Raw genomic sequence first — 144,179 nt, forward strand, 5'->3', positions numbered from 1 at the left:
GTGACCCAGGACCTGCTGCTCACAGCTCTTGTCTCTCCCTGGCTCGCAGGAAGGGATCAGGACCCTGGCCAGGCTGTCTGAGTCCAGCCCCACTGTGGCCCACAGCCACAGCTGAAGGGACCCCTGAGTGGCCGCAGAGTGGAACCTACGCCCTGCGTTTGCTGGGGTAGAGAGGGTCGTGAGGTCACTGGGCGTGACACAGCCTCTCACACACCTCTGGATAGATAGATATGTGGATTGATAGAGTGCGTGCCTTAGCACACCCCCGAAGCCTGACACTCCCTCCAGCCAGGTGTGCACCCTCCCCAAACAGATTCACCAACTGGGGACCACTTACCTTTAGGTGGCTGAGCCTCTGGGGGACATTTCCTGTCCAAACCGCCTCAGCTTCTGAGTTGGGATTTAGAAGTCAGGTTAACGCTGCAACCCTGGCTTTCTCTTCCTCTGGCGTGGCCACAGAGAACCAAGCCCAGGATTTCCAGGGTTTCCAGATGTGGACTTCTGGCACAAAGTCTCCCTTGCCAGAGGTGTTGTGTGATTCTAGTACCCAGCAGATGGGGGCAGGAGGATCAGGAGCTTAGGGCCATCCTCAGCTACATAGAGGCCAGCCTGGGTTACCTGGGACCTTGATGTTGAAAAATCAGCCAAGACAAAGTTTGCATCTTGGTGCCAGGCAGGGACAGTGACTCATCCTCCCCCTATGACCTCAGCCCATGTCTTTGTTCAAAGTGTACTGTGGGCCAGGTAATTGACAAGATTTTGTTTGTTTTTCCTTTGCAGTGTACTTGGAAACAGTTAGTTAGCAGAACTTTGTAACAAGCCGGCAGTGCTGAGGCAGAGACAGAGGCAGGCAGATCTCTGAGTTCAAGGCCAGCCTGGTCTACACTGGGAGCTCCAGGACAGTCAAGGTTATTCCATGAGACCCTGTTTCAACCCCCTTATCCTTGCCACAGGAGAACCATGGAAGGAACATCTGGGTCAAAGATCTCTTCCGATCATTGCTGAGAGTGAACCAGGCTGGGCTGGGCTGTACGTGACCCAGTCTTCGGAAGAAAGCAGAGATGAGCCCCCCAAAAGATACAGCCTAGGGGTCTTGATCGGGCTGGTTTTCTCTGCCAGTTAAAGAATTAGAAGGCAAGCCGGGCGTTGGTGGCGCATGCCTTTAATCCCAGCACTCGGGAGGCAGAGGCAGGCGGATCTCTATGAGTTCGAGACCAGCCTGGTCTACAGAGCTAGTTCCAGGACAGGCTCCAAAGCCGCAGAAACCCTGTCTCAAAAAACCAAAAAAAAAAAAAAAAAAAAAAAAAGAATTAGAAGGCAGGAAAATTCTGACGTGCAACAGGTAGCTGCAGCGCAGAGAAATCTCACACCCCGCAGGCAGACTCAGCAGAAGAAGCAAGGTGGTTCTGGGCGCAAGGAGACACGCGTGCAGCAGGCATGCAGGGAACAAGACCCTCTGCAAAGCAGGGGGGACTCAGAAAGCCAACAGTTCCAGGCTCTTCCCGAGGGCTGGGGTTCGAGAGTCTCTGTGGAGGTTTCGTCCCCTAATTTAGGGCTGGTCATTTTGAAGAAAGCTGGGGTGGTGGATTGGCCCAGAATTGTAGTGTTTCATGACTTTGCCCTGGGAAGGGTGAGCCAGTCCACCGGCAAGGACCTGCTGGTGGGAGACAAAAGCCCGTTAGGAGGGTAAGGAAGACGCCAGCCATCTTGGAAATTTGCCATCTTAATTACATAGCCACGGCCCCCCTTGCTATCTGTCTGCCTACCGGGAGTCTAACTCCTTGTCTCCCACTAAGTCTTCCATTGTCCTCTGAGAACGGTCAGGGTCAGTTATATCACTATGAGCGACGTCCGCTTGGGGAGTCTGTGAACTTGAGCAATGACTTCTTCACCCAGCTGTCCCCAGGACATTGTTCCCACTGAGCCTCAGAGGTCCTGAGTTAGTAAGAGCTAAGGGCTCAGGAAAGGCTAGGAGGACTCTATTGATGGCAAGAGACAGATGCCCCAGACCAACAAACATGTGCAGGCAGACGCTCGACTTGGCTCATCCCGAGTGGGTCATAGCCCTCAAGGACATGTTACTCCAACTGACCGGTTGGAGTCATGTGTCTGCCTGAGCAGTGCTCTCTGGGATAGCCCCCCCCCGGGGGGGGAAGGATTAATCCTGAACAGGAAAGGAGGGGTACTTCTCACTGGGGCGCTGCTGGCAGCTGCTGGGAGAGTAACACAGAACTGGGGAGGCAGGAGTACGGCGTCCATGGAAAGCTTGTGGGCATCAGGCACCCAGGCTTTGGGCTCTCCTCGCTAAGCCGCTTGGGGGACAGGGAGGTAGGACGGCTGGCCCACCAGAGCTCAGCGGGCTCACAAGAACTGGATGCACCTGTGTGTGCTTGGCATCTTCTCTGAAAGCCCCTGCCCAGCACTGCGCTGTTACTGCCAGTCAGAGGGCAGAGTCTCAAAGGCGAGGAAGCAGAAGAGTCAGTGTAGAGCCCAGATGCCAGTGAAGGGTCCCTGGGGAGCCTTATGAGGCCAGTGTCACACTAACAGCATCCGTCAAGGTTCTGCAGAGTAAATTTGATGGCCAGGTAGCTTGCGGACCACTAGTGTGGAGGCCTTGTGAGGCGGCCTTGAGCTGGGGACTTGACTGTGTTATCCCTCGCTCTGTGACTTCAGGTCAGCCCTGTAACTCCTCAGATCACTCATTCTTGGGAAGGACACAGCTTCCTCACCTTGGGTGGTAAGGTTTGATGATATGTCCTTCCAAAGAGGATCTCACATCTTACCTACTTAGGCCATCAGACTTTTGAGACGATGGCTCCCAAAGAATTGGGATGTCCCCAGGATTCTCGTGCTGGGAGAAGGAAATGCCTGAAGCCTGGCACCAGCTACAGGGGGACTTGTTCTCCCAGGAAGACATTTTCACACAGTTCTGACATCCGTCAGGTCAGGCCACCTTGCAGGAGCCTGGGGTCAGGGATGGTCAGGGCCTCACTTTAACCAGGACTGCTTAGCTATGCAAACCTCGGGACCTCCATTAAACCTAAACCCCACATCAGGACCCCAAAGATGGATTTTAGGGTCCCAGGGCCTCTTTCTCATCTCAGTGTGGTCATGATGAGGAAATCTTTCTCTGCTTTTCATTATGAGTATTTATCATTTATTTTGAGACAGGCTCTTACCATGCAAGTCTGGGTGACCTCGAATTCGCCAAGCTCCTCCTCAGATCCCGAGTGCCGGGTTAAAGGAGTGCACCATCACGATACCCAGTTAGCCAATCCATTTAGTTGGTCTGTTGAGAGCAGGCGGCCGAGCCTGGCTCAAGGCTGCCGGAGCCCAGGCTCTCCCCTTAACTCTGCTAACATTAGAACAGTCTGTGAGTCCCCAGGTAACACACATTCCCACACACCTGTAATCCCAGCCCCTGAGGCAGGAGGACTCTTGTGAATTCGAGGTCAACCTGGGTTACAGAATGAGACCCTGTCTCGATCTCTCCCCATTCCTGTAAAAAGAATTAGAAACTGGCCAGGCTCGGTCTCCTGTGGAGTCCAGCAGGGCAGCCTCCGGCATCTGGGACCCAAATGACCACTGAACTGAATGGGTTGTGGGATGGGGGGGCCTCTGGACTCACCACCAGGTGGCTTCCGCCCTCCTTGACTGGGGATGAGGATGGGTCCAGGTGGGGTTGCACCAGCTCAGCCTCACCACCAGGCGGCGGCAGAACCCACCCACAGAGGAGGCCACCGCTGAAGAGGCTGGTGCCTCACTTCCACCTCCTCCCTCCTCCGTGCCCTGTCCTGTGTCACTCTCTTTTTCCCTCCTCCTCCCTCCCCATCCTTCCTCTCCTGGGTCTCATCTTTTGGGAGTGAAGACACGGAGACATTGTTCGTCATGGACAAAGAAAGTGACCCAGGTACATTGGGCGCCCTAACCCTGAGGTCAGAGAAGAGCCAAGGGGCCTTTGGGAAGGCTGGTCCTGAACCTGCCAGGTGAGAAATGACAACCCAGGTTCCCTTTTGACAGGATCTCTCTGGGTAGCCCTGGCTGTCCTGGAACTCTCTCTGTAGACCAGGCTAGCTTGAACACCTGTCTCTGCCTCAGTCCCCCTCCCCCAGGTTCTTATATTTTTGGTTGTGAGCCTATCCTTTAACGGCTGAGCCATCTCTCCAGCCCTTTTTTTTTTTTTTGATTTTTCGAGACAGGGTTTCTCTGTGGTTTTGGAGCCTGTCCTGGAACTAGCTCTTGTAGACCAGGCTGGTCTCGAACTCACAGAGATCCGCCTGCCTCTGCCTCCCGAGTGCTGGGATTAAAGGCGTGCACCACCATCGCCCGGCTCCCAGGTTCTTAAGGAAAAAAAAATCCACATTCTTGGCATGGGCCAGGCACTGGATTGCCCTGTCTCTGGAAGAGGGTCTCAGAGAGGGAGTGTGACCTGCCCCAGACCACACAGCTGATCTGCTCCAAGATCCTACCTGAACCCTCTGCGGCAGAGGCAGTCTGGCTCTGAGAGGTGTCTGCACATGGTGTCTGCAGAGAGCTCATCTACGGGAGCCAAACAGTGTGTGTGTGTGTGTGTGTGTGATGCATGTGTGTGCATGTCTATATGAGTGTATGCACGAGTGAATGTAAGTATATGCGTGCATGTATGTATGCATGAGATTTGTAAGTGTAGGTGAGTGTGTGAGTGTAAGTGTAGATGTGTGTATACTTTTAAAGTCAGCTTTAAACCAGAAACAATGGCAGAAGCACACCTGAGAGCCGAGTTGCTCCGTCCACAGGGCGGTGGTGCCTCAGTTGTCCCAGCCTGGCTTGGGGAAGCCAGGAAGCTGGAGAGCTAGCTGCTGGTCCCTGAGCTGTGGACAGGCTGGTCGAGCGTCAGGAAAGGACGGGGCGCACAACAGGCAAATAAGCTCTGTGGGAAGAGGGAGTGCTCAAGGCACTCTTCCTTAGGCTGCACCTCCTTCACCTGGACCCTGCGGGGGGCGGGGGGGGCGTGCCATCCACAGCTAGGGTCTGTCAATCAAGGCAACCTGGACACTTCCTCAGGTGGGGCCCACTGTGCAGGTTATTCTAATCTACAACAAATTGACATTAAAGTCAACATTAATGCTCCCCCATGCTGGGTTCCAGGGCCAAGTGGCCACGCCCAGCTTTTATGTGGGCACCAGGGTCCGAACTGAGGTCCTCATGCTTGAACAGCAAGCCCTCTTAGCCACTGAGTCAGCCCCTAGCCCTGAACTGGCTTCTTGAGTCAGACGCTATTGTGAGTCACGCTGCCCTGGCATCCTGAGGCTTCTCCCGTCTTAATGAAGTTTTGGCACGTGCCTGTCACACCTCCACCACGATGCTGCCACAGCCACGCCCTGGTCCTGTCATCACCCGAAACTGCCCCACCTCTGAAATCGCCACCCGGCCTCCAGCCTCTGATGACAACCTCCTCCCATCCACCTTGCGCTGTCCCCGGCCGGCCGCGCCTCTTCTCTGACCCGCTTCAGACCTCCTGTCCAGTGGCGCTTCCTGCCTGAGCGCGCGCCTATCACCTGCAGACCGGCACCCATGGGTGCTGAGTCATTGCACTTGAGGACTCAGTACTTGGTCAAAGGTAAGCCCGGGATTGACGGTGCAGGAAGGACCACTCCCAAGGCTCTGGAGAAAGGGACCTGAACTTTCTGCTCTGGTGACAGCTGGGAGCGCATGGCCCACAGGCTGGGCGGGTGGTTCTCAGTGTGACCATGTGGAGGTGATGGGATCACGGGACCCAGATGGTCTGACAGGAAGCCGGCTGATATGGTCTCTTTCTCCCGTGATGGCATCCACCATGGGTCCCCCACCAAAGACTAAACTGACAAGGGGTACTTCCTGTTAGATTTTCAGTCTACAAAATTGAGCCAAATAAACCCTTTTTCTTTATCAAGTTACTCAGCTTTGGGCAATTTGTGATAGCAATAAAAATAGATAAATGCACAGCTATCCATAAAAAAAACCAAAAGCCTGGAAGTTTCAGATTGGTGAATCAGGATCCGAGATTCACGTGTCAATGGTTTTCTGTTACTGGGGACAGGCCTGGCATTACTGCGGTAGACTCTATTAGGATAATTTTGGAGACCTTTAAAAAAAAGCACATTTACTTTGTGTACACCCATGAAAGCCTGTGCACAGGCGTTCCCACGGGTGCACGCCACGGTGCAACTTGTCCCCTCCCTCCACCACGTGGGTCTCAGGGTTGGAACTCAGGTCACAGTCTTAGTGGCAGGCTCCTTTACCTGCAGAGCCATCTCGTTCACTCACTCTTTTCTTCTTTCTTTTTTGGTTTTTAGAGCCAGGACCATGTGCCCAGGGCCCTCCCATCAATCAAGAAGGCCCCGTGGACGTGCATGTAGGCCAATCTGATAGAGGCGTTTGCGCCATCCCAGATGACCTAGTTGTATCAGGGTTGACAAACCCAACCACACAAGGTCATAGACTGACCTTGAACTCACTGTCAAGCTAAGGAGGACTTCCACCTTCTGGTTCTCCTGTCCCCACCCTCAAGAGCTGGGGTGACAAGTGTGTACCCCAAAAGGTACTTATGGGGTGCTGGAGATGGAGCAGGGCCTGTGTGTGCTAGGGGGCACACACCCAAGACTGGGTTTACTTTCATATGGTCGCATAGCTTCCCTCACCGTCCTCCTGGCAGGGCCGAGGGGGGCTGCCTAGCTCATTCAGGAATCCTGATCTTTCCCCAGATGGAACTGCCCCTGTCACCCTCCCCCACCCCAGTCCCAGGCAGGTAACACTCAGATCTGGGTCAACACCCCTAGGCCTCTCACATCCCCTTCATTTGTCTGAGCGTGTTTGGAAAGGGGTCCGAGTCACAGTTCCAGGTAGACTAGCTGGGTGAGCAGTCTGGCCTCCATCAGGCCCCAGCGAGACCCCCAATGCATGCCGGGCTGCTGCACAGCCCACACAGACAGGCAGCCAGGGGTTCCTGCTGCTCACTGCTCTGCCCACCCGCTCTGCCGCCTCCTCCAGGACTAATCTCATTAGGTTCCCCAGCTTACAAGGCTCCCCTTGTCACAGCAGCCCGCTGCCCCCCTCCCTGCCCCTAATCCCCATCTGGCCTCTTTCCTTGTCTCCTCTGTCTCCCCATCCTCAGAACAAGGCCTGGGACAGAAGGGGGGGCTGTCTTCTGTGATATCTCCTTCATCTTCTAATTCTCCAGAAGACTTGATCCCCACCCCCATTCTGTTCCTGCCACCCGGGGCCAGGACGGCTCCATGCCCTTCTCTCTTCCCCAAAGGTCTCTGCCTTAAGCCCACACATTTGTTCCAGTCAGGCCTGTGGTGACCTGGGCCCCTGGGTGCCCCTATCCTGATCCCTCACCCTACTGCGGATCCTTCGTACACTCCATGTGCACACTTACTCCCAGGGTCAGATCTGGGGCTGACACCACGGGCAGGCACCTCATCCTGTAAGTGGCTCTGCCCACCCTACTGGAGACCCCCCAAGAGCTGTCTTCCCCGCACCCCTATTCTTGGCACCCAATGCTTTGGACATCCCTCACCCTTTGGGTTTGGCATTTTTGCTGCTGCCCTAGACTCAGATACAAGGTTCCTGCCCTGGGACCCCGGGGTGCCATGTGCTCAGTTATCTCTGTGGTAGAACAAAAAGAGCTTGAAAGCCAGACATGGTGGCATGCACCTTGGAACCCAGCACTGGGAGGGCAGAGGCAGGCTAATCTCTGAGCCCAGCCTGGTCTACAGGGTGAGTTCCAGGACAGTCAGGGCTACACAGAGAAACCCTGTCTTGAAAAACAAAAGCAAAAACTAGATGGTAGACTACTAAATTATTGCTGACCTATGTGGCAGATGGAAGTTACCCTTAAATTGTGGCCCCCTAAACCCTTCCTTCATGAAATTGCTTTTTGTCAGGTATCTTATTAAACAACAACAACAAAAATAACTAATAAGTTCTCACCCAGTTTGGACCTAAGGCAATTCACAGATCTTTTGACTGAATTGTGGCAAGGATCCTTTGAGACAGGATCTGGCAGTGTCCTGAGAGTGTATTAGAAACCTCCCAGGGCTGGAGAGGTGGCTCAGAGGTTAAGAGCACTGGCTGTTCTCCCAGAGGTCCTGAGTTCAATTCCCAGCAACCACATGGTGGCTCACAACCATCTGTAATGAGATCTGGTGCCCTCTTCTGGCCTGCAGGCATAAATGCAGACAGAATACTGTAAACTAACTAAATAAATCTTTAAAACAAAACAAAACAAAACAAAAAAGAAACCTCCCAAACTAGGGGGCTGGAGAGATGGCTCAGAGGTTAAAAGCACTGGCTGCTCTTCCAGAGGTCATGAGTTCAGTTCCCACCAACCACATGGTGGCTCACAACCATCTGTAGTGAGAGCTGGTGTCCTCTTCTGGCCTGCAGGCATACATGCAGACAGAATACTGAGAATATTGTACACATAATAAATAAATTTAAAAATTGGAGTTCAAAGAGTTCCGGGTCATCCTCAGCTATGTAGAGGGTTTGAGGTCAGCCTGGTCTACATGATTCCCTGCATCAGAACAGCAGTGGGTACTGGGAAGACGGCTCTGTGGTCAAGAGCATCCATGTGGTGACTTAAAACCATCCCTAACTTCAGTTCCAGGGGAGCTGACGCCCCCTTCTGGCTTCCCTGGGCACTTGCACGCACATGGTACACATACATACATGCAGGCAAACACAAAATAAGTGTAATAGCAACAAAGTTTAAATTCCAGGAGCCATTGCATCGAGCTGTTTAGCTGGAGGATTACTGGCATCAAGCTGACTGATTTTTCTGATCCACAGACACAGGGTGTCCCCTGTTCCCTGTGACCTTTACTCTCTGAGATGATGTATTGAGACTTTCTTAGCACATCTTCAAGCAGGATTTTCGTTTGCTTTCTTCCCTTGGGGTTGGATTGAACCTAAGGGCTCACACACACAGGCAAGTGCCTTAGCACAGAGAGCTGCTCACAGCCCTGTATTTCTGCATTTTATTTTTACATTTAATTTCGGATGTGTATGGTGTGGAGAACCAGGAGGCCAGGGAACAACTTTGGATGTCTTTCTCTATGGCCTGCCACCTTCTGTTTGCCAGCTCTGGGGTTCCAGGATCATCTGGCCATGGCTGGCTTTGTTTGTTGTTTTTGAAGACAGGGTTTCTCTGTAGACCAGGCTGGCCTCGGACTCAACAAAGATCCACCTGCCTCTGCCTCCCGAGTACTGGAATTAAAGTACAAACACCCAGCTTTTCAAGCCTGGCTTTTTTTTTTTTTTTTAAAAAAAATAGTTTTTAGCTGGGCGGTGGTGGCGCACGCCTTTAATCCCAGCACTCAGGAGGCAGAGGCAGGCGGATCTCTGTGAGTTCGAGACCAGCCTGGTCTGCAGAGCTAGTTCCAGGACAGGCTCCAAAGCCACAGAGAAACCCTGTCTCGAAAAAACCAAAAAAAAAAAAAATAGTTTTTAACAATTACTTTGAGGGGAGGTACTTAGGTCCCATCTATAATGTGGGGTCCTAAAGATTAAACTTGAACAGGTCATCTTACTGGCCTGTAGCCAGCTTCTGTATTTCATCTTTTCTTTTTCTAAAGATTTATTTAATTTAATTATTTATTAAGTATACAGTGTTCTGCCTGCAGGCCAGAAACGAGACCTCATTACAGATGGTTCTGAGCCACCATGTGGTTGCTGAGAATTGAGCTCAGGTCCTCTGGAAGAGCAGCCAGTGGTCTTAACCACTGAGCCATCCTGCCAGCCAGCCCTCATTTTTTTTTTTTTTTGAGAGGGTCATCATGCAGCCAGGCTGGACTGTAGCTGAGGACAGTCTTGAGCTCCTCAATCTCCCGCCTCCGCCTCCCAGCCTCCCATGCTTCTGTCGTAGGGTAAGATGCCACACCGGGCTCTGGGGTGCTTTTGTTGCTCATTGCCCATTCCTAGCACACAGAGAGCCCACAGTTCTTGTTCACTGTCTGGAATCCTGGCACTAAGAGGGTCGGCTGGACACTCGCCCTGGAGCTCGCCATTCCCCTGCCTCAGCCTCCCCAGTGCTGGGATTAGGGAGGCACTCTACCTGGCTGCTGGCCTGGCTGGAGACCGACCTCAGCCTTCTTATCCAGCAGAAGCTGGCCCGGTCCTCGTGCCTCCCACTCAGGTGCTGGATTGTAGGCAGTGGCACCATGCCCAGCCTAGAGCTTTCTGGTAGATGCCTGGACATCCTGATATGTGTGTGTATTGTTTATTTTTTACGTGAGTTTTGCCTTCATGCATGTATGTGTACCAGGTGTGTGCCTGATGTCTTCCTCAGATCCCGTGGAACTGGAGTTTGATCCCTATCACCCACATGGCAGCTCACAACTGTCTGTAACTACAGTGTCAGGGGACCATAACTTCTTTTGGTCTCCAAGGGTACCAGGAACATATGTGGTGAACAGACATACACACAGGGAAAACACCCATACACATACTAGAAACAAATAGGGGGCTGGAGAGATGGCTCAGAGGTTAAGAGCATTGCCTGCTCTTCCAAAGGTCCTGAGTTCAATTCCCAGCCATCTGTAATGAGGTCTGGTGCCCTTTTCTGGCCTGCAAGCATACACACAGACAGAATATTGTATACATAATAAATAAATAAATATTAAAAAAACAAATAAATTTAAATTTGTAAATAGGTCTCTTGGGGCTGGAGAGATGACTCAGAGGTTAAGGACACTTGCTTCTGTTGCAGAGGACCAGAGTTTGGCTCCCAGCACCCACACAACCCAGCCCCAGGGGATCCTTTGCTAGCAAACACTTGTCACGTGAGTGTGCTTTCCAGCACAAAGTGCACACAGACACATGCACAAAATAATTTTAAAATGGCCTTTCCTCCAGTGTTTTTTTGCTCATACAATGATATCTTTAAAAATGCTTTTTTTTTTTTTTTTTTTAGGATAGGGAGATGGCTCTGTGATTAAGAGCACCAGCTGCTCTTCCAGAGGACCCAGGTTCAATTCCCCAACCACCTGGTGCTTTACACCTCTCAAATTCCAGTCCCGGGGGCTCTGATGCCTTCTTCTGGCCTCTGTTGGCACTGCAAGCACACATAGCTATCCATGCCAGCAAGCACTCATAAATATAAATATAAATAAATAAATAAATAAAATCTCAAATATTTAAGCCAGGCCGTGATGGTGCACCAGGCTGAGTCCCTTCTGGGTGGTGTTTCAGGCCCCAAAGGAGTGAGCTTTAGCATGTGGATGCCTCTCTCCAAATCAGCCACCCGAAGTCTCCTTCCGCCCTCTGGTGGAATCTCGGCGTTCCTGGCTGGGTCCTCATCCAGTATTCATTTCCACCTTCAGTTTGAGCACCTCTGGGCTCTCTGGGCTGCTTGGCCCGACAAGTGTGGCTCTCTGGGAGGTGCCGTTCAGAGTGTTCTTCTCTGTGGTCAGCATGTCTGTGCCTGACCCCAAAGGCATAACCTCCAAGCTGGGACTCCTTTTTTATAGGATAGGCCACCGCCAGGTAAGTTCTGAAGCCAGGTCACTGGGACAAAGGGCAAAGGGCTGTAGAGACTAGAATGGCCTAGGGGAATGAAGGAGGCCCAGCTGCTCTGTAGTCTCCAGGGCTGGGTCTCCTGTCTGCAGCCAGCAGGCGGTTCTCCACCCAGGCAGGCCAGGGCAGAGCAGGCCAGGCAGTGGAGCCCCTTCAGGAGGTGACAACCATGACAATCCCAGTCAGTCTCCAGACCAGAGGCAACAAACTCCTTTATCTGCCCCTCCCACCTCTCCCCTCACCCCCTGCCCAGCCTTTGGGACATCCTTTGCCCCTTCCTCACCCACAGAACACTTCCCCAGTGCTGGGACTAAACGCATGTGCCACCATTTCTGGCTTGGTTTTCCTTTTTTTGGGGGTGGTGGTGGTGGTTTGGTTTTTCGAGACAGGGTTTCTCTGTGGCTTTGGAGCCTGTCCTGGAATTCGCTCTGTAGAGCAGGCTGGCCTCGAACTCACAGAGATCCACCTGCCTCTGCCTCCCGAGTGCTGGTATTAAAGACGTGCGCCACCACTGCCTGGTTTTGGTTTTCTTTTTCTATTTATTTATTTTAGAGACAGGATCTCAAGGAGGGGGATCTGACCAGCTACATAGCTGAAGATGGTTGGAGCCAATGATCCTCCTGCCTCCACCTCCCGAGTGCTGCACTAAAGATGCGCGCGTCCAGGTCTGCGATGAGCTAGGTTGGAACCATACTTTGTACAAGTATAGTGTACAACAACACTTTGTACACTAATAACTGAGCCACAGCCTCGGCGCCAGGTCAGGAACCGCAGGTGTCCACGGAGCCCACCTCCCCTGGGGGTGGAGTTACAGGTGCCTGTGAGTCACCTGGCACAGCCGTTAGGAACTGAACAAGTCCTCTATAAGAGCAGTCGGCACTATCGCTGAGCCATCCCTCAGGCCCAGCTGACTAACTCATGATCGTCTCTAGGGACTGAGGCAGCCGGGATCTAAGGTGCCTGCACCAAGGTGTAGTGGCCTGAGGAGACTTTAAGAACAATAACCCGCTCGGTGGTGGTGGCGCACGCCTTTAATCCCAGCACTCGGGAGGCAGAGGCAGGCGGATCTCTGGGAGCTCGAGGCCAGCCTGCTCTACAGAGCGAGTTCCAGGACAGCTAGGACTATTACCTGTTTTGAGAAAAACAAAACAACAACCAAAAGAGCGATAATCCTGAGCAGCTGGCTGCTTTGTTTCCCTCCGAAGCCCCGCTCCGGCCCAGCCCGCCTCTGCCCTTCCTCCCTCGAGCACACACACGCTCACAGACTTTGAGAGTCACTGCTGGTAACAGCGTGAGTCTGCAGCTTCTGAGGTCCCCAACCCCAGCATGCTCTTCAGGGCCCCTCACTGTGCTGAGCTGAAGGACCCAGATTACCTCCTGGCCAGTCAGTCACCTGAAGGCTGCGCAGCAGGCCTGCACTCGGGGCTTCCAGAGGGTGCTTACTTGTAATTGCGGGAAGCTGCCAATCAGGCCCCACTGGGCTAGGGAGGACGGAGCTGGAGGTCCTGAACACACAAAGCATGCGCAGAAGGTGCCGGCCGCTGACGAGACCGTGCGTGAGGCCTCTGAGCTGTGGCGGAGGGTGGAGAGTGGGGCTGGAGGGGTGGTCTCACTGAAGGGCAGGGAGAGGCGGGGCCTTTTCCCCCTCGGGGTGGGCAGTGACTCTCACCAGCTGGACAGCGGAGCACTGCCGGGACCTGAAGACACCTGCGGGGCGGGCAGCAGCTGCATTCACTCGGCGAACTGACCCCATGCCTGTGGCTGCCCCGGGCTCTTCTTCCTTTGGTTTTTGGAAGTGCCAGGTCCCGGAGCTGAGGGGAGCTGCTCTATGGCAGCCTATGATGCGCTGGGCAGTCAGGGTGGGCAGATGGCTACAAGGCCAAACAAGCCTTTCCTGGCATCCCCAGCAAGGCCAGCGATAAAACCCTCCTCTCCCCAGATCTTTTTCTAGGATGTAATCTTAAAATGGTTTGGTCACTGTTGACATTCAATTAAAAACAAACAAACTCCACAGCCACGGGACGGGGGAACCCAAAGAACCCTTTAGGTGGAATAAAAGGCCGAGGCGGATATGGTAACTCAGATCTACACGGAGAAACAAGGTGGGGGCGGGTTGGAGAGAAGGTTCAGTAGCTAGGAACACTGGTTGGACAAGGTGGCCCAGCACTTCTGAGTTCAAGGTCAGCCTGGTCTACTGTTGGGACCATTTGGAGTCCTGGCCTCCAGCTGCTCTTCCCTGCTAGAGATCTTTACTTTCCCTCTGATCTGAGTTACTGAAAGCTGTGTCAAAGTTGTTTACCAGCTCTGCTTCACGAGCGCATGTTGCCTTGGCCTTGAGGATCAGAGGATAAGGTTTTCACCTGTGGGCCCACCTGACTGTTGGGTATATAAGCCTCCGTGGTGCTATTGAAAAAAGGGCTTCTTACCAGTGACTAGAGGTCCATGTCTCTGACTGTCTCTATGAGTCTTTGTGTGTTTCAATCTCCAGCCCCTTGCCCGAGGCTCACGAACTATGGTAGCGCATAGAGTGTAGACCGGCCTCGTGCACTGCAGGCTACAGAGAGTTCCAGGACAGCCAGGGCCACACAGAGAAACCCTGTCTCGAGAAACCAAAGCCCCCAAACAAACAAATAACAAACCGTGCTGTCTGGCTCACCTGATCAGAAGCGTTATCTGTGTAAGCGTCCTGGTGCAAGGGGCTGGGGAGGGAAAGCGGTGATAAACTGATCTCCCCCCGCCCCTCACTAGGGTCTCCTGCAGCCCAGGCCAGCCTTGAAATCCTAACCCTCCCGTCTTCACCTCCCAAGGACTGGAGCTACCTTCACTTGCTACTATAATTGGCTAAAGTTTTTTGTTTTGTTTTCTTTAAGACAGAGAAGCTCTGTGTAGCCTGGCTGTCCAGGGACTCACTCTGTAGACCAGGCTGGCCTTGAATTTGTAGAGATCCACCCACCTCTGCCTTGAATTCTGCTGGAATTCAAGGCCTATGCTACCACCACCTGGCTTGGCTAAAGTTTTTATATGTTATTGAAATTACATTGGTATTAGCTCAAAATTATGTATATATATTTTTTAAATATTTATTTATTATGTATACAATATTCTTTCTGCGTGTATGTCTGCAGGCCAGAAGAGGGCACCAGACCTCATTACAGATGGTTGTGAGCCACCATGTGGTTGCTGGGAATTGAACTCAGGACCTTTGGAAGAGCAGGCAATGCTCTTAACCACTGAGCCATCTCTCCAGCCCCTCAAAATTATATTAAATTAAGATGTTCACAGTCATCTCTAGGATCACCAATACCTAGAAGCCAAAGAATACCAAGACAAGGAAATTGGAAGGTCACACTAGAAAATATTTATTTAACACAAATTAAGGCGGTAATGGGGAGTGGCAGGCAGGGCAGGGGAGTGGTAGACAGGGCAGCGTAGTAAGACAGAGCTTGCGAACGGGGTTGGGCTAACTCGTTCAGCAGTGAGCTTGCCTTGCATGGATGTGGTGTGCTGGGAACGGAACCCAGGGCCATTGGAAGAGCAGCAAGCACCCCTGAATGAAGAGCCGAAGATCTTAGGATGAAGAGTAGGAGGGACGTTATTATAATCATCTGTGTGCCCCAAAATATACAAAGCCACGCTGGAGGGGCCAAAGGCAGATTCAAGACAGCTTAAGAGTCACGCTGGAGACTAAAATCCACTTCCACCCAGGGACAGAACAACTGGACAAAAGAACAGGCTGAGGGTGCCCTGGAACCCAGCAGACCTCACAGCTACTAATCAAAATGTCACCCGGCCCAGCAAGGTGGCCCCTCCTGCTGGAAACACAGAACCGAGTCCCCTGGGTTGTCCTCTGGCTGCCACGCGCGTGGACACACACACACACACACACACACACACTAAAATGCAATAGCGATAATTCTTTAAATGCCATGTAAGAGCACGCATACGATGTTCGTAAAAGTAGGGCAGATTCTCTGGGGCGGACCATGTGCGGCTGTGAAAGTCTCAATACATTAAAAGGATTTGGACCCAGCAGGATCGTACATGGTACGTGCTCTGGCCACAGAGAAATGAGATCAGATTAATACCAGAAGGAAGGCGGCTGGAAAGGTCACAAATATGTGGAAATTAGGCACACAGACATGTAATACACACACCACACACATTAGTGGTGATTACAACCACTGAGAGCAAGGCAGTGAGGCGCTTTCTCTATGCAAAGTTCTTTTTCATTTTTCTGTCTTTCAAGCACTACACGCTGTCTTGCTTTCTTGAGAAAGTATCCCAGGCCAGCTTTGAACTCCTGATCTTTGGCCGCCTCCTCCTATGTGCTGGGATGACAGGTGTGGCCACCACACTCACTTGGTTCTTCCTATCAGCTTTTTCACCAGTATAAAAAAGGGGGAAACAGCCTCCGCCCACAGATGAATGGGTCATTCAGTTCCTGGCCCCTGCTTCAACACAGAACCAAATGCTAAGTGGAAGATTGCAGTCACAGAAAGACAAGAGGGTCCTGGGCTGGGGTGTAGCTCAGCAAGAATGCCCTTGCCTAGCAGGTGTGAGGGCTTGGGTTCAATGCCCAGCAGTGCAAAAAAGAAACTGAGTCTGCTCACAGTTAACCCTAGAGACGTGGAAAGGTGACCGCGGGGACTGGGGGAGCGTTGTGAGAACTTAACGGTTTACTGGAGAGACGTGGAGAGGAGGCCGCGGGGACTGGGGGGAGCGTTGTGAGAACTTAACGGTTTACTGGAGTCATGGAGAGGTGGCCGCAGGGACTGGGGGAGTGTTGTGAGGACTTACGGTTTACTGGGGCAGCTGTAGAGCAGGGAGACGGCTGTGTTGGAGACGGGTTACACAACATTGAGAGGGCATCGAGCTATTGACTTAACTGTTACGAAGGGACTGGGAGATGGCTGGTCAGCAAAGAGCTCGCTGTGCAAGTTCACCCCAGCATCCACATAAAAAGCCCGGGTGGCTGGGCATGGTGGCGCACACCTTTAATCCCAGCACTCGGGAGGCAGAGGCAGGCGGATCTCTGTGAGTTCAAGACCAGCCTGGTCTACAAGAGCTAGTTCCAGGACAGGCTCCAAAGCCACAGAGAAACCCTGTCTCGAAAAAAAAAAAAAGCCCGCGTGGAGCCAGGCAGTGGTGGCGCACACCTTTAATCCCAGCACTTGGGGCAGGTGCCAGAGGTAGGTGCAGTTTGGTCTACATAACGAGTTCCAGGCCAGTCAGGGTTACATAGGAATATCCTATCTTTAAAACAAAACAAACAAAAAAACTAAAAAGGATTATTGGGTTGGTGAGATGACTCAGCAGGTCACAGCACTTGCTGCCAAGCCTGATGACCTGGAACCCACATGGCAGGTGAAACCAACTCTGCAAACTGTCATGGTCTGCCATGCATGTGCTCATACAGGTACATGAACATTCACACAGTGAAAACAGGTGAGTATCCCCTAAAGAGCATAGACCCATTTTGCAGTTAAGGCGGCCTCAAGGTCAAGTTGCTGGTTGGTTATCTGGGTGCACAATGGCTGGAAGATGGTGTGTTCTGGCCTCCACATTCCAAGAAAAGGGAAGGAGCAAACCATTCATTGCATATCTACCATGGACCAAACTGGGTGGTGTGCCATAGGCTGGGCACGGGGGCAGTGAAGCAACGTGTTCGTGCCCAGATCTCCTGGGTGTTTGCGTCACTTTGTACGAACTTCGTGTATAGGCCAGGGTCGTCATCTTTAGAAGAGACATCCTTGGCGAGTCAGAGGACAACAGTAGATGTGTGGGTTTAAGGTTTGTTTGTTTGTTTATTTATTTATTTATTTATTTATTTATTGAGACAAGGTTTCTCTGTGTAGCCCTCTCCTTCCTAGAGCTCCCTCTGTAGACCAGCCTGGCCTGCCTCTGCCTCCCAGAGTTCTGGGATAAAGGCGTGCGTCCTCACCAGACAGCTATGTATTTGTTGGGAAAGAATCTATGAAGACCTCGAAAAGTTTCTGCACCCCAATAAACCTCTCCGCTGAGGCAATCATCCTAATCAGACCAAATCAAACCGAATTAGAAAAAGCCCAGGTTTAATGGTGCTCGTGGGTGGCCCTCAGAGAGATGGGGAAGGAAGACCAGGAAACCATGCCTTTGTCCTCTTGGGGGCAGTTTAAATACCCTGTGGGAGTGGTCTTGAGCATCTCTGAGAAGGGGTCACCATTTGGCAAGCTTTCTCGGAGGTGGAGCCTGGACTGAGGCAACTCCCAGGGCAGGAGGCTCGGTGTGAAACTTTCCACCCAAACATTCCAGACTCTTTGGGTACAGGGGTGCCAGGGCTGGAGTGACACTTCCAACCAAACAGACCTGACTGACTCTGAGAGATCCACCCGCCTCTACCTTCTGAGTGATGAGATTAAAGGTGTGCGCCAGGGCTGGAGAGTTGGCTCAGTGGTTAAGAGCATTGCCTGCTCTGCCAAAGGTCCTGAGTTCAATTCCCAGCAACCACATGGTGGCTCACAACCATCTGTAATGAGGTCTGGTGCCCTTCAGGCATACATGCAGACAGGATATTGTATACATAATAAATAAATTAAAAAAAAAGGTGTGCACCACCATACCATATCTGGTTTGGGGTTAAGAGCTTTTGTTTTACATCTCCTGAGTAAATTGGGAACAGGGGGACCATGGGAGAGGGTTGAAGGGGAGGGGAGAGGCAGGGAAGGGAGCATAGAAAAATGTATAGCACAATAGAAATAAAAATAAAAAAAAATCAGAGAAAAAAAAGAAGCCTCCAGGCCAGATGGTGGTGGCGCACGCCTTTAATCCCAGCACTCGGGAGGCAGAGGCAGGCGGATCTCTGTGAGTTCGAGACAGCCTGGTCTACAAGAGCTAGTTCCAGGACAGGCTACAAAACCACAGAGAAACCCTGTCTCGGAAAAAAAAAAAAAAAAAAAGAAGCCTCCAAGGGGCTCCTTGCTGTTGCTCTGGGATCTGATGAGAGAGAGAGAGGAGCAGGGGCACGCGCCAGGGTCTTAGGCTTCAGTCCTCAGCTGGTTTTGCTGGCCCAGAGCGCATACACACACAGGAAGGAGGTCACTCAACTGGCCAGAACATCATTAACCAGATGGGGTCAAGACCTCACTTCCTGCTCATTTAAAAAAAAAATCCAGGAAGTGGAATTATTTTAAAACAAATCGAGAACCTACAGGTGTTTGCTGAGGTGCAGTCATCTGAAGAATGACTGCAGGATCAGGCCCCCAGCCATGGCAGGGAGTTCACGACAGAGAACTCTGCTCCTCACTTGTGACATTAGCCCATGACTTGGTTTCTGCTTGTAGGGTTTTCTGATTAGAAAGGGGATGCTGGGAATGCCTTACTCCAAAAAAATAGGAACCACGAATTACAAGAAAGAAGACTGAATCCACATAGTCTCTCAACACACAGAGATAACTTGGGTATGAATAGATCCCCAAATCTTTATCTAAGTGAGATTATGCTGTATGCAATCCTGTATCGTCTTTTTCCTTTGATATCATATATTCATAATTTCCTCTTTGACTTGATTCTTAGAAACATGTCTGTGAACAGAAAGTCTGTATTTCTGATTGTGAGGAAAAAGAGCTTTTTTTCTTTTTGGTTTTTCGAGACAGGGTTTCTCTGTGGTTTTGGTTCCTGTCCTGGAACTAGCTCTGTAGACCAGGCTGGTCTCGAACTCACAGAGATCTGCCTGCCTCTGCCTCCTGTGTGCTGGGATTAAAGGTGTGCGCCACCACCACCCGGGCAAAAAAGAGCTTTTGTTTTCCAAGACACAGGGTTTCCCTGTGTTACTTCCCTGGAACTCACTCTGGAGACCAGGCTGGCCTTGAACTCAGAAAGATCCACTTGCTTCTGCCTCCCAAGTGTTGGGATTAAAGGTGTGTGCCACCATGCCTAGCTGACTTAAGGGGTGGTGTGCTGTACATTTATTTTTGAAAGTCATTTATGTGTACATGTGTGCCTGTGTGCGTTCATGTGCTCAGCTGTATGTAGCTGCCTGTGGAGGTCTGGAACTGAGCTTAGATCTGGTTGTGGCTGTGAACCCATCCTGGGTTCCCGGCAAGATCAGCAGGTGTTCTTAACTGCCGAGCCATCTTTCCAGCCCTGTTTTGCTTTTTTTTTTTTTAAATATTTATTTATTTATTTATTATGTATACAATATTCTGTCTGTGTGTATGCCTGCAGGCCAGAAGAGGGCGCCAGACCTCATTACAGATGGTTGTGAGCCACCATGTGGTTGCCGGGAATTGAACTCAGGACCTTTGGAAGAGCAGGCAACGCTCTTAACCGCTGAGCCATCTCTCCAGCCCCCTGTTTTGCTTTTTTTAAAAATATTTATTTATTTATTATGTATACAATATTCTGTCTGTATGCCTGAAGGCCAGAAGAGGGAGCCAGACCTCTTTACAGATGGTTGTGAGCCACCATGTGGTTGCTGGGAATTGAACACAGGACCTTTGGAAGAGCAGGCAATGCTCTTAACCACTGAGCCATCTCTCCAGCCCCTGTTTTGCTTTTAAATTAATGTATATGCACGCTGTTTTTATTATTTGTTTTTTTTTTTTGAGACATGTTTTTCGGTAGCTATGGAGCCTTTGTAGACCAGGCTGGCCTCGAACTCACAGAGATCCTCCTGCCTCTGCTTCCCAAGTGCTGGGATTAAGGGTGTGCGCCAGCATCGCCCAGCTGCATGATGTTTCTGAAATAATGATTTTCTGTAACTGTAAACTTGTAGAGGTCAGAGGACAACTTGCCGTCTGTTCTCCCCTATCAAGTTGGGACTTGGGGGCTGAACTCGGCTCCTCAGGTATGGAGGTAAACACTTTTACCCACTGAGAAATCTGCTCAGCCCAGATTTAGGCTTTAGATTGAAAAAACAATCAATGTGTCCCCCTAGATTCCCTCCTTGTTACGTAGCCTCTCTGGGTCTATGGACCGTAGCATGAGTATCCTTTACTTCACAAGTAATGTCCACTTATAAGGAACTATATATCACGTTTGTCTTTCTGGGTCTCGGTTGCCCCACTGGGGCTAATATTTTTCTAGTCCCCTCCATTTGTCTGAAAACTTCATTTTTTTAACAGCTGAATAATGCTCCATTGTGTAATATACCACATTATCTATTCTTCAGTTGAGGGACATCTGGGCTGCAGTCTCTGGCTATTATGAATAAACCTGCTATGAACATAGTTGAGCAAGTGTCCCTGTGGTAGAATGAAGTCTTTTTGGGTATACGCCCAAGAGTGGTATAGCTCAGTCTTGAGGTAGATGATTCCCAATTTTCTTAAGAACCGGCCATATTGGCTTCCATAACGGCCATACAACTTCCACCAGCAGTGGACAAGTGTCCCTTCAGGATGCAGAGCTCTCTGGGAGGGGAAGCAGGCCTTGCGGGTGGACTGGGAGCAGGTAGGGAGGGAACAGTAGAGTCCAGGTGGGGGAAGGAGGGACAGCTAGAACTGGGGGGCATTTGGGGGAGTGATGTGGAAACCTAGTGCGCTGGAGCCTTAGCAAGGACTCCTGGTAACAGAGAACAGGGAGACCCAACCAGCCATCTTCTGTACCCATATAAGACATTCAGCGCTGGGACCGGGACACCAACCCAGACACAAAACCTTCCACCCACACCTGTCCTGCCTGCAAGATGAACTTGTTCCTGCCACCACGAAACTGCGAGCTCCAAACAATCCCTGTTATACAGCTGCCTTGGTTGTGGATCTTGTCACTGCCACAGAACAGTGACGAGAACAAGGCCACTCTGCTGAGCTTGAGACCAGACGATCCACTGTTCACAGCATGATGGCTCAGAGGTAAAGAGCACTGGCTGCTCTTGCAGAGGTCTTGGGTTCAGTTTCCAGCACCCCACATGGTGGCTCCCAACCATGTGACTCTAGTTCCAGGGATCTTCCTCGGCCACTGTATGCACATGGTGCACGGATACACGTATGCAGGTAAACACCCCCACACAAACTAAACTCCTAAAAAGCCCTCTGAAACAACCAGGAAGAATGAACGGGTGGGGAAGAAAGGAGACTCAGCACTTCAGAGCACTCTGCTCGGTAGGACTCGGGTTCGGTTTCCAGGACCCACATCTGGCTCCCAACTCCCGGTAACTCCAGTTTTAAGGGATCCGGAGTCCTCTTCTGGTCTCCAAGAACACACATACACTCAAGTATACACGGATAAAAGTAAAATTAAAAAATCATACAAACAAAACAAAAAACCCTGAGAACAATGAAAAACCACTTTTTAAAAAATTTATTTAAGGAACACAAAATGCATCTAAATGATTTTTTTGTATTGTTTTGAGACAGGGTCTCACTATGTAGCCCTGGTTGTCCTGGAACTCACCATGTAGACCAAGCTAGCCTGGAACTAGCTCTGTAGACTAGGTTGGCTTGGAACTCACAGAGATCCACCTGCCTCTGCCTCCTGAGTACTGGGATTAAAGGAGTACACCACTACTCCCAGATTCTAAAAGATTTTTTAAAAAACAAAATTTAAATTTATCATCTGGTCATCCATCACTCTATCCCATCTAACAGCGGTTTGACAACATCTTCTGATTTCCATATACATTGTTTGAATTACTGACTACAGTAACATGTCCAGGGGTGCTGGTTTGGAACCTTACATGCTGCCCTCTCCCGGCACCGGTCTCCTTGGCCCAGGACGTACACTCTAGAGATAGCTGGTGAGGTTTCCTGCCAGAAGCTGACTGGCCCAACTTGTTAGACTCAAGCTCTCGCCATGCCCCCACTGTTTCTGCGGTCTAGTTAACAAAACTACGGACATTGGAGAGTTAAATAAGAGAAGTCACCTCCAGCTCTTTGTACCTCCTAGAGGAGACCAGGGTTGAAACATTCATGGAAAGAGGAAGAAGCGTAAAGTGTGAAGTTCAAGGGGTTTTAGTCACCAGGAAATGAAATTCCTCCAAACTTAATTCCACCTGTTGCACGTAGAATTAAATCAGAACAGTGGGAAACAACTTGATTTGTAGGTTTTAAGGTCCTAAAGATGAGACTTGCTTTATTAAAACCACCATAAAAATAAAAACCCATATAAACGCAACTGCCAGTGTTCCTAGGGCTAGGAAAGCGAGGTTTCCAGGCTTAGGTAACGGCTCCCTGGGCTGTTGGGTGCATCCCCTTGGGGATTTCTTGGCTGTGGAGAAGCAAGGCTTGCTCAATCCCATCCATTACCCGTAAGACTAAAATCCAACTACGTGACTATTTAAAACGTGCCCTGATCCAATGCCCAAGTACTGGAGAGTTTGGTGTGATGTACCTACACGGGAAGCCAGCATCCTTTACAGTCCATACCAGAATGAAGAGCCTGTGGAACAGGGGGACAGCACCTCCAGGTACCCTTATTCTAAGAGGAACTGTCTGCTTTCAAACCTCACAGATTCTGCCTTTCAAAACCTAAGCAAAAAAGTAAAAAGTGAAGAAGTATTTTTGCATGATAGAGGAGTGTGAAGTTCCTTCCATAGCGCGCTAACATGCTTACAAGCAATTTAAAAAAAGGAGTGACCGCATCAGTCTTAGTTGGATCTGGACATCAGTCCACTCCACATCTAGGACAAAAGGGAGCCTCAAGCTCCTCACAGCGAGGCAGAAACAGGAGGCTGAGCAGCAGCAGCGTGAAGCACTGAGCGCGAACTCATTCCTAAGGAGGGACAGTGGGGAAAGGAAGGCCACTCCACTGTTCTCATCAGGGAAGGTCAGCCTGGGGACTGACGGCCACACTCAAGAGTCTGGGAAGGGACCCGGGAAGCTGGGCAGGCAGGCAGTGGCCTGCAAGTCTGCTGTGGACCTGGGGATCCCTCGTTTTGGGCTTATGTTCTCAGCACTTGAGTGATTTTCCAACAAAACCTCACCTTCCACCCTGCCCCACCTCCCAAGAGGAAAGCAGAGATCACTGAGTTAGTTTTTCAGGGGTTCCTGCAGTGCTACTGAAGGGCAGATGGACTCTCCAGCAGCCAGGCATTAGGATCATCAAGGGACACCGTGCTGGGCACTGAAGGGGACAAACTGAAATGAGCTGGACTTGAGCGCTGGCTTGGTCTCTCCACACCAACGGCCCTTTCTGGTCTGCTTCCTGGCGTGTCCTCCACCCCACCCCAGGCAGCAGCAGGTGGTTATTTTGGGAAGCTACTGGTCTTGCCATTTGCTTCCAGAATCCCAGAGACTGTAACAAACCTTACACTAAACACTGTTCAGTCCTGAGCTGGGTGTGAGCCCAGCGAGGAGGGCCGAGGGCATCAGGACTCTCTTCCCTCCTTGGCGCGGCGTCATACATGGCCTTCGGCCTTCCCTTCTCCCACGGCCTGACTCTCCGGTCTTTTACCAGCTGCTCCTTCTCCAGTCTTCTTGCTTGTTGCTTTGCTGGCCGCTTCCTGGGGGTTAACAGAGGTGGAGATGAAAGAAGGTTTTATCGGGCCTACAAACGTGGGTCTTGTATTCGGGGTGCACAGCTGGTGAATGCGGTGGTGGCACGCAGTGGAGGAGCTTGCTATCTGGGGTGGCTGTTGAATAATCAAGTCCTAGGTAGTAGAGCTGGGGATGGAGGACAGACTTGGGAGCAGAGCGTGACCGGGACAAGAAGCTGACCGTCTCCAGACAGACTACTGTCAGCCTGGACTCACGGACAGCGTCGGTGAGGCACAGCAGTGACACACCTGCTTCCGCGTCAGGCTCATCCAGGAGCTCAACCAGGAGCTATTCCTCGGAAAAATACTGATGGGCTTAGAATTTCGTTTTTGTTTTGTTTTGTTTTTCCCCCAAGACAGGGTTTCTCTGTGTATCCCTGGCTGTCCTGGAACTCTGCAGACCAGGCTGACCTTGAACTCAGAGATCTACCAGCATCTGCCTCTCCAGTGTTGGGACTGAAGGTGTGAGCCACCGCCATTTGGCTGAATTTCTTAATATTTTTAAATAACAAGCTCACTTGGTTTGGTGACTGACGACTGTAATCCTAGAACTCATGAGGCAAAGGCAGGAGGATAAGTGAGTTGAAACTAGTCAGGTCTATAGAATTTTACAAACAAACAAACAAACAAACAATCCAAAACCTAAAATCCAAGAGCCTTGGTGTGCCTCAAGGACTTAGCCTTCCCCTGGGCAAGCTCAGCTCAGCCGCCGAGGGCCAGGGCCCCGCACATACCTTCGCATCCTGCTCTGCAAACTTCTTGAACATGTTGGCGTACACCCTGCGGTCGCGCTCGTTGTGCTCCTTGGCCTTCTTCTGGCACACGGAGATCTGCAGTCTCGCGGCCTTGTTCTGCGGATTCACTTCCAGCACTCTCTCAAAGTCACCTTTGGCTGACTCAAACTCATTCATGAGCAGCTGGGCTTCGCCCCTTCGGTACAAGCCTTTCTCGTTGGCGCTGTCCAGTCCAAGGGCCTAGAAGAGATGTCCGCAGTTTACAAGGCTGGCCGCAGTTCTCACTCGAGGGCATTACAAATGAATTTAGTATAAAGAGTGTGCGGATGGAGGGAGTCGGGCGAGGGGGCTGAGACGGTGGGACGGCAGCCGTTACACCCTAAGATAAGCGTAGTTATATATAACGGTCACGTAATAATCAAATTCACTTGATTTTCAATGGTTTAGTATAAAATGTCTCTTCCAAAGCTCCTGTGTTGAAGCGCTGCTCCCTAACGGGCAACTCCATCAGAGAGTCCTTACTGACCAGGACAGTAAGAGATTAGAGCAGTGGTTCTCAACCTGGGGGTCACATTATCAGATATCCTGAGTATGGTATTTATAATTTCATAACAGTAGCAAAAGTATAGTTATGAAGTAGCAATGAAATAATTTTATGGTTGGGGTCACCATAACATGAGGAATTGTATTAAAGTATTGAAGGGTCACAGCATTAGGAAGGTTGAGGACCACTGGACTAGAGGAAGGTCAAAGGGGCGTGTGGTGTTTTTATGTTTGTTTTGAGACAGGGTGTTACTATGTAGCTCTGGCTGTCCTGGAACTCAGGCTGGCCTCAAACTCACCGAGATCCACCTGTCCCTGCCTCCTGAGTGCTGGGATTAAAAGTGAGTGCCACTCTAAGCCCTAGAGGTGGCTTTGCTTCCTCTGCTACGCCCTTCTGCCACCCTTCTCTGCCCACGGCAACAGTGCCAGCCAAACATGAATGGAAACCTTTGAACCTAGTGTAAGACAAGTGCCCCAGCCCGGTTTGTGTATGTGTGCACTCGTGTGTACATGGGCCAGATGTCCACCTCGAGGAGCCGTCCACCTCGAGGAGCCGTCCACCTCGTGTGTGAGACAGTCTCTTGCTAGCCCGGCTGGTCAGTGGGACCTGAGGATCTGCCAGTCTGCCCCAACAACACTGAGATTACAGGCATGGGTGGCTCAGAGTAATAATAATAATTATTATTTTTGCATGTGTGTGGGCATTTTGCCTGCATGCATGTCTGTGTACGTGCACGCCTGTGGATCCTCTGACTGGGAGGTACGGAAAGCGAGCTGCTGTGTGACCTGGGTCCTCTGAGCGGCGGGTACCCTTAGCCACGGAGCTGCTCTTACTCCTTAGACACAGCTTTTATGTGGGTGCCAGGGCCCAAACTCAGGTCCGCAAGCTTGTGTGACAAGCACTTCACTGAGCCACTTCCTCCCCACCTATAATTTTTTTTTCGAGACAAAGTTTCTCTGTCTAGCTTTGGGGACTGTCCTGGAACTCACTCTGTAAACCAGGCTGGCATCGAACTCACAGAGATCCACCTGCTCTGCTTTCCGAGCCCCACCTAAAATCTCTAGTTCTAGGAATTCACCCTGTGCAAACACAACGACGAGACTTTCACCCCTGAGTGCACTCATCTGATGGGAAGGGGAGTCCTGGCTTCACACAACTAAGTCCAAATCTTTCGCTAATCAGCTTTAAACTTATTTTTTATGTGTATTGTGCGTAAGTGTATGGGTGTGCATGCACACACGCATGCACGCACACACCAGGGGCCACAGATCTTCCTCTATTATTCTCTGCCTTACCCCTTTTGAGGCGGGGTCTTGCTTTGAACCTGGAGCTCCTAATTATCAGGGAGGCTAGCAGCCAACAGCCTTCACGACCCTCCTATTTTACTCAGTGTTCCCACTCTGTGTGGGCTAGGCAGACTTACTATGTGGGTGCTGAGAGAGACTCAGACTCTGGCCGCCCATGCCTGCACAGCAAATGCTCTCAGAACCAGTGAGCCACCTTTCCAGCCCTGAATCATGGACAGCGGGGTTGTACATACAAAATCCTGAATTTTATCCCTAGCTTAAAACAAAACAAAAACCAAACCCAAAAATAACCCCCCCTTGTGGTGTAGGATTGTAATCTCAACACTCAAGAGCTGGAGGCAGGAAGATCAGAACTTCAAGGTCATTTGTGGCTACACAGCAAATCTGAGGTCAGACTGGGATCTGAGACCTTGTCTGAAAAACAAACACGGGTGCTAGTGTACGCGTGTGAAGGGAGGAGCTGTGTGTGCAGTGGTGACTGGGGGGGCACTGAGCTGGCTCGTAGGCGAAGGCCCTTGCTGAGGAGCATCACAAACTGGGTTTGGTCCTCGGGACCCAGACGGTGGAAGGGGAACTGACTCCAGAGAGCTGTCCGTGAGTGTTCACCATGGCTTGCACACAACCTCCCACACCCACATAAACGTTTAGGGAATGGGGGGAGGGAGCTGGAGAAATCATTCAGTGGCTAAGAGTCTGACTCTTGCAGAAGATCTGAATTCAGCAGCCAGCGTCCACACGGGGTGGCTCACAACGGCCCATAACAAACAAACACACACCAGTCCACGTCTAGCCCAATCCAATGAGTGTCCCAGCTCATGCTGAGCACAGAGGAGACAGCCGAGAGAGGCAGAGGGCGAAGATGGCCCCCCAGCCCACGACACGACATCACCCACCTTGTCGCAGCACTCCACAGCTTTGGTGTACTCTCGGAGCTTCAGGTAGCACATGGCCAGGTTTAGGAAGGCTGCAAGCAGGAACGATTCAGAGGCTTTTGACTCCTTCTCCGATAGGCCGTACTCCATCTCCAGCCAGGACACTATCTTCCCGTACTGAATCACAGCCTGCATGTACTTGCCACCCTAGGGAGAAAGCCAGTGATGACTGGTACTGTGCTCTAGAAGGGACAGAGTGAACCGAGTCCTCAGGAGGACTAGGCCTGCACGACAACCCCGCTCTGTGTCCCTCAGTTTCCAGGCCTCAGCTCTCCTGCCCCCTCCTAGTCCTGCGCGAGCCTGGGAAGGAGCCTGCAGCAGGCTGACACCACAGCGTGCTGGTTTCTAGCAGCAGGTGGTTACACCATTTGAAGCCAACACTCAACAGTCTTTCAAAAGGGTGGTGAGCCGTATGGCTTATGGAAAAGGGGGTGACTTTTCTCTTCTCTCCTGGCATTCAACACTGCATAGTAAATACTGCAATATGGTGACGTGTCCCCAGACAGCAAGCCTGGGCTATCTAAAGCAGATGGTGCAAGTCCCCACTCTCAGTAGTAGTGTGAAAGCAGCACCTGTCAACACGGGCAAAACTGCAGCAGTGTATCTGTGCCGCTGTGTGGCTGTGCCGCTGTGTGTCTGTGCCCTGGCGGCTGTGCCCCAGTGTGTCTGTGCCCTGGCGGCTGTGCCCCAGTGTGTCTGTGCCCTGGCGGATGTGCCCCAGTGTGTCTGTGCCCTGGCGGCTGTGCCCCAGTGTGTCTGTGCCCCTGTGGCTGTGTCCTGGCATCATTTTACTTGTAAGAGTAGGCAGTGGGAACACACCTAGCTGGTTGGCAGCATACAGTATAAGTAACCTTAACATCAAAACTCAATGTGAGAGAAAACTAGTCTACTCTTGCTTGTCCTACCGTCCCTCCTCCGCAGTACTAAGGACTGAACCCAAGGCCTCATGCACACTAAGCAAGCACTATACCCATTATATCTCCAAGCCTTCATTTCTATTTTAGACAGACAGGGCCTTGTTAAGTTGTCAAGGCTAGCCTCAAACTTGCTGTCTCCCTGCCTCAGCTTCCAGAACAGTGGCTCTCCATTTTCTTAATGCTGTAGCCCTTTAGGGGTCAACCAACAGGTTGAGAAGCGCTGTTCCAGAGTAAGCAGAATCCCAGGCACGGCCGGCACAGGCCCTGGCCCTGCTGACTAGTGCTGACTGCTGTAATAACCAATGCCGCGGCATCTGGGAATCTCGCACATGAAGCCGCAATACAGGCGAGGGCTCTTTTCTGCAGCAGCCGAGTACAGCCTGCGCAGAGCACACTTCCTATCAGGTGGCAGAAGGGCAGTCAACCCAAGATCACCCCCTTAGCACCGCTGAGACCCACAGAGGACCGACTGCATTCAGCCCACTGTGTGGAGCTCTCGCCACAGCCAGCCAGCCAGACACACTTCCTTCCCGAGGGCACTAGGGGGCGCAAGACGCCCGCACACAGCAGTGAGCTCAGCCTTCACAGGCCAGGTCAGAACCAGGTGAGGGCAGTCATTTCCTGCGACGTGGAAAGGAAGTTCCAACATCAACCAAAGAGCACTATTTAATCCTACTTTGCTCACAGCACTGAACCAAACTGGCAGGTCGATAAAAACGTGTGGATGTCCTGAAGTCCAAATCCGCAGGGCAGCCGACCTCTGCAGGACCCATACATCTGCACGCAGTGTGCACCACCCTGGGGAGCCGGAGCTGGTAGTGAGGCTGCCCCTAGTGCTGCCAGGGACCACGCACAGGAGGCAGCCCACCAACGCTGCTGGAATATGCAGCTCCAGCGAGCATCACCGCTGTGATCTATCATTAGGAAGCTGCCTCCAGGAACTCTGGCGGGACAGAATGTTCAGAGACGTTCTGAGCTGAGCTAAGCCCTTAGGTCAGCGGTTTCGAACCTTTCATTAATTTCCCCTTCAACAGACTAACGTTTTGAAAGATCTTGTCTATCAAATTACATGCTAAAAATACCATGTTCCATATGTGTGACCGACGATCCATATTTTATCCAGATTGGTGATTTTAGGAAGATTCAGAACATGCTGAAACCAATGTATGTATCATCACTGTAACGTTGATGTGGCCCGACCAACACAGGTGAGTGATCTCAATCATAGGAAAAGCAAAGGCCTAATGTTCCGATTCCCATGCAGAGTTCCCATCTGTATGCTTTCTGACGATTCATACATTAGTTTGGCATCTTTGTTAAGAATAAACAAACGCATGTATTATTATTAAAAGTCTCTGGATTTCATCCACAGTGAAAAGCATGCTCTAAAATGATGATCCAGCATCACTCAGGATAAACCAAGCTCATCTTCACTACACGCAGCGTGCACACGCACTAAGACAATCCTAGGACCCAATCACGGGTTTCAGTTCAAAGTGGAAAGCAGATGAACCACCCCCCAAAACAAAAAGCCCAGTCATCTATACTGTCTCTGGCAGTGTTTTTCTGGGGTGACTACAGTCTCACAATTCTTCAGCTTGGTCCCCTCCCACAGATGAAGCTGTAGATGCAGCAGCGTATCTCAGAAATAAGCTCATGAACACTTGACTCAGGCATCCACTTTATATATAGTGTTATGGAAAAAAAAAACAATGAATTTTCTTTAACAAGCCCTAGAAAAAAAAAGAACTTTTTTTAAAGACTGCCAGTACAAGAAAGATAACTGAAGAACACATGGGCAGCCTCTCCTACTCCTTTTTTTTTTTTTTTCCAGATAGGGCCTCACTATGTAGCCCCGGCTGGTTAGAACTTGCTATGGAGACCTAGCCTTGAACTTGGAGAGCCTTTGCCTCTGCTTCTGGAGCACTGGGATTAAAGGTGTGTGCCACCACAGCTGCTTCTGGCGTCAATCTCTTTGGAATAGACTGGCGAGCAAGCTGCGTGTCATTCTGAAATTTCTTTTCTTGCACCTAGGATTAGGACCCGTAGGATAAAGCACTGGCTCCTAGGTCCCACGGATAGGGCTCCGGGGAAGCAGCTGTCACTAAGGGCGGCTGTAAGTGGCATCACTGTGGCCACTGCAAGGTTCAGAGCTGTCTTCCTAGCAGGTCCTTGGGAAGGTTGTGCTGGGCATCCCTGGATGCTGAGTCTCCAGGCCGTTCTGAGCACCCAGCCACCACCACTAGAGGCATCTTTATTTTGCTGCTCAGTTACAGCAGCAGTGATGTATTTCTAGATAAAACTCATCAAACAAGGGAGGCAGTGGTGGCGCAGCCTTTAATCCAGAGGCAGGCGGATCTCTGTGAGTTCAAGGCCAGTCTGGTTCACAGAGCAAGTTCCTGGACAGCCTGTCCAGAAACCCTGTCTTAAACAACAATATTCTCAATTATTTATGACTTATTTTGAAGATAACGACGGCTGTGAAAACCGCTGTTCCCACTTAGAACGCAAAGGGAACTCGTTTCTCAACCGGAAACTAATGCGAACAACCAGGAGACGGCTCTGCTGTGCGTACGGGAAAGCAAGCCCACTGCTGCATATGAGGAAATCACTCCACATGTCCACAGACTGCATGTCTTTCCTGTCACGTGTCATTGCTGTGAACTCTGACCCATAACAGCCACTCTGCATCCTTTCTCTCCACACTTACTGCACGCTGACTACGGGCCAAGCAGAACCTGCTAGGCACTGAGTGCTCTGGTGCGGGTGAGCCGGCCAGGTGTCGTCTGCTCTGAGGACGGTTACAGAGAGGGCCTGCAGTATCTCCTTCACACTAACGTACTGTTCTCACTGCCAAGAGCAGGCCTGTGAAAACTGACGGTTATTCTCACCAAAAAGGTGTCGGCAGAATGAAGAGCAGGAAACGACAGTAAACAGCTCACGGACACGTGAGTACACAGCTTAACACGGAAGGATTTACAGGGACTCACGCACCTTGAAGTACACAGTTCCCTTCTCTTTGACAATGGCCGCCTGCTCCAGCTTTTCTTTGGTATCCATCTCCCACGACTCTTTGGCCTGTGTACAGATTTGTGGCAGTTAGACAGACAAGCAGGACGCACCAGCTGAAGCCTAGAGAACAAACAGCGCCTACTTCTAGAAGATTCCCAAATGCAAAGACACTGGCAGGCCGAGCTCCCAAGCTGCGGTCTGACCCATGCTGCCGATGGGCTGCACTCCAGCCTCGGGGAGGACCGAGCTACTCGCTTTCCGACTCTGAAGTGGGATTATTACTGATGGTCCAGGCCAAGCTGCGCTTGCATAGAGAATTTTTCAAACTCCAGATCAGGCAGCTGTCTCATTATTCACGCAACCAGATGTATTACGGCCTCTAACAGTATCAGCTTGCGGGATCTCCCCCCCCACCCCCCAGACAGTGTACAACCCTGCAGATAAGGATGACCTTGAACTTCTGATCCTCCTGCTGCCACCTCCCCAGTGCAGGGGATGACCGGTGCACACCACACTGCCTGCTTTCACTTGGGGGATTTTCAGCAAAATGCGACGGGAAAGATGCAGCTCATGCAACACCATCCCTGTAGAGCTGCACATAAATGACGTCACTGTCATCCGGTGAAGTATGGTTTGTATTATGTGTACCCGACCCTCCACAGTAGTACACACAGGCCCAGAAACAGCAGCTCTGGGGCCGTGCTCAGTGAGACAGTGCTTGTTCTGTGTGCTCGAGACCATGGCTTCAACCCCCAGCACTTAAAAAAATCCATATATACAGCTGGATTTAAGATCACAGAACTCAGCGGAATAACTGTGCTATTCTAGGAAAAAGTAATAGGCGTGGTTGGCTCTATTTGAATTAGAAAGTTCAAATGGAGGGCTGGAGAGATGGCTCGGCAGCTTAGAGCACTGACTGGCTGCTCTTCCAGAGGACCCGAGTTCAATTCTACCACCCACATGGCAGCTCACAACTGTCTGTAACTCCAGTTCTAGGAAATCTGACACCTTCTCACAGACACACAGGCAGAATAGATACCAATGCACATAAAATAAAAATACATCTTAAAAAGACAAAACAAAACAAAAATACCCCACAATTTCTTTCAAGTGGAGCTGGGCAGTGGTGGCGCACACCTTTAATCCCAGCACTCGGGAGGCAGGGGTAGGCGGATCTCTGTGAGTTCGAGGCCAGCCTGGCCTGCAGAGCTAGTTCCAGGACTGCTAGGGCTGCTATACAGAGAAACCCTGTCTGAAGAAACCAAAACCAACAAACACTGCTAATGAGCGTGGACCTATGTGAACCACGGCCAATGTCAATTTCTCTATCACTCCCCACCTATTTTTAAGAAAGTAACATTTTTATTTATTTTCCAACAGTTTTCCTTTGCGTCCTTCCTAAAGCTTTATGGATTTTCTGTGCTCTTACGTGTGTGTGCATGTGCACCGTGTGTGCGCATGTGCACCGTGTGTGCCTGTGGAGTCAGTTCCCCTTCTGTGAGACTCTAGAGACAAACTCAGGCCGCTCGGTTTGCAGCTGGTGCTTTACCCGGGCAGCCATCTTGTCAGAGCTTCACTGAACTTTTTGAGGGTCTCTCACTAAACTCGAAGCAAACTGATTGGCTAGGCTGGCCAGCCAGCAATCTGGCTGCTCAGCCATGGGTCACTGGCATGTGTCTCCATGTCCAGCTTTCACAGGGTGCTAGAGGTCTGAGCACAGGCCCTCATGCTTACCCCACCTCCCCAGCTCTCTCTTTGTATTTTTTTCATGGGGTGTGGTGGTGGTGGCGACAGGGTCATGCTATGTAGCCCAGGCTGGCCTGACACATGCCATCCTTCTGCCTTAGCCTTTTAGAGCACTGGGATTATAAGTGTGCACCACCACATCTGGCTTCTGACTTCAATTTCCTTTCTTTAAGGCAGGGGATTGGGGCAGGTGAATTCCAAAGACATCACAGGCCTCTACCTGTGAGTCCGCCCAGTGACGTGAACAGGCACACTTGTGGAGAGGTGACCGCACGAGCTTGGTGCAGTGTGACAGTGAGAATACTCTCAAAAAAGCATGGGACAGAGGGTAGGAGCCCTCTATAAGAAGGGTCAGGACAGCCAAAGGCCTTGACAATCGTGTGCTAAAGACTCTTTTCGCCATCTTAGCAATAAAAGCCCATGAAGAGATCACTCCTGAGCTTGGAGGCCTTCAAAGGAGGTCACCCCTCAAAAGAAGCCATGGTGTGACAGGATGCTGGTGTGGGAGAACCCTACTACTTTCTCCCAGACTTACAGGCTACGAGGTGACAACTGTCCTTTGGAATCTAGTATGACATGGAAGACATTTCCTAGCAAGAACCTGAGGTACAGATCACGGGGCTGTGGCAGCACTGGAAGAAAGATAAAAAGGGCCGTTCCTGAGAGCTCCGGGAACGAAGGGTGGGATGTTGGTCATTTGGAGATACAGCTGAGGACGACAGCCTACGTAGCTTACGGGGGATGCGGTGTGTCTGCCCAGTAAAGGCAGCTGGAACCTACAGAGGTAGCCCTGGGTGGGAGTGAGCAAGTCCAAGGCCATGGCAGATTTCCTCCCCTACTCTTGGACCAGCATGAGAACAGCTGGGTAGCAGGTTTGTTTCTTGTCCCTAGTTGGAGCCCTGCTGGCGCCAAGGCTGAGACCTTGGGATCACAACCTGGAGCCCCAGCGGAGGCCTCTCCGAGACTCCTGTGAAGGGTACAATCCGTTCAGCCCTGAGAAGCTGCACCCCCACCTCCCCCAAGGAGCTGCTTGGCAGTACGTGAACTTTTTTGTCCTCAACCCAGGAAAAAAAGTAGAAAAAGAACAAGCCTAGGAACAAATAAGGGAACAAGTCTTGGATTCTACCCAAGAGTTTAAAAAAAAAGAAGCAGAAAAACAAAGGCTGACACACACAGTAACAAAATAACACCGCTCCTCTTATATCCACCCTCCATCAGCCTCCCAGGCTGTGAGCAAAAGTGGCGGGGTGGCGGGGTGGGGGCAGGAATCACGGGGAAAGAGAAGCAGGCACAGAAATAGATACCACTTAGTCAAACTGCCTAATACACGGTGACGGGAAGGGTATGAGAAGAGACCCACCACGACTTTTGAGAAGTTCGCTTTTCTCACCTTTTCGAAGCTCTTAAGCGTAACTTCATATGTGAGCTCAGCATTGGGTTCAATGCCAAATTTAGGCTTCCCTGCCTCTCCAAAACCATATCTGAAATGGAGAGGGAAAAACAAGACTTTAAAAGAACTGACGCATTTCCAGGTACTTCCTTTGGTATTCTGAGGTGTAGAATCAGCACCATCAGAGACCCAGTAGAGGCTGACCAGAAGGAGAAACATCCCGCGGTTCACTGCTGTGTTTTCTTAGACCCAGCTTTCGTGCATGAGCGCGTGCACACGCACACACACACACACGTTCGTCTCTTATACACATACATAATTCCTGCACTACCTGGGACAGTGTGTTTGATATGCTTTTCAATATTGATGTCTTTTTCTCTGCTTGATTTGCGACTTAATCCTTTCCTTTTTTGCTACGAGGGATTTTTTCCCTTTAAGCTCTATGGGCAGAGAGGACAGAGGAGTAAATGTGATCATTAAAGTCAACACAGTTCTGTCCGAATCACTTCCAACATTTTGCCGTCTATGACTGTCATTTTACCCAACTCCCTCGCACTCCCTCCCCTCCCACTGGAACCTTTCCCCACCATGGCCCTCTCCCACTCTCACGTCTGAGTTCCCTCAAGTCTTCGTTTCAGAACAAGCTTCTCACTCTAAAGCACTGCTGCTAAGAAAACAGCTCTTAAAGAGTTAAAAGGGGCACTGAAAACAGAACGGAACACATGGCTACAGCCAGCAGCCCAGCACCCCACTTAGAGGCATACAAACTTTTACACCTCTTAATTATCCTGTTTAAGATGCAGTAAATACCCTTTAGCCAAAACCTACTAAGTTAAAAAAAGACAAAATAAATCCGGAGCTATGTAAATTTAATTTTGAGAAACAAGGCCTTGCTAAGTAGGGTGCTGGTTTACTGGGGTATGCCATCACAGCAAGCTTTTGTAAATTAGGTCCAGGGAACTGCTTCAGATCTTAAACAAATTAAATGTATTTGGGAAGCATGTGTCCGACAGAACAGAACCCCATGGAGATCTGTCTGTTTTAGGGTTTCCCAGCATCTAGAACACTGCCCTATGCTGGGTTTGGTGGTCCAAGCCTTTAATTGAAGCATTTGGGAGGCAGAGGCAGGCAGGTCTCTCTTAGTTCCAGAACAGCCAAGGCTACAAATAGAGAAACACTGTCTCAAAAAAAAAAAGAAAGAAAGAAAGAAAGAAAGAAAGAAAGAAAGAAAGAAAAAAAAAATCAGAACAGTGCTCAGTATATAACAAGGGGTTCACTGGAACACCGTTTTTATCTGCTATGAGCCAAGCTACTCTTGAAATATGAAATGGCACAAAAAGTTCAGTTAATCCAAACTTTCTGGTGATGGTTTGAAAGATGTCAAAACTGGTTTAAGGCTATAATATCCCACTCGGGTCTTCTTGGGGCGAGGGACCGAGGAAGAACACACACACCATGCTGCACGCGCCACTCCTCCATCCCGCCTGAGTTTTCAGGAAGGCCTGCTCACTCACTCACCTCCACTGCTGCTCAAGACCATGGGCAGCAGGAGCAGAGGCGCGGGCGCCTGGGAAGAACTGGGTGCGGCAGCCCACACAGGCAAAGGGCATCTTCAGCAAAGCAATAAAGGAGAGGGTACAATTGCCAGTGGCCAATTCTAGGAAATGGCGTCTGGTTTTCTCCCTGGGGCGGGGAGAGTGGGCTGTCTCAGAGCTGCTCCTCACCTGCTGCAACGGAGGCAGGCAGGTGGGTGCTTCTTAAGTCTGCTGCTGAGAGACGCTAGGATCCGCAGTTCTGCTAAGTAGGGACGAATGCAACAGATGAACGGCATTCGCTTGGAACAGAGGCGGTTCACTGGGCTGATTTTAGCCCTTCTTTGTCAGGGACATTTAGCAATGCTTGGAGATCTGAGTAGGACCACTGGCTGGCAGAGAGTCCAGGAATATTGCTGTACATTGTCATGGCACAGGCAATCCTCCTCCGCTACAACCAGAAATTATCTAGCCCTAAACATCAACAGTGGTGAGGGCTGCCTAAGAGGCTCTCGCTGGAGGCTCCACTACGCGGTGGGGTGGGGTGTGGGGAGTGTGGGGACAAGTTTGAAGGAACCACAGCCTAACTATTACCAGGGGATTAAAGAAGATTATTTGTACCGTCTCTCCTGGTTAAAACAATAATTCTGCTAAGACTGGTGGACACATCTTGGGAGACCAGGCGCATATCCATCCATTCCAGAAACAGCTAGCCTGACTCTGTTAAACAGAAGGTGCCCGACTCACACTGGCTCAGACTGGGCAAAGCAGGACCTGACTGGAAGATGAAACAGAAATGGAGTCCAGAGTCAACACCTGAGCAACAGCTGCCTTTAGGGAAGATACAGAAAGAGGTCAAGGGCCAGCCTGCCTTGTAGGGAACAGCAGCACTTGCGTGGGCTCTCACCAGCTGCTCCTTACAGACAAAGCTGAGGCCAGAGGCAAGTGCTTCCTGAGCGGTCACAGAGACAGTACCAAGCTCAGACCCCACTGTCCCGAGGGAGCTGGGGACCCACACGGCTGGCCTATAATTAGTCATCACTCTTAACAGCCTGTGTTTTGTTTGGGATTGTTACAAAAGAGGCATAAAGTAAAAAGAAGGAAAGAGAAAAAAGTTATCAGTACTTAACCTAAAACAAAAGAGAGACCAGTCACAATATTTAATTATTTCTTTGAGCACAGAAAATACATTTAAGAACAGTGAGAAAAACTCTTGGAATGAGAAGGTCTCCAGGAGGGACTGCCAGGCTCAGTATTCTAGAGAACACTGAAGAAAAGACACCGCCCCAGTGGGAGAAAACTGGATGCTTTGTTAGTTTCTTAAGAAAACATCCTGTCAAGGAGTCTGTGGTTGTCAAGGAAGGTGTGTGTGTGTGGGGGGTGGCATACAGAAGACCACTCAGAGTACAAACTGGCTCAGCATTTTATCTGAACAAGACAAGTCCGTATGTTGCACCCATACAACCCCTATGCACACCTGGTGCACAGGGATGGTCTACATACATGTAAGCATCACACACACATGAAGACAGTGTAGACAGCATTGCACAGAATATACGTCACAGAAATCAATATACCAACAAAATACTCCAGAGATATGTCAACATACCATCCCCCCAGGGGGCGGGCAGGAAAAAAAAACTTTATATACCAAAACTTATGAGAACTTGATAGTTTTTATGCCTGAAAAGATTCGAAAAGCCTACCCTTTGTTCTGCAGAGATTATTTTCCTGTGGCCTAAGGGTAAAAGGAACAAAAGCCATTGCAAAGACCATAGGAGCTAATGAGGAAGGGCTCCCCTGGGCAGGGGGTTTGCTAAGGCTTCACCTACTTCTCCATGCAGGCCTCTGCAACCTTGCAAGACGGTTAGGCGACCTGCCCCGTGCCATCAAGGTGGGCTGCGGAGAAAGCATGCCAGTGTGACCTGCAAGAACCAGCTACACTAAGAAACGTCTGACTTGCTTAACTGTCTTACCAGCTGGGCTAAGACCTGAAGATCTGGGGCATGTGTTACTGAACGCTCACCCTTTACAGAGCTGATCCCTATGGACTCAACCGTGAGAACATACCTGGAACATACAAGCCACCTGAGGGGAGCGCTACTATAATTCTGCAATGTCAGATTTAAAGTGATTAGGGAGCTTTAATCTCAGCACTCAGGAGCCAGAGGCGGGTAGTTTGAGACCAGCATAGTTTACATAGTGAGCTTTAGGGCAGCCAGAGCTAAAAAAAAGTGAGAAGATAGCTCAAAAAAAAAAATGTAGGTTATGAAGAACCTCTGTAAGTGTGTGTGTGGGGGCTTTCAGCCAAAAAGAAGTAGCTTCATTGTAGAGTGAACTATGGCACAGTGTATCAAATACACCAACATAGGACTACAGCCGTGGAAGAAAGGGGTGAAGAGAAACAGCAGACAAAAGGGTCTCACGACAGCTTTAGAATCAGGATGGAGTACTCTGGAAGAATTTTCAAGGAAGTGTTGGCAAGGCTAAGAAAACTGGGAAACAGGATTACAGAGAAGATTAGCATTATCATCACTGGACCACTTAGAGGTGAGGGCAGGCCAAAGAGTCTCAGAACTCTGATTCTGCCGGTGGCAATCTGCAGCCTGCGAGGCTACTCTGGACAAGCGGATGTGCTTGCATGCAGGCGGCACCCCTGGATCCTCTCAGGGGTCCATTTCTCAAGATAGAAGAGTTGAATTTATGGTATAATTTTAGATCTAAAAATAATGCAAAACATGTTTTCACAAGAGACTGTCAGTGCCGGGTAGTTCTAAGCTTGGAAGTGCCAATGGCTATCCTTATGACGGGAAAAATTTAGGCAAAAATGAGTCATCTCCGCTGCCTTTAGATCCAGGAAGAACAAGCTGGTTTTTTCTTCCTTCAGGGACTCCATATAAGAATGTGGCATGGATTCAAGTGTAGTAAACCATGCTCTACTGCAACTCTCAACACCGCCTGCTGCACTCAGAGAGAAGAGCACAAGCCAGTCTCAGAAACTTCCACGGTGCTGTGAGGCCCCAAACTGCCCGACTGTCCCCTGACTAATGAGATGACTTCACCGTGGGAAGAACACTGAGTGAGCGAGCAGGCAGCCCTTGGTCTGCAGTGAGCTCCACCGTGTCCCGAAACGCTGCTTCTTACCGTGGTCCCAGATATAAAACACACTGCTCTTCCCTCTGCATTTTCTCCAGGGCTTTGTCGACCCCAATTGGAATGTCGTGGTCCTCTCCTTCACCAACAGTGAACACCACATCTCTGCAGTCAAACATCCTTCCGCCACAGCAGCCTTCCAGGTGGACTGAGGGGAGGAGACAGGACAGTCACAAGCCACGCAGCAACACAGCTTCCCCTCTTGTCCACAAGACACACCCAGGGTCTTCTAGAAGCTTTGCCCACCCAGTCTGACAGTTTAAGAACAAGAGTACTTTTTTCTGTTTTTTTGTTAAATACTTACTAGTTTGCTTCCCCGTGACACAGGGTCACACAATACTGGCTTAAACACATTAATTATGAGAATGCATATAGTCTTGACTATATACAATGGCTTAACCATTTGTAACAGGATCTTGGTTTCAGATGCTTGGGCAAAAAATAAATAATAACACCCAGGACTGAAGGTTGTTTCTGCAATAACACATCCATGCTGAATGAGGAGCGCTTTTAGACTTTGGAGGCAGTCTCTTCTTGTGCCCTGGAACGCTTGTTTTTCTGCCACTGCCTTCCAAGGGCTTTACTGTTATATTATCACAGGCACGCACCACATCTTGCTCTAATTATTTTGCATGGTGGTGGGGACTGAATCCAGGGACTTGTGCATGTAAGGCAAGCCATCAGCCATTGAGTTACATTGCAGCTCCAACTACTTTCAGTGCTAATGCTACATATGCCTTTTCTTCCTCCTCCCTCTCTCCCTCTCTTTCTCTCTCTCAGACAAGGTTTCTCTGTAGCTTTGGAGCCTGTCCTGGAACGAGCTCTTGTAGACCAGGCTGGCCTTGAACTCACAGAGATCCACCTGCCTCTGCCTCCCGAGTGCTGGGATTTAATGTGTGCGCCACCAGCGCCCGGCTCCTTTCAGACAGGTCTTTTTCCTCAGTAAGAAAGATGAATGGCTTGTGAGACAGAACAGCCCCGTTCTTCTTTGATGATCTAGTCGCTTCCTAAGGCTGCTTAACTGATTTCAGGTAAATGACTTCAGAGACTTGAGAAACCACCCTCCCCGAGACATTAGTTCCATGTCCTATGACAACTGTCATCTCCCAAACACAGATCCAATCCCAGCTCACTCCGCTTTCACTATCTGACCTCTATAGTCTCCTGTTTTAGCCCAGAAGCCAGCTTTAAAGCTAATTCCTACAGTCAGCCATCTGGCCTAGGCTGAGAAGCAAGAAACTCCACAGAGTAAAGAGCAGCGGGCTACAGACAGCAGGGCCCCGGTCACCAGAGTCAGGAGCAGCGGGCTACAGACAGCAGGGCCCCGGTCACCAGAGTCAGGACACAAAGCGCTAGGCTGGACACCGCCCTGGTTGCTCCGACTGCTGTCTATCCAATCCTGAGTCAGTTCCTTCAATGGCGATGGCCAGCTTTGACGTCAGGACGTGGGAAAAAGCCTTGTTTTATATCCCATACTCGTTAATTTATATGAAGCCTTCTATAGTATAACCACATTTGGAATGTTCTAGATAAACTAATGGCTAACTTGTAGAATACTCCCCTGCCCTCTGAGCGCATGTTTAACATGGAAACACCAGGCTGAGAACAGTGTAGGAGGGACCCAGCTGGGCAGCAGTGAGTACTGCCAGCAACCTCTTCCATGTTAACAACAGACTTGACTTTACTTTAAAATAGATGCACACCACAGGCTTGGGAGCATATGGTTCTCTCTCTCTCTCTCTCTCTCTCTCTCTCTCTCTCTCTCTCTCTCTCTCTTTCTCTTTTTCCTGGAGTAAAAGGTGATGTTTTTAAAGAAACTAAATCCTTAGCAGGTTGGGTATCTAATCTGAGCCTGAACTCAGGCCTGTAAGCCTAGCCACTCAGGAGGCTGAGGCAGGAGACTCACTCATACAGCTATGGCCTATCTCACAGTAAGAAGTAAAGAGAGGGGTAGGGATAGAACTTGGTGGCATAGTACCTGCTTAGCAAGTAGAAAGCCAGGCTCAAGCCCCAGAACCACAATAAATAAATAGAATTTAGACTAATGGACGTTACTCTCCACAAGAGACCTGCTGAGCACAGTTCTTGCCCATCCACTACTAACAGCCTATCTAGTGCTCAGATTTATCATCCTAGCCTCTTACACCTGGACAGATTTGGGGGCAGGGAAGGCTGACATTTACGGTTAGATGACTGCCTCCTTCCGAAAGCCCAGTGCCTTTAGTGGGGAGGAAGCGGTCAGTACATTTGCTGTGGCTTTGGGCGATCAAGTCTGAGTGTGTTTTCAAAACAGGAAGCCCAGCACTCCTGCGAAGGATCCCCGACTACACATCAGTTTCCTAGACAGATCTGCAGCGCATCATGTGTTTGAAATTACCAAATAATTCCAGACGTTCGCCTTCTGTGCGCAGCAAAGAATGAAGTAAGGCTTAAGAACACTTGCTGCTCTTGCCAACGACCTGAGGCTCAAATCCTAACACCTATAGGGAAGCTCATAACTGTCTGTAACTCTAGTTCCTGGGGATCAAAGCACCCTTTTGGCCTCTGTGGGCACTGCATGCATGTGGTACATAAACTTACATTCAGGTAAACACACACAGACACACAGACACATCTAAAAAGGAAAAAAATTATTAATTTATGCACGTATGTGTTTGAGTGTAAGCTGTATGTGTACAGGTATCCACAGAGACCAGAAGAGGGCATCCAATCCCCTGAAGCTGGAGTTATAGGTAATTTTGAGTTGTCCAGCACCTGTGCTGGGAACCACACCACCTCTGGAGAAGCAGCAGCTAGCTCAGCAGGTCGACGTGGCTGTCTCCTCCTGACAAGCCAAGCTCAGCACCTGGGCCTCAGATGGTAGAAGAGAAGCAATTCCCATAAGCTATCCTCTCATGTACACATGCATACCCACACACATAATAAATAAATAAAAATGTAATTAAACATCTTAAGTGGCATTCCCACATACACTCCGCCTCAGACATCTATGCACCATCTCCTCGTTATATGAAGTTTGGGATGTCAGAGAAAAATGCAGGATCAGCAGCGTGAGCACAGCCCACGATTCTCCACCTCACTGGCTGGACTGGCTAGCTCTGAACACTGCTGTGACAGTCACCACGGTTGCTGACAAGAACTCACCACTAGGGCTCTGGGAAGACTCTTGGAGTGATCTATACAGAGGCACCCAGTTCCTCCGAAGCCCATTTCTGCTGCTCTGTCTCTGGGAGACCTGTGGGTACTTTTGACTTTGTATTCCATAGTACAAATACTCACTTAATAAATATTTAATAAGAGCCGTCATGACTCACTCAGGAGCTCGGCCTCCAGGGCTCAGGAGGTCTGTTGCTAATCTCATCCAGCATGATTTATAGGAAGTAAATGATCTATGACGTGTCCGAAGTGAACAGAAGTACATACAGGATGCTTCTACTTAGGGCTTTTTTGGTTATGAGAAATAAGCAAGTTAAAAAGAGACATTATTTTCTCTTGACTGAAGGTCTAATGTAACCTGGAAGGGGGTGCTCCAACAAACCCCACAAAGTCAAACCAAACCAAATTACCCAAGTGTAGCTGTGCAATCCAGAGTGTAACCACATCAAGTGAGCCCGGTCGCTGCAAAACATCATTTCAACTGGAGCGCTGACTTATTGTTCTCTTACTGCCCTAGAGCAATTTTGTTTTGAAGAGCACAGAACACCCTGTTCTGAATGTGGCTGGCACATGAACTCAATGTGCTGACAGCAATTTGTTCTCTGATTAAAACGTGGGGGGGGGGGGGGGGGAAGGAGAGCGCACAGCAGTAACAAAAACTGGAATGCAAGAACCCCCAAACCGTACAGCTTGTATTTCAGGAAGCAGAACCGAGGAGGAGGCTGCTTAACTTTTAAAAAGTGCTTCAAACGCCACAGCTAAGACGTTAGCTCGGTGAGTGTCCGCTTTCCCCGTTCTAATTATAGCAGCTGGTGTCTGATAGCTCGGCACTCCTTCCCAAAACAATGACTGGGTGGCGGGATCTGAATGGGATTGCTGTGACGGCATTACTACCAGGAAAGACTGGTCATCTGGCTACAGAAAACCGCTATGACGGGTCACTCACACCCGGCGAGGCTCTGCTGCCTAGCTCACGTGGAAAGGGCTTCTCTGGATCTGTTTCCGACAGAGCAGGGTTTCCCAGAGAGCAGATGTGATTAAGCCCCAGGAAGGCAAGCAGAGAGGCACACTGATCACAGGATGTTGTCCCTATCAGGTGTGGTGTTGATACCCCCTCAGGGTCTCCCTTCCTGCTCTGTGCCAGTCTGCCCTATTCACTGAGGCAGACTCCTGCCCCGGGCGGGCATGCGATCTGACTAGATACTGGAAGGGCAGACATTTCCAATCTCACCCCTCTCCCCTCCACAACAGTGCAGACCGTGAGCTAGACCTTGATACTAATCAGTCCCATTCTGTCACCTAACAACCCTGGCTAACTTGTAACTGTAGGATAAACCAGGCACTCAAAAGCCAAGTGCAGTGGCATTTGGGAAGCAGAGGCAGGAGGGTCACTGCCGTGAGACCAGACAGAGCTACACAGCGAGTGGAGGGCAACAGCTACCTAGTGGGACCTGGTCTCAAGCAAACAACCACCACCACCAACGACGACAAACGGGAATTAAATTGAAAAAATAAAGTACTCAGGAGCCTGGTGATATAATCCAGTAGAAAAACGCCTAATCAGTGCTCTCAAAACACTGGGTGCAATCCTCACACAGCACAAAATACTAACTAAAAGTTCAGAGTGAACACAGTGTCAAGTGCAATTCTGGGGACATCTGATCACCACTCAACACATGAGAGGCAAGAGGACCAGCCTTAGTGACATGAGGCCTTGTCTCTAAAGAAAACAAAGGAGCTGGAGAGATGGTCTGGCTGTTAGATACACTTGTTGCTCTTGTAGAGGACCCAGGTTCAGTTCCTAACACCAACATGGTGGCTGACAACTGTCCATAACTTCAGTTTCAGGGGATATGATGCCCACATCTGACCTCCTTAGAGACCAGACACGCATGTGGTACAGACATACATGCAGACAAAAACCACATGTGCATAAAACAATTTTCTAAAAAAATGTAAAAAACCAAAAAACAAGTTAAGTGCTAAATTAAAGCCCTTAGAGAATATTCCTTCACACATGCCAGGGTGTCCCCCACAGCACTCTGTTAGTGTGGACACGGAAGGGAGCTCGGGAAATGACAGACATGGCTGTCTGTTCAGATTAGCTGTGTATTACCCAACACTACATGTTACATGCTGTGCTCTACGGATGGCTGGCGGCGGTGGTGCATGCCTTTAGTTCCAGCATGGAAAGCAGAGGCAGGAGGATCTCTGTGAGTTTAAGTCCAGCCTGATCTACAGAGCGGGTTCCAGAACAGGCAGAGCTACAAAGAGAAATCCTGCCTCAAAAACAACCAAACAAAACACACACACACACAAAAACAACCAAATAAAAAACTGCACCAAAAAAAAAAGGTTGCACCCAATGTCTTCACAGTTGTCAAGCACAAGAAAGACGCCCAGCTGGACCAGACCTACTCAGCACAGCACTGAGCACACAGCCCAGGGCTGCTCCCTGTCTCTGTCTCTGTACAGCACAGCACTGAGCACACGGCCCAGGGCTGCTCCCTGCTTCTGTACAGCACAGCACTGAGCACACGGCCCAGGGCTGCTCCCTGTCTCTGTCTCTGTACAGCACAGCACTGAGCACACAGCCCAGGGCTGCTCCCTGTCTCTGTCTCTGTCTTTGTACAGCACAGCACTGAGCACACGGCCCAGGGCTGCTCCCTGCTCTGTCTCTGTCTCTGTACAGCACAGCACTGAGCACACGGCCCAGGGCTGCTCCCTGTCTCTGTCTCTGTCTCTGTACAGCACAGCACTGAGCACACGGCCCAGGGCTGCTCCCTGCTCTGTACAGCACTGAGCACGCGGCCCAGGGCTGCTCCCTGTCTCTGTCTCTGTCTCTGTACAGCACAGCACTGAGCACGCGGCCCAGGGCTGCTCCCTGTCTCTGTCTCTGTCTCTGTACAGCACAGCACTGAGCACACGGCCCAGGGCTGCTCCCTGCTCTGTCTCTGTCTCTGTACAGCACAGCACTGAGCACACGGCCCAGGGCTGCTCCCTGTCTCTGTCTCTGTCTCTGTACAGCACAGCACTGAGCACACAGCCCAGGGCCCAAAAGTAAGGATTTACTTAGTGACTAATCTGAAAACAGGGCTTTTAAGGGAATGGTGGCAATTTTTACTAATTTATAGGAATTTTCCTTTCTGAATCTATTAGTCAGTACTCTGATTTTAATAAGCTCCAGGAGGCTATCAAATCCACCACTGACCAGAGCTTTTGTTTTGTACAACTCTGCGAAAATGAACGATGCATGGGTGGTTTGTTCTTTTTCTTTTTAGAAAAAACCAAAACAAAACAGAAATAAAAAAAAAAACCCAGACTATTCTCTAATATGATTTCACTCAAAAACCTGGAGATGCTGCCTGGAGGAAGGAACAGCCTGACTCTACAACATAAAGAAGAACGCACGCTGCATTTCAGATCAGGAACACACTGAGCGATCTTGTAAAATCATGAAATGGCTCCAAGAGCCTGGGATTTCCTCTGTGGTGGTCTGCTGGACAGCACTAAATATCTGCAAAGTGTGTGCACAGAACCAGAACTCACAGCTCTCTCTGACCTCAGCACAAACACCCATGAATCCTCCCCCCCTCCTCCATTTCCATGCTGATCTCTTTTTCCTGCTTCATTTACAGGGAACAAACGGCTTGATGATGACATTATGAGCCCTGGTGCCTTTAATAGATGATATTCATTCATTCATTCATTCATTCATTCATTCATTCATGCCACACAAAGGCCCCAGAGGTTGGTATTGAGTGTCTTCCTTAGTGGCTCTCCAACTTTTTTGTTTCTGAGACAGAGTCTTGCTGTGTAGCCCTGGATGTCTGGGAAACTCACTATGTAGACCAGGCTGGCCTCAAACTCAGAGATCCACCTGTCTCTGTCTCTTGCATGCTGGCATTAAAGACATGTGCCACATCTCTAGGGCCCACCTTAGTTTTTAAAATAGGCTCTCTCACAGACCCTGACATGTATTGGTTTGGCTAGAGTGTATGGCCAGTGAGCTCCAAGGTCTTCTCCTCTGTTCTATCATCTCCAGTGTAGGTGTTATGTGGGTGCACACATGTGCACAGATGCCCGAGGAGGCCCCTTCAGCTGGGGTCACAGGGGCTTGTGAACACCCAACCTGGGTACTGGGCACCCAGGCTCCAGTCTGCCAGGAAACAGCTAGTGTTCTTTTCTCAGTCCCTGGCAGATTTCTGTCCTGTGGCTGATGGGGTAATGACTTTCTTGTAGCCCCATCACTCACATCTTTCTTCCCCGCATCCCGAGATGCTCTTGCCCGTTACCCACATCACCAACGCAGATGCGGAGAAAGACACTGTCCACTTCACCCTGCTGCCCTTCCGGACCTTCAATTTTAATGAACATCAATTTCCAGACTTTCTTATCCTTCTTTCCATTTCAGAAGCCTGGGTGGGTGGTTTTGTTTTTGAGTTCTGAACTGGCTCTTAAACTAAAGACAGTGATCTGCATCTTAGCTACCTTTGTGTTTTCTCCCAGTTTCCCTGACACTTTTCATTCCTGTTGACCAATCCCTGCTGGCTGCACAGAGGACCCGGGGAGGTTCAGAGGTCCAATGACTGCACCTACCTGTCACTATTACTCTATGCAGGCAACACGGTGGCCTTTTCCCAAAATGGGGACCGTAAAGGGCACAGGTGGTTTCTTAAGTATTTATTAGGCAGCTACCTACACAGGCTGGGGACTCCCTGCCTTCCTGCTGATGTATGGAAAGAGACTGAGCCCTCCAGCACTGTTAGTGCTGTGGACAGCTGCCATGCCCAACACATCTGTTTCAGAAGTGCAAGGACTCCCTACATCCCTGTTCTGCAGTCCAAGCCTAACACCTGGAGTCTCCTGGAGGCTAGTCCCTTACTGCAGTCAGAAGTCGCAGCGACAGATCCTCAGGCAGTTAGTTCAGTCCTTGGCTGCAAACTACAGTCACCTGGGAGCTTAAAAAAATATTTGCCTCTGCCAGTCTCTTTGAGATTTTCATTTTAATGGGCCGAGCCAAGGCTGAGTTACTATAGTAGAGGCTTGCTGGTGCAGCTGCCCCATACTGCTTTATAGCAATGATGATTGCCCCATAGCCTGTTTTGGCTCCCGTGAACCAGCTGATTGGGAGAGCTTGGAGTTCTGCCCGAGCTTGTTGAGAAGAACGGTATGTACCTCTACAGAGGTCTTCTCAACACCTGCTTTGGGTTGGACTTGCAGAATTCAGTTTCCACCAGTCTAAGTCCATTTACTTTATATATTTCATCTTTGTTGTTGTTGCTTTGTTTTGAGACAGGGTTTCACTATGTAGCCCTGATTGTCCTGGAACTCACTATGTAGATCAGGCTGGCCTCAAATACATAGATATCTGCTTCTGCCTCCTGAGTGCTGGGATTAAAGATGTGCGCCACCATACCTGGCATTGTATATATTTCATAAACTTGAATTTCCAATTCCTCCCTTTTTTAAAAATTTTTTTTGAGACATGTTCTCACTATGTAGCTCTGGCTATCCAGGAACTCACTAGTAGACTAGGCTGACCTTGAATCCATAAATAGCCTGGGTTTAAAGGTATGTACTGCTAGGAGCTTCTCTTTTTAAAAGTAACTCCCAGCCGGACAATGGTGGCATATGCCTTTAATCCCAGCACTCAGGAGGCAGAGGCAGAAGGATCTCTGTGAGTTCGAGGCCCGTCTGGTCTACAAGAGCTAATTCCGGGACAGGTGCCAAAGCTACAGGAAACCCTTACTTGAAAAACAAAACAAAACAAAACAACAACAAACAACAGCAAACAACTCCCTCATGCTCACTCTTCCACCTATCATTCTATTGCGTTAGGAGGTGCGAGGGAAGGGAAAGGCAATTCTCCCACAGCAGAACCCTGAAGATCGCAGTTGGAACTGAGCATCTGGAAACACCGTCACTGTCTGCAGCTGAAAGCATAGGCAAAGGAGCCCATCACCAACACCAGCAATCAGAAACCCCAAAGAGAGGGAGATGGGACAGAGCTGGGAGCTCCTCGGAGCCCACTTCAGGACAGTCAGATCGTCTAAGCTTAGGGGTGGCAGCGTGGTCACACTGGCAACCGCGCTCGTGTGATGATGGAAGCATCGGTCGTTACAACCACGACAGGCAGAGCACTCAGAACACGGTGACTCTTCTTTACAATGGACAAGGACAACACTGGATAAACATGCCAAGACAGCAATTTTACTTGGTAAGAAAAGGCACAGAAGAACAGAACCTATGACTGATTTATAACAATGAGAATTTTGGTAAGAGTAGAAAGCAGATCTTGAGAAAAAATAAGTTCCACAAAGCTACAAAGCAGCAGATGGTGATGATTTACCAGCGTTCCATCCAGCCCATGCACCCCTCAAAAGCAAAGCCTACCGCTATGGCAAAGATACAGACTGAAGTCACCACTGTTCCTAGAGACAAAGTGACCAAGGATGCGGTGTAGGAAATGAACGGAGTCAAGGGTTCCTTTCCACAAATCTAGTTAAAGGAAGCAAAACATTCTGTAAATATAGTACAAAGGATAAGAATACAGGGTGTACCCCCATGCCTATGCATACCCTATGTCTGACAGCCCCACTGTATCCAGTCCACAACCTCCAAAGCCTACGTGTACCCTATGTCTGACTACCCCACTGTATCTAATCCACAACCTCCAAAGCCTATGTGTACCCTATGTCTGACTACCCCACTGTATCCAGTCCACAACCTCCAAAGCCTACGCGTACCCTATGCCCGACAGCCCCACTCCACCGCGGAAGTCTTGGGTATCATGTGACAATTCAGAAGTGATGTGATGTGTAGTCTAGGACTGCGTGTGTAAACACACTGTGAGTCTACTGAAAAGAGAAGTTCCAGATGAGCAAACAGAGACCAAACCACTACTGGTGTGAGGTGTAAAGGAGGCTCTAACAGGAGACAGCCCTTACAAAGGCCTAGTGGACAGAAGAGAAGCACGGGGGCCGTTACCCTAGCCCAGAAATCACCACGAGCCAGGACACCACAGACTCTTGAAGATGAACTCAATGGGCACAGCATCACCCACACAGTAACTCCAAACCTCAATCTACTTACTGCAAACCTAAACTGGGAGATAGTCTATCAAGTGGAAAATTGTATTCAAAAGTGTCAGCCATAGGAAATGAAGATGGAAGATGAATTTATTGCAAGGGAATAAAGCCATGAAAGCTAAATACAAGTCCATATTCTGAATCTGAGACTGGACTACAAAACTAGAAAAGAGTTAGTGAGGTAGTGGGTGTGGGAAGCGAAATTCCTGCTCGTGACAAATGCCCTGCGGATGTGTATGATCTTAATACCTGGAGAAGAACAGTCTGAAACAGCCTGCGAATTTCCTCTAAATCTAAATTTTTTTTCCAAACAAAGTTAAAAATATGATTTCTACTGAACACCCACATCAAGGTTTGGTCTCACCTGCTCCAAGGCCACCTCTACAAGTACAAGTAGTTTTGTACTGCTATAATTCGGGAAAACTGTTCTTTTTAATTTAGTTGCCAAACCCCCCAGTTAAAAACACATTATGAAGCCAAGTGGTGGTGGCGCACGCCTTTCATCCCAGCACTTGGGAGGCAGAGGCAGTTGGATCTCTGTGAGTTCGAGGCCAGCCTGGTCTACAGAGCTAGCTCCAAGACAGCTAGGACTGTTACACAGAGAAACCTTGTCTCAAGAAACCAAAATAAATAAAAAAGCAATAACAATAAACAAAACAAAAAACCCACCACCAAAACATTATGAAGCTGGGCATGGGAGTGTTCACCTTTGGGACGCAGAGGCAGGCAGATCAAGTTCAAGGTCAGCCTGGTTTAAATAGTGAGCTCCAGGACAGCTAAGGCTACAAAGAAAAACCCTGCCTCGGAAAACCAAAATCCAAAAACAACAAACAAAGAAAGAGAGAAAATACTAAACCTGATTTAATTGTTAGACTTGTGTAATGAAATATGAGTCTAAACAGTATGTACATGCTGAAATTAAAGCCTTGGTTATTCTAGTTGTTTTAGGTAGACTCTCCTCTGAATGGGCCTTTTCTAAATGTCCCTGTTTAGTGACTTGGTTTCTTCCGGAAGCACATCTTTCTCACGACTCCCTTTTGAAGACATCAGCTCAGTGCAGAAGGTTTTATGGACTGCCCAGTGCGTGTCAGACACACAGCAGATGCTGCAAGTAACAAGCAAAGAAGCAAAACCCTGTCTGAGTTCAGGCAGGTGGGCGAGGACTGATGTAAGTAGGGGCGACCAGTGCATGGTGTGCTCGGGGAGGGACTCCGTTTCCTAGTCTTCAGAGGAAGATATGAAAATAGCTCCAGGTTGGCTTGGCAACTGGAAAACAGCACTTGATCCCAGGCCACCCCACACAGAACGAACACAGCTGCCCAACTCCACCGCTCGGCTCAGCAGCTCTGCAATCTTGGGCCATTTATATGACATCACGGAAGTAATTTTCCTCACTTGGGGATAATAAATCTCACCTTCTAAGTTACTGTGAGAAAGACAGAGAAAAATGCCCTCCAGGGATCTAGGGACTAAGAATTATTTGGTAGACAGGACTATTGTATATGTATTTTTGAGTTTATAGATGCTGACAGATGCCTAGAACGCACATTAAATTAGTATTTAACAAATGAAGCTTTTAGATGAATGTTGGATCTAAAACTGTACTTGAGATATATATTCAATGCACTAATTATTTTATTAATTTTTTTATATCGTATATGTGTACACCCTGGAGAGCAGAAGAAGGTGCTGGATTCTCTGGAACTGGGGCCCTGGCAGATGCAGGTCTGGGAACCAAACACAGATCTCTAAGAAAGAGCAAACTCTCATGACTGCTGAGCCGTGTTTGCAGCCCACAGATTTTCCGGGTGACTGCACTTTGCTCACACCATGGAGGACTGGCTCCCAAGAGCAGGACTCACCCTCCACCGTCGCCCCTTCATTTGGGTTGGAGTAGCCTTCTCCTTTCCGCTTGATTCTACGGATGATGCCTGAATCCTCAAACAAGTCCTCTCCTTTGAAATCAAGAAGTTCAATCTAGAACAGAAAAGTCAGCCAGCTTACCAGTTATTTTATGAGACTCTAAACTCCATCTTTATCTTTATGGCTCAGGGAGAGGAAAGCAGAGAAGGCAAACAATGCACTCTGCACCACTTGGAAACGGCTCCGCGGAATGACAACGTCTAGAACTGCATCCTGTGAGGCTTCAGAGCAAAGGCGGACAGGAAATCCTAGGATAGCGGCCTCGTGGGCAGAAGGCCAGGGCTACAAGGTGCCGGCGAAGAACAGCTTTGTCTGACTCGGATGCTACCAGTTTCCACGCCTGATTTATGAAGTTTTCATCCTAAAACAGGAAACTTAAGAATCTGGCCTTCGGCTGACTGAAGACGCACTTTCACCTTGCTAGATTACAATCAAGTTTTACCAATTATGTGCAACTAATTCAACACAGGCTGAACAATACCCTAGCACTTATTGCTCCTGATGAAGATGAGCGGACAGTCATGAGCCTTCACAATTTACCATCTTAACGCGTTTACCATCACCGTTTCCGGCCTGTCAGTTTTGAGTATGTCTTACTTCCCCTGCTGACCAGAGCTTGTATTTCTAAATCTGCGTCTTTTGTTTGTTTGGATATGCCCACTTAGTGCCAGAGACACACGAGACACACGGCTAAGAAAGCACAGGCACATCCCCTGGGTGTGGGGGAAACAATTCAAGAAGCCAAGCTGGAAAATAAATAAGCCGGAGCGGGTTCTCAGCGCAAACTCAGCTCCTCTCCCACTGCTGCAGACAGCTCACCACACACCGGCAAGGCGGGCGGCGACACACACACTTGCCTCGAAAAAGAGGGTCGCATTCGGGGGGATTTTCGGGAGGCTGCCCGCAGAGCCATAGGCGTATTCTGGTTTACACACCAAGTGGCAGACCTCTCCTTTCTTCATGGTAGACACGCCAATGTCCCAGGCTTTGATAACCTGGCCTAGGAGAAAGCAAGAAAACAGGTTGCTTCAAACAAAGGTCAAATCAATCTGTCAAATCACAAGAACTATAAAATCTGGATGTTTCCCTGCCGGTTCCAGAACCTTGGCTTTACTGCTCAACTGCAGGACTGCAGAAGGCTACCTGTGCGCTGTCAGTATTTACAAGCTCTTGTTAGGGTGTTTGCTTTGGATTTTGGTTTCAAGACAGGGTTGCTCTGCGTAGGCCTGGCTGTCCAAAAACTCACAGATCTGCCTGCCTCTACTTCCCCAGCGCTGTGTCACGATATCTGGGTAGTGTCTTTTTTTTTTTTTTTTTTTGAGTCAGCCTTATAGTGTAGCACAAGCTAGGCTAGAACTCCCAGTTCTCCTGCTGATTGCCTGTCTCGAGGAGGATGCTGGGATGAGAGGCATGCCCTCGGGTAATACACACAGCTCTTATCATATGCAGCTTTCACTAGGCTTCCTTGTGGGGCAGGAAAGAGGGTTCAGTGGTTAGAGCACTGGCTGCTCTTCCACAAGACCCAGGTTCAATTCCCATCACCCACATGATAGCATATAAGTGTCTGTAACTGCAGTTCCAGGGGAGCCCACATCCTCACAGACATATGTGCAGACAAAACATCAATGCACATAATAAACAAACAATATCTCATTGTAAGCAGTCTCCAACCATTTGGGAAACAACAGAGAATTTAAGCAAAAACAAAACACACTTGAGACGATTATCATCAATTAAAACCTTTAACATTTGGGCTAGAGCGATGTCTCACTTGGCAAACTACTTGTTGACAAGCTTGCTGACCTGGTTTTGATTCCTGGGACTCAAGTGTTAAGATGAATGAACTGATTCTGGCAAGACTGTTCTCTTACCTACACGCGTGCGCGCGCACATGCACGCACGCACGCACGCACACACACACAATTGTATTTTAAAAATTAATAAAAACACTTACGCCTTTAAAGTAGGACAAGTGGAGTGACAGAGAACTGGACCTGGTACATGAGGATCAAGGACCTTGTATGTACGAAAGCAGGTAGAGAGAAAGCATTTGCTATTACTAGTCCAGACTTCAGTTTAACATTCAACTCTGAACTTCTTTTTATTTAACAACTTCATCTTCTTTCTTTATTCCCAGAGGGAGGACACACATTTTAGGATTAAGAGTGCTAGATCCCAACCCCAGGTCTGCCCCTTAGTAGCTTTGAAAACTTATGTGTAAGTTTAATCTGTTCCCTGACCCTAAAACCTTAAATAACAGCACCCAGAATGTAGCTTTCTGAAGATGAAATAGAAGCATTTAGGCTCCTGACACGGTGCCGGGTGTACGGTACAGTCTAATAAAGGGAAGCCGCTGCATCACAACCACCGCCACAAACAAATCCCTCTCTCTTGGCTTTTGAGACAGGGTCTTATTACATGGCTCAGGTTGGCTCAGATTCTAAGTGCTGGGTCACAGCAATGACACTCTCCCTATCTACCCCACTCCTTACGTGTGTGCACACCAAGTCGTGAGAACTGGTAGGAAATCGTGCTCTTCTTCATCATGGGTCCTGGGGCCTAACTCGGCCATGGGGCTCTGAAGCATGCACCATCTCACCAGTCCTCCTTATTTCTATATTTATTTATTATGTTTTTTTGAGACAGGATTTCTGTATAGTCATGGCTGTACTGGAACTTGCCTTGTAGACAAGGACAGCTTCGAATTCAAAGATCTGCCTGTCTCTGCCTCCCTAGTACTGGCATTAAGTCATGTGCCACCACCCAGCTCCCACCTCATTCTTCTTTTTTTCTCTGAGACAAGGTTCCTCTGTAGCTTTGGAGCCTGTCCTAGAACTAGCTCTTGTAGACCAGGCTGGCCTCGAACTTCTGCCTCCCGAGTGCTGGGATTAAAGGCGTGTGCCACCACCACCCTGCCCACCTCACTCTTAATAGCTATACAGTACTACAATCTCCTATCGAAAAATGTATTACCAACAAACTTGTAATGAGGATATATGTTTAGATACTTTATGCAAGTGTATCTAGCGTGTAAATTCCTAGGTGAAGTTCAATTGGTAACAACTAATACCCAAGAGCCTTTACAGAATGGCTATCTCAGTGTATCTGTGCGCCCACTCAGTTCTGAGAGTGGCCTGGAATCACTGGGAGGGATTGAAAGCCTGGGACTGAGGCTGCTTTTCTGACACTCTTCAAACACTGTGTTTCCACTTCACCGCTGACACCTTTAGAACAGCAACAGAACAAATATCCACAATCCTAATAATCTGAGGACAGACACCTCACACTGAGCCATCTCTCCAGAGCCCATGGGGCAAACGTGTTTATTGTTGGGTGCACTACTATGTGCCTGCTGAAGGCAAGGGGCCCGCTAGGGACAACAATGTGAAAACTCGCGCCTCCCTCCTCTCCTCTAGGAACTCTGCAGTGCACTAGGTATCGCCACACCAAGATGCTTGAGTTGTCACCGTTGTCATGTCCCCAAGGCTGACCTCCAACTCCTTCGTCACCAGGGACAGCCCCGAATTCTCACGGTCCTACCCCCGCCTCCCCAGTGCTGGATCTGCAGGTGCGCACACCACACCACTTCCCCGACCTGGCTTCTGAAAAGCAATACCAAGAAAACCTCTGAAATCCTGGCAACCCAGGGAACTGTCGATGTCCTTTAAATTATAGACATAATCTTTGCTTGTGTATTGAATCGTTACATGCCTAGTCTTAAAACTGGGAGGGTTTGTTCTTTGGCTCTGCAGTCTTCTCAACATAGTTCACATAATAAAAGTTCTCTTCTCAAAGATGTCTGAACACATGCCCTTTGGTAAGCACAGCAGCCCATCTTTTGTAACGTGTGTCGTTCCGTCGATGACCACTGAGCAGTCCTGACTCTAACTGTTGTGGAGAGGCCGCTTGCTCATCCCGGCTGCCCAAAAACGCCCAAAACTGAAATAATCACACAGAAACTGTATTCATTAAGTCACTTCTCGGCCCATTAGCTCTAGTTTCTTATTGGCTAACTCTTTTTTTTTTTAAGATTTATTTATTATGTATAGAGTATTCTGCCTACATATATCCTATAGGTCAGTAGAGGGCACCAGATTTCATTACAGATGGTTGTGAGCCACCATGTGGTTGCTGGGATTTGAACTCAGGACCTCTGGGAGACCAGTCAGTGCTCTTAACCTCTGAGCCACCTCTCCAGCCCTTGGCTAACTCTTAAATCTTAATTTAACCCATTTCTATTCATCTGTGTATCGCCACGTGGCTGTGGCTTATGGTCTAAAGTTCTGGTGTCTGTCTCCAGCGGGGCTACAAAGCTTCTGTCTCCGCCTTCTTCCTCCCAGCATTCAGTCTAGTTTTCTCCACCTACCTCTATTCCCTGTGAGGGCCCAAGACAGTTTTCTTTATACAGTAATGGTAATTACAGCATACAGAGGGGAATCCCACATCACTAACTCCACATGGCTTCCTTTGTACAGTGAAAGCCTGTAGCTGATATGATCCAGATTGGTTGGTATGTCAGTAAACTGTTAAGTGAAGAATCATGCAAACACATACATAACTCGTTTTATAAAACATGGACAACCTAGTAAATCATAGTGTGTTAGTGGCCAAGGCTTCGTCTGTGAGTCTGGCCATTCTAGGTTATAGCAATGTTACCTTGATATGGAACAAGAGCTGAACGATACAGCCAATCAGTATGTAGGTTCTTCTGGTGAAGTGTTCTGAGGTTGACTTACTTTAACTCTTTTATCCACCTCTCATTCAAGGATGCTTTTAGAATTTCTTGTAACAAATCTTTCTAGAGTATCCTACAAGTTTCTCTTCATTATATCTAATGAAACGAGATACTTGGAAAAAGTACACAGTTAGGTTTAAATTAAAAATGTAGTCCTTGGCACCTGCCAGTGCTTAGACACGTGCAGTTAGGCCTCTGTTGTCAGAGGATGGCCTGGGGCTCACATCAAGGCCATGCTGTTCTCCCACTGAACAGAAACAAGCTTATAAAACACCAGCATCAGACGAGGTCACTGTATAACCATCACAAACCCAGACAAAACAACAACACTTAAAATCTATCTAAGCTTGGATAAAAAAGAAGGTCGCTGTGGATCCTACAAAATACCAAACAGCCCCCTCTCCTGGCTGATACAGGTGACTGTTGCATCTTACATGGGCCGCCCTAGTCCTATTCTGTCTGCTCCAGGCAGAAATCTTCATTCTCAAGAGGGGGATCACCCTGCATCCTCACTGTCCTGCTTGTTCAGAAGTCCCCCATACCCTACCGACGTCCTGTCTACATGCATCCTCCGACGCTCCATGGAGCTCACTATGTACATTCTCTCTGGAGAGGACAGAGCCCAGACTGTTCAATTGCAGGGTGCTCCTGGTAGTCTGTGACTGGAGAGGACCAATGTCCAGGTCACTCGTGGGCACAGTGTAGGGATCACCGCTCTGCTCGGCGGGACCCAGTCATATAACTCAGGGTATCTGCAAACGACTAGAGCAAAATCTAATCTGGACCTAGTTAAGCACGGCCGGCCACATTCCCTTGAGTGCAGTTCGTAGGAGAACCACTGGGCCAGACAGACGAACATTTCAAAGACTCTTCATCTTCAGGGTCTTTACCTTGCAGACAGACTATGCCAAAAATAGGCTGGGTGGCGGGGGCACACGCCTTTAATCCCAGGACTTGGGAGGCAAAGGCAGGCAGATCTCTGTGAGTTTGAGGCTAGCCTGGTCTACAAGAGCTAGTTCCAGGACAGGCTCCAAAGCTAGAGAGAAACCCTGTCTTGAAAAGAAAAACTAATCATCATCATCATCATCATCATCTAGAATATATATTTTTATATTTGATATGGACCTCAGTTTTACTACCCCAATCATCATCATCATCATCTAGAATATGTATTTTTATATTTGATATGGACCTCAGTTTTACTACCCCAAACACAATATCAATTCTAGGAGTTCTAGTCCACTTGCAACAAAGTATCAAATACTATACATTTATATCTCTTATACCTACACAGACACTGGCAACTAGACTTTAAAGACAGGGGCTGACAAATAGCTCAGTGCATCAAGTATGAGGCTCTGACTTACAGCCTCAGCTCCATGTAAAAGCCAGGCCTTGTGACGTGTGCTACCTAATCCCAGTACTGGGAGACAGAGACAAGATCCCAAGTCTCACAGGACGGCCAGTGTAGCTGAATGGGTGAGCCCTACGTCCCAATGACCTAACTCAAAAGCAATATGGACGGCTCCCAAGGCTGACATCTCATCTCTGCATACATGCACACCAACGAGAACATGACACACATCTGCACAACACACAAGTAATAAAACGCACACCAAACCCCAGGACAAGAGCAATGCACTGTATTTTTTCCTTCTTCTGTACTGGTGTGTGTGTATTCTGGTTAAAAAAACCCATGTGAGTTGGGTGGTGGTGGAGCACATCTTTGATCCAGCACTTGGGAGCAGAGACAGGCCTCCAAGTTTGAGGCCAGCCTGGTCTACAGAGTGCGCTCCAGGAGAGCAATAGCTCTACTGAGAAAACAGTCTCGAGAAAACAAAAACCCTATATACTTTAAACAATGCATTAAAGTTTACTCACCTGACACTTTCCTTTATAATACAGACTGCTTTATTAATAACTGCCTACTTTAGTGATTCTTACTGCATAACTCCTCTTGCTGACTCCAAACATGTTTAACTGTGGTAAACAGTTATTTCATCTTAAGCATTTTCTGGGAGCACTTGGTGTGACGACACCTACGAGGCTGTGCGACTCAGCTCCAGAATGCTCTCAATTTGCCCATCTGAAACTTTATACCTGGATCACACACCCCGTTTCCCCCTGCCCTCAGTCACCAGCAATCACTTGTTCTGTGTTTTGGAAAGTGCCACTCTATAAATACTTAATACAAATGGAGTCACAAAGTGTCCATTTTTGTGAGCGGAGTATTTCGTGTAGCATAATGTCTTTGGGGTTGATCACCGGTGTGGTATGTGCCTGACTTTCCTTCTCCTTTAGACCAAGTCAGGCTGCACACAATGTCTGCCAGTCACCTGCTGATGACACTTCCAACGCTTGCCCTTTTGGTCACGTTTGTGAACGTGTATAAATATGAGACCCTTCACACAGTTCTTCTGGATACCTATCCAGAAGCGGACTGCTGCATCATAAGTGAGTCTTTTGTGTTTAATTTTTTGAAACTATTTTTAATGATTTATTTACTAATATTTTATGTGCATTGGTGTTTTGCCTACACCTATGTCTTTGTGAGGGCATCGGATCTCCTGGAACTGGAGTTACAGACAGCTGTAAGCTGCCATGTGGGCCTGAGAATTGAACCCAGGTTCTCTAGAAGAGTAGCCAGTGCTTTTAACTGCTGAGCCATCTCTCCAGTACCTTTCTTCTTTTTCTTCTCCTCCTTTTCCCCCTTCTTTCTTCTCTTCCTCTTTTTCTTTTTTTAGTTTTTTTGAGACAGGTTTTTATGTAGCCCTGGCTGTCCTGGTACTCACTATGTAGACCAGGCTGGCCTTGAACTTTGAGATTCACCTGCCTCTGCCTCATGAGTGCTGGGATATGTCTTTTTATAAAGGTGGCATCATCCTACCTTCCAAGAGAAGAGAAAGATTCCTCTATCTCCCATATCCTCATCAATGCTCCCTTCCCTCCTTCTCTTAAACAGCATCCATCCAAATGTGTAAGAATTTCATCACCCTGCATTTGGCTATACTAGTGACAAATGATGCCAGGTACCCTCCCGTGTCAACTGGACACCTGCATGCCTGCTCTCCTGGCACTAGACTGCCTCAAACTCCAGAGTGGCTGGATTGCAGGCATGTGCGACCCTGGCTCCGCTCCTCCATTTTTGAGACTATTTGTTGTATTGAGCATATTCACTGTGCGCCAGAGACCAGCTGCTTCCTAGACAGCCTTCTCTCCATCCCGTAGATCCTTTTCGTTACTGTATCCCGTACTGAAGAGAAAACACTTTTTTTTAAAAAAAAACTTTTGTGTTTATGTTTTTGGTGTTGGTATTGTTCCAACATTACTGCCAAATCTAATGACATGAAGCTTTTCTTGTTTTCTTCTGGCGTATCAGTTTTTGCTCATAGGCTTTGGTTTTTATTCCACATCGACTTACTAATTACATACGATGCACGGTAAGGGTCCAATTCATTATTTCCTAAAAGCATATTAAAATCTGATCACATGGTACAGTATCTCAGCGGGAAAGTGAACTACTTCAGATTACCTTCCTTACATGCTCATGCACTCTGAACCGCAGGGAAAAGCACACACATGAGCTGTCTGCAGAGGAATAAGGGACCCGCGGAAACAGAAGGAGCACAAACAGCTCCTGACACTGGGCACACACTCAGTCCTTTCTAGTAAGTGTATTTTACCGGTGTAAAATGTCTTTCAGGCTTAGCAGCATGATATAAAACATGCTTCCTTCCAAGCACACATTAACGTCACCCATCAAGCAAGCACATGACACTTGCTTCTTCTAAACCCTGGGGAGAGCAGCTGGTGTAGAGCAGGCACAGCGCACATGCTGCGGGCTCTCCTGGACTGGGCTGTTTCACACCTAAGGTCTGACGAAACTTCAGAAACACTACCCGGGGGCTGAGTCACGGCTGAGTCATTGTGTACAAGTGAACAAGCACCATACATAACCTCTTTGTACTTCCGTCTCCTCACACATGAACAAAAGCACTTTCATGCTACCAGATTCTAAACACATTCGCACTTTAAATGCAGGGAGACATTTAAAAGCTGTACACTTAGTGATTTCTACCAAGGGAGTAATAGACAATGTTAAGTCTTTCAAGTAATAACAACGTTGGGGAAACTGGACATTTAATTTTTCTGACCTCCAAAATGTGACGTGGATAGACAGGAAACTTTAAGAAAACACTTGCTTTGTTCTACTTGGTACTTTACAGTCAAGGAAGAATGCTTCTGAGAAAAAATGAATTTGAATGCCACCACCCCAAACAAAATAACAATAAACACACAAGGGAAACTGTCCCCCCTCCTATCCTGTAACACACTTCACAGTGCTAACAACCGGTTCATAGACTGGTTCGGAGTTTCTTTCCCAACATCCCGGGACAAAGAGGCTGGCTAAGCATTGTTTCAGGCTTATATGCCTGCACGGTAAGCAGACTTACGACATGAGACATCACAATAGTTTTTATTGTGACTGCAGTGAAAACTTTAAAGCCAGCCAGTAATCTTCTGATGCAATAACAACAATAAACACCCAAGTGTGCACGACGTCAGGCAGATCCACGCAGTGACATGCCTTGTTTTCATCTCAACATCACACCACAGTCTATAGTAATAACAGTTATTCAGTCATCAGTGAAGCTGATGAAAGGCAGCCTAAGACTACAGACAGAGCAATGGGCACGTGGGCAGTGCAGAAGCGCAGCACTCTGCGGTCCCTGCATTTTTCAATAAAGTTTTTACAGTCAGGCTCATAATAGCTCTATTTAAATACTAACGTCCAGCAGGGTGTGGTGGTGCACGCCTTTAATCCCAGCACTCAGGAGGCAAAGGCAGGCAGACCTACAGAGCGAGTTCTGGGACAGGCAGAGCACATAGAGAAGACTACGTCTCAAAACAAAACAAAACAAAACACTAAAATCAAACTAGACTCCTCAAATTAGTATGGAACTTCTTTTTGGACTATATGTATTTCCTTGGGAAAGGAATACTATGAAGGATCAGTGAGCTCCAGAGATGGTTTTATATTAGTTTTTATCTTGAAGTAGCTACTGTTAGAAAATATTAATATAAAATCTAAATAGCCTGGCTATCTTTTTTATTTTTTTCTCTTTTTCTGAGAAAGGGTCTTGCTGTGAAGTCCAACTCAGCCTTGAACTGACAGTCTTAACACGCCTCCAGTGCTGGGCGGTTTTATATCAACTTGACCAAAGCTAGAGTCATCTGAGAGGAGGGAGCCTCAATTAAGAAAATATCTCCATAACATCAGGCTGTAAGCAGGCCTATAGGGCATTTTCTTATTTAGTGATCTACGGGGGAGGGTGCAGCCCACTGTGGGTGGGGCATCCCTGGGCTGGTGGTCCTGGGTTCTATAAGAAAGCAGGCTGAGCAAGCCATGAAGAGCAAGCCAGTAAGCAACATTCTCCATGGTCTCTGCATCAGCTCCTGCTTCCAGGATCCTGCCCTGCTTCACTTTCTGTCCTGGCTACCTTCAGGGATGGGCTACAATATGGAAGTCTAAGTCAAATAAACCCTCCCCCGCCACACACACACACAATTTGCTTTGGTCATGGTGTTTTTGTTTCAGCAACAGAAACCCTAACTAGGCCACCTCCCAACTGCTGGGATGAGTGTCTGTATGCCTGGCTTGTGTTTCTTTGTTCTACAGTCAACTGAGACCACACTGCTTCTGACCCTCCTGTCTCCAGTCTCCCAAGTGCTGGGATCACGGGCCTGCACTACTATACAAAGGACCAAACGCCAGGGGAGCACTCTAACAACTGAAGAACACCCCAGTCCTGAGCTGTCATTTCTAGTGACATAAAAGTGAACTGTGCTTCATTTAATCTAAGCCAAGATGAATTCATTTGTTTACTTCTGACTGAAGGTGTGGGGAAAGTACAAACCCACACAGAGAGCTAGGAAATGGTAGAAAAGCGGGGTCACAGACTTCTCAGATGACTGTGTCAAAAGTGGACAGGAGTCAAAAGGTCATCTGCAACACGGGATCTGAGAGCTCATCAAAGGTCTTTTCACACTGTGTTGTGCCAACACCACCGGCCCAGCGTGTACTTTGAATGGACTACTTGTGCACACTTGACCTTATGTATCTGCTGAGTGAGGAAGAGATTCCAATGGTGACCAATTTCACCGTCTAGCAGAAAATCCCTCGCTCATACCCATGGCTCTCTCACAGAAAAGGCTTATGTCTGAGGAAGCTGTAAGCACACAGCAGACAGCAATTTTTAAAACCTTTTACGTGAAAAGGCAGCGACAAACACTGTCAGCTGTCTTCCTCCGAGTGGCAGGTCTACCTCATTCCCTGTCAGGAAATGCCTGCTAAGTCTGAGTAATCACAGTCTGCCCTCTCACATATAGCTGGGGTTTCACGGAAACACGGAGCTCTCCTGTTCCCAACTCCAAGTGCAGAGGCTCCCTGAAGATGGGCGTGCACACAAGGGCTCTGCTCATGCTGCTTGTCCACACTGCAGCAGCGCCAGTGGCCCGCAGGCTGGGTTTGCTAGCCGACAGCCCCCTTTTGTGAACAGCGAGGGAGAGGCAGTGGTACCAGTGGCTGCTGGCGGAGTTGGCTGTCTCTGCCACGCTCACACCGAGGCACCAGGGGTCTGTGCCTCCGAAGGTGTTAGTCAGTCAGTGCAAACGTCGGCTGTTAAGACATCCTCTTTGCACTGTCTCAAAAGAACTGATATCACGGATCCCTAAGGATCTCAGAGACTCCTGGGGAATCTGTGGGCCACACTCTCCAGAGATAGGCTTCACTGCTTCTACAGAATACAAACAGAAACAAATCTAAACAACATTGCAAAGATTGCCTCTTACCTTTGCCCAGGCTAAAGACAAAGGGCTCATTTCTATCATGGCTGGAATCAAACTTCTTCCCGTTTGACAGCTGTCCTTTGTAGTGGACGTAGACTCTGTCGCCAATCATCGGGGCCTCATCACTGGACCCCACTCTTTTGACAATCTAGAAAACACAAGCACAAGGGGAAAATGTAGAGCTCTTAATTTATAAAAGAATGAAAAGGCCACACGGGCTACTCCATGGTGCCCAGACAGATGGGCCAATTCCCTCTCGTTCCTCAAGGCTTTATTCACTGCTCTTTTGGAAAACAGTCTTCCCCTAACCCTTCATGTTACAGTCAATATTACCACTACTGCAGCACTCTCTCAAAATAACGAGGCAGGCACAGGGGTGAATGGATCACTGCAGGAGACAGCCTGGGCTACAAGGTAAGCTCTGGGCCAGCTAGGATGTACTGTGAAACCTTATCTTAGACAAAACAGAATTACCCAGGTGCCTCAGCAGGCTGGCTCAATGCTCCACACTCTGATGTTAAAATCTCCTAAGACACAGACGGATGGACAGACTAAACGTACACAAACTGAATAGGCCACAGCATGCAACACCTCTTCAGCCACTTAGACAGCACAGCAAAGCCTCAAAGACTGGCTTACTTACTTCCCCCTTTGCTAAAGATAGATCATGACTCTATTCTGCTATTCCCTGATGTAACAGGTCATATTTCCATTATTTGAACAATCTGTAAAATCTAGACTTGGATGACACCAAGTAACTTGTTTTCTAGTTAAAAAAAAGAAAGAAAGAAAGAAAGAAAGAAAGAAAGAAAGAAAAGAAAAAGAATAACTCCAAAATGAAAAATATTTGGTCATTGTAAAATCCAGAATATTTCTCTTATTCTAATGCAGCTGGTCAATTCTTGGAAAAGAAAATTCATTCCTGGAGTGTGGTGGTGCAACTTAGCCTGTCAAGCATCCAGGGTCATTTTCAGCAGTACCTAAGATAGCAAGCAGTTAACACCTGATAACATCCTCTTTGGAAAGAGTTTGATTTTCATTTAAATAATTACTTGCTTTTAAATTCTTGGAGATGTGTCTCTGCAGCCCCACCCCACATAAACACCACATAAACACCGTGAACTTAGATTTCTCAACTTTCTCAGCTCAAATGCCCAATCTTTTGTTTTGTTTTATTTGAGACAGGGTTTTTCCGAGTAGCCCTGGCAGTCCTGGAACTTGCTTTGGAGACCAGGCTAGTCTGGAACTCACAGAACTCTCCTGTCTCTGCCTCCAGAGCGCTGGGATTACAGGCATGCACCACCACCGCCCAGTAGGCTCAAATATTTTGTAAAGGAAAAAAGGGAATACTGTTCTTCCAGGCCTTTCTCTCTGTTTGGTTTTTCAAGATAGGGTTTCTCTATGTTGTCTTGGCTGTCCTGGAACTTCTTGGTAGTTCAGGCTGGCTTCAAACTCACAGAGATCCTTCCTCTACCTCCCTGTGGGATTAAATGTATGCAATACTATCACACAGCTTCTTCCAGGCCTTAAAAGAAAAAAATTCAAAAGAGTAATTTTAAAAAACCTATTTGAAATCCTTAAGAAGCTCTGGTTCCAACCTGCATGTGACACTAGGGCCCAGTGACAGCATGGGTGGGGATTTGCACCTGAGGACTATTAAGAATCCCCAGGCATGTGGGATGCATTGTGGGAGTCAGAGGCCAGCTGCAATGGAAACAGATGCGACAGCATCGCTCGGGAGCAGGTGGCGGGTATGCGTGTGTGTTCTGTGTGTGGAGCAGGTGGTGGGTATGCGTGTGTGTTCTGTGTGTGGAGCAGGCGGCGGGTATGCGTGTGTTCTGTGTGTGGAGCAGGTGGCGGGTATGCGTGTGTGTTCTGTGTGTGGAGCAGGCGGCGGGTATGCGTGTGTTCTGTGTGTGGAGCAGGTGGCGGGTATGCGTGTGTGTTCTGTGTGTGGAGCAGGTGGTGGGTATGCGTGTGTGTTCTGTGTGTGGAGCAGGTGGCGGGTATGCCTGTGTGTTCTGTGTGTGTATCTGTCTTGTCTGTCTCCCCAGCAAGATAAAACGTGTGCTTAAGTCTTACGTTGTCTTAAAGATAAAAATCTAGTTTAATTAATTTGAAAAATGCAAACCCAACTTTTATTTTTCTTGATCAGTATTGCTATAAATTTTACAAAGAGAGGACATTAACAAATGTTCCAGGTAATAGTTGCCAGACCCCCGAATCTTCACCAAAATCCTCATGGTGACTTGGAGGATCTAGACAGTAACAGATGGGCTTTTTTTGTTTTTTTGGTTTTTTTTTTTTGGATTTTTTGAGACAGGGTTTCTCCGTAGCTTTTGGTTCCTGTTCTGGAACTAACTCTTGTAGACCAGGCTGGCCTCGAACTCACAGAGATCCGCCTGCCTCTGCCTCCCGAGTGCTGGGATTAAAGGCGTGCACCACCACCGCCCGGCTGACAGTAACAGATGTTATGACCTAAAGATCATCAAACCACAAACATTCATAATAAACCTAAAACTTGCTGTCTTCAGATTTATTCCCTAGGACAAATGAGACTATAGTCTACTGTCTGTTTATTTAGCGGGCTCTGAGCACGCTAGGCAGCAATGTGCACCTCCAGTGGAGGGATACTGTGGTCTGAAGAAAGCATGACTGCGATCTGTCCTCTCTAAAGTCTATGCTGAAATCTGATTGCTACTGAGCCAGTGCTGGGACACAAGGACTTCAAGAGGGAAGTGGCTTTAGGTGGAATTAATGCCTTGCCTGTGTGATCTCCCGGTGGAAGGACTGGGTTCACCACACAAGTTGTAAAAACCTTGACTGCTTCTTGTTTGTGCCTCCCAGACTGCCTGCCCGCCCCTCTGCTTTCTACAGTGAACAAGGAGATGCAGGCGTGCCGTGTTCTTGGACTTCTCAGGCTCTGGCCCTGGGAGCCAAAATAAACGTCTCTTTTATGAATCACCCAGGATCCTGTTACAGAATACACAGGGTCTGAGGGACCTGCAGGCCAGGTCTCTGAATGTGGCACACTGAAAAAAATAAGGGAGATGCTGTGGACAGCCTGAAAAGTCTCCAGTGTCTTGAGAAGTTTCTTCGAGCTCTGGAGGGAAGCCTCAGAAGACAGCATGGACTGTCAGCAGAGGGTAAGACAACAGGAACACATGAAGTTCAAGAGACCAGCACAGAAGACAGGCGTCCACATAAGCAAGGAGAGACAGTGTCGACACAGGAGTGGCAGGAATTCCACATGACAGGAACATTAAGAATATGCAAGATAAGCTCATCAGAGAAAATTAACCACGTAAAACGTGTGACGACAGTGTGGGACAAGCAAATGCTGAACGTGTTCGAGTCACTGCACCTCGACTGCAGCTCATTCTCCTGTAAAATGGGAGAATTTGGCCCACCCTGCTGGCACAGTCTTATATCCCAATTACTCAGGAGACTAAGGGAGGAAGATGACAGGCTCAAGATCTGCCTGGGTTACAGTGTGAATTCAAGGGCAGCCCGGGCAACTTAGTGAGACCTTGTCTCAAAAATACAAAGCTGGTGATGCTCCTGTCTAGCATCCAGGATGCCCTAAGTACCATCCGCAGAACCACATCATTAAAAGGGTAATGCCTCCAGAACACGGCTGCTGAGACACAGACTACAAACTATGAGGAGTCTGAGGAGATAGTTCACGGGTAAAGTGTGTGCTGGGCAAGCAGGAGAACCCAGGTTCAGATTCCTAGGGCAGATGGGAAAACCTATTCATGACAGAGGGCGTCTGCAACCCACGGGCTTGCTGGCTACACAGTCTTACCAAAACAGTGGCCTCCAGTGATGGAGGAAGGTCATTGGCTAATAAAGGAACTGCCTTGGCCCATTTCATTGGTTAGAACATAGGTAGGAGGAGTAAACAGAACAGAACGCTGGGAGGAAGAGGAAGTGAGCTCAGACTCCACAGCTCTCCTCTCGGGAGCAGACGCCTCAGAGAGAAGCCATGCTCCCCGCTCCAGGGAAGATGCACGCTATGAAGCTCCGACCCAGGATGGACTTAGGCTAGAATCTTCCCGGTAAGACTGGTGCTCACAGATTATTAGAGATGGGTTGAACGGGATATCAGAATTAGCCAGTAAGGGCTAGAGCTAAAGGGCCAAGCAGTGATTAAAAGAATACAGTGTCCGTGTAATTATTTTGGGGTAAGCTAGCCGAGCAGGCGGCCGGGGTGCTGGGAACGCAGCCCCGCCGGTCCTTATTACTATACTCCAGGAGTGATGAAAGGCCCTGTCTCACAGAGAAATAAAATGGAGAAGTGACTGAGAAAGATATGTAACACACACACAACGAAAGCTCGTGCACACAAGCATGTAACACACACACAATGAAAGCTCGTGCACATAGCAGGTAACACACACACAATGAAAACTCGTGCACACAGCAGGTAACACACACACAATGAAAACTCGTGCACACAAGCATGTAACACACACACAATGAAAACTCGTGCACATAGCAGGTAACACACACACAATGAAAACTCGTGCACATAGCAGGTAACACACACACAATGAAAACTCGTGCACACAAGCATGTAACACACACACAATGAAAACTCATGCACATAGCAGGTAACACACACACAATGAAAACTCGTGCACATAGCAGGTAACACACACACAATGAAAACTCGTGCACACAAGCATGTAATACACACACAACGAAAGCTCGTGCACACAAGCAGGTAACACACACACAACGAAAGCTCGTGCACACAAGCATGTAATACACACACAACGAAAGCTCGTGCACACAAGCATGTAACACACACACAACGAAAGCTCGTGGACACAAGCAGGTAACACACACACAATGAAAAAGTATTTACTGTGCTTTAAATAATAGGAAAGATGACTCAAACATACAGCCTGTTCTCCTACATCATGACACAGAGAAACAGCACCTGTATATAAAGCTAAGTCCTCTGCTTCTCCTCTATAAATTCTTTAGCACAGCTACAGGGTAGCTTCAGTACACTAGAACAGTAGTTAAGACAGCACTCCATCCACATGCATGCTCTAAAGTAAGGAGAGGATGCAGTCTCTTGGAATCAAGTGTAACTTGGGCTGTTCTCCAGGACCTAAGATGTGTGTGACCCAGCACAGCCTCAGCTGCACTTACAGTCTGAGATGAACAACCCCATTATGAAGAAAGACGAGAATTGAGCTGCAGGGTTTACTACTTCGCCTTAGTTAAAAACACCAGCCAGCCTGCCCCTCCACAGAAAGGCTGGATAAACCCTCCCTCTCCCTTCTGCAGGGCAGGGCTCCCTCGTCACACTCCCCTGTGCCTTACCTTTAGCACTCCTCTGTCTTTTTTGGTAGTAATATCTTCTCCCTGCTCAAGCACTGTGGCCGTCGGGTTTTCTCCATTGTTACTGGTGCTTTCATCAGTGGTCATTGTCTCTTACCAGAAAACCTGCCAAAAGAAAGGTGTTTTCTGCAGTGAAAACATCATTTCTTAATGTGCCTGAAAACCCCCGAGAACTGAGCTTACATAAGACTAACAGAGTTAAAACACCAGAAATAATAACAAAGCATTCGCTGCGCGCATGTATTGATGTCATCAGACAGGTCAGTAAGACATCACCCAGTTCTTCAATTTCCCGTCTAGCCCTGGTCCTAGATTAGAGAGTAGTACCAGCTGGGTCTGCTGGTAATTACACTCCTTCAGACGACTCCGCAGGGAGAAGCTGCCCTCTCAGAATGTTACAGTATCCTTCTCTTTCCAGAGAACTAAGAGCTAAAGGCAGGGAGTTATCAGCCAGGCATCACTGAGGTTAAGAAACAGCAGAGACCCAAGGCTCAAGAATGCAAGCACCTGTCACCGCTGAACCTTCTGGAAGACTACACGTTCCACCACTCACCTCTGACAACTACAGGAGGAGGTTTTAGGGGCTGGGAGTGGTGGCTCCTGCCTATAATCCTAGAACTCAGAGGAAGAGGCAGGAGGGTTGCAAAGTCAAGGCCAACCTGGATTACTTAATGAGTTTAGATTAGCCTGGGGAATAAGATACCAGAATAAAGGGAAAAGAAAAAGAAAAAAGAAAAAAAAAAGGAAAATCAAAACAAAATCACCCCACACACACAAGAAGGAGAGAACAAAGTTCCCTTTCCCCTGTCACTCAAGGTGTCTCTCATAAAAACTCTAACCCGTCTTTTAGATCCAGCCTCTGCTATTCTCTGCACACACCACACAGAGCAAACTGACCAAGTCCTTTCCCGCAGCCAGCCCAGGGCTTTCCCGCACCACCGATCTGATAGCTCTTTCTTCTTCCCCCACATGCCAGCTCTACTGCCTACGTGTGAGTCACTCTGCCCATGTTTTACCCTTCCTTAGCTCTGATTCAATGTTTAATTTATGAGGCATTCCTGGTAGAGTTAAAGGGTCTTGGGGAACATGGTTACGCATTGCTCATATTCAGAGCCCTGAGGTCCTCCCTCTGCTCCTACTTGGGCTACTCTAAACCTTTGTGCAGAGAAGTGTGATCAGAATAAAGACTCTACTCTCACAAAGAGATCTGAATTAACTGGTAGATTATATATTTTTAAACGTGGGATTCACTTCCCTCCCCCTTCCCCAAGACAGGGTTTCTCTGTGTTAACAGCGCTGGCTGTCCTAGAACTAGCTCTGTAGTCCAGGCTGGCCTCTGAACTCATGGAGATCCACCTGCCTCTGACTCCGAGTGCTGGGGCTAAAGGTATGTGCCACCATCCTGTCTACATGAGTAGCTCTTACTGCTAATGTCACCCGATACTTCTTCATGCAATGTGAATGGAGACTGCTCCTTCATTTCAGGCCGTCCAGACCCAAATAATCACACAGAAGCTATATTAATTACAACAGTGTTTGGCTGGTGGCTTAGGTGCCTTATATCTCAAATTAACCCATTTCTATTAATCTGTGTATTTTACCACAAGGCTCATGGTTTTGTTACCTCTTGGGTAGCTACATGGCATTCTTGACTCTGCCTACTCTCTCTGTATCTCTTTCAGCCTGACTATATTCTGCCCTGCCATAGACCAAAGCAGCTTTATTCATTAACCAATAAGAGCAACACATATACAGAAGGACATCCCACATTAATGCAAGGCCAAAAAAAAAATATTATCAATCATCAATACGAGAAACAAAACACACTTTCTACTGTTTTGATTAATTTTATACTGCTCCATAACTGAGCAGGGAAAATCAAGAATTACCAATTATTTCCTGGAACAGGTTCTTACGTAGCCCAGACTGGCCTCAATCTGGACATTCTCTTGCCTCAGCCTCCTGAGGCCTGAGATTAAGGACACTACGAACCCAGCTGAGAACTGACCACTTCCACATTAGGGTAAGAACAGACCCTGGGTCCTCTGTTTACAGTCAAAACCGAACAAAACAACTTCTATCCTGTTAAAGACCATTCTACCGATACAACTCCTGACCAGACAGCTGAAACGCAGCATTTAACTCCTCTGCAAACAAGCTAAGCTTTCTCCAGGGTGAGAGATCTTCAGAGAGAGCTCCGAAACCCGAGGGCCAACCCCCCACTCTGGATTTCTAGCACAGTTTATTCCAGAATAAAAGGTCCAAGTGTTTGGCTCAGGGTAAGTGAAAGCTAGAACACACTGTTCTCAAACAAACAACGAAAGTTAAGTACCCAGTCTACATGATGCTGGACTAGATAATAAGAAAAATCAGACAAGCTTCTGGAAACCCAATGCTCGTGACATATTTTCTGACGCGCAGAAACTTGTGTGAAGTACCTAGCAGCAGAGAGAGATGGCCTTGTACGTATCTGCGGGGAGCAGGTTATGGTCAGTATCCATAGGAGCATGTTTCTGAGGTCCTCACAGATACACGGACCTTGATCATCACAACACACGATCAAAGCACTGGAGAAATTAAAACTACTATGTGAAAAATTCTTGAGAAAATGGTCTCCAGCACCACTCTACATTACATACCAGGAAAGGAGAGGGGCCCTTCCCAACCCAGGAGAAAAGACCTTCCCAACCCAGGACAAAGGTCCTTCCCAACCCAGGAGAAAAGACCTTCCCAACCCAGGAGAAAGGTCCTTCCCAAAAAAGGAGAAAAGACCTTCCCAACCCAGGAGAAAGGTCCTTCCCAACCCAGGAGAAAAGACCTTCCCAACACAAAAGAAAGGACCTTCCCAACACAAGAGAAAGGACCTTCCCAACCCAGGAAAAAGGTCCTTCCCAACCCAGGAGAAAAGTCCTTCCCAACCCAGGAGAAAAGACCTTCCCAACCCAGGAGAAAGGACCTTCCCAACCCAGGAGAAAAGACCTTCCCAACACAAGAGAAAGGACCTTCCCAACCCAGGAGAAAGGTCCTTCCCAACCCAGGAGAAAAGTCCTTCCCAACCCAGGAGAAAGGACCTTCCCAACCCAGGAGAAAGGACCTTCCCAACCCAGGAGAAAAGTCCTTCCCAACCCAGGAGAAAGGACCTTCCCAACCCAGGAGAAAGGACCTTCCCAACCCAGGAGAAAAGACCTTCCCAACCCAGGAGAAAGGACCTTCCCAACCCAGGAGAAAGGACCTTCCCAACACAAGAGAAAGGTCCCTTCTCAACACAGTGACATAAACCCCTTAACAGGTGATGTGTATCAACACCAAAACCTGAGTGGTGTTCTCACACCAGGTAGAGAAAAACTAACCAGCAGTAATTGTTTCTGAATGCACAACGGCCCAAAGTCCATTCAAAAATAAATTCAAGGAATCCAAGTTGTCTGGCAGTGTGGCCATGCCACATTACGGAACTCTGAGGTCTTGGTTCTGAGCACACACGTGCAGTTGACTGGGCATGCCACCATACCAAGCAACACCAAACAGGACTGCCTGCAACCCCTTGGCTCAGAATGCAGCTACTGCGTGCTATAAGCAGCAGTGTTTTTGCTGCACATATTGTTTTCTGCTCTGATAGAAACATCACAGGTTAGTGACATACAATAAACACCTACCATCTTTCTACTGTTGTTTCTTGGCATGGAATATCAAAATTAGTCTATCTTTGAGTTGGACTGTACAACAAACGTACATGACCCTCTGTTGGTGCGCATATCTGCTTTCATCTTTAACAAATAGTAAAAATATATGTACACCAGCTGGGCGAAGGTGGCGCACACCTTTAATCCCAGCAGTCGGGAGGCAGAGGCAAGAGGATTTCTGTGAGTTCGAGGGCAATCTGATCTACAAAGTGAGTTCCAGGACAGCCAGAGATGTAATCCTGTCTTGAACCGCCCCCCACCAAATACATATATATGTATACGTATATATGTATGTATATATACACACAAAGAAGTTTTACAGTAAACTATTACTGATTTATTATCAATAAATGTTCAGTTTGTACACCCATTTAATATACCCGATGTCTGGGATTACATAAGAATTACTTGGTCAAAAGGGGTCATGAGTGTTAACAGAAACCCAGTCTAAGCAAGCCTTTTAATAGGTGACACGCGTCACAACCAAAGTCCACTGCAGCAACAATCAGATAAATGCTTTCACGGTGCTGAATGGGAGGCGTACATTATTTATGGGCTGTTTCTCTAAAAATTATTTAACTGGAAGGCTGGAGAGACGGCTTTGTGGTGGAGAGCACCAGAGGACTGAGGTTCGATTCTTAGCACCCACAGGTGGCTCACAACTATCTATAACTCAGAGCTAGTAGATCTGACACCCTCTTCTGGCCTCTATGGGTTCTGTATGCAGAGGGGACCCAGACACACATGCAAGCAACACCCATACACATAAAATCAACTAATTAAAGAGAGAAAAAAATGTTTTCTCCAGCCAGGTACATGCTGGTGGTGGCGGCAGCATACACTGCCTGCAATGCCAGCCCTTGGGAGGTGGAGACAGGAAGATCCAGGGGTTAAGCATCAGCCTTAGCTACACAAGACCCTCTCAAGAAGGTCAGCCCTAAACACATGCAAGCAAAGCTACATGACCTCAGAAGGTTGTATTTATAAATTTATACGTACAAACACGTAACAATAATAATTAAAGAATAAGGGCATGGATTTGAGAAGGGGGCACAGAGGAATTAAAAGGGAAATCATGTAAATAAGTATTCATATATAAAATTCTCAAAAGAAAAATAATTACGCTAAAAATAAAAGGTGAAAAGGGGAAAAAAAACTTGGCTTGCTATGCAAATAAGTAACAAATCCCCACACGCCAATTTGTTGGCTCTGTAAATGCCAACCTGACAAAGGAACTTATTCAGCCTTTAAGGGAATGCAAGTACTAGAAAGCTCAGAGAACGGTGCCTAACAGTACTGTTGAGTCCATGTGAAGAAAAGTACCAGGAATCCTCAGAACAAGAAAACAAACCCTTTCTCGGGTTTCCAAGACAGATAAATCTTAAAAGAATAAAGAAATAAACTAAATTTTCCAAATATCTCTCCTAAATTCCATTTAGGCCACTAGAAGTATAGGTTTTTGTAAGCAAACAAATAATCTTTTTACTTTATTTACATAAAAAAGACAGGACAAAACCCTTTAAGGCAAACTGAAGAAGTTTCACTATTTTCCAATGGAGTCTTGTGTTCTTTCCCCACCCTAGTTTTAGTCTGGATTTAAAGTCACTCTTACCTAATGCTATTATTAATTCATGATAAAGCTTATTGTACTGCACCAGCTAAAGGGGGGAAATTGCTTCCTAGTGCCGCAGAAAGGGAACACACAGTTCCTTCTGTTATGGACGTGACAGATAAGCACGCACTCTCAAAGTGCTAGTCAGCAAGCACCCTGAGACGAGCTTCAGCTAACTAACCAAAGGCTGGACCTCCCACACTGACACAGTGTCCACCCAGATCCCCCCAGATCATTATCAGGGGACTGAGAGCTTCCGTTAACTAACCAAACGGCTGGACCTCCCACACTGACACAGTTCCCGTACCAGTGTCCACACCAGATCCCCCAGGTGACAGTGTTTGGAAGCTGATTGACGCTCTGATGAGCAGAGGTACCCTGCAAGTCTCCCATCCTCACGGTGTACTCCTAAGTCTTACTGGACAGATGTCAGGCCTTTAAGTCTCATCCTTCAGGCTTCTTACTAACGCTGTTAACTAACACTGTCGCCCTTAGGATTACCTGCAGAACTTCTTAAATGCTGTGGGTGCTGGGACTCCGAGCCGGTGTCAGGGCACACTGCATGGTCTCTGTATGAAGCAAGATGTGGCTGAGAACCACGGCTTCTCTCAGTTTTCCTCCACTGTCCTTTTCGCTCTGTGTGGGAAGAGCTTTTCTTTGATGGAATTTTTAGATCACCATTTGGTCAGTAGCTATGGCCAATATTTTGTTTAGTCTGTTCCAGAGGATTTCTTACAGTTAGTCATGTTTTCATCTTTACATGATGTTTATTAATTGACTGCGCACTTTCCTTAGCACTGTGAAACTCACCTCTCTCTTCAGCTCCTCCTTAGACTAAGACAGGACACCTCTTCAAAGTAAGCATTTGCTAAAGGTTGTTTAAAAAGGTAGCGTGAAGTGCTGAGTTTCTGTTCCCTCGCGTCCTCAGAGCACTGGACAACGGTGAGGACAGGAGAGGGATGGCAGGGTCTCCTGAGTGTGAAAGTTAAGCAGGAGAGGGATGAAGAAAGATGCCAAGACAATCGCTGGAAAGTTTGGTATTCGCGGCAGGGTTTTAGAAGAAACGAAAGCTCCGGGCAGAGGGAGGTAAAGGTTTAGTTGTGAAGGACAAGTCCTGTTTAAACTCATAAGGGAAAGAGGAATGAGAATGAAAAGAACAATTCAAGAAAAGGACGCTGAAAGCCTCCGCAGTAATTACTCACAGGTGCCTACTTACAGCTAAACTGACAGTGTTGTGAAATAAAAAGGTTTCTTTTAAACATATTCTTATTTTAAATATGAATTTATTTTATGTGCATGGTATTTTGCCTGAATGTATGTCCGCACACCACATGTATGCCTGGTGCTTACAAAGGCCAGAAGATGTCAGACTCCCTGGGATGAATTACAGACAGCTGTGGGTGCTGGGAACTGAACCTGGATCCTTTGGAAGAGCAATCTCTCCAGCCCCAAATCAAAGTATTTCCTTAAGTGGGTGACCATAAAAATGTCTGAATATTTGGAAATGTGAACCATCATGTTATAGTTTGTAAAATGAAGAGTTACGTGTATGTACAGCTGACAGTTATCTAGCTAAGCCTGGAAGCATTAAACACTCAAGTCACCAAACTACAAAGGAAATCTCTTAGATGAATGTTCATTCAAAAAGCACACCACTGCCACGCCACTGTGAGATAAAGTGTGTCACTATGGTGCCCAGGGATGACTTGGTCTCCTAGGTACTGAGTTATGGATGAGACCACAGGCAACACAAACTGCTTGGATCTGAATGTGTCACTGTAACTGCAGCTGACAGTGTGTGCAGATGTGTACTGTCACCTGATTACAATGTGTCACTGTAACTGCAGCTGACAGTGTGTGCAGACATCTACAGTCACCTGATTACAATGTGTCACTGTAACTGCAGCTGACAGTGTGTGCAGATGTGTACAGTCACCTGATTACAATGTGTCACTGTAACTGCAGCTGACAGTGTGTGCAGATGTGTACAGTCACCTGATTACAATGTGTCACTGTAACTGCAGCTGACAGTGTGTGCAGATGTGTACTGTCACCTGATTACAATGTGTCACTGTAACTGCAGCTGACAGTGTGTGCAGATGTGTACTGTCACCTGATTACAATGTGTCACTGTAACTGCAGCTGACAGTGTGTGCAGACATCTACAGTCACCTGATTACAATGTGTCACTGTAACTGCAGCTGACAGTGTGTGCAGACATCTACAGTCACCTGATTACAATGTGTCACTGTAACTGCAGCTGACAGTGTGTGCAGATGTGTACAGTCACCTGATTACAATGTGTCACTGTAACTGCAGCTGACAGTGTGTGCAGACGTGTACTGTCACCTGATTACAATGTGTCACTGTAACTGCAGCTGACAGTGTGTGCAGACATCTACAGTCACCTGATTACAATGTGTCACTGTAACTGCAGCTGACAGTGTGTGCAGACATCTACAGTCACCTGATTACAATGTGTCACTGTAACTGCAGCTGACAGTGTGTGCAGACATCTACAGTCACCTGATTACAATGTGTCACTGTAACTGCAGCTGACAGTGTGTGCAGACATCTACAGTCACCTGATTACAATGTGTCACTGTAACTGCAGCTGACAGTGTGTGCAGACATCTACAGTCACCTGATTACAATGTGTCACTGTAACTGCAGCTGACAGTGTGTGCAGACATCTACAGTCACCTGATTACAATGTGTCACTGTAACTGCAGCTGACAGTGTGTGCAGACATCTACAGTCACCTGATTACAATGTGTCACTGTAACTGCAGCTGACAGTGTGTGCAGATGTGTACAGTCACCTGATTACAATGTGTCACTGTAACTGCAGCTGACAGTGTGTGCAGATGTGTACTGTCACCTGATTACAATGTGTCACTGTAACTGCAGCTGACAGTGTGTGCAGATGTGTACAGTCACCTGATTACAATGTGTCACTGTAACTGCAGCTGACAGTGTGTGCAGACATCTACAGTCACCTGATTACAATGTGTCACTGTAACTGCAGCTGACAGTGTGTGCAGATGTGTACAGTCACCTGATTACAATGTGTCACTGTAACTGCAGCTGACAGTGTGTGCAGATGTGTACAGTCACCTGATTACAATGTGTCACTGTAACTGCAGCTGACAGTGTGTGCAGACATCTACAGTCACCTGATTACAATGTGTCACTGTAACTGCAGCTGACAGTGTGTGCAGATGTGTACAGTCACCTGATTACAATGTGTCACTGTAACTGCAGCTGACAGTGTGTGCAGACATCTACAGTCACCTGATTACAATGTGTCACTGTAACTGCAGCTGACAGTGTGTGCAGACATCTACAGTCACATGACACATACATAGCAACTGCACAGACATAGCACCTAAATGTCAAATGTCTGTTCTCGTCATTTTCCCTCGGTTAAGATGGCTACAGACATCGTCTGTATGTATGTTTTGAGATATTGAGGTCCTGAGTTTGAACCCCAAGAGGGGAATCTAAGCCTATCTAAGGCTGTGCTGTTCTAATGTTTCCACTATGACAACCGAAACAAGCATCTCTAGGAAACTTACATTTGGTGATGGCAGAGACAGCAGAGTGAATCTCTGCAACTTTGGTCCGTGTTGTTGGTTTTGTTTTTGAGATAGGGTCACTATGTAGCCCTTGATGGCCTGGAACCTGTTAAGTTAACCAGGCTAACCTCAAGTTCCTCACAAGTGCTGAGATTAAAAGGGTGTGTTACCATGCCTGCCTCCGTGTTTTTAATCTTAAAAAAAAAAAATCAAATTTCTACTTGGTAGCAGAGTGGTAGATTATTAACTTGAGGTGACTCATTAACACCTAATAGTTTAGTTCCAATTGCTGCTCATTTCTAGGAACAGACCACCAGAAGGCAATAAGCCCCACAGTGTAGAGTATGCTCCTTTCTTAAGCTCCACCACTTATAATAAAGGGCACATAAGCAGTACTGACAAATGGTGAGGACTGTGATTTTCAAAAGCAGTTAAAACGACGATAGGAAAACACAGGCACGAAACAGAATCAGTGCTAAAATGCCATGACGAGCTGACTAGACTTCTCTAAATCGGGAAAAAATCATGCTGTACCCAATCATAACTTTAAAATTAAAAATAAGATTTGTTTTTCCTCAGGAGCGATAACTAAGAAAAGTGGGCATAATTAACCATGTAGGCGTGAAATGTACTGAAGAACACCTGTGTACACACAGCAAGCAGAGGATCAGGACCGCACTCACCATCTCTGGAGGACACACCGGCTAGCGATGGGGGAAGAGTTGTGTGTGTGGGGGAGAAACCTAGAGCCAAAGTTCCATACACTATCGTGTCCCAGAGCTGGAGGCAGGGTCAGCCGTCAAGAGCACTGACAGCTCTTACGGAGGACCTGGGTTTGAGTCCCAGCACCCACACAGCAGCTCACAACCACCAGTAATTCCAGCTCCATACCATCTGACCCCATCATCTGGCCTCTGCAGGTACCCCCCCCCCACACACACACACGGTACACAGGCATTACTGCAGGAAAAACAACCATACACATAAATAAAATATTGCATTCTCCTGTAATAAACCACTCTCATTCAGACATTTCTATGTAAATCAATCAGATGTTAAAAGCATGGCTTCCTCTTTTTCCCTGTGTTTCTTTTTTAAAAAAATATTTTATTTATTTATTTATTATGTATACAATATTCTGTTTGCATGTATGCCTACAGGCCAGAAGAGGGCACCAGATCTCATTACAGATGGTTGTGAGCCACCATGTGGTTGCTGGGAATTGAACTCAAGACCTTTGGAAGAGCAGGCAATGCCCTTAACCTCTGAGCCATTTCTCTAGCCCCTTCCCTGTGTTTCTTAAAGGCCATTTTTAAGTCCAAAAGAAAAACTGTAAACAGGCTTCATCACAAGAGTTGAAAACACAAAAGAATGATTTCCTTAGAGTACTAAAAAGTACACTAATAAATACTTTCTAAGTTATCGCTAAAAATAAATTTCCTGCACTTTAAAGATAAATGACAGCAAAATTTAATATATAACATCTGTTTGTAGTTTGTATACCTTTCTAATTTCTGGAGATATGAAGGTTTGTGAGCACATGGAATAAATCAGCTCTTTAAAAAAAGAATAGCATTTTGGGTCTGAGAACAAGCCTTCCTCCCGTAAGAACAAAAGCTTTGGCCACGGAGTCTGAAAGGACAGAAGGCACCCCTTTATCTACAGGCACTGGCTGCGGAGCCTTTGCCCTCAATTTCTCTAGCTATAAATTGCAGGGGTTAGGCTAAAACAACACTCCAGCTCTGAGACTTTATATTTAGAAATTATCTTTAATGAATAAATCTATGCTTTATGGGAAGTCAGATGTGACAGGTGGAAAGGGAAAAATTCCCAAGGAATAAAAAGTTATTTTAGTATTATAGAGCTCAACTCTCCATTCTAGCCCGGGGCGGGGGGGGGGGGATGATTGTGAGCTCCCCGAGCTTCTGTCGCTGCTCTAACAGACGTCCAGACTCACTGCCCGAAACCACGTAGTTTACAAACCTGCACTTCTGGAGGTGAGATGTGCAGGAGAGAGAGCAAGCACGGTGCATCCTGCCCATGGGCCGAAAGGGACCTGCTCTCCTGGCCTTCCCCAGATTCTAGGTGCTACCAAAGTGCCTTTGAAAGTGGTCCCCTTCCTCCATCATCAAATGCTGCATTGCTTTGTTCTTTTTTTTTTTTTTTTATTTTCAAGACAGGGTTTCTCCGTAGCTTTTTGGTTCTTGTCCTGGAACTAGCTCTTGTAGACCAGGCTGGCATCAAACTCACAGAACCACCTGCCTCTGCCTCCAGAGTGCTGGGATTAAAGACGTGTGCCACCTCCGCCCGGCTCTTAATTGATTTTTCAATGTTATTCATTTGTGTATGCCTGTAGAGGCTAGAGGTGGGCTTCAGGTGCCTTCCTGAGGTGCTCTCCACCTGATTTTTTGTATCAGGGTCTCACTGAACTTAATCAATGCATATTTGACTGGACTCTGGACAACAGGCCCAGAGACTCACAGTACCACAAGTGGCTTTTCATGTGGGTGCCGGGGATCTGAAGTCAGGCCCTGGTGCTTGCTAACAAGCGCGTCCCCGCGTCCCCGCCAGCCAGTGCGCTCTGTCACCGCTTGTCTGTAGTCACAGCTCCCGCCTGCCACCACAAAGTTTCTCTTCTCCTTAAGAACTCACGTAAGCAGGACACGGTGACGCACACCTTTAGTCCCAGCACTCAGGAGGCAGAGGCCAACCAGAAGAACATAGCGAAACCCTGTCTCAAGAACCCCATGCTTCGATAAGCAAACTCATGACAAAGCAGGGACAAGCTGGACCATCCCGTCTTTCGCCTTACACACACCACAATGTGCCCTCTGTCCTGTGAAGCAGCATCCAGAGTCTTTCAGGAGCCATTCATCCGCTTATTATAGATACCCAGTCATGTGACCAACACCATTCAGTAGGTTCCTTCATCCCACATTTAGGGCTCCCCGACAGCTCTGTCCTTTCTTTCTCTACCACCCACTTGGATAGCCAAGTTCTAATCTGATAGTAAAGTAAAAATCTAACATTTCATAGATATTCTAAAAATGCCTTCAGCATGTCAGAGTACATAGACCGGGCACTAACCTGGTCTGTCTGTCTGTCTTTGTCTTTTTCTTTCATTTTTACTTTTGGTTGGTTTTTTTTTTTTGTTGTTGTTGTTGTTTTTTTTTTTTTTTTTTAGTTTTTTCGAGACAGGGTTTCTCTGTAGCTTTGGAGCCTGTCCTGGCACTAGCTCTTGTAGACCAAGCTGGCCTCAAACTCACAGAGATCCGCCTGCCTCTGCCTCCCGAGTGCTGGGATTAAAGGCGTGCGCCACCACTGCCCGGCCTACTTTTGGTTTTTTTGAGACAGAGTTTCTCTGTGTAGCCCTGGCTGTACTGGAACTCGCTCTGCAGATCAGGCTGGCCTCTGCCTCCCAAGTGCTGGGACTAAAAGTGTGAACCGCCACCACCCGGCTACCTGGTCTTTCAATTCCACCACACATTGAAATTGCAAGAAAACAACACACACGGCACACATTCTTCCTCCTCACTAATCACTGGCACGTCTCTCTAAAACGAGACTAGGGCCCTTGCAGTACTTTACTGTAAATGTGAAGATGTATAAGCATCACTGGCAGACTGAAAAACTCACAACAAATCGCTCATACTCTGCATACGGTGTGTGTGCGTGCACTCTCCCCATCCCCGTATAGCCACCGTCACAATCCAGATAACGAACAGATCTGTCATCCACCAATTTCTATTCCTTCTTCCCCAGCTCAGGTCTCTAGGCAGTCTCTGATCTGCTTGCTGTGTAGCGCTGACTACCCTTGAACTCAAATGATTCTCCTGCCTCACCCTTCACGCTGGGATTACGGGAGCGTCACCATAACTAGTTCCACTGTGTTTTCTTTTACTCATTTTACTTCAGAAAAATTTGCTACATCCAAAGCTACAAAGATTTTCTTCCAGAAATTTCATAAATTTGTGCTTTACATTTAAGTCTATGATCAACTGGGTTTACTTTTTGTAGGGGGCATAGAAGTCTCTGTGCTCACAGACGTGCCGTAGGGAACCTGGAATATTAAGTAGATAGGGTTGTTCCTTCAAGGGAAGAAATGCAAAACCCACGTCCTCCCCTCCCACCCCCCAGAAGGCTGGAACGGAAGTGCTTTCTAGCACTAGTGCTATGTGTGTGGCTGAGGACGCCCAGCACTGGACACTCCTCGTACGCTGTCTCAGTCTATAGAACGGAACTTTACAGAAGGTGTCAGACGTACTTGTCAGTCGATGTCTCTATTTATTTTGTCCCTTAGAGACTTAGGCATGCTTTGTTGTACACAAGGGATTGTGCAGAAGAATAGTTTTCACCAGACTGTGCGGTGCTTAAATTGGCCTAAAATAAACCACTTGGGGTCAGACTCCCCAAGTTTGAGCTCATGCGTGCTACTGTGCCATCTTGTGCTGAACGGCCATCTTGTTTCCCCGTGGTTGGTTCCTCTCTGCTGCCCTCTGCGGGTGGAATTAATCCTTGAGGGTTAAAATCTACCGCCACTTGGCAAACAGGTATTACTCATATCTCAGAATTTGAGCATTTAAAATATGTTCCTGTACTGTTGGCACTTTGTCTAACCAGGATGAAACAACTAGCCATTAGTCATCGGTTACACCTCCGCTCTAGGACGCCCACTCCAGCTAAATCCTGCTACTAGCAAACATGAAGGGACTCTGCAATTTATGAGACATTAATCATGATCCTGGAGTCCGTCACCATCCAGGGTCAAGCTACAGGATTAATTATTGTGGAATGATGACATCAAATACTTAGACAGCAAAATTTAAAAATAAAAAGGGGTTATATACACCTACCTAAACCTCCACATACCAAGAGTATAGTATGAAAAAAGGATTATTTTCTAAACTACAAAGATCAATCTGCTCCAAGTTTTTATTTGTGAAAAGTTGGGTTTTTTTCCTTTTAAATCTTATTTTTATTTTATGTGCAATTGGATTTTGTCTGTAAGTATGTCTGTGTTAGGTCTAAGGTCTTGGAGTTACAGTTGTGAGCTGCCATGTGGGTGCTGGGAATTGAACCTGGGTCCTTTGGAAGAGCAGTCAGTGCTCTTAGCGGCTGAGCAATCTGCAATCCCCAGTTTTGTTTTCTTTTTTCTATTAAACAAATTCTAAGGGCTTATTATTCTATGTATGTATTTTGCCTGCATGCATGTCTGTGCAGTATGTAAATGCTTGGTGCCTATCACGGTCAGAAGAGGGGTTCAGATCCCCTGGGACTGTTACGAGCCACCATGTGGGCTATGTTCTTAAGGGTTATTTGTTCAACTTTGACGTTGTGGTAATGTTGGCATCACAGAATGAGCTAGGAAATAGTCTGTCAATTGTTATCTGAGAGTCTGGGCAAAACTGATGTTACAGTTCTTAAAACATCTGGAAGATTCCTCAGGGAAACCATGTAGGCCTTAGTTTTCCTTGGAGGAATCCAGCCTTTGGCTTTGCTTTCCACAGATGAAGCCCTTCGCAGGCAGTCCACTGCTTCTGAACTAAGCCTTGCTGTCCGGAATCTGTCTACTCTATAGTGAAAGCAACTCATGCATACTATTTTTTATCTTCCCTTTGAAACTGCGTCTTCTATACTTTTGTTACTTTCATGCCCAACTTGCAGTGTGTGCCCTCTCTTCCTCTCCTCAGGCTGGAAGTTCACAGACCATGTTTGTGTTTTCCAAGAGACAATTTTTTACTTCACTGGCTTTCCCTGCTGTTTTTCTATTTTCTACTTTACTGATTTAAGCTTTATCTTTGTTCTGTTTCTTCTATTTACTTTAGTCTTTGTTTTTCTCTACCTATTTTCTTAAAATCTGTTGATAAGTGGTCAGGTCTGTAGTCTCCAAGGATAACTAGAGACCTCTCCAGGGTTTATCTGATTCTGATTCATGTATTTTGAAGTTCTCTTTATAGGTACATAAATATTTCAAACTATTAAATATTTAAGAGTAATGACCCCTTTAACACGAGGTCTTTGTTTCTGGTAATCTCGTCTTTTTAACATTCATGTGTAGGCATGTGTGCATGTGAATGACGGCAGAAGCCAGAAGAGGCCATCACCGCTGTCGCTGGAGGTGCGTGTGGGGAGGTGAGCCACCCAATGTGGGTGCTGGGAACGGGACTCAGGTCTCCTAGAAGAACTTACTCTTAACTACTGAGCCATTTTTTCTAGTCCCTATTCTTGGCAATCTTGTTGGCTCTAAACTTGAACTGGTGTAAGTCAGCACTATTCCAGCTTCCGTTAGACGGTGTTAGCATGGCTCACTTTTCTATCTTATTTATGTTTGTATCCCCGTAGTGAGTCGCCACACTCACAGTGGAGATTTCAGCCATCTGGACTCAATGTGACCATGGACACAGTGTTTATCTGAATCTATCTTCTAACTGCGTTTCCTATTAACGACAACTATTTTACATTTTCCCTTTTTTCTGGCCAAATTTTGAAATTCCTGGCAATTTTTCCCTTAAAAAAATGTTAACATAATTCCTTTTCTCTTAAAACCTACAATGATATAAATATCATGTCCTCATGATAGTCTCGAAGCTGACTCCTTTTTCCCAGTTTTTTCTACACTGCTAAGGCCTCAGTTTTCTGGAGCTTCTCCTGCACTATTTTGTCTGCTAACCCCTTGTTGTGTTACCATCTGCACACACTGTGGGTCTCACTCCACCGTTCAAACGGGGTCATGATTTTCCTATCAGATCAGTATTCAACACTCTCAGTCTTTCCTGTATTGTCTTGACAACTGCCTCAGGGTCTAATAATCTCATCATCAGAGGCATTTCTGGGTCTGTTTCTATTGACTAACTTTTCCTGCTTCTCTGCGAGCCTGGTTGTTCAGCAGAGGCTGACTGAACTTGGCCCTGGTGAGCGCCAGGTATTTCTGCATTCCTCTAAATGTGGGAGGTTGTACTGGTTAAGCTACCTGGAGACAATCGATCCTTTCCAGGCCTGGATAAGAAGTCTGTATTCGCCCACCACTAAGGCAACTGCTTCTGAGTCCCTCCCTGGTGTTCTGTGCAACACAAGGCTTTCCTAGTTTGGTTGGTAGTAACACAAACATTTCTGTTTGACAAAGTTTTGCTACTGTGTAGCCAAGGCTAGCCTTGGACTCACCTATGCCTTCTGAGTACTGAGAGTATAGGCATCTGCCACCATATCTGACTCTGGAAAACGGGCTGTTTTGGGTGGCTCTTTCTCTGACTGAGTGGTTTCTACACAACTGAGCAGTGCCCATTTGCAGAGCAAATGGAACAAGTACAGTTCTGGAACACCCTGTGAGCTCTCTCCTCTTCCAGGCCATCTGTCTGTCCTCTCTGGACTCAGCAGACAAGAACTCTCTGGGAGTCTAGTGTGACCGCAGGCCTTACCTGCTGGCTTCTTTCCCCAGGGATCACTTCCCCTCTGCTGCTGGCTTACTGGTGTTTGAAGTTGTCTCATATGTTCTGTCTGGAGCTTTCTGTTTGCTTTGTGACTGTAGCCAGGAGAGTAAATCCAATCTCTCTAACTATATTTTGGTCAGAATCACAAGTCTACAAATTCCACTTTTAAGCCAGAAAAAGACATGGATGGGACAAGTGGGAGTTCAACAGGTACAAAGTGTTGTAGAAGAACATTTGCTTAACTAAGTAAAAATGTGTTCAACTTGTTTGTGCTGCAGAGTAACTGTTTAATTAAATAAAGATGTGTTAATTTGTTTACGTTGTACTTGTTGGATGATGTAAAGATGTGTTGTTGCTGCACCTTACCTGCCTAAGGCACCGGGTTGGACTAATATGAAGCTGACCGCCAAAAGCTAGCAGTAGAGAGGCAGGCGGGGCAGGAGGGGCAGGTGGGGCAGGGAGAATAAGGAAGAGAAAGAATCTAGGCTTAAGAGGGAGATGTCTGGGGTCAGACAGACACAGAGGAAACAGGAAAGTAGAACAGAGAGAATGAAAGGTAAAAAGCCCCAAGGAAAACCGTAGATGAAGAGAGGCGGGTTGCTATGAGCTAAAGGAGTTACCTAGAAAGGAGCATAAGCTAGGGTGAGCATTCCAACCTGATAAGAAGTCTGGGTCGTGATCAGGGGCTGGAGAAAGCCAGCTACAATAAAGTCTTATAGAATCAGCATTGCTGGACAAATAATAATAGTTTCACATTTGAAAAGTATGGTTTTCCCATGACACTATGAAAGTCTACTACTTTAACTGATAATAAAATCTTCTAAAATGGCAGGAATTATCTTCTAAATGCTAATGATATGGATAACTGAAGCATCATATTTCATTTTTTTCCTTTCTTTTTCCAGGTTTTTTTTTCCTCTTTGAGCTAAAGTCTCACTACATAGTCCTGGCTGGCACCACACTCGGAGTGAGCCTTCTCCCTCTGCCTCTCAGGTGCTAGTGTTGCAGGAGTACGCCATCACACCCAGCTGTTTGTTTTGAAACAGGGTTTCTCCATGTCGTTCCGACTGTCCTGGAACTCGCTCTGTAAACCAGGCTGGCCTCGAACTCAGAGATCTGCCTGCTGCTGCCTCCTGAGTGCTGGGATTAAAGATGTGGACCACTACCACCCCCACACACTCAGCTTTTATTTTGCTTTTTAATCTATATAAGAAATGGTTAAGGGCTGGAAAGATGGCTCAGTGGTTAAGAGCACTGACTGCTCTTCCAGAGGTCCTGAGTTCAATTCCCAACAACCACATGGTGGCTTACAGCCATCTATAATGAGATCTGGTGCCCTCTTCTGGCAAGCATACATGGAAGGAATGTTGTATACATAATAAATAAATAAATAAATCTTAAAAAAAAAGAAATGGTCAAGAAAAGAACAAAAACTGATTTTTGTATTCCAATACCTGAGGTTTAGTCAATAAAGCCATCATAGAAACAGCCCATTGAATACACGGGCCCGTGCTGCTTCCATCTGTAACTAAGCCACACTGCTGTGACACTCCTGCACTTAACTGCCCACTGTGAGTCGGAAGGAATCAAAAGTCTTGTTTAATAATCTGTTTGGAGCTGGAAGGATGGCTCAGAGGTTAAGAGCGTTTGCTGCTGGCTGCTCTTCCAGAGGTCCTGAGTTCAATTCCCAGAAACCACATGATGACTCACAACCATCTGTAATGAGGTCTGGTACCCTCTTTTGGTGTACAGACATACATGCAGACAAAGCACTGAATACATAACAAATTAATCTTAAAAAAAAAAAAAGATCTGCTTGACAACCAGGCAGTGGTGGCACATGTTTTAAACCCAACACCTAGGAGGCAGAGGCAAGCAGATCTCTGTGAGTTTGAGGCCAGTCTACAGAGCAAGTTCCAGGAAACTCAGGGGTACACAGAGAAACCCTGCACTCCCCACAAAAACAAAACAAAACCAAAAAAAGAATTTGTTTGACAACAGAAAGGCTATAAGAACTTGAGCAAATCATGTAACAACTTTGAGCTTCAGCTTCCCACTTAAAACAAGGTTTAACATTACTGGAATTTGGAGCATAGCTCAGAGCTGTCCTCAGCTCTGGGAGAAAGAGTTCCTATGTGTGGGGATCCCGGGAATGGACCTATGGCACTGAGAGCTGCAGTGTGAGGCACAGTGAACGTCCAGCCTCAGCAGCAGCTTTGTGACCCTCCTTCTAGTTGGCTTTACTTTCTTAGGTTTCCACAAACACAAACATGAATCTGGTATGGAAGCTCACACAGGTAACCCCAGAACTCAGGAGGCTGAGGCAGAAGGATCAGTTTAAGGACATCCTCAGCCACATCCTGGGTTTGAGACTCAAATGTTAGCCTGTGAGAGACCCCACCTGGAAAAACAAAACAAAGCAAGTATTTATGTTTAAATATACCTCACCAAGCTGCATCTCAAGAAAGGGTAGACTAGGGGTTCAAGTGACGGCTCAGCAGTCAAAAGGACTTACTGCTCTTCCAGAGGATCCAAGTTGGGTTCCCAGCACCCCCAGCTCCAGGGACACAATGTCCTCTTCTGGAGTCCACGAGGACTTGCACTCATGGAGCATCATTCACACAGACGCAGACGTACACGCAAATAAAAACAAACAGGTGGATACGCTAATTTCTGCTTTCAGTGTTCTCAAAGAATGGGGGTTACTATGTCATCAACATTCCAGTTAACTGTTCACTCATTTCTGCAACCTGAAAACCAGGAGCTGTCTAATTATTCTTTGGCTCTACACAAGACGCATAGGAACCGAGCAGGAAAGGTGCAGAAACTCTGCGCAATGAGCTACAGAGGAAATTAAAGCAAACCATTTGAGGGTTTTCTGTGCGGCAGAGAGCACAGCTTAAGGTCCCCACAATGAGGCAGTCAGGAGGGAACGCATGGCAGGCAGTGCTGGAGATGGGACTGAAGGATGGCTCTCAACCAGCAAGGGCGTGGTGGGGGTGCAATTAGGGCGGGCAGGGAAGACAGCACAGTTCAAGACTGTGGCTAGCGCAGAAAGTGACTGCGGAGGGCATGGCCAGCCAACAAGAATGCTGAAGACCCTCTAAACCAAGCCAGTGACCACAGCAGGTGGGGGAGGGCTTCCTGCAGGGCCAGCAGCACGCAGGAAGAAGCAAAGACATGAATCACCATGACCCATCCAGGAACTGCTCGTGATCCAATTTGGCTAAAGTGAAGGGTACATGTGGGAAAGACGCAGACGATGCTAAATAAATAGCAGAGGCTTGACTGAAGGACCTTGTGTACCAGAGTACACCATTTGAACTTTACTCCAAAGGAAATGGGAACTGAGCGTTTTTAAGGACAGTGACAACCAGACTGGCTTAAAACAACTGACTCTGGCATCCCGCCAGCGGCTTCCCATCACAGACAGCCCTCCACAAGGATCACAGGCCATCCGAGAGAACGCTTCATTCCCACCTCTCGTACTCGGTTTGGGCTGCTCGGGCAAACATCCTACTCCCTGCTCCCTCTCTCCAGGGCTCTGCACCTGCTGGTCCCTCTACTAGGACTTCACAGTACACCCTCCCATCTTCCCATCTCCCGTCTCACTTTGGAGGAGCACAGGGTCCACGGGAGAGGCTCTCAATGACCCAGATGCTGGAACTGTTTCCATACAGGGAACTGAGGAACACTGTGACTGAAGGATGGACAATTACTAGTGAAGGGCAGAGTCCTCACTCCGTCCATAAAAAGAAATCTGCACACCCACCAGAAAGTGACGCCTTACATTCCTAGTGAGAATGCAGGCTGGCACTGTGTTTTTAAGAGCAAATTTGCTAATATCTACAAAAAGTTTAATATTCTTTGTTGGGACCATTTGGAGTCCTGGCCTCCAGCTGCTCTTCCCTGCTAGAGATCTTCACTTTCCTTCTGATCTGAGTTACTGAAAGCTGTGTCAAAGTTGTTTACCAGCTCTGCTTCACGAGCGCGTGTTGCCTTGCCTTGAGGATCAGAGGATAAGGTTTTCACCTGTGGGCCCACCTGACTGTTGGGTATATAAGCCTCTGTGGCGCTATTGAATAAGGAGCTTCTTACCAGTGACTAGAGGTCCGTGTCTTTGTGTGTTTCAATCTCCAGCCCCTTGCCCGAAGCTGGCGAACTGTATGGTAGCGCATAGAGCGCAGACGGGCATTGTGCTCTGCACTCCTTTAGCCCAATGACATCATGTCCAGAAACCTGACTGCAGGTATTCTCAGAATCAAGTATCTGGTGGAAGGCTACTACACCCAGCACTTCTGACGACACAACGAAGACATTTCCGTGTATATGTGCAGGGTGAATGTGCGTGTCGATGTCTACGGAGGCCAGAGGTGAATGCTGGGTGCATTTCTCGGTCACTCTTTGAGACAGCTCTCACTAAACATGGATACAGCATGAATTCTGTTAGGCTGGCTGGCCGGGCAGCTCCAGGGATCTGTCTTTCTCTACTTCCCCAGGGCTAGAATTACAGACACACACCATACACTTGGGTTTTCACAAGGATGTCGGGGAACCCAGCTCAGGTTCCCATGCTTACATGGCAAGCATTTTACTGAGTCATCTCCTCAGCCACAGGGAAATAATTATTAATGGACTATTACTAAAAATCAACAATGAAATACTGTGCAGCGGTTAAAAATAAGTTCACAGTTATATAGAATTAGTGTGTAAAGATACTTAAGAATGACATAAAAGAGAAAAGCAATTTATAGATCGGAACCTAACTGTTCTAAGGGTCAAGGGTCAGTGATAAGGTATTTAATGAACATACACAAGGCCTTTGGTTTGGTCTCGACGACCACAGAATTAATGTGTGCATAAAATATGTGCATAAAAACACACATGTGGAGTGGGGTTCAGTGGGGGCATACCACTTGGGAGGCAGAGGATGGTAGCTCTCCGTGACTGGCCAGGTAGTCTACATTGTAAGCTCCCAGGCAGCTAAGGCTACATAGTAAAACCCTGTCTAAAAAACAACAACAACAAAATACTATATTCTTTGTGCGTCTCCTACAATACCACAATAATTAGAAAATATCTGGGCAACAGCTAACTTTGGTAATAATTTCCTGAACACTAAGAAAACTATTAAATGTATTAATAAAATAGAGAAGAGTAAAATGAAGCATAAGAAAATATAACTTGACCATCAGGGCTGGCTATGAGTAAAATGGAACATCTAACAAGATAAGCCTCCTTTCATTAGAACCAAACTAAAGACAAAGCATCCTTGACCAGCTCACGGATGCCGGCTGTGCTGCTTCCTGAGGGACTGAGGGGAGCGCGTGTCATCTGCCGCATGTTTCCTCTCGAATTGCACAACATCTCCTCCACAGGCTGTCGCTGCATCTAGCATCATGTTTAAGCATCCGGGGTATTGTCGTCAGAATCCCCAACGCCACCTCTAGAGACTTCAATACAAACTGCAGTCTTGGAGTGACCACAGACTTCAGCAGTCAAGGACTATGTATTTTCTCCATACAATCCAGACACAATGCAGTTCCTGAACCTTAGCTTTCAGCTTCCTGCTCGTCAACGGCTTCAGCCCCAGGGGCAATATACACATACACACACACACACACACACACACACACACACACACACACACGCACACGCACACGCGCACACACACCCCAGTCACAGCAGGGGGCACAAACTGAGTCTGACCACACAGAAGTCACGACAGCAGTGAAGACAGCAACAGCAAAAACGTAACCAAGTCCACGGGAGAGAGAAAGTACATTCCCTGTGTATGAATTCAGCTCCTTTATAACCCAGGGCTTTTCTGGGTTTTTCTCTACTGAAAAACTGATAAGCTTCTTTATCAGACAACAGCCGTGAAACTCATCCTGTTTCCTTTTTTCACTTGCCTGCCAGGAAGCTCGGAGCTAAATTTAATGCTCAGGCACAGACACTCTCTGGCCTTAGATTGCTGGTGTACTTTTTCTTCCTTTCCAGTCTCTCATCCTGCTCATTATTCCTCAAGTAATTTATGTTCATTTTCCTTTGTTTGTAATGATCCTTACCTTTTTTGTTTTAAATTATCAACTCTTTCATATAAATTACAAATTAAAGATAAAAGTCATGACCTAAAAGTTCTTATGAATTTATGTTCATTTTCCTTTGTTTTTAATGATCCTTACCTTTTTTGTTTTAAATTATCAACTCTCTTTCATATAAATTACAAATTAAAGATAAAAGTCATGGCCTAAAAGTTCTTATCTCCAAATCACTGTGTATCTGTTTTTATCCAGAATATAGGCTCTAAAATGAATCTTCACTCTTGTCTTTCAAAGCTATTTTTCCATATAATTATGATTGGCTTCTAAAAAAGCCAATGACACGTAGAATTAAAGAATAAAATGAGATAAAAATCAAAACTTAGAGGGGCGGTGGTGACGCATACCTTTAATCCCAGCACTCGGGAGGCAGAGGCAGGCGGATCTCTGAGTTTGAGGCCAGCCTGGTCTACAGAGCTAGTTCCATAGCTACAGAGAAACCCTGTCTTGAAAAAAAAGTGCATAAACAACATAACCCAGTAGTCTGTAAAAATCCACAGGAAGCCTGGTGCAGTGGCACAGGACTTTGATGGAGGCAGAAGCAGGCGGATCTCTGAGTTGGAGGCCAGCCTGGTCTATTTAGTGAGGTCCATGACAGCCAGGGCTATAGAGACTCTGTCTTAAGAACAGAACAAGGAAGAACAGACAGGAGCCTCAGTTTCCGGCTCAGTGGAAAAACACTTGATTAGCATATGAAAACCCCGGACCAACTCTTCAAATCAAAAAAGAAGAAAAAATGGCCAGGTACACAGCAGAGGCAGGCGGTTCTCTGAGTTCAAGACTAGGCTAGTCTTCAGAGAGAGAGGACAGTCAGGGCTACAAAGAGAAACCCTGTCTCTAAAGATCCTCTCAAAAATCAATTTCCTCTTTCTCTTTCAAGGTATAAGAAACTCGGGATTAACACCCAAATGAATCAAATTATTTTAATAAAATTTTAAGAATTAAGATAACAAAAATTGCTGCTATGTAAATTTAGAAGGAAAGCTAGCAACCATCTATATATACCTTAGCAGACTTCCTTTCAAATAAAATACTTCAGGGCTGGGAAAGTGGGATGTGGCTCAAAGGCCACATTCAAGCTCTAGTATCAAAAAGAAAAAAACAAAAGAAAAAAAAACAGAATTCTCTCTCTCTGTCTCTCTCTCTCTGTCTCTGTCTCTCTCTCTCTCTGTCTCTCTCTCTCTCTCTCACACACACACACACACACACACACCATGCACACATACCCTTCAAAAGAACCCAAATCTGCTCTGGTGAGATGACTCTACAGTAAAACACTGAGTTCAATCCTCAGGACCCACATGTAAAAAGAGAACCAAGTCAACACACACCATTGTCCCCGGCCTCTGTGCTGCCCCTCCCCAATTATAATAAATTAGAAAAAGTTTAAATTGAATTTGGAAGCTTTTTTCTTCTCTTGTGATGGAATTTTTTTTTTTAAAAAAAAAGGTATCGAGTTCGAGACCAGCCTGGTCTACAGAGCTAGTTCCAGGACAGGCTCCAAAGCCACAGAGAAACCCTGTCTCAAAAAACAAAAAAAAAACAAAACAAAAAAAAAGGTATCATAAAAGAGAAATCTAATAAAAGTAACAGATCAGGAAGAAGGGGGGAAAAATCCTCTAATCCCTTCAGAAAAGGAAGTAAAGAACAAGAAAAGCAAAGTCTGGTCAATCACTAAATGACCTGATGCACAGCACTGAATACACGGGAAAGTCTGAAGACAGACACTAGTAGCTTATACAATTCGATCTCAGACAAAGCAAAATCAGTATTTCAGTAAAACTGAATCTAGTCCAGCAGCCTGCTTCTTTGGGAAGAATGGAAAAGTCTGCAGAAGTCTGGGGTATCTCTGTGACTCAGGCCATTTTCTCTTTAATCGTGGGAAAGAATATAGAACATAAAACAATTGCCAGTTGTAAGATGATTTCATGGTAAAATTATGCTTATAGTGACTAAGAAGTATTGTTTGCGGGAACAGTGTCTCACAGAGGTTACAACAATCCATTCCCAGGGAAAAGGAATTGCTACGACAGGGACTCGGGCCTGGGATCTGGCATCACACTCTGTGAAAGGGAAGGGGTTATTATTGAGTAACTGGTGTGGCAAGAACCTTATCGGAGAAGAAAGCAAGGCTTAAGTAAGGTCCTTGCCATTCTGCCTGGCTCACGCTAAAACGGGTGGCTCAGGCAGCTGACGGGAGCTCAGAGGTGGTCCAGTCTAACAGCGGTGCCCAGCTCTTCACCACTACCACCTGACTGAAGCTGTAAGAGAATCTGCTCTATCATGACGAAAACAAAGGTTTACTGAAAGAAAGAAAGAAAGAAAGAAAGAAAGAAAGAAAGAAAGAAAGAATACTGATGCTTAAAGCACTCATAACTGACAACTTAAAAGATTAAAGAGGAGCTGATTTTGTAGCAATTCCTGAAAGCTGTCCTCTGACCTCCACAAGTGAGTCACAACGTAAGCACACGCACATCACCCACACACTAAATCCATGTGCAATTTTAAATAGAGAACAGTAGTGCTCAGCGTAGAACCCAGCCATGACCGTCCCATAACAGGGTGAATTACTACCGTGCTCTTCCTCATAGACAAGCACTTTTTATCTTGGTTTTGAAAATCGGCAGTAGAACTAGTACTGGTATGATTCCACCCAGACGGCTGAGTACCACAGCAATGACAGGAACACCAGCCCTTCTTCAGGCCGGAGAGCCAGAACCTGCACGGTAATCAGCTGTGGGTCTTGAACTTTCGACTACCTCCTCCGCATCTCAGTTTCCACGCCTGTAAACAAGGCAGCTGGATAGAGAATGCCTTCCTCCCTTCTCTCTCCCCTTCTGCCTGCCCTTTCCACCCTGGGGCTTTGTTATTTAGACTCTAGGCTGTCTAGAGGGTAGGGAGAAACCAGTCATAGAAACCCACCAAACTCAGGTGGTGGTGGTGCACACCTTTGATGCCAATATTGGGGAGGCAGAGGCAGGTGGATCTCTGTGAGTTTGAGACCAGCCTGGTCTACAAAGTGAGTTCTAGCACAGCCAGGGCTGTTACAAAGAGATACCCTGTCTTGAAAAACCAAAACCAAACAAACAAACAAAACCAACAACACCAAAAAGTACCAAACTTTTAAAACAAAGACTAAGGATTATATAAACAACTAAAAATATAAAGAGAGAAAGCCAAAAACAAATTGACAAATTAAAGAGGCATAATAGTTCACAATAAACAGCCATTAGCTCCACTGTTAAAATTAGTTGTAAAGTTTTAGGGTTTGGTTTTGTTTGTTTTTGAGACTGGGTCTCATGACGTAGCCCTGGCTAGGCTAGAACTTGCTATGCAGATCTCAAACTCAGAGAGAGCCGCCTGCTGCCGCCTCTTCAGCACTGGAATTAAGGTATGACACACACGACACACACCAGGCAAAGACCTGTCTATACGCATGTGTGCCTACATATGGATCTGTGAGTGCCTGGTGCCTGTGGAAGCCAGAAGACGCCACTGGAGCTCCTGTAACTGGAGTTACGGGCAGTTGTGAACTGCTATGTGGCTGCTGGGAATCAAAGGGAGCCTCTGCAGGAGCAACAAGTGTCCTTAACCACTGAGTCCTCTCTTCGGCAGTTTCAACTACTTTTTTTTTCCCCCAAGAAAGGCAGTGACAGGGAGGGGAGCAGAGAAAAACGTAGAGCTCAATAAAAATCAATAAAATAATTTTTTTAAAAAAAGAAGAAAGGCAGCGAGAAATGAATGTCAGGTGCAGATTCAGAAGTAATCTAGAACACTCAAGATCCTTCGACAGAATGCAAGTCATCTTCTCCCGTGTTAGTTACTGGCTCTGCCGTGATAAAATAAATACCTGACAAAGCCAAGGAGAAAGGGCTCATTTTGCTCCAAGTTCAAGGGTGCAGCCCGCCTTGGTGGGTGCAGCATGGCCGCAGCGTGAGGAGGCGGAGAGGCGTGGTGCTAACCCTCGCTGCCTTTCTCCTTTACCAGCCTAAGAACCAGCCCGTGAACAGTGCTGCTCACCCCACTGGCCTAGTCCGGACGGTCCCTGCATGCACGCCCAGAGCTTTCTCAGTCCACAAGGAAAAGACGCCATGCTCCCGAGCTAGACTGTTCCCCAGCAGGTTGTCACTCTGAACGCTGCGCCGCCGCCGATGCAAACAAATCTAGGGCACCTCTCCTTCCTTCAGGGTTCTGACGTGCATCTCCCCTCGCTCTAATGACGCTGGAGACACTGTTCCAAACATCTTAACAGGATGAACTCGGCTAATTCTCCGTGATCTCGGGGCGGCGGTTAGGAAACCTACCAGCAGAGCAAGGATTCAGCCTGCCAACTTGCTAACTAGTCCTTCAACGTTCCGGTCACCTTCTTTAAGTTCCCATCTGCCTGGCAGTTATCCATGCCTCTTCACCTCTTCAGAAATTTGCCAGTTACCATGGGATCTGGACTGCTATTTATCTCTGTGCCTAGGTTCTGAAAGGACAGTGTCTTGTTTCCTAACACTGCTAAGAACACAACGGACCCCAGAATATCTGAGCACAGCGGTGCTTGTTAGTTAATGAAAACTGCTCAGGTACAGAAGCATTCCTGAAGGCACAGACCCCGGGCCTGCGGACGCTACATCTGTTGTTTCTAGAACTCCTCCAGCTAAGCGGCCCGTCTTGTCACTCTATCTTACAGATAAAGAAACTTAGCTGAGGGAAACTAATATTTCATCCAATGTCTTGTCTCACTGCAAGATGGTAGTCATGAGACTCAGATCCCAGCGGTACAATCAAGAGTCTAGCTGGGGCAGGGTCCAGCTCGGGTTGCTAGTCTAGTATGCACGAAGTCTTAAGCTTTGTCCCCGCACCACATAAGATTGAACATGGTAACATATACCTGTAATCCCAACACTTGGGAGGTAGAAGCAGGAGGATCAGAAGTTCAGCTACACAGTGAGTTCAAGTTCAGCCTTGGCTACACAAGATGTCTCAAAAAAAAAAGTGTGTGTAGTATTGCACAGCCACCACAGAACACCGTGAAAAAATTCACTGTGAGCCGGGCGGTAGTGGCACACTTTTAATCCCAGCACTCGGGAGGCAGAAGCAGGTGGATCTCTGTGAGTTCAAGACCAGCCTGGTCTACAAGAGCTAGTTCCAGGACAGGCTCCAAAGCTACAGAGAAACCCTGTCTTGAAAAGCCAAAAAAAAAAAAAAAAAAAAAATTCACTGTGAAAGCAGCACTTTGAAATGCTGGAGAGTAAAAACCAAGAGGTACAGAGACTGCTTTCAACAAGCTCATAGTCCATCAAGACTCCAGGACCTGAAGGGCATGAGGTGTATACTATAAATTGTAACCAAACTTGGAGTGTGAAAAGTCCCTATGGCAGAGTCCCCATGATTTTAACATAGCTCAGATACAAACCCATCTAGGCCTTATGAGTTCTAGGGCCGGACGTTTAGCTCGGTGGTAGAGCACTTAACGAACGCACATGAAGGCCAGAGTGTAATCTCCATTTGAGTTAAGGATGCTCACCAAAGACAGCTTTTCAAAGTACCCTGGAGATTTGACCCGGAGGACCAAGAATTTGCAGACATCTTGGGCTCCAAAAGTAAGCAAGCAAGGTGAGCAACGACAGCAGCCCCAGCAGAACCCAGGACATGCCTACACCACAAGGCTGACTGAAGCCGTCTCCGGCCCACGTACTGCCTTCATGGCTTACATGTATGACACTCTCGACAGACAGGGATGATTTGCTTTATCCAGTTAATCAATCTAGGACAAGCATAGTGGAAAATCAAAGGGAAAGATGAAAAAGAGGCATTGAAGCCAGGTGTGGTGGTGCATGCTTTTAATCCCAGCACTCGGGAGGTGGAGGCAGGCGGATCTCTGTGAGTTCAAGACCAGTCTGGTCTGCAAAGCGAATTCCAGGACAGCCAGGGCTACATAGTGAAACCCTGTCTCCAAAAAAAAGAAAAAGGATTAAAAAAAAGTCAGAAACAAAGAATTTAGTGAGTCACTGAGGTTTTAAAAAACAATCAAAAATGGCTAGTAAGAATAATGGAGTCATTAAGGCTAAAGATTCCAGACTGAAGAGAACTGCCTTGGCTGGAAGGGGAGAGGGCGGAGATGCTGCAGAGCAGCTAGAGATGCTACTCACAGTAGTCCACCAAACAGCACCATGGGCTGGGGCACAGGAAGGCGTCCATTTGAGTGTGCACAGTGTGGGCGCACATGTGTTCGTGCATGTGGAGGCTAGAGGTTACTGTAGGTGACTTTCTCAACTGCTCTCCACCTTAAGCGGAGGCAGGATCTCTCAGCTGAACCCAGAGTTCACTGATTCAGCTGCTCTACTTGCCCAGCGTGGTCTCAGAATACTGTCTCTGCCTCCCAAGCACTGGGATTCAGATGGGCTGCCGTGCACACAACTTTTATGTGATGCTGGGGGTCAGAGCTCCAGTCCTCATGCGTGCACATCCAGTGCTCTGGTCACTGAGCAATCAATCTTCTCAGCGCCCAGCGCTAGGGGTTTAGAGAAGGAAAGAGTGGTACCTTTGGACAACTGCATTCTCTAACTCCCTAACTCCCTAGGCGAGTGGCGCTGCATTCGACAGACACTGGTTATACGCAGTTATCCTAATAAGAAGCAATTAAAAAAAAAAACCTTTATTTTTTAGTCCATGAAACAAGAAGCTAGAAGACAAAAGTTTCACAATTCTCATTTGTCCAAAGCCAAATCTCTGAGCTAAAAAGTACTGATTCTGTTTATAACAGAAGTCTGGAACACCAATACTACTACCATTTCCTCTCTCTGTATGAAGCTACCAAGTTTTAAAGATTTTCTTTAACTTAAGTATGTGTATTCGCTTATTTCTGACTGGGAGTGTGCACACATGTGTAGGTGCCCTACGGAGGCCAGAACTCCCTGGAGCCAGAGTTAAGGCGGCAGCAAGCTGCTCAACAAGGGTACTGGGAAGCAAACTCTGGTTCTCCTGAGTCATCTCACCTTACCAAATTCCATGAAGTTTTAAAAGCACACCAACCATGATGCCAGCAACTGGGAGGCTGTCAAGAAGATCACAAGTTCAAGGCCAGACAGACTAAAGAGTGGGACTTTATCTCAAAAACAACTAAACCAACCAAAATAAAACAAAAGGCACACTGATCAAAATGTCGGTAAGTAATGAGTCTGGAGAATGTGGAGGGCACTGTTTTCCTCTCTCCGGGCCTGCACTTGGTTATGTGGACAACAGCAAAACAGGAGGGGTCAGCGCCACCTACAGGTATGTTAAAACTTCTATCTCCAGTGGAGACTGACAAAACCAGATTCCAGCAGATAGGACCGGGTGAGTTAGGACAGCAGCAGAATACTTGCCTAACATAAAAGACCCTGAGTTCAATCCTTAGCACACAGAAATTCACTGTATAAACAGGAGAAAAGATCTAGTCTGCCACTTCAGAGTATCATCAACACGCTCTTTTTTTTAAATATTTATTTATTATATATATACAATATTCTGTGTATATGTATGCCTGCAGGCCAGAAGAGGGCACCAAACCTTATTACAGATGGTTGTGAGCCACCATGTGGTTGCTGGGAATTGAACTCAGGACCTTTGGAAGAGCAGACAATGTTGTTAACCACTGAGCCATCTCTCCAGCCCTCAACATGCTCTTTAGAGAAAATCATTCCTTGATCTGGGCTGTTGAAAAATATACCAGTGACTAACCTACTGAAGCCTCTGGCTAGCCCTCTAGATACTTTAAATATCTCCCAACGTAGAAATAACCAAAAACTTTGACACAGAGGTGTTTAAAAAAAGAAAAAAAAGTTGTTTGTAAAAAATAAACACACACACACACACATATTATATAGAATTAACCTGGAATAGCAAAGAGCCAAAGAACATACACTGAAAATCACACAAACCATTAAGAGGGGAAAAGATGTTTAAAACCATCACTATTTAAACCACGACTTAATCAGGTTTAGTTTCTATCAGTCATGCAGAGGCTATGGGAGACTCACCCTGAGCAACACGGTTTGCAAACACCAAGCTGGCCTCTGTCTGATAAAGAGCACCACCCAGAGCTGACAACCAAGCTTTCTGGCCTCCTCTTCCTTTGTCTAGGGTCCAGAACACTAAAGCTGGTACCTGTCTATGCAGAACCCAGCACACTGTAGGTGTGCAACTCTTTCATAAGAATGAACGCCACCTTCAATTCCAGGAAAGCTAGGCTGATCCGTCCCTGGTGGCACACATGAGATAACAAAATAAAGCAGGGTTTCCTCACCGTAGCTCCGCCTTGAATCATCCTCTGGATCCTGCCTCTTCCAACAAAAACATTCGGAATGTCAGTGAAAAGCAACACACACACACACACACACGAGACAGTTCTCTTTCCCTGTCATTAACTGACTAGCTAATTTATGGTTGGTTATTTCACTTTTTCAGGTAAGATCATTTCTCACTTTCAGCACACTTTTTCCTTTACTAAGAATGCAATGTGCACACCATACAATGCAGAGCTTAGTGAGTCTGAGCACACGGAACCCCTGGAGTCTGGACAAAGCTGCATATAACATCCTCTGTACTGATTTTGCACTTTTCTGGAGGTTAAAAATGAGAGAGAGACCGGGAGGTAACTCCGTGGTAATGTGTCTGCTGCGCAAGCGTGAGAACCTGAGCTCGCATTCCAAGTGCCCGTGCAAAAGCAGGCATGGGGGTGCAGGCCTGGAGCGCAGACTGGCCAGCCAGACTGGCTAAAAGCTCCTGGTTTTAAAAATGAAGGTGGATGAGCAATAGGAAAGAGAATGTTGGCCTCCCCACACACACACACGGGCAAGTAAATCTACACACACACGTACACACAAAAAAAAATTTAAGAAAAATAACATTACCTAAAAGGTAAATCACTTTTTCCACCGTCCCAGAAAGGTCCCCTGAACCCCTTCCTGGGACCCACGGTCCCACCTAGCAGCAGTCCTCATTTCTACCATCCTGTCCTGACTTTGCCTGTTCCTGTGTTTTCCCCCGCTACTCTGCTGTGGGCTCAGGCGAGCTGCTGTGCACACCTGTACCTGTTCCTGAGCACAAGGGGAAAAGGGGAGAGAGGGTCACCTTTAAGTAAACTGGAATGGATAGCTACATACAAATATACATACAGCAATTATGTGTGTATATATTTTGTGTGCATATTCATATATACACAATTATGTTGTTATATGTAATGTGGACAATTGATGATCTGGTATACACACACACACACACAGATGCGATGTATATTTGCACATATTAACTGTGAACCCAAAACTGTTTTGTAAAGATTTATTTTATGCATAGGAGTGTCTTGCCTGAATGTCTGTATGCAGACTATGTACTCATGAGGTCAGAAGAAGGTGTCAGATCCTCTGGAACTGTAGGTGTCAAAATCAAACTTGGGTCCTCTATAAGAGCAATGAGTATTCTTTTTTTTTTAACTTTAAAGATTTCTTTTTATTTATTATGTATACACATACCAGAAGAGGGCACCAGATCTCATTAGGGATGGTTGTGAACCACCATTTGTGGTTGTTGGGAATTGAACTCAGGACCTCTGGAAGAGCAGCCGGTGAGTGCTCTTAACCTCTGAGCCATCTCTCCAGCCCTGCAATGAGCACTCTTAACCAGCCCCACTAATACTAATTTTGCAGAGCTTACTAAATTCAAGGTAAATTAAATCTACGATGGAAAGATGACCATCTTAGCTTTTCTTAATTTTCAATCTACCCGGGAGCAGAAGAATAGAAACATCTTTCTCCCACTTGAGCTGATGCTGCACCTCGGCAAGACAAATGTGTCCTCGCAGATCCCTTCCAAAAACAGAACACTGGCATCTTACCATCTACTGCACGATAATTTTTTTTACACCAAAGACAAAACACAAAATGTTTAAGTTTTTTTAACTCTGTCAAAGCTTACACATGGAAACAATTTCATCAGTAAATATTTTACACAGGTAAAGAACGTTCCATGCTTATTCAGAATATATGCTGATAAAGGCTCAATCGCTAATGTTCTCTCCAGTCCAAAAAGTAGCTCACCACAACATGAAGTCTATGACGAGAAAACTGACTCAAATGCTCCTGTATAATTAATTTCAGCTGACAAGAGAAAGGACTTCATTTCCAGACATACAAACATTAAAACACACACAAATCTATTTTTTTAAATAAAGACTTTACCTCATCACTCAAACTTAAGTCTATTAAAACCAACCCTCCAAATCTTAACTGTTCCTCCAATGTTAATTACTAATATTAAGGGTGAAAAGTAAGCGCTCTGTTGGCTTCTCTAGATAATTTGCTTGTCATTACAATTTCTCATAGTAATTTTTAGTTAGTTTTTTTTAAAGGATGCCACCACCTTCAAGCTTGAAAGATGCTGGAGTAAGAATCACCAATCTTTTTTCTCCTTAAAAACAAATTTGACTTTTTAAAAGATCAATTTGAAAATTGCAACCCTGCTCTGACACTCTGATGAACATTTTCAGGAGATACATTTAACAGTAGCCCAGACAGAGTGTACAGATGGTTCTAGAAATTTACACTGGCACCAAAGGAAGGCTTGCAATCAGGAGAGGAAAAATGCAACCTCTTCTAGTCTTTGATCTTTCCTCGTCTTGTGCTCTTTGCAAACGCTGAGCAATTTCAAAACTATACAATTCGAATGTGCCACACTATAAATATGAAGAAACATTCTGGGCCTGTGGATGCTCCCTTTCATTGCTGTATGACTGTGTACTTAAAAATCCATTGTTTCACTCTGAAAATGTATCATTTTCATTTCGGTAATAATTGTATCTTCTTCTAAAAGAAAAAAAAGAGAGAGAGGCTCAATGAAGCCTTGAGCTTTGTTACAGAAAACAGAGCAACTCCAAACATCTACAATCTCCTACTTTCACTACTGAAAGCTGGCCTGGTTGTTCCAGATAACTAAAATAACACTTTTTGTTACTTTTGACAAAGGTTTTGCTTCCAAACTAAGGGTTAAAACCAGGCACACCAAATGTGTAGACCCTACACTCCCTCTGGTGGTCCTTCACTCTAAGGAATCAAATGTTTCCAGAACGACTAGTAGTAAATACTGATTAACGCATACAATGTAGACAGTTAACACTGGTGGATTTTTGTCCATGGTATTGTTTGTAGCAGGGCTTCCTGCAGTCCTATTACATATGGCCTGGAACTCCGTGTGAGGATCTGGCTGCCTCTGCATCCTGGATGCTGGGAGTAAAAGGACATGTACCCCTATAGCACAAGTCAAATTCTCTTACCAAACTATGACGGACAAATGATTCTGAATAGTGGGATTTTAGTGCTCTAAATACTACTATAATATCCTTAATAATCTACTACATTCTCTAACAAATTCTTCCAGCCTGTCCCCCTTACAGAACTGGCTTTTATACAAAGTAATCATTATTCGCAAGTAAGCGCACACATAGGCAGTCCTTGTTTTAAGACAACAGATACAGGACTTCCATATCATCCACCCGGTCTTCGATGCATGAAGTTTAATGTTTGAAACATCTGAGGCAGCACGTATGTCAGAACTTTAACATGCACCAAAGAGCTCAATGGTAGATCGTTTGTCTAGCACCCATAAGACCCTGGGCTGAATCCCAGGACAGCAAAGATAAAAAATAAAAATTAAAAAAATTAAAAAGCATTAAAATATACTGCAGAGAATTTCAGAAATATAAAATAATGGGAAAAAGTCTAGTTCCTGGTTAAGCTGAAAAGCTCGAGCATGACAAAATGGAGATAATGGTTCCGTGTGCATTAATTACAGAGTGTCAAAATATGCACAACAGAATCTTCTTTGGAAATCACGGAAATGTTAAAGGCGTTTAGAGCATGTTCTTAATGTCTGTTATAGTATTCGCTTAAGAGCACAGCATCTGCCTAGTATGCACAAGGAGTGAGTTCAAGCCTAGGAGAGAAAAAGGAGGGAAGGAGGGAGGTGAGGGAAGAAGGAGAAAAGAAACTTACCAGCAATATCCAGACTCAAAAGGAGCTACACTTGAAGGTAACTGCCTAATAAACAGCCTAATATTGTGTGTGTGTCTAGATGTGAGAAACAACTTGTGCACTAATTTTGAAAGTGAAATGTGGTTGATAATTCTGTGATCTGGTCTACCACAAATAAGACAAAGTAAACAAAAATCAGTAATTAAAATACCTGACAAATGGGCATCAAAAAGCACTTTTCTAGTTCAAGCACACGCCAGTCATGGCTTTGTGTAACTAGATGAAATAAGCCCTGAAGGGCAGGGAGAAGGTCCCGGCTGCCCTTCCAGGGCACCCACACTTCAGCTCCTGACCTTCAGAGCCCTCTCCTGGCCTCTGATGCTGCCAGTGCCAAGCATGCAAATAGCATACTGACATACAGATAAAAGACCCATAAGCATAAACAAATTAAAAAAATTAATTAATGTGACTTATGGTATTTGGTACATATAAGCAGCATCATAAGACACAGGATTATAAACCCTCCAACTTCGTGTAGTGAAACACCAAAGGGGAATTAAGTCATCTAAAACAAAGAAAGCCCCCTTTTTAAAGCAGCCCATTCTACATGGCGAAGAGCCACTTAATCTGCCTTCAGGAACCATGAGGAACTTTAGGCAGACTGAACCTCTCGGCACCACGGGGTACGCTGGTTCACTCTCAACTGAAACGCCTTAGGACTAACAACACAGAATGCATTCTTTCCCAATCCAAGAACAAGGAAGAATTTCAAAATCCACTGACTTGCCTAATCCAAAACCGTAGGTTTTTCATGCTGAAGTGAGTTAAATTATGTCTTAGGCTGGTGGGGTTGCTGAGGAGACCACCTGAATGTGAAGTCCAGGACCCACATCGTGGAAGGAGAGAAACAACTCAGTCGTCCTCTGACAGCCACGCCTGTGCCAGCATGGTCACACCAACACTGACAGCAGACAGATAAATAAACAAATACATAAATGAAAATTTAAAAGAGAAGAAAAATAAATCCACTCCATGTCACATAACTGAAAAGTAAATACCGAGAAGCAAACTTTTAAAAAATGTTGGAATGACAAAAACCTCATTAATGTATAAACTTGCTGTTTTAAAACAATTTAAAAGTAACATTCCTACATTAATTTAAAATAATCTCGAGTGGTTCCAACTAATAGCTAACTCAAACTAGCTAGATGAATACAATGGCCACTCTTAATTAGTGTGATCAGGTGAAGACTAACTGCTCTGAGTTCAACTCCTCTAAGTACAGATCATACCCACCGCAGTTCCACACAGGACACATTAGAGTCCAAGGGGGAGAACTAAACCACGTGTTTCTAACAAATCATGAATGTTATTAACCTTCCCATTTAAAAATAGCTAAAATATGCCATTTCTGTAGGATCCGCAAAGTGAAAGCTCTTAGAAGCCTGTCGGCGCATACCGGACGGCTGGGAGAGAAGCTACCAGAAAACAGTTAAGGGAAAGTACGACGGAGCAAGAATGTCTCACCAGGATAGGATCGTTTCAGTTACTTCTTGAATTGATTCACACAAGAGAAGGAGCTACTACAATTCTATAGTAATAATAACAACAAACACTAACAGCAAGAGCGGAAAAGAAGGGACAAAATTCTTAACCCAAATTCACCTTAACTTTTCCCTTGTCCTCTACCCTAAGAAAATGGAAAGACAATGAAAATAAACTCTCTCCTACCCCTAGGAAAGGCAAAGAAAGTGCCCATTCAACGCTCAACCTCAGTCCGCTGGAAAAAAAAATCCCCAAACCACCAGCTCCCAATTGCTGCCTGCAGAATTGACTGAAAGGCGGCCAAGCGCGGAACACACTGTCCCGAGCCCTGCACGCTCTGCTTACGATCTGTACCTTCCAAAGCTTTCGCCACCGCCGCAGAAGCCCATTATTCAAAACCCGAGGCGCAGGCGCTCCAACCTGGCTCACCCACGGCGAAGAGGATGATGAAGATGATCATAATGTAGTGTGCTCCCTTAGCTTCATACGCGCGCGCACCAAAGGCTGGGTTCCGAGTCACGGGCTAACGCCCAGACTGTGATGTCCCAGGGCTGAAGGGAATGGAATGGAGGCTCCTAAAACAACTTACATATTTAGAGAGAGTGAGTGTGAGCGTGTGTGTGTACACGTGCAGGTCAGAGGACAACTCTCGCGAGTCGGTTCCGGGGATTGAACTCCGGTCGTCAGATTTGGTGACAAGCGCCTGTCCCCGCTCAGCCACCTCGGAGGCCCCTAAAGCAACTTTTAATTGGCTTTCCCTCCTGTGTCCACTTCCGAGCCCGCGGGTCACCTGCCCGCCGGCACCGAGCCGGCCCGGGAATGGCAGGTGAGGGCGGCGCCCGGGCGGCACGCCCATCGCACGGCCAGGCGGACACGGCGGAGCGCTCCGTTATCCGCGCGCGCGTGCGGGCTCTCGGGGCTCCGGAAGGCCAAGTTTCCTCCGCGCCCGGCGGCGGCGTGGCGTGGCGACACGGGGCTCCTGGACCTGTGCACAGGCTGCGCGGGAAACAAAAGCCGCGCGGGCGAGCGAGCCGGCGCCGCGCTGAGAGATCGCTAACCGGAGGCGCGGCCGCTCCGCCTCCCACGCGTGGCCCCAGTCTGCCGCACGCCCCGTCCACGCCACCCCGGGGAAAGACGCGTGAGGGATGGCGGAGGCGGGACCGCCAGCGCCGGGCCGATTCCCGGGTCCACCGCGCGCGCGCGCGCGTTCCATCCCCGCGGCCATGGCGCCCGTACCTGTCGCCGCCGCCGCCGCCGCGTCTCGGGCTCCGCGTCTCTCCGCGGCGCGCGCCGCCGCTCAGCCTCTCAGCCCGCCCAGCAGGCCGCCCGCCCGTCCGCTAGCTCGCTCGCCCGCCCGCACGCTCCAGTCGCTCAGCCGCGCGCCGGACACCGCCGCCGGAGACTGGCAGCGCCCGCGAGCCGGCTAGTGCGCCGGGCAGCGCCCGCCGTCGTCCCGCCCCCACCGGCCGCAGGACCCGCCTCCCATAGGCCCGCGGAGCTGTCAATCCGCCCCCAAAAGGCGCGCGGGCTGTGGCTCCGCCTGTCCCCATTGGTGGCCGCGCACGGTCTATGCAAATGAGGCTCCGCCCCCTTCGGGTGCCTCCCCGCCTCTCCGCCGCAGCCCACGTGTCTGGCCCTTGCCCTTTGTGGGGGCCGGAGAGGAGGGATGGAGGAAGCTGACTGACACCTCTTGGCGTCGTCCTTGGCCTCCAGACGCACTCCTGCTAAGCCTGCCCTGCCTGTCTGTCCACCCAGCCCGCCCTTCGCGAGGCCGGAGGGATCAGGCCATGCTGACCCCAGGAAACAACCTCATGGACTCCAGGATGCTCCTTAGAGACTGGGAAGCCCCCAGGTTAGCACCTAGCTCCACGCTCTCCCTCTGGGCCTCTGCCCTGTCCAACACAGTCGCCCAGGTGAAGGGGACGGGAAGGAGCCCGAAGGGTGGGCTCCCCTCCCCAACCACGTGGCCAACCCTGGGTGACTCCCTTGGACATGCAGGAGCTGGGCCTGGGGACTTGAGCGTGAACTGTTCCTTTTTTCAATTTTTTTAAATGAATGTTGTAGTGTCTCATCTGAATGTATGGCTGTGCACTGTGTGTGTGCAGTGCCCAGCAGGGGCCAGAAGAGGGCGTCTGGTCTCCTGGGACTGGAGTTGTGAGCTGCCATGTGGGTGCTGCCGTTGGCACCCAGATCCTCTGGGAGAGCAGCCACTGAGTGCTCTCTCTCTCTCTCTCTCTCTCTCTCTCTCTCTCTCTCTCTCTCTGGCTTGCTCTGAAGAGAAATCAAAAGTCTCAATTGCCTATGGAAATGTCTCATAGACACGTGAAAATCCGTGGTTTCTGGCTCCGTGTCTGCTTTTATTTTAGTTATTTTTGTTTCTTCTGCATAGTCATACTTAGAATTTTGGAAGACATTCTTTATGTCACCATGCTGGGTGATAGAATGGTCATTCTTTTCCTGTCTTCAGAAAAGACAAAACTGACCTAGGACCCTCCTCTTGGGCAGGGGTCCTGTCTTAGTCACTTGAGTTTTCCCAATAATTGGAAGCTTCCCCCGTTCCAGCCTCCAGGGAGGGCCACTGGCTGTTTACGTGAATTCATCACCGTGATGTGGATAGCACTGCTCACTAATGCCAGCTGCTTCTGCGTCTGCTCTGCCCACAGAGAACAAGAAGTGTGCCCTGTGTGGAGGAGAGCGCATGGAGGTGAGAAGGCACCGTGCCAGCCCGCAAAGGCTCCGAGCTAGCAGACAGGGACATCCACACTTGAGTAATGTTCCAGGGCTCGTGGTGCGTGTCTACATAGAAGAGTGGGGTGCTCTCTCCAGGGAAGAGTCTGTGCCCCTGTGAGAGGCAGGGGAGGGGCTTCATTGAAGAGGTCTCATAGAACCCACTCTTCTGAGATGGATAAGGAACGGACTCGGCCCGAAGGTGGGACAGGACAGCCCGGAGTTAACAAAGCATGCAGCCCTGGAACTGCTGAGGAGCTGAGTGAACAGCGAGGGGCAGTGTGGGCCAGTCTGCAGGGTTGTGTCGGCTTGTCACGTGTTCTGAGAGGAGCCTCTTCCAGGAGGAAGAAAAGCCCGGGAGGCTGCCAGGCTGTGTTGTAACACACCACAGCAAACAACAGGGGCTGTAGATACAGCTGCAGGCTTTTTTTTTTTCTAGGCCAGAGTCTGTGGGGAACAGTCAGTTCTTCTGCTCCGATGGCAGCCTGGCTGGTCCCACCCACTCCCCCAGAAAAACCACTCTGGTCACCAAACTCACCCTCCTCGGCATTTTCCCTAAGCATGGATGCCCTGGATGTGGCAGGAGAAGCCCTTTCCCATCGCATGGAGCCTTCTTTGCAGGTCTTGTCACCGAGGCTGGCTTCATGGGTGTGACATATTTTTTAGTGACACGCACTAAGAAAGTCCCGGTGCTCCGTCTAAAGTACTGCTGTGGTCATCTTGACATAGTCATTTTTCAACAAGGGGCCCTGTGTGCTCTTTTTGCACCGATTTCTGCAAATTGCACATCCGGTGCTATAGCCCTTTGTGCCTGTGATAGAATTCAAACCACATCTCGGTCTTAAAGCACTCGGTGTCCACAGGTTTGTTCCCACAACGTGGGTAACTCGATGCTCGCTGTTGTCATGTGGCATCCATTTCTTTTCTCTTACTCATTGAGAGAGCTGCAGGGGAGGGCCAATGAGAGGGCTCAGCGGGTAAAGGGCCTTATGGCTAAGCCTGGAGACCTGAATTTGATCCCTGGGTTTCACATAATGGAAGAGGAAAAAGAACTCTTGCAAGTTGGCCTCTGACCTCTACAAACTCACCCGTGTGGCACACACATCACCTCCCCCACTTCACACACACACAAAGAAATAAATGTAATGGGGGGGGGATACGCTGCAGACTGGCACCTCCTCCAGGTGGCTTGGCTAGGAAGTGGGCAGAGGCCGTGTTCACACTAGGCTCGTCCAAAGCCCTTGTGCTCCCCACTACAGAGCCCCAGCCCAGTGTGAGAACCTTTTCCTGAGGTGGCTTTGCACACGGAGGAGAGCCTGCTTGGGAAGTCAGAAGACACAGTGAAGTGGGCCTCCGCCATTGCATGGCTGTCCCTTCGAATGGTTTGTCACCCGTACTGGACAGATCTCAATCATAGTATGTGTAGGTCTTGTCTCTCTCTTTGCTTCTGGGACTCCAGTCTAAGCCCGGGGCTGACCCCACTCCACCCCTTCTTCAGTGTTCTCTATCTTCTCTCTCTGTTTCAGCTCACAAATTCTCGTTCCAGTTTTATGGGACTTTTTGTTGGTGAAAACAAGAGTACAGTGGTCAGGACAGGCTAGACCAGAGCTTATAATTCTTTCTCACTTTTTAAAAGGTTTCTTAGCCTTCATTTCTATATGTGAGTGTTTTGCTTTCATGTATGTATGCCTGTGTACCACATGCACGCTCAGTGCCCACAAAACGGCAGAAGAGGGCATGGGTTCCTCTAGAACTAAAATTATATCCAGTAGTGAGCCAGTGCTACATGGACGCTGGTTCTCTGTGATCCCTGAGTCATAGCTCCAGCACCGCTATGTAACTTGCTTTTTTTAAAGATTTTTTACTTTTTATTTATATGTATGTGTCTGTAGGGGAGAGGGCACCTGAGGACGGGTGCTCCGAGAGCCCTGAAGAGACCCCTGAGGTCCTCTGGGGCAGAGTCACAGGTGCAGGAGTTCAGATCCACGGGATGAGCAGGTCATGTTATCAGCTGCTCAGACCTCTCTCCAGCCCCATGATCTTTGTTGTTGTTGCGGCGTGTTTGTGTGTGCATGCATGTGCGTATGTACGTGTGCCGTGGTGTGCACATGGCAGTCAGAGGCAACTTTAGGGAGTTCTCTCCTACCGTGTGGACCCCAGGAATGAAGCTCCACTAGTCAGGCTAGACAGCACCTCACCTGCAAAGCCTCTGGGAGTTCCCTTTTATTAAGTGACACAGCTTGGGGGGCCTCAATCTAAGAGTCATTTTTGTTATATATTGCTTCCTAACAAACTAGCCCAAAACTGAAAACCACTCCAGTGGACTTCTTCTTAAAGGACCAAAGAGAAATATTCTAAGCTTAGAAACCATATTCTTTGTCACACTGACTCAATTGCCATTACAGCCATTGCTATATGTAAATAAATTGCATGGCTGTGTTTGTATAAAACTTTATTTATAAAATCAGGCCCCAACCTACACCCAAAGTCATCTATGGAAACCCATAACTAACATCATAATAATGAAAGAGTGGGTGCTTGTGAATAAGCACAGGACAAGGATGTCCACTCTGGTCACTTTTAACTTTTATTTTGTGTTTGTTTTTGAGACAAGTATTCATGAAAGCCAGGCTGGCCCCAAACTTGCTGTGTTGCTGAAGATGAACTTAAATTCCTGATCCTCTTGCCTCTGTCTCCCAGGGGCACATCATTGTGCCTGGCTGGCCATGTGTGTTTAATGCTGGACTAGTGTACTAGTCAGGGCAGTTAAATAAGACATACATAAAGAAGGATATGGATTTCAAAAGTAAAAGAGGCCAGGCAGTGGTGGTGCATGCCTTTAATCCCAGCACTCAGGAGGCAGAGGCAGGTGAATCTCTGTGAGTTTGAGGTCAGCCTGGTCTACAGAGCGAGTTCCAGGACAACCAGAGCTGTTACAGAGAGAAACCCTGTCTCAACAAATTAAACAAATAAAAAAAAAAAAAGTAACCTGGGCTGGTGTCAGGACCTGCCAGCTTTGGTACTGCCCGGCTGGAGTGAAGGAGATGAAAACCAAGGACACACATGCCGAAAAGCTGGGATTGGGTGGGCCACGTGCTGGGATGGAGCTGCGACACGCCTAGAAACTCATGTTTATTATACGCGGCTCTCGAGGAGGGGGCTGGTTTACTATATACATCTGAACAGGATGTGCGCCAGCTGATGTCAGAAGGGCTCTCTGCAGAGGAGCAGTCAGTGGGAAGAGAGGGCTACGCTTGACACTTTCCGCACAACTGTCAACATCTGGACTTCCACCAGGGAAAGACTGCCATTCCCGTGGGTCTGAGGCACTGGGGTCCTTTACGTGGATACGCTCACGGTATGAACGCACATTCGCTCATTACTTCATCCACTCCCCGCAGGCTGTGATGGTGGGGGTCACTTGGCAGAATGTCATCTACCATGCACAAAGTCCTGAGTTTGATCTGCAACACTGAATAAACAGAATGTTGCGTCACCAGGCAGTGGTGGTGCAAGTCTTTAATCCCAGCACTCGGGAGGCAGAGGCAGGGGGATCTCTGTGAGTTCGAGGCCAGCCTGGTCTACAAGAGCTAGTTCTGTTCTACAAGAGCTAGTTCCATGACAGGCTCCAAAGCTACAGAGAAACCTTGTCTCAAAAACAAAACAAACAGACAAAAAAAGGATGTGGTGGCACTTATCTGTCATCTGTCATCCCAGCACTTGAGGAATGGAGTCGGGGACCAGATGCTTGAGGTCATCGTTGGCTATGCAGTATGTTTAAAGCCAGTCTGAGCTAGAGACCCTGTTTCCAAAAGAATGAAGGAAAGGAGGAAGGGGGAAGGAAGGGAGAAGGAGCGAAAGATAGAACGGCTTTTCCCAGGTATATGATATTCTGTGCATCAAAACTCAGAGCTAGCAAACTCAGCGAGGCTTTAGGCTACACACTCAGTAACAGCCAGTAGTTGTATCTCTGTGTGCCTGCACTGAATAATCCAAAATGAAATTCAGAATGTAAAAAACTCATTTATGGTGCATTAAAATAAATAAATTGTGTTTTGTTTTTGTAGTTCATTAAAGTCAAGGCCTGGTCCTCACGGCTCTTCTATCACTTAGCCAAATCCCAGAACAGCATACTTCAGGTTGCCCTCAACAAAAGAAGTGTAAAACTCCCCACACCGTGAACATTTACATCACTGAAAGAAACTGAAGACCTGAATCCTTGAGGAGGGGCTGGGGCGATGGTGGAGGTCCTGCCTCAAGTGCACAGAGGCCTGGGTTCAGTCCCCAGTGATACACACACACATACACACACACACACAGTACAAATAAAAAATATTCTTTGAATGTTACTAAGTGATTATTGGGATGGTTCACACATATGTAAAAATTCCTAAAGACCATTTAACTCTTTAGGAATTGGGCCTCCAATTAACAAAGCACCAATTCTAGCACCTCCAGCTTGGTTAAAGAAAGACGGGTTCAAGGGAAAGGAACAAATGTGGCCAAGGACTCAGACATCAGTCTCGCCTGAGTATCCAGTAACCTAGTACAGTTCAACCTGTCCCTTCCTGACTCCGTGGGCCATTGTCCCAAGGCCCAGTATTCCAGTACCAGGTTGAGCCTGAAGCCCAAAGCCTCCACATCTAAACCAGGGCCCATGACCTCCCGTGACCTTGGTCATCCTCTGCAGATGCTCAGGCTGAAGAAACAAGTTGCTCAAGGCATCAGAGTCACCTCCATGGAGGTGGCATGGTAACTATCTAGGTTTCTTCGACTGTGACCCACGACCTAACAAGAAGCTACCTGAGCGAGGGAGCGAGGCTCGTTTATCTTGCCCTGATGCAGAGAAAGGTGGATCTCTGTGAGCGGGGTCCAACCTGGTCTACGAATTGAATTTGAAGACACCCAGAGAAGGTGGAATCGTTTTTGATCTGTTGTCAGTGCCCTACCCGGGACAGGAAAGTCAGGCGACAACAGTGCACACCATTCATGAGTCTTGTTTTTGTAGATTATTGCAATCCCAATAGCAGCAGTGATGAGGTTACAGCTGCCATTCATTCTGGAAGCATGAGTGTACAGACATGGAGGAAAACTCCAAAAAAGAACCACGCAGTACCCACCAGAAGCTACGGCGCACTGCAGGGCCATCATCGCCAACACAAGTTTGAATGGACATTAAAAAAAAAACAAAAACCCTCTATTTTGGTGCTGGAGAGATGGCTTAGAGGTTAGGAGCACTGGCTGTTCTTCCAGAGGACCCAGGTTTGGTTCCCAGCACCCACATGGCAGCTCCTAACTGTCCGTAACTACAATTCCAGGGGTTCCAATCCCCCTTCTGATGTCCTCAGATATTTCATGCTATGGCATACAAATGTACGTGCAGGCAAAACGCTATACACATAAAATAAAAATAAATACATTGTTAAAATATATATCTAGATCTTGCAAGGTATGGTGACACACACCTTTAATACCAGCACTCCAGATATACGGGTAGGTGAGTTCCGGGCCTGCCAGGGCTACACAGTGATACATTGTCTCAATAATAATAATAATAACTACAGTTCCTGCCTATCCACATTTCAGAGCAATGTCAAAACCAGATGTGCTTTAGTAGGTAATGTTGTGACAGCTGATTTGCTTTCTGGGGGGAGCGAGGTGAAGAAACCCAGATTCTTATCTTACTTCTGGGAACTGAACTCATGTCCTCTGCAAAAGCAGAACACTCTTTTAACCTCTGCACCATCTTTACAACCCAAAGAATTGATTAATTTTATTTGGCAGGGGTTGGGGAGGGGGAATGACAGAGTTTCTCTATGTACCCCTGGCTGTCCTGGAACTCACTGTGTAGACCAGGCTGGCCTCGAACTCACAGAGATCCGCCTGCCTCTGCCTCCCAAGTGCTGGGATTAAAGGTGTGCGCCACCATCCATTTTTATTTTGAATCATATGTACATGTGTATGGGTGTGTGTACCTGAGAACAGGTACCCATGAAAACCAAAAGTGTTGGATCCCCAGAACTGGGGTCACAGAGCTATCCAGTGTGAATGCTGGACTCTAAACTCGGGTCCTCACCCTACTTTATTTCTTATACACTCTCCACACACAAGAAAAAAAATCCAGACTACGGCTAGAGATGGCTCAGTTGAAAAATGCTTGCCACAAAAACACAAGGACCTGAATTCGATGCCCAGAGATCACACTTAAAAGAGCAAGGCATGGCAACATACAATTATAATCTCAGTGCTGAGCCCACAGAGACAGGCAGATCTCTGGGGCTTACTGTTTCAGTCGGCCTAGCCCACTTAGTGAATTCCAGGCCAGTGAGAGACCCTGTCTCAAAAAAACAGGAGGGGAGTGTCTGTAGGGGAGGAATTCCCAACTAAAAGCGTGCACACACACACACACACACAAGCGCATATATACACACCTGACACACGCCCAAAAATCATCAAAAATATCAATAAGTCATTCATACACTTGAAAAGACATTTAAACTGACTCGTAAAAACAGAAACAAACCTCACATCCTGCTCTTATCCGAAAGAGATAGCCCTTTCTACCTGAGGCTGGCAATGTCTGCATGGTCCAGATACGGGAAAGATATTGGTGAGCAGAAATTGTTGAAACTTCTTCAAAGAGCAATTTGGCAGTGAGCACTCAGTCTCTGACCTAGCACTTCCCCTTCTGCGAGTTCACCCAGCCAAAATAATCCCTCGATGCCAAAGAGGTGGTAGGAAACATATAGTTTATTGAAGCATCGCCCATAGGAATACAAATGACAAGTAAAGATGTTACCCTCCACTGGGCAGTGGTGGCATAGGCCTTTAATCCCAGCACTAGGGAGACAGAGGCAGGTGGAGGATCTCTGTGAGATCTATAGCCTGGTCTACAGAGCACGTTCCAGGACTGGCTCCATAGCTACTTAGAAACCCTGTCTCGAAAACCAATATGTATGTGTGTATGTGTTTGTATGTGCATGGGTGGTTTGCCTACATGAACGTCCGTGCACCATATGCCTGATGCTGTGGATGCTGGAGGATGCTTAAATGCCCTGAAACTGCCCTTCTTTTTCTTTTTAATGTGGTAAATCTCCATGTAATATAGCAAAAATTCTATTCTTCCTCCGTTATTCATTTCCCTTCCCCTCTGATGTTGGAGTAGGTACTTGGCTACCTAGAATAAGAGATATGTTTCCCAGCCTCCCTTGCACCGTCTTCTCCCTTTCCCAACCTCCCTTGTCCATCTTCTGGCTAATGAGAGAAAAAAAGAAGAACATGGAATTGTCTTTAAGGAGAGGAGCTCGCCGGGCGGTGGTGGTGCATACCTTTAATCCCAGCACTCGGGAGGCAAAGACAAGCGAATCTCTGTGAGTTAGAGGCCAGCCTGGTCTGCAGAGCAAGTTCCAAGACAGGTTCCAAAGCTATAGAGAAACCCTATCTCAAAAAAAAAAAGGAGCTCTCCCCCCCCCCTTAAATCATCTTTCTGCCAGATAAATGCAGATGCAATGGCAGGAGCCCAGTACCGTGCTGGATCAATAGGTCAAATTCCCTGCTGAAGACAGAATGACAAAGACAGAAGGAATCTGGGTTTCTGATAACTGTAGAATCCTCTGGACTTCACTGGACAGAGATAGGAAGGTTTATCCTACTGATGTTATTTTACATTTTCTGCCACTTGCACCGCAGTTTCCACTCATCCGCCCCACCCCCACCCGTGGAACATTTTCTTGATTAATCATTGGTGTGTGAGGGCTACATGGTGAGTTTCCAGACAGCAGGCAATACATGGAGAGACCATGATGTTTCTTTTACAAAAAGAAAGAAAGGAAAGAGGAATTAAACTAAAACAATGTTTTGTTTTGTTTTGTTTTGTTTTGTTTTGTTTTGTTTTGTTTTGTTTTGTTTTTGAGACAGGGTTTCTCTGTGGTTTTGGAGCCTGTCCTGGAACTAGCTCTTGTAGACCAGGCTGGTCTCAAACTCACAGAGATCCGCCTGCCTCTGCCTCCCAAGTGCTGGGATTAAAGGCGTGTGCCACCACCGCCCGGCTAAACTAAAACAATGTGTGTGTACATCGAGATACAGAGTCTTACTGGATAAAACAATGTGTGTGTACATCGAGATACAGAGTCTTACTGGATAAAACAATGTGTGTGTACATCGAGATACAGAGTCTTACTGGATAAAACAATGTGTGTGTACATCGAGATACAGAGTCTTACTGGATAAAACAATGTGTGTGTACATCGAGATACAGAGTCTTACTGGATAAAACAATGTGTGTGTACATCGAGATACAGAGTCTTACTGGATAAAACAATGTGTGTGTACATCGAGGTACAGAGTCTTACTGGATAAAACAATGTGTGTGTACATCGAGATACAGAGTCTTACTGGCCTGGAACTCAGATCCCATGATCCTTTCCCCTCAGCCTCCTGGGAGCTGGAATTGCAGGCATGCACCATCATATTGAGTTTTTGTTTTTTAAGGTTTATTTTTATTTTAAGCGTGTGCCTGCAGGTTTCTATGTGCCCACACGGACACAGGACCTTTGGAGACCAGAAGAGGGTGTCAGATCCCCTGGAATTGGAGTTACAGGTGACTGTGAGTCCCCATTTGGGTGCTGGAGCCAAACCCTGGTCCTCCAGAAGAGCAGCCAGTGCTCTTAGCTGCTGAGCCATCTCCCCAGCCCTGAGTTTTAAATGTTTTGTTTTCTGCTTTTAGACCAGGCTGACTTCGAACTCACAGAGATCCGCCTGCCTCTGTCTCCCGGGTGCAGGTATTGAAGGCGTGTGCCACCACTGCTCGGGTTAATTTTTAACTTTGATCATTTGGTGAGCCTGTGATGACTTTCCCTTTCTTTCTTATTCTGTGTGCTTTTAGCAGCGTGAGATAGCAACACCCTATAGAAATAGGCCATGTCTTGAATATTTCTATTTTGATGCCAAGTCTGCCTTTAATGGGCAGGACCCTCAAGGTCAACACGCTGCACGCCTGTGTCAGTAGATGTGGAGATATTGAGTACTATTAGGCACTTGTCTGCAATTTTGAAAAAGGATGATTTTGTTACTGAAACTGATGTTCCCACAGGACTGACCGAGCAGCTTGATAAGAATTAGTTCCAGCTGGGTGGTGGTGGCGCAGGCCTTTAGTCCCAGCACTCGGGAGGGAGAGCCAGGTGGGTCTCTGTGAGTTCGAGGCCAGCCTGGTCTATAGAGCTAGCTCCAGAAAAGGCTCCAAAGCTACACAGAGAAGCCCTGTCTCGAAAAACCACAAAAAAAAAAAAAAAGAGTATAATTCCAGGCCTATCTGGGCTATGTAACAAGACCTTGACTTGACGCAACAAACAAAAGCAAAACAAATCTGAATTCTAGGAACTGAGCTGGTGAGTGGGGAGGACTCTAGCTTTGACAGAATGGCCTCAGGGAGGGGTGGGCAATGTGCCTCTCAGTGACAGATTGCTACACACCCATTTAGTTCATTCTGTGTCATTGCAGTAAACACTCAAGGCTAGCACCTTGTGCGTCAGCGCGTGTGCCTGGAGGTGTGGGCTAGAGGGCAGCCTCAGGCACCGTTCCCTGTCACACACCAGCCACCGTGTTTTTGGAGGCAGGGTCTCTTACTGAGACCTGGCTCTCTATGTTAGGGGGGCTGGTTGGCCCACCTCTCCAGCACTGCACTCTCGTCCACCCGAGTGCTGGGAATCGAACTCAGGTCCTCACGCTTGGCATCAAGCACTGAACATACCATCTCCCCAGCCCTGACTGGAGTACTTTGTACAGAAAAAATAAAGAAAAGAAAAGAAAAGAAAAGAAAAGAAAAGAAAAGAAAAGAAAAGAAAAGAAAAGAAAGACTAGAAAAATTTGAAGGTCAGAGAACAGGGCACCATCAGCCTGGTGAGCCCTACCCCGGTCTACACCATCTGTGATGGAGGAACAGCAAGCCTGCTGGTTACGCACAAGGCCACACGGATGACAGTGATGGCCGCGCTTTCTAGCAGCCCGACCCTGAGGGAGCCGACGCCCTCTGTCACCTTCACCGTTCCCTCTGAGGCGCTGCCAATTACCTCCCCTCTTAAAGACCCCAGGGCCTCACCCCTGACACACCAGGAGCCCAGCATCCAGTGCGTGAGCCTTCAGGGTGCACACTCGACCCTCAGTTTTTCTGGAAGAACTAGCGATACCTCACCGGAGTAAAAAATAAAAAAAAAGAGCGACAGTACCTGAGAGAGGCTGGCCCGGATCCGACAGCACCGGAACACTACTGCTCTGTTAGTGGGAACACACAGGCACTCTGGAACACACGCTGGTGGTCTCTTCAGAAACGAAGTGCAAACACACTCGTGCACTCACATACACACATGCATACACACAATACACACTATACACAACAAACACACCCACACATTCCACACAACATGTGCAAATACACACTATACACAACAAACACACCCACACATTCCACACAACATGTGCAAATACACACTATACACAACAAACACACCCACACATTCCACACAACATGTGCAAATACACACTATACACAACAAACACACCCATACATTCCACACAACATGTGCAAATACACACTATACACAACAAACACACCCACACATCCAACACAACATGTGCAAATACATACTATACACAACAAACACACCCACACATTCCACACAACATGTGCAAATACACACTATACACAACAAACACACCCACACATTCCACACAACATGTGCAAATACACACTATACACAGCAAACACACCCACACATTCCACACAACATGTGCAAATACACACTATACACAACAAACACACCCACACATTCCACACAACATGTGCAAATACATACTATACACAACAAACACACCCACACATTCCACACAACATGTGCAAATACACACTATACACAACAAACACACCCACACATTCCACACAACATGTGCAAATACACACTATACACAACAAACACACCCACACATCCAACACAACATGTGCAAATACACACTATACACAACAAACACACCCACACATTCCACACAACATGTGCAAATACACACTATACACAACAAACACACCCACACATCCAACACAACATGTGCAAATACACACTATACACAACAAACACACCCACACATTCCACACAACATGTGCAAATACATACTATACACAACAAACACACCCACACATTCCACACAACATGTGCAAATACACACTATACACAACAAACACACCCATACATTCCACACAACATGTGCAAATACACACTATACACACTATACACAACAAACACACCCACACATTCCACACAACATGTGCAAATACACACTATACACAACAAACACACCCACACATTCCACACAACATGTGCAAATACACACTATACACAACAAACACACCCACACATCCAACACAACATGTGCAAATACACACTATACACAACAAACACACCCACACATTCCACACAACATGTGCAAATACACACTATACACAGCAAACACACCCACACATTCCACACAACATGTGCAAATACACACTATACACAACAAACACACCCACACATCCAACACAACATGTGCAAATACACACTATACACAACAAACACACCCACACATCCAACACAACATGTGCAAATACACACTATACACAACAAACACACCCACACATTCCACACATGTGCAAACACACACTATACACAACAAACACACCCACACACATTCAACACAACATGTGCATACATCCATATGCACACATACACACGTGCACACACAGGTACACACACACTTGCACACACATACATACACACACCATACGCATGCAAGCACACTCAGCAATTTGTTCTCTCCCCATAAAAAAAGAGAGGTGTCCAGAAAAAAAGCAGCTTGTGTAAGAGGGTTCTGGGGGATTCCTTCCTAACAGATACAGTGACAGACCATCATGACGTCCATCAGTGGGGAGTTGTGAAAATGACTTATGGTTTGGTCATTCAGTGGAAATCAATGTAGCAGCAGCAACAAAAATGAAAAGCAAACCCCTGCTGGCTGTGATGGAGCATGCCTGCGATCCCAGCAATCGGGGCGGAAGCAGGCAGATAGTTGCGAGTTCGAGAACACCCTGAGCTGACTTAAAAAGAAAAGAAATGGAAAAAGAGAAAGAGGGGCTGGAGATGGCTCACTGAGTCAACCCCAGGGCTGAGAATGGAGACGAGGATCCATGGGGCTTGCTGGTCAACCAATCTAGCTGACATATTTAGTTAGACACCTGGCCACAAAAACAAGGTGGGATACTAGGACATGGCAGACAAATTACGAGTAGTGCTGCTCTTGCAGAAGACCTGAGTTCAGCTCCCAGCACCCACACGGCAGCTGTCAGTCATCTGTAAACCCACTTCCAGGAACTTGAAGCCCTCATCTGGCCTCCACAGGCACAGAAGTGGTGCAAGACAGACATGCAGGCAAAACACTCATACACATAAAATAAAAGTAAATAGTTAAAATGTAAGATGGAGACGTAATTGAAAAAGACTTATCAGTCTCAATCTTGGCTTCCACACATGCCTGCATAGAAAAAATGTAGCCACACACACATACACACACACCACACACATACACACACAACACACACATACATACACACCACACACACATACATACACACCACACACACATACACACACACCACACACATACACACACACCACACACATACATACACACCACACACACATACATACACACCACACACACATACATACACACCACACACATACACACACACCACACACACATACATACACACACCACACACATACACACACAACATACACACATACATACACACCACACACACATACACACACCACACACACATACATACACACCACACACATACATACACACCACACACACATACACACACCACACACATACACAAACACCACACACACATACATACACAGCACACACATACACAAACACCACACACACATACATACACACCACACACACATACATACACACCACACACACATACATACACACCACACACACATACATACACACCACACACACATACACACACACCACACACACATACATACACAGCACACACATACACAAACACCACACACACATACATACACAGCACACACATACACAAACACCACACACACATACATACACACCACACACACATACATACACACCACACACACATACATACACACCACACACACATACATACACACCACACACACATACACACACACCACACACACATACATACACAGCACACACATACACAAACACCACACACACATACATACACAGCACACACATACACAAACACCACACACACATACATACACACCACACACACATACATACACACCACACACACATACATACACACCACACACACATACACACACACCACACACACATACATACACAGCACACACATACACAAACACCACACACACATACATACACACCACACACATACACACACACCACACAGACATACATACACACCACACACACCACACACATACACACACACCACACAGACATACATACACACCACACACATACACACACACCACACACACATACACACACACCACACACACATACAGACACACCACACACATACATACACACACCACACACATACACACACCACACACACACCACACACACATACATACACACCACACACATACACACACACCACACACATACACACACCACACACATACACACACACCACACACATACACCACACACACATACACACACACCACACACACATACATACACACACCACACACATACACACACCACACACATACACACACCACACATATACATACACCACACATACACATACACATTCGCCACAGATCCACACACACATATACACACATACATACACCACACACATATACCACACACATACATACATACACACATGCCACACACAGACATACACATACATATACCACACATACACACCACAAACATGTACACACATACATACACACCATACACAGATATACATACACCAACTACACACATGCACATGACATACACACACATGTACGCACACTCTCATAGAGAAAGAGATGTTCGAGAATACACTGGGTGTTCCATCTATCTAAAATTTTAGAAATATAAGCTGGGTGGTGATGGTGAACATCTTTAATCACAGCACTCGGGAGATTGCTGAGATAGGCAGATCTCTGTAAGTTCGAGGCTAGCCTGGTCTACAAGAGCTAGTTGCAGGACAGCTAGGGCTATTACACTGAGAAACCCTGTCTCGAAAAATCAAAAAACAGGAAAAAAAAAGAAAGAAAAAATAGAAATGCAAATCTGCAGGCTGCGAGACGGCTCAGCTCACACCAACCACGTGTAAGCCTGGTGGTGGGAGCCCCTTCTCCAGAACCCACTTACAGGTGGGAGGAGAAACCTCACTCCACATAGCTGTCTTCTGACCTCCACATGCAGAGCCGTGGCACATGCAGAGCCGTGGCACATGCGGAGCCGTGGAGCATGCGGAGCCGTGGAGCATGCGGAGCCGTGGCACATGCGGAGCCCTGGCGCATGCAGAGCCGTGGCACATGCGGAGCCCTGGCGCATGCGGAGCCGTGGCACATGCGGAGCCGTGGCACATGCGGAGCCGTGGCACATGCGGAGCCGTGGAGCATGCGGAGCCGTGGAGCATGCGGAGCCGTGGCACATGCGGAGCCGTGGAGCATGCGGAGCCGTGGAGCATGCGGAGCCGTGGCACATGCGGAGCCGTGGCACATGCGGAGCCGTGGAGCATGCGGAGCCGTGGCACATGCGGAGCCGTGGCACATGCGGAGCCGTGGAGCATGCGGAGCCGTGGCGCATGTAGACCTTGGCACATGTGGAGGCACACACACACACACACACACACACACACACACACAATACAGCAGTAATAAATAATTATTTTAAAGACAGAGCAAATCCATAGTGACATAAAGGAGATTAGGGTGGCTTCGACCAAACACCAACTGGTTGGGGGAAAAAAAAGAAAGAAAAGAAAGTTTTGGAATGAGGACCCTGATTTAACGGGTGGTAGAGGTTAAACACATTTGTCAAAACTCATTACACCGGGGCTGGAGAGATGACTCAGCAATTGACTGCCCATGCAAAGACTCCAAGTTCAGATCCAGCACCTGCAGGGTGACTCATTCCAGGTCTAGGGCATGCGTTTTCGTCAGAGTTTCTATTGCTGTGAAGGGTCATTATGACCACAGCAAATCTTTTTTTTTTTTTTTTTGGTTTTTCGAGACAGGGTTTTTCTGTGGCTTTGGAGCCTATCCTGGAACTAGTTCTATAGACCAGGCTGGCCCTGACCTCACAGAAATCCTCCAGCCTCTGCCTCCGGAGTGCTGGGATTAAAGGCGTGCGCCACCACCTCCTGGCGACCACAGCAAATCTTAAAAGGAAAACATTTCACTGAGGTAGCTAACTTACAGTTAGAGAGGTTTAGTCCATTGTCACATAGTGGGACCCAGTGATGTGCAGACATGGTGCTGGCTACATCTTGATCAGAAGACAACAGGAATGTAGACTGAGTGTCACACTGCATTAAGCTTGAGCAAAGGAGACCTCAAAACCCACCTACAGTGACGTGCTCCTCCAACAAGGCCACACCTCCTCCAACAAGAACACACCCGCTCCAACAAGGCCACACCTCCTCCTCATTGTGCCAATCCCTTTGGGACCATTTTCTTTTAAACCACCACAGGATCCAAGGCTTTCTTCTAAACTCCACTGGCATGAGACACACCTGGTATACATACATATAGGTGAAACATTCATGCTTATAAAGCAAAGAAATCTAAAAACATAACAACAACAAACAAAAACCATTCATCAAACTGGCCTTGAGCTGTAGCTCAGTGAGACCTTGCTTAGGGAGTGTGAGGCCCTGAGATTGAGTGCCACCATTGAGAACAGCAAAAATCATCCCATCAAACTGTTTAAATCAGGTATGCGAACACACGCTGCTAATCCCAGCACTCGGGAGACAGAGGCAGGTGGCTCTCGTGAGTTTGAGACCAGCCTGGTCTACATAAAGAGTTCCAGAACAGTTAGAGCTACATAGAGAGACTCTGTCTCAAAACAAAACAAAACAAAAAACATACACATAGATGATGAATGATATCACATGTAATCATGGCTCTGTGAACTTAACCTAAACCACATAATGTGTGCTTAATTCTTAGCCTGGTCCATTGCCTTCCTGCTGCCCTCTTTACTGTCATTTTATATGTTCTGGTGTTTTGTCTACATGTGTGTCTGTGTACCGTGTGTATACAGTACCTGCAGAGGCCAGAAGAGAGCATCAGGTCCCTTGGAACTGGATCTATAGACGGCTGTGAGCAGCCATGTGGGAGCTGGGAACAGAACTCAAGTCCTCTGCAAGAGCAGCCGGTGCTCTCCACCAATGAGCCTTCTCTCCAGGCCCCCTTAAATTAGCATTTTTTACCTGTTCTCTTGGTTTTTTCCCTTTAGCCTCTTCCCCAGATGGCATTAGGCCCATCACCACAGATGTCCAACTTCTGCACTACAGACACCATCTTGGTCCCCTTCTCTCCATTTCTCAGGGATCCAAGTGTGGCCTTTGTTTTTTATTTTTTTATTATTTATTTATTTATTTTGGTTTTTTGAGACAGGGTTTCTCTGTGGTTTTGGAGCCTGGGCCTTTGTTTTTTAAATTAAGATTTATTTTATTTTTAACTGTGTATGTGCGCGCGCGTGTGAGCGCAGTGTCGGTCAGAAGAGGTCAGAAGATCCCCTGGACCAGGAATTACAGGTGGTTCTGAACCACTGTACAGGAGTTTTGGAACCAAACTCTGGTCCTCCACAGAGCAGTCCACTGAACCATCTCTCCAGCTACGAGGCTTTTGTGGATGGAGAAAAGCCCTGGGAATGGGAGAGGACCTTTAAGAGTTGGAGCCTCAGTGGAGGAAGCGGGCCACCAAGAGCAGCATGCTGTTTGTTTGTCTTGTTTTGTTTTCCAAGACAGGGTTTCTCTGGGTAGCCCTGGCTGTCCTGGAACTCACTCTGTAGACCAGGCTGGCCTCGAACTCGAGTGCTGAGATTAAAGGTGTGCACTACCATCACCCAGCACTGTTCAGCTTCCTGCCACTTCCTGCTTTCTGGCTGTAGATTCAAAGAGACCAGCGGCCTCACAGCCCTGCAGACAGGACTGGATGTCTCCGAACTGTGAGCCAAAGTAGACCCCTCCTCCCTTAGCTTCCTTCTTGTCGGGCACTTGGTCACAGTAATGAGAACAGTGACTAATCCAAAGGGAAGATGGAGGACCAGTGAGAGGGCGCAGCAGGCAATGGCGCCCATTGCCAAGGCTGATGACCCGAGATCAAGTTCCGTACCCATATGGTGGAGGGACAGAACTGGCTCCTGAATGTCATCTTCTGACCACACACACACATGTAAACACGCATGCACATAGAAATAAGCAACAACCTAAAAATGAAACAAGTCAAAGGGCAAGATGGGGATGAAGTCTGGGTGGGGGTGGGGCAAGAGGACATGCGCGCTCCCATGGGCAGCTCCCTAAGAGGCAGCGCTTGAACCCGAACCTGGAAAAGCACCAGGGCCCTGTTTTGTTTTGTTTACTCGCAGTGCTGGGAACTGAGCCCAGAGCCAGATAATACTTTGCCGCTGCGCTACACCCCTATGCTGTGTTGTCCAGGCTGGCCCCACGCTCCAGCGTTCAGGCCATCTCTCTGTCTTAGCATCTTCAGTAGCTAGCACCACAGGCCCCAGGCTCCACACTTCACTACAGCAAGTCCAGTCTGTGTCCCGCACGCTCTCAGAGACTTTCCAGCCATCCCTGTCTGGCTAGACACTGTCCTCACAACCAACGGGTATATCCTAAACTAGAAAAGAAACAGTGGTAGCAAATGCTTTTAATCCCAGCCCTTGGGAGACAGAGACAGGTGGATCCCTGTGAGTTCGAGGCCAGCCAAACCTACACAGTGAGACCCTGTCTCGAGAGAAAGAAAAAAAGAATATCATCTTCAACAACCTTCTTAAAAATAGATGCTATTTTCTTTAGGCAGATAGGGAAACTGAGGCACATGCTAACTAGTGAGTGGCATAGCCTTTGTGTAAGCTGTAAGCCATCAGGCCTCTCAGAGGGAGTGAGCATGTTCTCAGGCTGTGGTGTGGAGAGTCAGTACACTCTCCAGACCTGGTGGGCTCCCACCCTAGACCCCTGCTCTCCCAGCCCAGTCTCCCAGCCCCCCTACCCCTAGTCCCTAGCCTTCCAACTCCCCAGCCTCCCAACCCCCAGTCCCCTGCCCCCAGCCCCCCTGCCCTCCTAATACCCCAGTCTCTCAGTCCCCCTGCCCCCAACCCTCCTGACTCCCAGTCCCCCTGCCCTCCTAGCCCCCAGCCCCCCTGAATCCCAGCCCCAGTCCCCCTGCTCTCCCAGCTCTTCTGTCCCCAGCCCCCCTGCCCTCCCAATACCCCAGCCTCCTAGCCCCTCTACCCCCAACCCTCCTGACTCCCAGTCCCCAGGCCCCCTGCCTCCAACTCCCTGCCCTCCCAGCTCCCAGTATCCCAGCCCCCAGCCTCCCTGGCCTTTCACATCCTCTCGCCCCCTGCCTTCCTGTACTTCCTTTCCTACCACCAAATGCCTGTAGGTCCAGACATTTGCCGGCTTCCCTGCCCTCCTAGCTTCCTTCCCTTCAGTCACCCAAGTCCTCACGACAGCAGCCTCAGAGGCTGCCCTGGAGGACATGACCATCTCTGGCCCCGGCGCTGGGATATGAGGTGCCAAAGGCAAAGGTTGGCACTCATCAGTCAGCTCCAGGGTTGTCTCCTGAGGGTGAGCAGCAGACAAGAGTCCGGAGTAGCTGCCTCTTATCAAGGGAAGGGCGCTGTTAGGAGGTCATAAGGGACCTCCTCTCTCACTCTTTTTTCCTGCCGTCTTTTGATTTGTTTTTGCGCTATGGAGCCCTGGCTGGACTCACATTTATAGTGTTTCTGCTGCTTTGCCGCCAAGTGCTGAGGTGACAGGCCTAGACTCCACCCCTCTTGACCAACTAGAAAAAAACACTTTCCGGATTAGTGTGAATTCCATTTGAAAGCCAGGAAGAGCCAGGTGTGGTGACCCTTGCCTGTCCTCCCAGCTCTTGGCAGGTGGAGAGGAGAGACTGAGATCAGTCCTGTGCCAGGTTCAAGGCCTCCTGGGCCACACAAGATTCTGTCTCAAGAGCAAATACAAAAAATAAAAGAAGATGCGTGCCATTGGGCCTTACTCTCAAACTTTTTGTTTGTTTTGAGACAGGGTTTCCTGAGCTCACTCTGTAGACCAGGCTGGACTGGAACTCAGAGATCTGTCCGCCGGAGTGCTGGGATTAAAGGTGTGTGCCACCGCTACAGGCGGCTCAAACTTTCTTTTAAATATGCTATGTTCAGGTACTTTTGTCAGACAGAAATTTTACGTAAATAAAAATGAAATCTACTTTTTCATTCCATTCAGTTTGAATAAATTTATTCCTCTATTTATCATCCACCAACTGGCGATGATTGCTTAAAGCTCCTGCAGCCGGCGGAAGCTCCTGCAGTGGGGAGGGGCTGACTGAACAGACCTTCCTCCTGGACCCCTAACTCAGTCAGATGCGATGGGAGAGGGGCATCGGATAAGTGTGAGCTCTACTTTCTTTTATCTGTTTTCGTGGCCTTGGGAATGCTAGCCAACCTAAGCCCTGGCTTCTTTTCTTCCACGTGTTTGTGTACATGGTGTGTATATAGTGTGAATGTGTAGGCACGCCATGTGTGTGTTCAGGGGCCTGAGGAGCTAGAGGTTGATGATAGGTCTCATCTCCCTCAGTCACTCGCGACCTTGCATGCTGAGGCAAAGCCTCCTGAGGAACCCAGAGCTGCCAGTCAGCCAGTGGGTGAGTGTGCTCTGGGCATCCCTGTGTCTGACTCCCAGTGCTAGGATGACAAGTGGGCTCCAAGCACCTCAAGTTTACAACCGTGCTCACTTGCACCCTCCTCCTGCTTCTGAAGCAAGGCTTTGCCCACTGAGCCACCTGCCCAGCTCCACCCACTCCTGTTTTGTTTCTGTTTCTGCCTCAAGGCAGGGTCTCACTATGTAGTACAGTTTGGCCTGGGACACTCAGTTTTCCTGCTTCAGCTGGGATCCTGTACAACTGTGACAACATCCCTGACACTGGATTGTGTGCCTCAGCCCCCACCCTAGACACGGACTCCTTTGAGACACCACTAGGTCTCACTGACTCTTAGCTCTGCCCGCATCGAGTCCGGCCAGCCCCACACGCCAGGCCCACTCTGGACATGGTATCTGCAGCTGACCAAGGCTGAGGCAAATCCAAAGCCCCTCCCTGTCCAGCCCCTCAGATCTGGTTAACTGTGTCAGACATGACCCCTCTACCTGGATGCCCTGGAGGAGCCTAGAAGAAGCTTCTACGTGAGGCGGGTGGCCTGTGTGGGCTATGCTTGTTTCACAACCAAAACTGTGTCCTGTCTAAGCCTCCCCTCAAGCCAGAAGCTCCTGTAGCAAGAGTCCAGGCCTGGTATAATTCTAGCACACAGAAAGTGGGGGCAGAAGGAGGAGTTTCAGGGACTCAGGGCAGCAAGATGGCTCAGCAGAAAAAGGAGATTGCTGCCAGCATGGAGACCCGAGCTCAGGCTCCAAGACCTGCAAGGTGGAAGGAGAGAACGGTCTGCCATAAGCTGTCCTCTGGCCTGCTCATCCGCACAGTGGCATGTGGTGGCACACACGCACTACCCACACAAATGAATGCAGAAAAAAAATTATTTTTTTGAGACAGGGTTTCTCTGTAGCTTTGGGGCCTGTTCTGGAACTAGCTCCTGTTCAAGGAACATAACTTAGGTGCTAGGCCATCCCACCCACTTGATTTGTGACAAACCAGTGAGCCACAGGCTTGGCGAGAGAAGGTGACTGTCCCTAAGAATGGCATTGTGCCAAGCATAAATGTGTGTCGAACCAAAGGTTGAATAACGAGTTGTCCCTCACTCATCTTTTCCGATATAAGGGAGTCAAAAAAGCAAAGACAAAAATGCCCTAGCCAGCCTCACGCCCAGCCCCACCCAGTTCCACCGTCCTTTTTATCTCCACAAGCACACCACAGTACCGGCACCTGCCTGCCCACACCCACACCCACACCAAACTAAATTCATTCAGTTTTTTAAAAAGGTCAGGGCTTAAGGCCTAGACTCACCTGTAGTGGGAGAAATTGTCTTCAGCAAACACAGGTGCTCTGCACCTGTTACCCCAGCACTCAGGAGGTGGAGGCCGGGGGTCAGGAGTCAAGGTCATCCTTGGCTACTAGTCAATTTGAGGCCAGCCTGAGCTACAAGAAACCCTATCTCAAAACAACAACACCACAAAGGTTCACACAGGCTCAGGTAGTGGAGGCGGGACAGTTAAGGAATGCAAGGGAGGGGCCTGGAGAGATGGCACCCTCTTCTGACCTCGGGTGCCGGGCATACACAGAGTACACACAAACACATTCAGGCAAAACGTAAAATAAATAATTTAAAAACAAATGTGGGCATGAGAAAAAGAGAAACCAGAGTCACCGTACCGGGCCTTGGAGACGTCAGTATACAGAAAGGACAGGGTCCAGCTGTTTGCCTGCCCTTCCCCTCTCCGTAGCCCCATTCCTGCCAGTCACTCAAGCAGGGTGCCCCAGGGTGGGGCCCCATCTCGATGCTTCCTCTAATTCACACCAGACACCAGCAGGAAAAACAGCAGAACAGATGCCAGATCTATATGAACCCAGAGGCAACCAGGGGCAAGCAGGCCTCTGTCCTGGAAGGTTCTCCGGAGTCCCCTTGGTCCAACAAGTGTGAGCTGGGGTGGACAAGGAAGTATATGTGCATGAAACTGCATGTACACGTGTGTCTGTCTGGGTGCCCATGTGCATGTATGTGTGCATTTGATGTGGGGGTTCTGCATGTTCATGCTTGTACTGGGTTGTACATATCTGCATCTGCCACTTGTGTCTTCGTGTCTGTGTGCCTGAGGCTATCTGTGCCATGAGCGTGAGGATGAGGGTGATGCCCCACCGGCTGACGGGTACACAGGGGACCCACGGGGAACATTTTTGCAAACTGGTTAGTGCGCTGATGGACCGGCAAGTAGAGTGGGCTTAGGTGAGGTGGTGGGAGCAGAAGCCACATTTGGTTGCTGCTGTTGCTTTTTGAGACAGGGTCTCATGATGTAGCGCTGGCTTTCCTAGTACTCAATGCATAGACCAAGCGAGCTTCAAACTCACACAGATCTGCCTGCCTCCACCTCCTGAGTGCTAGGATAAAAGGCATGCACCACCAGGCCCAGCCTAGAAGGCATGTATTTTGTGGTTTTGATGCTTTTGTGGATTGTGAGTGCGTGCGTGTGTGCGTGCCCAGAGATGGGCATCAAGTGACCTCCTCAGTCACTCCCCACCTTTCTTTTGCAGGGCCTCTCACTACACCTGAGGCACACTTATTCCAATAGCTGGCTGGGAATGACCTCCAGGGTTCACCGTTCCCCCAGGGTTGGTATTACAGACGCCATCACCAGTGAGTGGGTTCTAGGGATCTGAACTTGGGTCCTCATGCTTTCAACAACAGGCACCTCACCCGCCCAGCCATCTCTCTAGCACTTGTTTTTGGTTTGGGTCGGGCAGGGTTTTAAGTACCTCAGGCTGGCCTCAATCTCACTGTGTAGCCAAGGCTGACCTGGGAAGCCTGACCTCTGCTTCCCAAAGGCTGGAAACACAGGTGTGCATCGCCACGGCCAGCTCAAGTGTTTGCCGAGGGATGCTGTCTGCCTGGGTGTGTGTGGCTAGGGGCAGCACCACTCTACTGTCCTCCTGGGCCCACCCCAAAGCACCTAGCTTTGCCCAAAGAGCTCCAGTCTGATGCTCAGACCAGGCTACCCCGCCCGCCCGCAGGGGAGAGCGTCAAATCCCAGCCCTCCAGGCGACAGAGATGACTCCAGCAAAGGAGCTAAGGCAGGGAAGAGAAAACCTGACGGGACCTGTCGACGTCGTCCGAAGACTGCTTCCTCTGTGTTCACAGGGGACCAAGGCCTGGAGAGAGGAAGTGCTTGGGAGCCCTAGGACCGGAAGTGAGGGCTTCTGACTCCAGGTCAGCGCTCTTCCTTTAGGCCTGTAGCGCACTTGCACACCAGTACGGGACAAATGGGCGGAGCAGTGCTGAGCCTGCTGGGTGTTCAAGGGAGTCTCCCTACCGCGCCTCCCTTAGCCAGCAGCTCGCTGTTTGTCCGTAGCCCACCTCTCCCTCCTGGGGACGCCAACTCTGACGTCACAGCCAGTGGGCTGCATCCCAGTCAGCCTCTGGTCCCCAGCAACTGGTGGGAGTTACCGCCCAGCGGTAGCTTAAATGGGTGTTTTAGAGAGGGGCCGGGGGCACCCACAGCCATCGTCTACCTCTCTTGGAAGCTCAGCTCTTTCTTCTCCAGGCCAAAGGATGGGAGAGGCCCAGCCTCTGAATGGCCTTGAAAGGGGGACAGAGAAGAAATGAGCTAACTACAAAGCCCCCACTTCTCCCTGTCCCTGGGTGGATGGCCTTGAGAGTTCCATTTTGCAAAGTCTTGGCCTTGCTAAAAAAAAAAAAAAAGAAACCACTATGCTTGGTGAGGAGCTAGAGGAGTAGGGGGCTGGCATCGACCAGGGACAGCTGCAGCAAAGGAGCCATGCCCTCTTCCTCACCCCCTCTTGACTCACAGCCGTTCATTCTGGTCTCCGCACTGGCTCCCACTTCCTGTGCCCAAGTTCAAGTAACTCCACAGTGGAGGCCTTTCTACCTTAAGAACGTTCTTGTCCACAGGCTGGGGGTACGCTTGTCTAGTATGCATGTATTCCTGGGTTCAATCCCAGAACCTTATAAATTGGGCATGGTAGTGCATGCCTGTAATCCTAGCACTGGGGCAGGTGGAGGCAGGAAAGTCAGAAGTTCAAGGTCAGTCTCAAAAGTTAATTTTGGCCAGATGGTGATGGCTCTTGCCTTTAATCCCAGCACTTGGGAGGCAGAGACAGGTGGATCTCTGTGAGTTCGAGGCCAGCCTGGTCTACAAGAGCTAGTTCTAGGACAGCCAGGGCTGCTTACACAGAAAAATTCTGTCTTGAAAAACAACAACAAAATGAAAACAAAAAAACAAAAGTTTGTTTGGGCTGGGCATGGTGGTGCACTGGGGAGGCAAAGGCAGGTGAGTTCAGGGATAGCCATGGCTTCAAAGAGAGAAAACGGCTCTAAAAATCTACTCTGTCATCACCACTAATCTTATGTCCACCCCCTCCGATAATAGCAGCTAATTTTATTTTTTTAAGAATTTATTTTTATAAAGGAAAAACAGCTGAGCAGTGGTGGCACATGACTATAATCCCAGCCTTTGGGAGGCAGAGGCAGACAGAGCTCTGAGTTCAAGGCCAGCATGGTTTACAGAGCGAGTTCCAAGACAGCCAGGTCTACACAGAGAAACCCTATCTTGAAAAAAGAAGTTAAAAAATAGAAAATGAAAAATAATAATAATAAATATTTTTTATTTGCGTGCATGTGTGTACATATCTATCATGTATGTGAGAACCCACAAAGGACAGCATGAGCTTCCGGGAGCTGGACTTAGAGGCGTGTACTGGGAACTAACTCAGGTCTTGTGGAAAAATCATACAAATTCTACACTCCTGAGCCATCACTTCAGGCCTTTTATTTTGTGTCTGTGGTATGTGCACGCACGTGTGTGTACCTGTTTGTGCGGATTATGTCACAAGCCTTGCTCTAACAACTCTACACATTATTTTTGGGGACAGGTTCTCTCTCTGAACCTGACACTGCGGGTCAGGACAGGCTGGCTGGCAGTGATCTCCTGGGGTCAGCCCCTAATTTGGGGTCACGGATCCCTGCTTTACCTGAGCGCTGGGAATTTGAATTCAAGTCCTCATGCTTTCACAGTGGGCATGCAAAGTGGGTGTGCAAAGCCACCAGGTATCTCCATAGCCTCAGCTCTAGTGTATTTATTTATTTGCATGTGTGTTTCTTTGCGTGTGTGTCTGTCTGCATTTGTATGTGTGTGTCAGTCTGTGTCTGCATGTGTCTATGTGTGTGTCTGTCTGTCTGCATTTGTGTCTGTGTGTGTCAGTCTGTGTCACATGTGTGTGCATGTGTGTCTGTCTGCCTGTCTGTGCCTGTCTGTCTATGTCTGCATGTGTGCTTCGTGCGTTTGTGTCTGTCTGTCTGCATTTGTGGGGGGGGTGTCTGTGTCTGCATGTATCTATGTCTATGTGTGTGTATCTGTCTGTGTATCTGGGTGTGTCTGTCTGTGTCTGTGTGTGTCTGCCTGTGTGTCTGTGAGTCTGTCTGTGTCACGTGTGTGTGCCTGTCTGTATGTGTCTGTCTGTGTCATACGCGTGTGTGTCTGGATGTGTGTGTCTGTCTGTCTGTGTCTACCTGTATGTCTGTGAGTCTGTCTGGGTCACGTGTGTGTGCGTGTGTGTCTGTGCATCAGTGTTTAGATAGAAGAGAACCTTCTGGAATCAGTTCCCTCATCCCACCATGTGGGTCACAGAGGTTGAACTTAGGCTATCAAGCTAGGCAGTAAGAACCTTTACACACTGAACCACCTCACTAGCAAGATGTAATTTCAAGAAAATTCTGCAAAAGGCTGGGTGTGGTGGCACACACCTTTGATCTCAGCACTCAAGAATCAGAGGCAGGCAAATCCCTGTAATTTCAAGGCTAGTCTGGTATACACAGCCGGTTCCAGGCAGGCCAGCCAGGGCTAGTGAGACCCTATAGCAAAAAAATCGAAACAAAAATAACAACAACAACAAAACCATAAAGTTAACCTCTGTGGAAACTTCCAGAAGTCTATGACAACAACCAACTGATTCCTTGGGGTTCCAGCTTCCAAAGCTGGGCATCCTGAACCTAGACACAGAATCCTCTTTGCTCCCCAAATGTATGAGACCCAAAGGCCAGGAATGAGCAGGAGTTTCCCCATCAGTGCACCCCCACGCTTGCCTGCCACTCCTGTCCTGGAGAACTAGCTGCACAGCAGAATGCCCCAGTTTCCTCTTCCTGGGAGGGGGTTTCCCAGCCGGCCTTCTCAGGCGCAAGTCTTGGGCTGGGGGTTGAGGGTGGCGCTCAGTGAAAGTCAAGCAGAAAAGGGCCTTTCTCCAATCCCTGCTAAAAATAACCCCGGGCCTGTACTGAGGCCCCCCAACTTAGCGCTGTTTTGCTTGAAACCTCCAAGCAGCTCAGCAGTTGGGGCGCGGGCAGGGGTGGAGGGCCGCTGAGGTTCTGTGACCCTGGCGGGGGGGGGGGGGGGGGGGGGGCAGTTGCAGCTGGTCCTCTCAGGGTGCCTGGGAGGGGCCGGCATGTCTGTGTGCCAGTGTGCTGTGGTGACAGGGCCTCCCAGCAGCCTGGGCTGGAAACAGAAGTCAGAGGACCAGTTGGGGAGGGGTCTCTGTCCTACTAACTGCAGCTAGAGGGGCCATAGTTACTACTCCACGGGGTCCCCACCTCTTCTCAGAAGCACTCAGTCCCTGTAACCCAAGCCAGGCTCGCGGTGTAGGGGGGCTGTCTTGCCCCTGGAAGGCTCCTGGCACACACCCAACAGGGGGTGTCGCCTCACAATCCAGGTCCCTGTCTGGCTTCTGCTCTGCCCAAAGAGATGGGCAGGTCCTCGAGGGCGGGTGTGGTGGAGTGGGCAAGGAATTTCCCTGGAAACGGGAAGTACAAGATGTGTCAGTGTGGGATCCCAACAGAGCAGACAGAGGGGGAGGGAGGGGAGGAATGGGGAGGAGAGGGGGGAAAGGAGAGGGAAGGAGAGGGGAGGAGGAGAGCACAGAGAGATGGGGGTAGGGAAGTGGAGAGGAGGATAAGGAAGGAATGGGGAAGGAAGAAGAGAGGAGCAGAGGGGAGGAAAGAAATAGAGGAGAGGGAAGAGGAAAGGGAAGGGGAGAGGAGGGTAGGAGGAGAGAGGATGGAAGGATGGGGGAGAGACAGGAACGGGGTGGGGGAGAGGAGGACGGGACAGGGTGGGGGAAGAGGAGAAGAGGAAGGGGTGGGAGAGAGGAAGAGAGGACAGGGTGGGGGGAGAGGAGGAGAGGATGGGGTGAGGGAGAGGAGAGAGGGGAGAGAAAGATGAGCAAGAACAAGGAAGGGAACTGAGATGGGAAGGTCCTCTCTGACGTGGCTTCACAGCTTCTTGGGACAGGACTGGTCTGCATTTGACCTCCTTATAACAAAGTAACACAGCTCCAGGCCCTCCAGGACTCCTGCGTGAACAATTTCTCCCCACCTCGGCAAGCCCTAGATGGACCCTTACTCTCTAACTGTCAGAGCAGGAACAGACTTAGGATGGCCACACGTCTGTACCCTACGTGCAGAACATGCACGAGACGGCTCTTGGGAACGTGAGAAACAGTGTATTCAGAGAACTATTCAGGGGACACGAGAAAGGGTTTCAGAGGGGACTTCCCTGGCTAATTCAGGACAGATGAGCACCGCTCCTGATACTTGGTAGAAGACACACACACACACACACACACACACCACAAACAAAAAAGACTTTATAGTCACAAGTTATGATTGATGGATTTTGAGACAGGGTCTCGCTATAGCCCTGGCTGTCCTGAAACTCATTATGTAAACCAGGCTAATCTTGCACTCAGAGAGATCCTCCTGCTTCTGCCCCCTAAATGCTGGGATTAAGGCACAGGCCACCACACCCCACCTCCAGCTGTGATTCTTGGCCAGAGATCCTCAATCACTCTGAGCCTCAGTTTCCATCTCTACAAAATGGATCTAATCTTTCACAATATTCTGGAGAGCTGTACGCTGGACTTGCTTTTTTTTTGTTTATTTTGGGTTTTGGGGTTTTTTTTGTTTGTTTGTTTTGTTTTTTGTTTTTCGAGACAGGGTTTCTCTGTAGCTTTAGAACCTGTCCTGGAACTAGCTCTTGTAGACCAGGCTGGCCTCGAACTCACAGAGATCTGCCTGCCTCTGCCTCCTGAGTGCTGGGATTTTTTTTTTTTTTTTTTTGGTTTTTCGAGACAGGGTTTCTCTGTGGCTTTGGAGCCTGTCCTGGAACTAGCTCTTGTAGACCAGGCTGGTCTCGAACTCACAGAGATCCACCTGAGTGCTGGGATTAAAGGTGTGTGCCACCACCGCTCGTTTGATTTGCCGTTTCTGTATGCTAGAAAACACCAAGTTCTTCAACCTTGGGACCTTCAAAAGTGCTGTTCCCTTTGAGGGGAGTCCTGGGCCTCCAGATGTCCGCAGGACTCCTGGGCTCCCAGCCCTCCCTGCTGGACCTGCACCCGCTCAGCTGTCTCCATGTTCACATCTCCTGAGCACTTATGGCCCCACATTATCTGCTAATTTGCTTCATTTGCCTGCTTGTTTATGGCCCTAACCACCCAGGATGTAAGTTTCTTGAGAGCTGACCCAGCCCTGGCTGCATTTGGAGTTTGCTAAGCATCTGAGTGGCCTCTGAGCACTTCTGAATGAATGAACAGCTAGCCTTGCAAATGACATTGTGTTTAAGTGACTGATTCTCCCACAGGCCTCCCTGAGCCAAAGGGCAGTAAATGTTCCTTAATAGAGGCCTGGAGAACACTCTGGGCCTGGCCCTCACCCAGCCCTGAAGCTCCCCGGGTACAGGGAGCCGGGAGGCTGTCTGAGCTTCCGGCTGCTCCAGGATAAAGGTCAGCCCTTTGCTGGAACACAAGGTACTGCACCATCTGGGCCTGCCTGCCTCTGGCCTCATCCCCCTGGCCTCCTCAACCTGCACTCTGTGTCCAGCCAGACCAAACAGTGCCTGGTGCCTGCCACACAGCACAGGACTGTCTCATGCCCTCTGTCCCTTGTACCTGGAACAATTTGCATGCTACTGTGCCTAGCCAGCTCTCTGCAGACTTAAGAAAATTTACTTCCTCCAAAGGGAACTTGCCAGAACCTTCTGCTCTGGCCACACCCGGGTCCCTGAGTTCCCAAGGCTTTAGGATGATATGGTTTTATGCATTTTTCCCCCAAGTTATTCAGTGGTCTTGAGAACAACCACCAGCATCCATGTCTCTAGAGAAGTGGTTCTCAACCTGTGGTTCACGACCCCACAAGGGTCTAACAACCCTTTCACAAGGGTCACATAACAGCTATTCCACATATCAGCTATTTCCATTATGATTCACAACAATAGCAAAATTACAGTTATAAAGTAGCAACAAAAATAATTGTATGGTTGTGGTCACCACAACCTGAGGAGCTGTGTCAAAGGGTTGAGAAGGTTGAGAAGCACCGCTCTAGGGGAAGGCACTATGCCAGCTGCACATAGGAGGTACTTAGTAAAGACCTAGCTTTTGCAGTCTGGTCCCAGAGCCTATGTCAGGTGCGAGAGAAGTGCCCTGAGTTGATAAGCCTGACTCTGGCAGAAGTTTGGGGAAGGGTCATCTGGTCAGCGAGAGGGCTCAGCAGGTAAAGGGCCTCCAAGCCTGACTGACCTGAGTTCAATCCTAGGGCCCATGTGGTGGAGGGAGAGAGCTGACTCCCTAAGCAGTGCAGTCCTCTGTCAGTGTGCACTGTGACTCTCTCTCTCTCTCTCTCTCTCTCTCTCTCTCTCTCTCTCACACACACACACACACACACACACACAAATAAAATGTAGTATCTTAAAAAATACGACCGACAGATAAGAACTGTATAAACAGAACTCTGAGTGAGCGAGAATGGAAAAAGAGGAAGAAGAGTAAACTTAGGGGAAGAAAATGCTGCCTAGAACACAGTGTCCCACAGAGAGCCACCGAGGACAGGAAGCCAGGAACCAGCACAGAGGAACCACACAGGGGCTATTTGGTGTCTCCATCCGCTGGGGTGGAAGAGTAGTGTGGGCAGGCCCTGTGGAGCTGTGATTCTCTCCTCTCCTGGGGTGACAGGGCTCTATGAAAGGCTATACACACCACCGGATATAGGACATCCTGGAAGTTTCTTCATCTCTCAGCTCAGAGGAGCCCTGTGACAGGAAGCCAGGCACCTTGACCTTGAGTGAGCACTTTAGCTACCCTGGTCTGTTTCCCAAGCTGCAGGGCTAACAGCCCTCTCTCGGAGGGGGCTCATGCTGAGTTAGGACTGCCACGTGGGACAGTCAGAGCCAATGTCTAGATTCTTCCCTGAAGCCCTGCTGTGGACAGTGAGAATGTGCTGTGGATCACGCTGCTGTGAGCTGAGCAAAGTAGCCTAAGCCTGTGACCCAGCACTCAGATGACAGAGGCAGGAGGATCAAGAGTTCATGGTTCTCCTCAGTTTTTCAGGGAATTTAAGGCTAGCCTGGGCTACAGCCCTGTCTTATCAGGCCATTTACCTCTGAGAGTGAAGGAGGTAACAACAGATAGTTCAACTGTCCCAAGCTGGGAGCAGGCAAGCCTGACACTGCAAATCTTCTGCTGATGGTGTCATGGGGACCTTGCAAATGGGTCATTTCATCCTGTCCCACGGGCCAGTGTCACTGATGCTGTGCGCCGAGGGTTGTGACAGGAGGGTCATGAATTCAAGGCCAGCCTGGGATATATTGCGTGATCACGTCTATAAACAAATAGTATGTCCAGTTCCAGTTTGCATCTTGGGTAGGGACTGAGTCCTGGCATTGAGATCCTGGGGTGGATCTCTGCCCTCCCTAGGCCCCCACCTCTGCCTGTGCCCTGTGACTGCTAGGGCAGATGCTTGAACAGTCCAGATTCAGGGTGTCAACCTCACTTGTCCAGCCAGGTTCAGGGTTATTGCTGAGGTACAAGAAACAAATACGGGAATCAAAAGAGAGGGATGGAGTTGACCTCAAACACAGAGAAGCTGGAGAGGAGGGGAGGGGAGAGGAAGGGAGGGGAAAGGAGAGGAGAGGAGGGGAGGGGAAGGGAAGGGAGAGGAGGGAGACTGAGAGAGAATGAACATGAACTGGGGGCTTCCTGAACCCTTCTGGAGTTTGCCTTCACCCTCCAGGATGAACTCACTGGGCTCCCCACTGCTCCATGGGCTGTAGGGACTGGAGACTGACTCTGTGAGCCTTGGGGGGTACTGGGGGGAGGAGGAGGTGGGCAGATGAGAGCCGCTGGTGCTGGACAGCAGGATGCCACTGCTGGAGGAGTATAAATAAGAAACAGCCAGTGTAGGACTGGACAGAGGCCATTTGAAACACACGGTACATTCCGGCCCCAGTGTAACAAACTGTACCAGCCTTCCTGAGAGCTGGGAGCACTGCAGAGGGGTGGGAAGACAGCAGAGAAGCCTCCCCCCCACACACAGCCCTGGCACCACACAGAAAGCCCCTGTCCCCTGGCAGCCACAGGAAGCGTACCATCCCCACTCACACTCTGTACCAAGTTCCTCTCCCAGCTCCAGACAGGGGTGGGGAGTCAGAGGAGGGTGGGAAAAGGGTGAGACTTGGGGGTGGGAGCCACGAGCCTGTGCGAGGAGTAGGGGCAGGCTGCCACCACAGCCCAGGCAGCACAGGGGAGATGGCAGGCATCCTTCAGACTGGGACCCACCCTGTCAGTCACAGCAAGTGAGGGTTGCAGGGAAGGTAACTGAGGAAGTGCCTTACCCAAGGTCACACAGCCGGTTGTTCTCGGGGTGGGACAGAGTTATCCAGAACTGGGCAGCGCTGGGCACTCTTGGGTGTAGGATTGTAGGAGTGGCAAGGCAGGGAACAGGCAGTGCCCAAGGACTAAGGGTGGGGAGCCCACAGTCAAGGCTGCCCCCACCATGCTTTGCTTGGCCGTGAGTGGGCGAGGCTTGGGTACAGTCCCCTTCCCAACCTTCCCCAAACTCCCCCTTACATAGCAGAGATAACACTTGTGAAGTATTTCGTGTGAAGGCTGTCTGGTGGGGATATCAACTAAAATGAGTCACCTCCACCGCTCCCCTATTCTCCTACACACACACACACACACACACACACACCACAAAAACCCAGGCATAGCACCTTCTGGGGCCCTTTTGTTTTTCATATCACCCCCTTGTTCCTTGGAGGTTTCTATAGCTGTTACATACTTCAAACGTTTACCTGTTGGTTTAGGTTAACCATATACACACTGGGTACAAAATGTGTGTGTGTGTGTGTGTGTGGCTAAATGGTAACCTAAACCTCTTCACCTGGCTTACAAAATGCCCAAGGCTCTTTGTGAGTAAAAAAAAAAAAAGCCCAAGGGACTTGGAGGGTTGGAGGGGGAGGGATGAGCTGGGATTGGATGAATGAAGGGTGTGAAGGAGGCCTTAAGAAAAAGTTGACTTTGCTTCAGCCTCAAGGCTTTCTAATCCTGTTAGAACTGGGTGAATGAACAGATAACTAGAACAGGAGACAGGCCCCAGGCTGCTGAGCTTTTGGGAGGTGCAAATGAATTTGGGTAAAGGACTGGGAGGGAGTGCGGTTTAGCTGGTGCCTCCCTCACAGGATGGGGAGACAGAGTGCAGGCACCATGACAGATGTGATACCGAATCAGGGAGGTATGGAAAGAAGGGAGAAGCCAGGACGTTTGAAAATGTCTATGGGGCTGGAGAGAGGGCTCAGGGTTAAGAACAGTTGCAGCTCTTGAAGAGGACCTGAGTTCGGGCCACAGCGACTGACCACTACCTATAACCCATTTTCTGGGGATCTGACGCCCTCTTCTGGATTTGGCAGCTCCAAACAGCAGTTCTCTCTCTCTCTCTCTCTCTCTCTCTCTCTCTCTCTCTCTCTCTCTCTCTCCCTCCCTCCCTCCCCCCCCCCCCTCTCTCTCTCACACACACACACAAATAAAAATGAAATAAACATTAAAAAAGAAAGCATGCCTCACTTTTCATGACATCCTTAGCTCAGGCTCAGCACACAGTCCCTGGCTTGGGAGAGGAGCCAGCACTTGGTGTTGTCTTTGCAGGACGGTTGAGAGAAATGGTGACTCTCAGTAACACACCAGTGTTTGGGGCTGAACCACAGGCAGAGCCTTTGGGGTCCTCTTGCGCCACCCTGCCCTTGCTCCACCACTCCCACTCGGCTCTCCCTCCTCTCAGCATCCTGCCAGGGGCTTCCCAAGCTTTCCAAAAAGGCCGGGCTTGGTTGAGGACTCCGGGAATCCCTGGAGTCTCCGTGCTCCCAGATTCTGTGACGGCTCAAGGGTGGGGGTGAGAAAGTGGGAGGCTCCTCCGGGGGATAGCTTGAATTGGTCCCCTCAAAGCGGGCTTCGTTGTCACGTGGTCACATTCCAGGTCTCCCAAGTCTGGGTCTGGCGTGCTTCCAACTATCCTCCTGCAGTCACTGGGACTGAACGTTTGCGTGGAGAGTGGGAAGTGTGGGGTGGGGGGCTCTTAATACCTGCCCCAGCTCCCAGTCGTACTCATTCTCCACCAACCCGGGGCAGGGGATGCACCCAGCCTGGGAGGGCAGAGGCGTCTGGAGAGGCGCGGGTGCACGGAAGCTGGTGAGTGCTCAGGTTTGCTGGGGCCCACCCTCCAGGGGTGCGTTCTGAGAGTCCCTGAGGCCACGGGAGGCTGCGCCATAGCGCAAGCCGCGAGCACAAACAGGGCGAGGAGGCTGGTGTGAGCGCCTGGGCCCGCTGCCAGAGCGCTGGGGCTGGAACACAATGTCCCGGGCGAGAGCTGGCGGGCGGGCGGGCGGGCGGGCGAGCGCGAGCGAGAACAGCCTGACTCAGCAGCTGGGTAAGTGGGTGTGTTCGCCCGCTCCCCAGATCAACCGCTCAGGCAGCCTGCGGTCAGCAGCCGGCTCCGCTTGGGGAGGGAGGGCGCGGAGCTCCGGGACCTCCACACGGTCGGGTACAAGGACTCCTCACCCCTGCATGAAGCCATCTCCGGACCCTCCAGGCCAGTGCACCGCTGGCCGGTTCAACCCACCTGGGACGAGAGTATCCTCCTCACCGCATCCACCCGTGCAGAGGACCACGGAGCTGCTGGCTACAGGCTCCGTGGTCCCACCAAGCCCCACCCACTCTGGAACACCTCTGGAGTTTGCTCTGAGGTTTGGGGGGTAAGGGGGCCAAGCAAGAGCATCCTAGAAGAATTAAGGCAGAGTTCTGCACTGTCCTTGACTGACCCAGAGTGTTCAGTGTCTCTTCCTGTCCCCCCTCCTCCCCTCCTTTCAAAACCACTGGGGCCCTGAAGATTTCCTCCCGGGAGGGAGGGAGGGAGAAGCAGGTGGCCTGGTCCTCTGAAGCCTGAGACTCTGCTTTTTTTGCTGTCCCCACCCTCCCACCTGAAGCCACAGCAAAGGCCCACGAAGCTGGCCACCCAGCCACAAAATTCCTCCTTCGCGCTTGCTGACTCTTGTGGTCTGGTGGGGCCATTGAAAGCATGGTAGCAGGGCAGAACCAGAACAGGGTGGTTCCTTGGGGGCGGGGTTGTTTAGTGCTCCAGCCTCCTGGGGTGTCTTCAAGGTACCCCGAGGGACACCCTGTGCCTTAAGAGTGCCAGGACAGGCAGGGAGGGGCTCTGTCCTCTGCCGGATTCCCGGAAAGGTTTTGGCAGACAGCACAGGCTTGGGTTCCAGATCCTTCCAGGCTGAAGTTTAGGGGAGGGACCCTAGACTGCTGGAGTACCTCACCTGGGCCTAGTGTCCCCAGGCCATCTGATTGCACCATCTGCACGCTCTGTAGCCAAAGGTGAAGGGAGGGGTGCCAACGTGGATCCAGGCTAGGGACCACTTTTCAACACAACACACACCCCATGCAGAAGGTCACTCAGCTGACACTCAACAAACACCCCAGGAGGGAGACAACCTGACTGTCACCTATTCCAACCTACAACCATGTCAGTTCCTGGTGCCTATGTTTGCTGGTATAAGTGAAATGGTGACCTGGGTACACTGACTTCTCTAACTTCTGGTTCCCCACCAGACACTTCTCTTCACACGCTTCCAAGGGACTGACTTAACTGACCACGTGCCTAGACCCATTGCCCACTGAGACTTGATCCCCCAAACTCCCTACAGTGGTGGGCTAATTTTTAGGGGGGCTGAGGATGAAATCTAGGCTCTTTGAGCTAAATCTCTACCCCTGTTGGTTTTTATTGGACAGCCTAACGCCAGCACTGCCTCTTGCTTGCCCAGCTCCAGCCAAAGGAGTAGAGGGATCAGTAAGGAGGTGCCATACTGTGGCTCCTACATAGCAGGCAAATCACCCAGGAAACAACTGGCTACAAAAACCACTCGCGAGAGTGCGCCCTCTACTGGAGGGGTGAAGAAACCTCATCGTTACAGACCTGGCACTTCCGTGAAATCCACCCTTCTTCTGACTGGCAAACTCCCTTTCCAGCAATTGCTCGGGACTTCAAAAGAGATCTGTATTTCCAGAGTGCAGCTACTGGTGCTTCGCAAGAAGCAAGTGAAACCTGTCTGGTTGGCCTTTTTGAAGATACCAACCTGTCCATGCCAACCGTGTAACAGTTGGGCAAAAAGACATCCAGGAAGCTAGCCTCACTCACGGAGAATGTGTCCCAGAGTCCAGGATGAGGAGAAAATGTTCCATTTTCAAAAAATTTTTTTCTTCTTCCTGTTACCGGTAGTTCTGAATGTTAGGGTTGTTTTTTTCTTCCCATGGGGTCAGAAGGCACCTGAGTATATGATTGTGAGTGGAAAATAAGGGACAGAAATCAGATATTGGCAGTTTTTCCATTTTCACTTGTATAGGAATTTTTAATATAAATACAAGATGTAAATAAAGCATTAATGCGGGCAAAGGGGTACAGTGAACACAGTTCAACAGTTCAACTTTATAACCATTATAAATAAACCTAGCACTTGGGAGGCAGAGGCAGGCGGATCTCTGTGAGTTCGAGACCAGCCTGGTCTACAAGAGCTAGTTCCAGGACAGGCTCCAAAACCACAGAGAAACCCTGTCTCGAAAAACCAAAAAAAAAACAACAAAAAAAAAAAATAAATAAACCTGTTAAAATTTTCTGGACAAAAAAATTAAAATGACTGAGCCCTTCGTAGTGGCAGTGCACAGCTTTAAGCCAAGCACTCTGGTCTACAGAGCGAGTTCCAGGACAGACAGGGCTATACAGAAAAACCCTGTCTCAAAAAACAAACAAACAAACAAAAAAACTAAAATAAAAACAAAACCAAATGAATAAATAAAATCACTGTGTGTACATGTGTGCGTGCATGCACAGGTACGCACAGGTACACGCGTGCGTGCGTGCACAGGTACACACGTGAGTGCACAGGTAAACATGTGCGTGTACAAGGTACACGTGTGTGCGTGCACAGGTACACGTGTGTGCGCGTGAACAAGGTACATGTGGCAGTCAAAGGACAGCTCTGTTGTCTGTTCTCTTTTCACTCCGTCAGAGCTGGTGGCAAGCGTCTTTGCCGCTGAGCCATCTCGCTGGCTCCAGTTAGTAACTCTTAATTGATCTCTTTATCAACAGCCTATATTTGATCTGTCACCATGTACTAGATTCTTCACTTTGCTCCTTATGTTTAAAACTGCTGCCGGGCGGTGGTGGCGCACGCCTTTAATCCCAGCACTCGGGAGGCAGAGGCAGGCGGATCTCTGTGAGTTCGAGACCAGCCTGGTCTACAGAGCTAGTTCCAGGACAGGCTCCAAAGCCACAGAGAAACTCTGTCTCGAAAAAAAATAAAAAAATAAAAAATAAAACTGCTATTATTTGTTCCTGACTTTTTCCAGTTCTTTCTCTCCAGCCCCAGAGAGTCCACCTTTGGCCCAAATTGTCCTGCTTTCTGACCGGGAGTTCTCCTTGCTCCTACACACCCTCCTGGAATAATCGTTCCCAAACACCATTTACTGTGTATGCTATCAACTTCAGCCAAGCACTCTGGGAACACTGGGTACTGTCCTGGGTGTTCCGTGAGCAGAGGCCCGGGTTCATTCATCCATTCCAGCCCACTGTACTGGGCACAGGCCCCACAGCGAGGGGACACTAGGCATTCTTAAGTGAACAAACCATTCATTTGATCCAACATTCCCCTCACCTCCTTATTCTCTCTCCCGAGTTGGTCCCTCTAGTCCCACAGAGCCTTGTGCCTTCCTGATGCTCACGCAGGCCCTGTTTTTAAACATTTATTTGTGTGTGTGTGTGTATGTATGT

The 144,179-nt window shown here is 48.2% G+C and overlaps 1 protein-coding gene across 2 annotated transcripts; it reads right to left on the minus strand.

Annotated features, from left to right (window-relative positions):
- Window positions 1-21,798: 21,798 nt before the first annotated feature.
- Fkbp5 (FKBP prolyl isomerase 5) lies at window positions 21,799-105,656 on the minus strand. Of its 2 annotated transcripts, none has more exons than XM_075979701.1 (11): window positions 105,537-105,656; window positions 68,348-68,470; window positions 63,011-63,155; window positions 52,281-52,423; window positions 51,363-51,477; window positions 39,245-39,401; window positions 34,569-34,659; window positions 31,415-31,498; window positions 27,465-27,650; window positions 24,721-24,960; window positions 21,799-23,953 (listed from the first exon to the last, which is right to left on the minus strand). In XM_075979701.1, exons 2-11 carry the CDS (start codon window positions 68,450-68,452, stop codon window positions 23,849-23,851), a joined length of 1,371 nt encoding a protein of 456 aa, XP_075835816.1. In that variant the 5' UTR covers window positions 68,453-68,470; window positions 105,537-105,656; the 3' UTR covers window positions 21,799-23,848. The 2 variants fall into 2 exon arrangements, with proteins under 2 accessions (XP_075835816.1, XP_075835817.1); XM_075979702.1 differs by lacking the exon at window positions 105,537-105,656 and adding an exon at window positions 104,890-104,909.
- Window positions 105,657-144,179: the final 38,523 nt, after the last annotated feature.

The sequence above is a fragment of the Microtus pennsylvanicus genome, chromosome 7 (genome assembly GCF_037038515.1).
Source record: "Microtus pennsylvanicus isolate mMicPen1 chromosome 7, mMicPen1.hap1, whole genome shotgun sequence".
Lineage (NCBI taxonomy): Eukaryota > Metazoa > Chordata > Mammalia > Rodentia > Cricetidae > Microtus > Microtus pennsylvanicus.

What these genes read in the sequence shown, in the direction of transcription:
- Fkbp5 (XM_075979701.1), bottom strand. Translation starts at nt 68,452, where the DNA reads ATGACCACTGATGAAAGCACCAGTAACAATGGAGAAAACCCGACGGCC. An exon ending in ATGCGACCCTCTTTTTCGAG is followed by an intron (nt 51,478 to 52,280) that starts GCAAGTGTGTGT and finishes TTTCTGTTCTAG; the next exon opens with ATTGAACTTCTTGATTTCAA. An exon ending in TGAAGGGGCGACGGTGGAGG is followed by an intron (nt 39,402 to 51,362) that starts GTGAGTCCTGCT and finishes TCCTCCCCTCAG; the next exon opens with TCCACCTGGAAGGCTGCTGT.